Source organism: Gobio gobio (genome assembly GCF_949357685.1).
Source record: "Gobio gobio genome assembly, chromosome: 17".
NCBI lineage: Eukaryota > Metazoa > Chordata > Actinopteri > Cypriniformes > Gobionidae > Gobio > Gobio gobio.
The window spans coordinates 9,855,915-10,000,093 of record NC_137110.1 but is presented as its reverse complement, the minus strand read 5'-3'; the positions used below and the strand labels follow the sequence as shown (position 1 = coordinate 10,000,093).

The following is a 144,179-nucleotide window of genomic DNA, read 5'->3' as shown; positions in this document are numbered from 1 at the left end:
ATCCCGAGGAATTACTTGCCTATCTAAAGACACTGAAGCCAGGAAATATAGTGCTTATGGCCTCACACATCGACCCTACACCACAGTAAAACTGACAGCCCTCACACACAGCATGATTAACTTGGGTTTTGAGTTGAATAATTCATACATGTCTCACTTCCACTGCCACCATCTCTCTTCCAGGCTGACTGATGAGATTAGAGAGATATTCACTGCACTGGGCAGCACCAAAGTCAAATCCCCGAAGCCCAGGGAGAGCTGGATATTCGCCGGCACCTATGGAAGAAGGGAAGCTAGTCCTTTTGAAAAGGTTGGAACGTCTTGTTCTTTTAAGTGTAATTGTCTTCCTTTGTGCATCACTGCAATTTTGATTGCTTTCACAGACTGAGCAATGAGTTCTTTTCTGTCTGAACTTCATTTCAGTCATGACAACTCTCTGGATAGCATAAGAGCATGTATTAGTTTGAATGCGTTGTGGTTATGAAGGGAAGTAGTAATTAGGGTGTCTCGAAATTGGAAGCTTTGTCCCACAAGACATAATCAGTGTCCAACGCTTCAATTACGTCTATATTATTTTTTAATTCCTCCCTGAAAATACAATACCACAATAAGATATATAATACTAAAAATGCTATTGGCGTTTAAAAATCGCACAGCCGTCATTTTGTAGCTAGAGAGGGAAAATAACCAACCAATGCATTCGTAGAGAGGGATTTTTTTGTCGCTGATGACGACTGTGTGGATGAAGCGAAGGAACCATGAGGGCCTCACCAAAAGTCATTAAAGGGATAGTTCAACCATAAATGAATATTACCCCATGATTTACTCTCCCTCAAGCCATCCTAGGTTTATATGACATTCTTCTTTCAGACGAATACAATCGGAGATTGTATTATTAAAAAATATCTTGGCTCTTCCAAGCTTTATAATGGCAGTGAATGGAGGACGAAATTTTGAAGCCCAAAAAAGTCCATCCACACACCGATCAGGCATAACATTATGACCGGTGAAGTGAATAACACTGATTATCATAACGGCACCTGTTAGTGGGTGGGATATATTAGGCAGCAAATGAACATTTTGTCCTCAAAGTTGATGTGTTAGAAGTAGGAAAAATGGGCAAGCATAAGGATTTGAGCGAGTTTGACAAGGGCCAAATTGTGATGGACCACCGGGTCAGAGCATCTCCAAAACTGCAGCTCTTGTGGGGTGTTCCCGGTTTGCAGTGGTCAGTATCTATCAAAAGTGCTCCAAGGAAGGAACAGTGGTGAACCGGCGACAGGGTCATGGGCGGCCAAGGCTCATTGATGCAAGTGGGGAGCGAAGGCTGGCCTGTGTGGTCCGATCAAACAGACGAGCTACTCACGACGAGCTCAAGAAGTTAATGCTGGTTCTGATTGAAAGGTGTCAGAAAGCACAGGACCATGACCCTGTCGCCGGTTCACCACTGTTCCTTCCTTGGAGCACTTATACTGACCACTGCAGACCAGGAACACCCCACAAGAGCTGCAGTTTTGGAGATGCTCTGACCCAGTCGTCTAGCCATCACAATTTGGCCCTTGTCAAACTCACTCAAATTCTTACGCTTGGCCATTTTTCCTGCTTCTAACACATCAACTTTGAGGACAAAATGTTCACTTGCTGCCTAATATATCCCACCCACTAACAGGTGCCGTGATGAAGAGATAATCAGTGTTATTCACTTCACCGGTCATAATGTTATGCCTGATCGGTGTTTATATATTAGTTTACATTGTGGTAATTTTGTTATGTGCTTTTGTCAATTTTTTAATATTTCTATTTAGGTTTTTTTTGGTCATTTTCAATGTTTTTTCTAATAGTTCTAGTTTTATTTTTTTCTAAATAATATCTGCTATAATTGTGCAAAACATTTAAATAGGTTGTTTTCTCTGTTATGTTTAGTTGATTCAGAATGATATGAGGAGGAGCGCGTATGAAGACTGGCCAGAGATGGGGGAGGTCGCTGGCTGCTTTCCCAGAATAACTGAGACTGAATGAGTCTGCCACATTAGCCAACCTCAGATCACCACGCGTTTGGGACATTTAAAAATGGGACATTAACAGCGCAGTAGCTTTTTTTGTTGCTATCATCCCTCCCTATTAAGCAAATAAAACTGAAGGAAGTTTACTCTCATGTTTTTCCAAATCGATATGGTTTCCTACCATGGAACACAAAAGGAGAACTTTTGCATATGTTCACACTGCTCTCTTCCAAACAATGAAAGAGCGACATTCTGCCAGGATGATCATATTATAAAGCAAATTAAAATGTGAAAGATCATAGCAGAGCTGATTGTTTTCTCATACTGAATTCCTTCACATTAGTTCTTTTGTATGAAGGTAACACTGTTGCTGTTGATATTAACAATGAGAGGAAAACGGGAAAGTGACATCAGTTTTCTTTACACAATCCCTCTTTTTCACTCCCCCTCCCTCTGCTGGATTGTAGTACCAGTTAGGGCACTGTATGCAGTCTGGGATTGCAAAAGTGTGCGTGTGTTTGTGTGTGTGTGTGTGGGGGTTTGCTTGGAGGGATGTACTTTCCCGCCTGCTTCTCCTCTTGCTTTGCATGAAGATAGCAGGTGGAATCCTGAAGAAGTTGTTTCTGGAACAATCCCGAGGCAGTGAGTGCACCTTTGGCATCATGGGAGTGACCCATGGAAAGAAAGTAAGGATATTTTCATCCATTTTGAAAAACCTGCAATGTTACAAGTGTAAGAATGATAAAGATCTGACTCAAACTCTAATAAGTGTTGATTGTAAATGGACAATAGACAATGTTTAAGGCTTAAATAAGTTGTTCAGTTTTCTGTTCATGTTATTTTTTCGCACATTACATACATTAAACACTGTATGAGTTTAAGTTCATTTAGTCTCAGTTCTTAAGAATATGTGTGAAATCAAACAAACACGCTGTTGCTGTTGCTGCTATTATTATTTAAATAGTTTTTATTAATGTTTTGAATTAGCTTTTATTTTCATAGTTACATTTTTAGTCACTTTTTTACATTACAATTTATTATTTAGTTTAGCTTAACTTTTATTTCAGTTTAAGTTTCTATTTATTTCCAATTAGTCATTTTAACACTTCAACTTGAACTTAAATAATTGCCAAGGCAGGTTTTTCCAATAATAATTATTAAAAAAAAATGTATTTCAGATTCATGTCAGTGAACTAAGACGGCTTAGTTTTAGTTAGCGATTATAACCCTGCACTATAGAAACTAAACCTGCATTCTTCTCGGCTCCAGACATCTTAATCTGCATAGCTTTCACGTGTTTTGACTTTTCGGTGTAAAAAAAGGCATATATTTGGTAACATTAACAATAACTGATGTACTTTCATTGGGTTATTTAGTCCTCGTGACTTTCCTGACGCATCACATTCTAGACAGCAAACAGATTATGAAGGGAAAATGGAGAGTTTGTTTGGCAGGGCAAGTAATGAGGTGGCTAAATGCCAGCTGCTCCCAAAACCATTTTTGTCCAATATGATCAACTCAGCATGGTGTTAACACACACACACACACACACATACACACACACACACACACACACTCATACCCACAATGCCTCCCTTGTGTTAGTGCAAGTTTCTCTCAACACACAGAGCTATTGTCCTCTTCATCAACAGCTTTGGTGATTATATTCGATCGTTTGGATGGATAGATAAGGATGAGACAGTGCATTATCCACTTGAACATAATAGTGATGGTTATTGGATACATGGAAATACCATGGTATATAAATATGTTAATCACACAGTGATATTGTAATATGATCACAGCTCATAATTGCAGAAGGGTAATTGCAAAAGAAATGAAAGATTTGATTTCTGTATTTGGTTTTGCGATTAAATATTATGACTAACATAATATTCATATCCTCCCACAGGCAGATCATAATCATCAGAGTCATAATTCTGCCTGTGCTCAACCACTTATTGGACCTGGTGAATCAGGTTTTATGTTTTTTATCTTATTTGACGCAATTACATGTGCTGTAAAACATATGAGCAAGTCAACATGTTTTTTCTTTAAAGGTGCACTATGTGAGATTTTTTTCAGTAAAATGTCCAAAAAACTAGCCTGACAAGCCAGACCCACATCAAGATGTTGGGTCTGGGAGCTCACCATTGGCAGGGCTCAATCCGAGGGGCGGGATAAACGGTTGTCTTTCAAATTCCCTCTGCACGCAATAGGATAGCGCTACAACCAACCAGAGCAACGAAGAAGGTGAAGCGGAGCTAGTTGATAGATGAAACTTTTGCTGTATCCTGTCGGCAAAACTCCGAACATATCTTCCTTTCTTTGTTCTTTCCTCAAAGAAAAGCTTAACTCCAAGTCTTGTTCGTCAGCTTCTTTGTTTACGAGTAGCACGCGGAACCGTGGCAACTCTGCCGCCATTATGTTAAGCCCGCCCACCGACTCTATACACAACGTGATTGGCCTGACCAGAGTTTGGTTTTTCCAGCTCGCAAGCCAACGGAGAGTTGCTAGACGCCCTGGCTGCAAATTATATTTGCTGCCGCTAGGGTGCGTCTTGATTTCTAGGCTACCAAAAAACCACTAGGCCAGTGTTATATATATTTTGTTCAGTTGAGTACTAACAATATCCCAAATGTTTCCAACTATTTGTAAATCGTGAGAAAATTGCTATTTTAACCAAGGAAGCGGGACGTGTGAGGGAGTCGCCTGTCGATTGACCGTTCGCAAAGACCCGCCCCCTTTAGTTACTGTTGCTATGTCTGACAAGCCATTGCCATGGCGCTCTCACACCACACACGTTCTCACATAGAGAAAATACATCGCGGAGCAATGAAGACACTGACAACACGCCGACAGACAGGACAGAGCTAGTTACTTTTGATATGAAACAAAGTCTCAGCTTTGAAATTTTCATTTTTTTAAAGAAATTTTAACAATAAAAACCGTTTTATGGCTCTTTAATGTGTCGTGATCGCCGTAGCGCCTCAGTTAAAGCTGCTCGTGAACCGATTATCTCTTCCTTCTAGTACATTGATAAGCATGAAATAAACATGAATGAACACTAAAAGAAAGGTTGTTTCAACCGCGGAAAGACGTCAGTACACACCGTTTTTCCAAGTTCAAGTCCGCCGACGTTAATCTACTAACTCTCCTGACTGCTTTGTCGGACAAAACAGAAGATTCGGCGATGTGATTGGTCAGATCACCGGCGAAGGGTGAATTGCGTCATATCTGCGTTACCCTCGGTTTCCGCTTTTATTTTTCAGAAACGCTTTACTCTTACTACAGTGTACAACAAGTGTCATAGCAGCCGCCGAGCGAACGCACGAAGAGTAACGTCATAACATCATTTTCAACACACTCAGATGATCAACAGAGCTGCGTTACCTCATACTCATGACCGGAAAAGTGGAAGTGGCGCCGGCGACTGTGGCATAATAAAAGTCCTGCTGCTCACGAGGTGTGTGTTGCATTCACCTTATTAGCAATCGCTCCAGTGGGTTCAGCTCCACAACACTCGGTCCTGCTCTGCTTCATACTACAGTAACGTTAAAGCTACACTGTGTGATATTTTCCCCCATCTAGCGGTGACAAGGTATATGACCATCCAGTGAATATTAGTTTCTGTTTTTCTCAATTCCGATTTCGTTTTAACTCCTACGGTGGCCGATTTAGTCCAAGATTAATATGGCTTCCAGTTCGACCTCGTCCACATTCGACACGGTGCCATCGAGTGTTAAAACGCGAAAAGGTATGTCCCTCTTTGGCTAATGTACTTTCAAGATGGAGGGGCAACATGGCGACCCGCATTCGAACCCCTCATGTATGTATTTTCAATGGCATATTATAAACTTACGAGAATACTTTATTACTTGAAAGAAGTAAATATACATTAATGAGCACATATATTTTTGAAAGAACTAAGTGTTTTTAGCTAAGAATAAACTAAAAAAGTTACACAGTGTAGCTTTAATAATCGCATCCATGAACATGATTTTCCTATCCCGATTCTTTTCCACCGGCTGTGAGGTGGAGACCACATGTCCCAAGATTCTGCACTCAAATGCGGTGTCATCAAACTACGCCTTTGTTTTAAATAGGCGACCTCTAGCGGACGGAAAATTTACATAGTCCACCTTTAACTCATAAAAAAAATGTTCACTTCATTTTTTAAATTATATGTGATCCAAATAGACAAAAATTTTGTGGTACAGTCAATTTGATATACTTAAAAATTTAAGGCTGCAACTGAATTTACATTTTTACTTTTTTACACTGATGCTTTTTTAAATTTATATTACTCATTCTTTCTTCAACAATGCATAAACTTTGATGAATTTGGTGCTACAGTCATGAGAGGAATCCTATTATTTTTCTAAGTAAATTAGCTGATTTTCACCTGGTGGATGATATTGGCTGTTGTGTAATAGAAGACTCTCGTTTGCTTCTCTCCCTCCATTAGATTTAGTCTCTGATCTTGGATCAGTGACAGACCCTGATCAGACGTGGGCCAGAGAAGAGGATTTAGACCAGAGCACGTTGCTTCCTGAGCAAGCGGACAGCGGTTACTATGAGGAGCTCATCAGGCCCAAAAAGCTCCACAATCCTATCAAAGCGTCCAAGAGCCATCAGGAGCTCCAGCGAGAGCTGATTATTACACACAAAAGGTGCAAACTGACCCAGAATTTGAGTTGAAAGCATGTTCGCATTTTGAGGCATGAGCAAAAGCTTAGTTTCAGCCTTAATTTATCACCTGACCCAATTTCTAATCTCACTTCAAACATGTGCCCGCAGAGAGAATGCTGAGTTTACGTCTCCTTTGCATGTAAATGTTCTGTCCAACAGATGGCAGTAAAAGTCAAAGTTGTGCTTGCAGTTAAAGTCACACCATAATTCTTATTTTTTAATGGAATATTGCAGTATCTATACCCCTCCCTCTCGCAGCGACATCACTCCTCTCCTCTGACGATGTGTTTACTGGTGTGAGGGCGGGTCAACCTGTCACTCAAATGACATCACGGCAATAGCAAACCACAATCGTCCAATCAATTCCCGATGGACCAAATCAAGTCCCGCCCTACATTTTTTCTTGTTCAAGAAGCCCTTTTCACTCAGATATTCGTCAGGGAAGAAAGACTATCTGGCCCCACTTTATATTAGGTGGCCTTAACTACTATGTACTTACATAAAAAAATAAGTTCAATGTACATATTGTGTACATATTGTATTGTAAAACACTTGCTGATAATGAGGTGGGATACGGGTAAAGTTAGGGACAGGTGTGGTGGTATGGGTTTAAGGGTAGGGTTAGGTGTAAGGGAAGTGCCAACAGTGTAATTATAAATGTAACTACAGAAATTAATTACAGATGTAATTACATGCAGGTTTTTAAAAATGTAAGTACAATGTTAAAACATGCATGTACACAATAAGTGCAATGTATCAATTGATTAAAGACACCTAATATAAAGTGGGTCAGACGATCTTATCTTCCATTTCATGCCAACTTTCATGTAGTTTGTGTAGAGGCTCTTTGGCGTGGTGTTTCCTTATAGATAAGTCCTAATGCATTTTCTTATAAATGTTCGCTACATTTGATGTAGGCTATTTGCCGTGAAAACAACGAAACTATTTGATTCCTTAATACAGTGAACGATTCAACAGTACATGCCATTACTAAAATATCCTTATGATCTTTCATTCATCAAGATGCCATAACTTGCTTTACCTCTGAAAAGATATTCCTTTTGACTGACATGACTAAGGCTGCATGGACTGTTAAACATAGCTATTCAGTTAAAGGGATAGTTCACCCAAAAATGAAAATTCTGTCATTAATTCCTAACCCTTATGTCATTCCAAATTCATAAGACGTTCATTCATCTTTGAAACACAAATGAAGATCATTTTGATGGAATCTGAGAGCTCTCTGACCCCTCCATTGACAGCTGCGCAACTACCACTTCAAAAAGTTCATAGATCATAAAACTAATCCATATGAATTGAGAGGTTTATTCTAAATTTTCTGAAGAGACTTGATCACTTCATATGTTGAACAGACTGAATTTAGGCTTTTATTCACATATAAACATTCATCAACAAAAAAAATGGAAGCTTAAAGGGTTACTTCAGTGATTTAGCATTAAGCTTTGTATTTAAACTGGGTCCTTTATGCAGTAGGAATGTGAAATTATTTTTGAATTTGGTGCCTTCCAGACTGAGAAAAGACAGAAAATTTATTTTTGTCTCATGTGGATGAAAGACAACAACTCCCAGAATGCACTTGCTTCGCTGCCCTACGAGGCCACTCCGTACACCGTCGTTTTGATCTTCATAGTAATACAATAATTTCGTTCAGTTAGAGAATAAACACTACAATTAAAAACTGAACGTGTCTTTTCAATAAATTGTGAGTGAGCCGAACGAAAGTCACGGCACAGACGCAGCAGTGTCAGATTTCATTCATCACGAAGAGCTGAGCAGAACTGAGGTAACGTTAAGCGCCAGTCTGGCACATTTTCAGATCGCATATGGAAGCTAAACTATCACAGGAATTCATTGAAAAGTTGAAACACTCACTTTACTCTGCACCGCTCCGTTATGACAATGTCGGTGCGGCCGTTTGTGTCTTACATTCTGTGCGTGAGATCTCTCCCCTGTGGGCGGGTTGATAACATGCTGAACAGCTCCTACTACTGGCTGTAGTCTTAAGCCTCTGGCCAAAAAATCCACGATGATGCAAAATGACGATATTTGCGTCATCTGAGGATTTTTTCCAGAAATAAAATGCATAATTCTCTCGTCTCAGGGGGATATGAGGGGGAAAGTACCATAATTTGAATATACTACCGGGTTTCTACTGATACAAAGCCTAATACTAAATCACTGAAGTTACCCTTTAAGCATGTTTGCTTAATGTGTGGGAACCAATGAGGTTCATTCTCGTGTGTTACGCAGCACGTTTGAGCTTCAGCAAGAACCAATGAGGTTCATTCTCGTGTGTTACGCAGCACATTTTAGCTTCAGAAAGAACCAATGAGGTTCATTCTCGTATTACGCAGCACATTTGAGCTTCAGCAAGAACCAATGAGGTTCATTCTCGTGTTACAGCACATTTGAGCTTCAGAAAGAACCAATGAGGTTCATTCTCGTGTTACAGCACATTTGAGCTTCATCAAAACCAATGAGGTTCATTCTCGTGTTACAGCACATTTGAGCTTCATCAAAACCAATGAGGTTCATTCTCGTGTTACAGCACATTTGAGCTTCAGCAAGAACCAGTGAGGTTCATTCTCGTGTTACAGCACATTTGAGCTTCAGCAAGAACCAATGAGGTTTATTCTCGTGTTACGCAGCACATTTGAGCTTCATCAAGAACCAATGAGGTTCATTCTCGTGTTACGCAGCACGTTTGAGCTTACGCAAGAACCAATGAGGTTCATTCTCGTGTTACGCAGCACATTTGAGCTTCAGCAAGAACCAATGAGGTTCATTCTCGTGTTACAGCACATTTGAGCTTCATCAAAACCAATGAGGTTCATTCTCGTGTTACGCAGCACATTTGAGCTTCATCAAGAACCAATGAGGTTCATTCTCGTGTGTTACGCAGCACATTTGAGCTTCATCAAGAACCAATGAGGTTCATTCGTGTGTTACGCAGCACATTTGAGCTTCATCAAGAACCAATGAGGTTCATTCGTGTGTTACGCAGCACATTTGAGCTTCATCAAAACCAATGAGGTTCATTCTCGTGTTACGCAGCACATTTGAGCTTCATCAAGAACCAATGAGGTTCATTCTCGTGTGTTACACAGCACATTTGAGCTTCATCAAGAACCAATGAGGTTCATTCGTGTGTTACACAGCACATTTGAGCTTCATCAAGAACCAATGAGGTTCATTCTCGTGTTACGCAGCACATTTGAGCTTCATCAAGAACCAATGAGGTTCATTCTCGTGTTACGCAGCACATTTGAGCTTCATCAAGAACCAATGAGGTTCATTCGTGTGTTACGCAGCACATTTGAGCTTCATCAAGAACCAATGAGGTTCATTCGTGTGTTACGCAGCACATTTGAGCTTCATCAAGAACCAATGAGGTTCATTCTCGTGTTACGCAGCACGTTTGAGCTTACGCAAGAACCAATGAGGTTCATTCTCGTGTTACGCAGCACGTTTGAGCTTACGCAAGAACCAATGAGGTTCATTCTCGTGTTACGCAGCACGTTTGAGCTTACGCAAGAACCAATGAGGTTCATTCTCGTGTTACAGCACATTTGAGCTTCAGAAAGAACCAATGAGGTTCATTCTCGTGTTACAGCACATTTGAGCTTCATCAAAACCAATGAGGTTCATTCTCGTGTTACAGCACATTTGAGCTTCAGCAAGAACCAGTGAGGTTCATTCTCGTGTTACAGCACATTTGAGCTTCAGCAAGAACCAATGAGGTTTATTCTCGTGTTACGCAGCACATTTGAGCTTCATCAAGAACCAATGAGGTTCATTCTCGTGTTACGCAGCACGTTTGAGCTTACGCAAGAACCAATGAGGTTCATTCTCGTGTTACGCAGCACATTTGAGCTTCAGCAAGAACCAATGAGGTTCATTCTCGTGTTACAGCACATTTGAGCTTCATCAAAACCAATGAGGTTCATTCTCGTGTTACGCAGCACATTTGAGCTTCATCAAGAACCAATGAGGTTCATTCTCGTGTGTTACGCAGCACATTTGAGCTTCATCAAGAACCAATGAGGTTCATTCGTGTGTTACGCAGCACATTTGAGCTTCATCAAGAACCAATGAGGTTCATTCGTGTGTTACGCAGCACATTTGAGCTTCATCAAAACCAATGAGGTTCATTCTCGTGTTACGCAGCACATTTGAGCTTCATCAAGAACCAATGAGGTTCATTCTCGTGTGTTACACAGCACATTTGAGCTTCATCAAGAACCAATGAGGTTCATTCGTGTGTTACACAGCACATTTGAGCTTCATCAAGAACCAATGAGGTTCATTCTCGTGTTACGCAGCACATTTGAGCTTCATCAAGAACCAATGAGGTTCATTCTCGTGTTACGCAGCACATTTGAGCTTCATCAAGAACCAATGAGGTTCATTCGTGTGTTACGCAGCACATTTGAGCTTCATCAAGAACCAATGAGGTTCATTCGTGTGTTACGCAGCACATTTGAGCTTCATCAAGAACCAATGAGGTTCATTCTCGTGTTACGCAGCACGTTTGAGCTTACGCAAGAACCAATGAGGTTCATTCTCGTGTTACGCAGCACGTTTGAGCTTACGCAAGAACCAATGAGGTTCATTCTCGTGTTACGCAGCACGTTTGAGCTTACGCAAGAACCAATGAGGTTCATTCTCGTGTTACGCAGCACATTTGAGCTTCATCAAGAACCAATGAGGTTCATTCTCGTGTTACGCAGCACGTTTGAGCTTCCTCAAGGACCAATGAGGTTTCCCTTACGAAAAATAACCATGGTTTTATTATAGTAAAAGTGTAGTAACCATGTTTTTTTTGTCTAATTGATTACCATTTATATAACCACAGTTTTACCACAAATACAATGGTTAAACTATCGTTAGAGTAGCAAAACCATGGTTAATTTGTGGTTACCATGGTTTAACTACATGTTTTTTTTTGGTTTTATTTGTAGTGAAACCATGGTTCATTTTCGTAAGGGTTTTTTTTGTGTCAAGCAGGTTCGGTTGAGTTTCTGTTCGCTGATCAATGTTTATATGTGAATAAAAGCCTAAATTAAATCTGTGAACTTTATGAAACTTTATGAACTTTTTGAAGCGTCAAAGTGTCAGTTGTGTAGCTGTCTATGGAGGGACAGAAAACTCTCAGATTTCATCAAAAAGATCTTCATTTGTGTTCCGAAGATGAACGAAAGCCTTAAAGGTTTGGAATTTATATTTTTGGGTGAACTATCACTTTAAGGTGCGAGATTCCAACTTTGTAAACTGCATTCACGTGGTAATTACGACATGGGGCAAAATGCAGTATTATTATTATTAGGCTATTGTATTTGTATTTGCTCCTTTATAAATTGAGGACCCTATTGTGATGTATATCCGAGTTAAACAGCTTCTTGAACAAGAAAAAATGTAGGCCGGGACTTGATTTTGCTGTGCTCTCATGTGAGTGACAGGTTGTCCCGCCCTCATGCCAAAGAACAGGTAGGGGAATTTACTTTGATTAAAGACTATGAGGACACATGAATTAAAAAAAAGAAGAAAAAAAAGATGTGCATGGATAATTCATTTAAAATAAATATAAGCTAGAATTGTCCATTTTGATTTCATGGTGACTTAAAGATGAACTTGATCTTCAGCCTCCACATCCTGATCATTCCCTTTTCCACCCAATTACAATGAATGAACTACTTCTATAAAGAGATACACTATAAGTAACAATATAACATGAGATATGGTGACACTGACACTTATCCTATCTATCAGAGGAGCAGTGATGGAGGAAAAGCCAGAGTTAAAGAGAGTTCTGGAACAGAGGAATAGAGCTCAAGCTCTGAAACGAGACAGAAAACAGGAAGAAGAAAAATCACCCCTGGAGCAGGAGTTACTGAAGAGGCAGATGAGGTTAGAGAAGGTAAAACCTGAAATATCATCCCTCAAACTAAATTCATAAACAGTATCAGTGTCTAATGGACAATGTTGTTTGATTTATGCTAATAAGGCCATTAAATGGTAGGAAGCAATTCAAATGATGCAGAATATCCCAAAATTTTGTTTAGAATACATTGATATTTGGTCCAAAAGTTGTATCATAATGTATACACCATGTTCTATAATAACTTGCTCCTGTATATACAGTGTCCAAAAGTGATGTCTGGAGGGGATAGTTGTGTTTAATGACCCAAAATATGAAGCATTTTTTTAAAAATATTTTTAATATGATGTAAGAACAAAACACTAAACTTGGATAAGGTATTTATTTAACTAAATTCTTTGACAAAAAAGGCAAACTACAGCTACAGGTTTTATTTTACTATGCAAAAAAACCCCCAAAAAAACATAAAACAGACTACATTATCAGATATTAATATTTCGTTGGTTCTCTCTTTTGTACTTGCATGTGTTCCTAATTTCTTTGTGTGACAGCCTGGCCAAACAATATGTCCGCGTAATTTGGCATGTTTCATAGTGTTATCACCAATACAAAAACAATTTACTCCAAGCACAACTACGCAATATGCTTCTTTAAAGGAGCACTCCCCTTTTTTTTGAAAAAAGGCTAATTTTCCAGCTCCCCTAGAGTTAAACAGTTGAGTTTTACCGTTTTCAAATCCATTCAGCCGATCTCCGGGTCTGGCGGTAGCACTTCTAGCTTAGCATAGATCATTGAATCTGATTAGACCGTTAGCATCTCGCTCAAAAATGACCAAATTTAAAACTTGACTCTTCTGTAGTTACATTGTGTACTAAGACCGACGGCAGGCGCAATGATATTACGCAGCGCCTGAAAATAGTCCCGGCGCTGTGTAATATCATTGCGCCTTCTGCACCCGTGGTACGGCAGTAAAGTTCCTTGATTATTACGCAGGAATGAGAGTATAGTTCCTAGCCTTATCTTATTATTTTCCGTCGGTCTTAGTACATGACGTAACTACATAAGAGTCAAGTTTTAAATAGGAAAAATATTGACTCTTTGGTCATTTTTGAGCGAGATGCTAACGGTCTAATCAGATTCAATGATCTATGCTAAGCTATGCTAAAAGTGCTACCGCCAGACCCGGAGATCGGCTAAATAGATTCGAAAATGGTAAAACTCAACTGTTTAACTCTAGGGGAGTTGGAAAATTAACCTTTTTTTTCTGTGTTCCTAGTTTTAATAATATAAAAGATGAAGATGTCAATTTTCCTAGGCTGGACCTCACTTTTGGCTACTATTGTACAGAATACCAACAACCTCATTTAGAATTGATTTAATTCTTCTAAGTTTGAGAGAGAGGCCGAGGAGCAGAGGGAAAGGTCAAAGGGCGCACCTGAGTTCATTAGGGTCAAGGAGAGTCTGAAGAGGACAGCGATCGCAAGTGCTGAGGAGAAAGAGCTGTAGTCACGCACCGCCCACAACATCATAGATCTACACGAGTGATGCTGCACCACCAGCTGCTGATTGGACAGTTCTTCAATGTTTAGAAAGCTTGGGCTTGGATTTTGAATGAAATCAAAGAATGTTTGATTTGACCAATATTGAGGACAAGAAAGTAGAAAATGTTGGCTAACGATATGTCAGTGTTACAAAATGTTACGCACTTATAATGGTCTAATAAGATTTCATGTATTGCACATTAATTGCTGATTAAGCGGCTGTCATTTGCACACACAAGAACAGAATAACTCCAAATATACTGGAACTGTATCTAGTGTTTGAGTATAGAAATGATTGGTCTGCCATATTTATAGATGATATACTTTTATGCTTTTTATTGGAGTTCCTAACAAATCTTAGGTCATGTAATCCTACCAACACAAAGCAATGTGTATGTGAACAGACGGCAGTCCTGTCCACATTTATCTTTTGTTGTTTCTATGTTCACGAGTTTTGCAGCATGTATGTGGTTTTCTGTGTGCACATTATAACATAGATCTCCTTCATTTAACCGAATGTGCAGTATACAGCCAGAGCAAAGGACACTGTATCCCATAATGCAATTTGTTAGACATGTTTTACTATTTCTAGCATGACAAATGAACTGCCATTGTCAATGGCTAATTTGAACATTCCTTTTTCTTGAGATTATTTGATCAGGCAGGAAAAAGATTCTATTTTCTTATGGTCATTATCACTGCATAATGCAAATTTCTTTACAATTAATCTATTATTGATTTATACTTTTTGTATAAGTGACTTTTTACTGTTTTGAACATCTTTTACCTAATTTGATGTGAACTCTTAAATTGCTCGTATCTCATTATGCAATATTATCAACAAATATTGGGTTTAACCTTTTTGTCAACTTGTTTTCTTTTCATTTGCACTGGTTTTCTATTTCATTTTGAAACTGATTAACAGTGTTGGGAGTAATGCATTGCAAACTCGAGTTATGTAATCAGATTACTTTTTTCAAGTAACTAGTAAAGTAACGCATTACTTTTAAATTTACAACAAAATACTTCAAATATTTCAAAGAAGTAATGCAAGTTACTTTGGTTTCCCATTTATTGACCAACAGCTCTCCTGTCCCCATGTTGAGAAAAATGAACATGATGGTTATTGTAGTTCTAGACTAAATGTGATCATCCATTTACTTATCTCACTTGCTCAAAAAACTAATCAGTATTCCGCAAAATTAATAAAAACTGTGAATTTGCAGAATCTCACTTTACTGACCAATGTACTTGCTGCTGACCATCAATGGTCAAACCATATGCAAAAATGACTGTAGATTCTTTGTTTTTATTGGTATAGTAAGTTAAACTTTCTTCTCTTTCGTCCTATTATCCTGCAATCCAGAATGTCAGCACAGCTGAAAGTTTTGTTTGAGCTGCGCCCTCTACTGTATGCACGTAATTTTGCATTTCCTTCAGCCTTATTATTTACATTTGGTGTGAAAGGGCCTTTACATTTAGCCTGGTCCTACCAGACTCTCGTACATTTCCTTTGTACAGAGAGTCTGGTCACTCTCCATTGACAAGCATTAACTTCCTTGACTCTGTTGAAGTTTAAAACTATTGGATCTGCCCAGAGCCTCTCTGGATCTACCATAACCAATCCTTAACCTTTGGTCGCATGATGTTACCACATCAACGTCATCGTTCTCAGCCGCTGTTCGCTGATTGGACCGGTTAAAATTTGACTGGAGAAAACCAGAGAATATACCGCAATCCCAGACGGAGTACTGAAGAAAAATTAAAATTGAGCAGAAGTATGTAGAGGGGCGGATTTTTTTGCCCAAAAATCGAAACAAACAAGCCCAGATGAGGAAAAAGTAACGTAACCCATTACTATTCTTAAAAAGTAACTCAGTACCGCAATTAGTTACTTTTTAAGGGAGTAACGCAATATTTAAATACATTGCTTTCCCAACACTGCTGATTAATCGTAGGCTTCTTTGTTCCAAAAAGAAACCTGTGCTAAGTTGATAAAAATATTTAATCTAATATTTGGCAACAACATAGCATAATGAGAGATTTACAAGCAATTTTTGTAGGCCAGTGATTTTTGACTGGGAACAATGTGGGGAAAAAACCCCAAAGTACAAAGAATATCAAAAATATTTTGGAAAGTTGGTATAACCTGTGTGAGTAAAGTCTGTACGTTTTAGTCCAATGCTATAACAATAAAGCTAGGGTAGGAAATATCACTGAGGCTAGCAATAGCAAGCTAGCTTTGAATGCATAAGATCCATTCCTCTCTTCAGAACGGCATCCAAATAAAGCCAGAGCAGAGTCTGCAAAGCGTCACAAGAGACGCGTTAAATTCATGTGTCAAAGCACATAGCCTAACATTACAATAATAATGAACGTAAACAACTTACAGAGCTCTAGTTGTACCACCTGACTGCTGCAGATTCATTTCGCTGTTTATAGTGTTGACATAGAAACGCATAAATCCGAGTCTGAGGACGTAGAACAGCACTGTCGTAAATAGGGCACGCATGTTCGCTCATTCAGAATTAGCATAATCCCCGCCCATGAGTTACAACTACGCAAATGACCAGGAACGCTGTGGAATCTTCTGGACATCCTTCTGGTTTGGCTCCAGTATTTTGCATAAATGCTAAAGAGACCAACTGGCCATATGCCTAGCAATAAATATTAAATTATCGTGTGTCCACCAAAGCAAAAAAAAGACCAAGCAAATCAACTCGTGAAATATTATGGTTCATATCGCATCAAAATCACTCTAAAAAAATGCTGGGTTAAAAAGTTGGGTTGAAAATGTACAAAACCAGCAATTTGGTTGTTTTAACCCAGTGAATGGGTTATTTTAACCCAGCGGTTACGTTAAATGTTTGATTAAAACAATCCAATCGCTGGGTTAAAACAACCCAATTGCTGGTTTTTAACCCAGCATTTAGAGTCATCAGTTTGCCTAAATTAGAATTTACACGTGGGAGCAGGAGCAAAAACATATTGAAAATACAAACATTTTCTTGAATCCAAAAATTGTTCTGCTCGTGATAATGAATGAGGCCCATTGACTGTCTCTATGACACAGGGTGCACAGAGATATGCAAATGTATACGCTTATAGATAGATAGGACATCCTATTATTGCATTCGGACCGAATGCAATGATTGGACGAACACTTTTTGGCCCTGAGACTTCCACAGAAGATATATGTACATTTATTTTTGCATTTAATCCACTTACATTATTGATTGCTATCAGGATGTGAAGAGAGTTTCAACCAGTATAACAAGTGTTCATGAAAAACATTGCCTTCCCTAGCTTTAACTAGCATTTTCCAGAAAAAGATAATCCTCTTTGGGTTAAAACGACCTGAACACAACATGAGGGTTTGCTTAAGAGCTTTTCCACTCATATGATGCTGACATCATAAAGCACATGGTTTTGAGCTCACATGTAGCCTATGTTTCAGCTAACAACACAACATAGTTTTTTGTAAATATGTTTTGTACATTTTATAATAGCCGTTAAATAAAGAGATTTTGACATGCAATACAGTTTGAGTGTATTATCTGAAAGTACCAATCACAGTCTGCCTTTGCATAGCACTCTGATGTGAACTTTATTTGCATTGTACACAAAGATTTTACTTAACACACACAATGCATAGACAAGGAGTGTTTATTCATAACGTGCTACTACCTGTATATCTTTAAGGGTACAAATCATTGGCTCTTCGTAACTCCATTGATAACACATGATGCATTGCATCCATACATTTGTAGCTTTTACAAAAAAGATATACAATATATGTATTCATCAGCTTCATGTATAATACACATACTGTATTTGTGTCTCCTCTACTTCCTGAACTTTCATGTGAAAATATAATTAAGAAAAAAGGTCATAATTGATCAAGGGAGGAATTGTCTACCAAAAACCAAGGGTGTAGCTTTCTTTAGTACTTTTCAAAGCCAAAGTAATTCATAGATGACTTCTAAATGATATTTAATCAGCCCTTCTGAGGCAGTTTGCATAATTACCATAATTACTAACTGATTGCTGAACTGCTCATTAGACTGATGGATTTTATACTTATTAAATCACTTACAGCACTTGGGTTTTAAGCAGTTCTGTTCACAGGTTTAACAGGAAATGTCTTATATTAGGGGTCCATTAGCAAAATAAATACATTGTTTGGTCCTACTTTATATTAGGTGTCCTTAACTACTATGTACTTACATCAAAAAAATAAGTACAATGTACTTATTGTGTTCTTTTTGTATTGCAAAACACCTTTGCTGCTTTTGAAGTGGGGTACGGACAGGTTTGGTCAACAGAGTAATTATAGATTTAATTACAGAAATTATTAACAGATGTAATTACATGCAGGTATTTTTTTAAATATAAGTATAATGTAAAAACATGTATGTACCACTGATCTATATAGAGAATTGATATAGATCAGTGGTATGCACACAAGTGCATTGTATCAAAATATTTAAATGTTAATACACAGTAGATAAAAGGGCTTTTCACGCTGCACTTAACCCCGGGTTATCGTCATTCTAAACACCACTTTTAACTCCGGGTAAAGGAACGTTTCACACTAATAAAGGGCTTTTCACACTTTAAATAGTTAACACTGGGTCATTCTAAACCCCGGGTAAACTGAATCCTGGGTTATCTTGCTTTGCGTTTCACACTGCTCAAAATTTACCCCGGGGTTAAGAGTTAATCCTGGGTATTCATAAACTGCTGTTTCACACTGTACATTCCTAAACCCCGGGTTAACGTCAGTATTTGCAAATTGTTATATTAACACTTTGGTAAGAACTATAAAATTTAAGAATGAAAGGGTCTCTTCTTCACTCCAATTGTCACGTTTTCCGTCACGAAACGACTGTTTATATACATCGCGCACGACGCGCAGTTTCCGTAACTGCCCAAAGCGCTTGAATATAAGGCACGCGATTGGTAGTCGGTTGCTAAGCATCTAGTTGTGACATTCTAACACCGCATCGCTTCACACTGCACAAGTTTGGCACCTCAATGCGGAGTTAACTGCGCAAAAACTGCTCCAAACTTGTATTGCGGTGCCAAAACTTGTACAGTGTAAAACGCTGCGGTGTTAAAATGTTAAAGCTAGAATCTTAGCAACAGATTTTTGAAGGCAGCATAGATGTATCCTTCACTGCTTTTGATATCCCACAATCCTGTGCTTTCGTTCTGTGACAGTTGAGCTAGAAAAGAAAGATGGGGTCTGAAAGTTGCGAGTCAGTTTGTGAAAATTTGCATTTTTGACCAACGTTTTCCACTTCTGATGTAATTTCTATCGAGAAATGACTACTGTAGTTATTAAATATTGGTTTAGTTCTCGCCAAAAGCTCATTTGATTTTGCTGTACATCATTAAACTGCCTCAGAAGTCTGTACGAAATCAGTTTTGTGAGGTACCTTCGTGCACAAACGCCGCTACAGAGTCATTGCCTGATAAGGCAGCGAGGCAACAAGTCAGCAGCCTAAGTTTTCGGATGCAGCCATTGAAACACTGCACATTGTATATAAACAGTAAATTCAGCATTTGCGAGGAAAATTTTCAAATGCTGACAGAAAATGTGACAATTTGACTGAAGAAGAGACCATTTCATTCTTACCTTTATAGTCCGAAGTATCCATTCATCATAAACTCAATAGTACAGTCTGCAATATGAAGATGCGCAATGCTAGCTTTTATGTGAATAGGATGCGTGCTGCATTCACTGACCCCGCAAATAAGAACGTTAACACAGGGTTTAGGAATGTAATCAATGTGTAACGTCAGTTTATGAATAGCCAGGATTAATGTTAACCCGGTGAAGCAAGATAACCCAGGATTCAGTTTAGAATGACCCAGGGTTAACTATTTCAAGTGTGAAAAGCCCTAGAGCCACAATATAAAGTGGGACCCAATTTTTTTTATTTTGTATTCATTTCATGTGTCATGTGCTCAAATTGGTATGCATATGATATATACTGATGAATTTACTAAAATGTTCTTGCATTGTTCTTTTTGTTTCAATCCAGTTTGAATGTAAGGCCAGTACTGAGTTCTTAATATGTTAAATCAACATTTTTGTTTTAAAACAGAACATGTATATATTTTACAAAGAAAAAACTGATTTAGTCAAGTGTCAATATCTTGTTCCCTCCAATTGCAAAATGACATGACGGCAATAGTTTCATTTTGCGAATAGCATAGTGGAAAAGATATGAATATGTATATTTTATGTTTTGATCATCGCTCTTGTAAACAAATTTGTACGAGGTCATGCAAACATTAGACGTCTTCTGCACACGAGAACAGTGCAGATTATGGCCAGCGACCCAAACAAAAGAACCTTAACAAATCAACCAATCAGCACACACACAACATGCACCGGGAAAAAACGGATAATCATGGACAGATAAATCATTTTGGTTGCAAACTTAATCAGTAATGTCACGACAATGTACTTAATCAACAGCTGTTCCAAAACCTTCCAAGGCAGCATTTTAGTTTAAATATAATCTCAGAAGTCACTGATTTAAAGCAACAAATAGAGTCTCTCATGTGAAGCGCATACAAAACTCAACTCACAATTGATTGAAGTATGATGCCAGCATGTTGCTAAGCTAACAGTGCAATACTTTTTAAAAAAGCATAAAGGCCTGTTCAAACCAAGAACAATAACTATAAAGATAACTAATGATAACTATATTAGACATAAAGGAACACGCCGACTTTTTGGGACTTTAGTTTATTCACGGTATCCCCCAGAGTTAGGTAAGTCCATACATACCATTCTTATCTCCGTGCGTGCCATAACTCTGTCTGATGCACCCATCGCTAGCCTAGCTTAGCACAAAGACTGGAGGTAAACGCTCCATCTAGCCTACTGCTCAATAAGTGACAAAATAACGCCAACATTTTCCTATTTACATGTTGTGATGTGTCTAGTTACATCGTGTATTACGATCAAGGAACTTTTCTGTCGTGCCATGGGTGCAGCGGCGCAATGATATTACACAGCGCCTGAAAATAGTCCCCCAGCACGCTCTCTGTGCAAGCAGGTTGTCACATTGGTTATGTTGACGGAAGTAAGCCTATTTTCAGCCGATGTGTAATATCATTGCACCGCTGCACCCATAGTACGGCAACAAAGTTCCTAGATTATTGCGCAGGTATGAGAGTATAGTTCCTAGACACATCACAACATGTAAATAGGAAAATGTTGGCGTTATTTTGTCACTTATTGAGCAGTAGGCTAGCTGGAGCCATTTACCTCCAGTCTTTGTGCTAAGCTAGGCTAGCGGTGGGTGCGTCAGACAGAGTTAAGAATGATATGTATGGACTTATCTAACTCTGGGGGATACGGTGAATAAGCTAAAGTCCCAAAAAGTCGGCGTGTTCCTTTAAATGCTCACACTTTTTAAAAGCAGGGAGGATTCTGATTGGTTATTTTTTATCATTCATCAGCTGGAAAAATCATTCTGAAAGTGATTCCAGCGATATCGTTTCTCTGTGTCGTTGTGGACAGCTGCTATTCCTTAATATTTAGAAAGATTTTTTTTTATCATTATAGTTATCATCATTGGTGTTAACAGGCCTTAAATCTAGATAGCTTTCACAAATATTGGGTAAAATAGTCAGTACCATCTAACAAAAATAAAATAACATTTAGCTAATGTTCCCATTAAGTTATGAAAACATTATTTAGAATGTTCTCAGAACATTCTGGTTTTAAAAAAATTTTTTCTTGGTTATATGAATATTATAGGAAACATTAAGCAAACGTTTTCTGTATTTTATCATTTTGCATGCGTTATGGGAACGTTACTTTTGAATGTTCTCTGAACCATCGGAAAGAATTAGTAAGTAGTAACGTTTAGTAAACAGACTTATGTCCAACTTAAATGTTTCAGAAAAATGTTCCACAAATGATGTATAAAACAAAATTTGTGTGCTAATGTTTTGATAGTGTTATTAAAGACCAGGGGCCGTATTCACAAAACATTTGATCTTAGCACTAAGAGTTCGAAAGGGTACTAAAGACGTCGTTAAAATGTCCATCTCACTACAGTGGTTCTACAATAATTTTATCAAGCGACGAGAATAGTTTTTGTGCGCAAAAACCCCCCATCAAAATAATGACTTTATTCAACAAGTTCTTGTCTTCCGTCTGGGCCTCTGACAAGAACTCACGAAACATCACGACGCATGTGTGAGAATATGACGTAGAGCCGGCGTTCCCTCGTCTTCCTCTGCTTGTAAACAAAGTTCCTCGCTTCCATCAGCGCTACGTCATATTCTCGCGCATGCTTCGTGCTGCATCGTGATTTCTCGTCAGAGGCCCAGGATTTCAACAAAAATATCTTAATTTGTGTTCCGGAGATGAACAAAGGTCTTACAAACGACATGAGGGTAAGTAATTAATGACAGAATTTTCATTTTTGGGTGAACTAACCCTTTAAGCTAAGAGACGGGGCGGGGTTAACCTCGTTGCTATGGATGATGTCATCGCGCTTACTAACTATGGCCACAGTGATTGGCTGACGGGGGACAGGTCTCTGTCAGTGATTTAATCATAGAAATATTGTAGAACAAGGTATCATGCTGCTATATTTGAATACATATATACATATACATATTTGAATTGCATATTCAAATAAAGGTTTTAAAAAGTAGGCTAAGTGTCACTAATTAAACAAGTATATGTTCTGATTCTCAGCCTCTTACATGTCTGCATCTCGAGAGATTGCAGAATTGAAGCGACAAATTATGTTTTATAAACAAAGTTTAGGAGGAGGCATATATACAGTACACACGGCCAATTCACCTAGTTACCTCGACAGTTTTCTGCATCCCTCCGCCACCCTTAGGCTTATTTTACTCTTTTACTCAATCCGATCATTTGTAAGTGTGAACTCGTGAAACAACTGCCACAGGTAATCAGACATTACTAATTATTTATTTATTTATTTCGCATTTATTTATTAAATAAATAAATACATTTTTGTCTTTTTGTTATGATAGACATCGAGTAGAAGGAACCGAAGTGGAAGAGAGAAAGGGGAGAAAGGTCCGCAACAGCCATTAGGTTTTTTTTTTTGTTTGGTCTTAGGGACTTAGGCGTCCTCTTGACTACTCCTAGTGTTTCGATTTAGGAGCTTTTACTACTAAAATGCTTTGTAAAATAGAAAAAAAGAGTCCTAAAACTGACACGCCCATTATTTCTGTAAGGATCACTATCGTCAAAGTGATAGACAATTAGCATATCGTTTAGACTGGCGGTATGGTTCTGTTCTGGGCAAGAACTCCCTGCGCATCCATGCAGCCTAGCAGAGCAGTGATAAACCCCCCTAGGGTAAACAGAACAGAACCAACGATGTATTGCAGATATCATTAATGTCGATATTTAAATGTACAACATAATTCGGGAATTTAGTCGGATTCAGGGGGAATCAGAACGCCAAATCCTGACTGACGAGAGGAGGAGCTGGGGATGGAGGAGGGTAATTAGCTCCGGAGAACGCGATAGCAGCTGATGATACTGAAGGAGCTTATATGCACGCTGTGATAAGCATCGCATTCCTATAGGTAGACGTGATAAGCTGACAGTCAGTGACTAACGTGCCCTGGCAGAACTAATGCTATGAGTTTCTCCTAAATTGGCAAGTTAGGAGCTACTTTTAGCCTTAAGATGTTTTGTGAATACTGCACCAGATAACTTTAAATGAACATTCTATTAACGTTACTGGAAGAATTCATCATAACTTTAAAAGTATATTGCCCTATTGCTCTGTTAGATGGGTATTTCTATTTATACTTTTTGCTATTTAATAAAATATAGTTACGGAACTTGTTGCACTGCATTATGAGATTGCCTTCTCTGCAAAAATTCTTGTCCAAAAATGAGGCGTCTTAAAAAGGCAGCATAATTTTGGACCAGGAGTATGTATCTGACGCATCCTCACTAGGTTTTGAAATGGAGCTACAGACTACTTTTGCCCCGTAAAGTCTAAAACTGGAAATTAAATTTTATTTAGAAAACGTGGATTATCCAGGTTTGATAGTGCATTTAATCCAGGTGTAAAATAAAAAGCATCTGTATTGTGGCTCAAATCTCTTAACCCCATCATGATTAACCACTGTTCTGTCCACATGCTTCATATGAAGGTTTACACCCACAACAAGATCAAGTGATATCCGTTTGAGCTTGGAAAAACTCCTGCTCTGACTCCATTATGCAGTTTTGTACCACCAATTTGCACTACAGAGCCAGTCTGAACCAGATCACAAAATCAACGACATGGACATCTCTACCCAACAGGCTTTATAAAGCAAAACCACGATGGATTAAGCCATGAAAATATTGAAATTTGTTGTTTCGACCACTGAATAAAAAAATACAAAAGGTAACTGAGACTTTTTCTCACAATTCTGACTTTTTTTCTTGCAATCGAGTTTACATTTCGTAATTCTGATGAGTTTATGAGATATAAACGTACAATTGCAAGTTATAGTCTGAATTGTGATTCTGGGAAATAGTCACATTGTCACAAACTCAAAAAGTCCGAATTGTGAGTTTGCATCTCACAATTGTGACTTTTTGAGTTTATATCCCACAATTCTGACCTATAAAGTCAGAATTGTGAGATGTAAACACAGTTGCGAGACATAAACTTTATAACTCACAATTGCGAGTATACAGTATATTTCACAATTCTGACTATTTTCTTGCAACTGCGACTAATAATTTTTTTTTCAAAATTGCGAGATGTAAAAAGAAGGTGTTGCACAGACTACTCGATTTTAATGCTCTGACATAACGCTTTAAAGAGCATCTATTATGGCATTTAAAATGTTCCAAATATTGTTTTAGAAGTCCCCAACAACAGTTTTGCATGCATGCAATGACAAAAAAGACTTTAGTTTTCTTATAATATGCATTTATTTTTACCTGTTTTGACAGCGATTCTCAAATGATTCCTTTAGTGATTCACTTTTCAAAACCCGCCTTTACGTGACGCTAATCTGCGGTGATTGGTCCGATGACCCAGTCAGTTGTGATTGGTTTAGTCTGTGCAGATATTTTCGGAAACGGAACGCCCATCAAAGTCTTATAGTGACAGTTATTTGTTAATATGTGTCAGGAGTTATGATTATGAAAACCGCGTCTGTACCGTTTGATTGTAATATGAGCCTCAGCTGATCTCATTCATAAAAAAACTCCTCTATTCTCCTCACGAAGACTCGCGACAAATCAACATCCCTCAGGGATTTTAGTTCAAAAGTGTGCAGATGAGGAGACATATTGATAGATTCTCATATGTCTGTGTCAAATTTCTAAACAGAGGAGTATTCTTTATTCAATACTTCCTCAAAATGCGCAGATGTAGCCTAATCATGAGCGATTGAGTCTCTTATGTGTTGTTTTCAATTCACACTGGCAGCCGGATGGCGCTCTGTGCACATGTAGTCCATATGGTACAGACAGACGAAGAAGAACCATGTGCCATAATAGAAGTCCATAATAAAAGCTTTCTGAGATCGCGAAACATGCAAATAGAGACATTTGAAGACTAATAAACACCCAATCGCGACGATGTATGGTTTGTCTTCAAGCCACTTAGTCTTCAAATGCTCATCCTTGGGCAGATGAAAAAAGTTTGCTTTTGAGTCACACTTCAGAACACAGCGTCTCGTCGCCATGATGTTTTCTAGTTTTCACTGGCGTCTTGGAGCGCAATAAGTGGGCGTATCGTATTCAAATAACTTGACAAGTTGACGTCATCTAGTCAGAGAAAAAGCTTCGGTCTTCTAACGATTCTTAAAAATGACTCAGAGTCGACTCTTACTTTTGAAAGAAAATAACTATATATACGGACGGTGCACTGTCATATTTCAAACTTTGCAGGATGTTTTTGTTCACTTAGATCTATGTTACACACTACATGAAAGGTACATTTCTAAATTCCATGATAGGTGCTCTTTAAGCTTGACGTCGACTAGTCGCTGGTCATGGCATATAGTGGGCGCAACAGGGTGAGTCCACTTTTACGCTCCGTTTCCAACAGTTAAAATGACTCCACAAGATATCTTTAATTATACCATCTGGATGCTCAATCGGGTGAATGCACATCTTAAACAGCTTATTGTGCACGTAAGTTAATCGCCGCTCTAAACTAATGCGCTGCTGCATTGTAACACGCACACATAAACAGTAGCTCGCACATCACGCGCACACACAAACATTCAGTAGTGCAGAAATGTATTGTCAACTCTTTTCTGTGATTCATCAATAAAATAGCTTAGAAAATGAAAAGTTCTAGCATATATTTCTTAGTAACCAAAACCCACAGCTTGACTATTAGTAGAGAGACGCTGCCAAGTAAAATGAATTCACAAGCAATCGCTCTCTCACTAATGCATTCATATAAAGGTAATCTTTACTGTGCTGTTTTATCTGTGTCTGATTTCGAACGAGCAGAAATCTGTGAGAAATATAATGACCCAAAGACAAGACAACTGATAAAAATAAGCTGTTATGTAGGAGCAATAGCCTTGTGGGCAGCGCGGTGTCATTTGCCATAGCTGTGCACAACAACACACGTTCAGTCTCAGCTCATCAGCGACTAGTCGACTCGACTTTAAATCACATAAATGTCGACTTAAAACAAAAATCTGAGGTCGTTCACCCCTAGTAAAAAGTCACAATTACCTTTTGTATTCTGTGGCAGAAACGAGCTTCCATATAAAAATGTATTAATGATGATATGACTTTATCTTTTTTCCTCATGAATTTATCGCCTGAGCAAATGGGGCTTATTAAGACATTAATAATAATTTAAGACATTGTATAACTAGTGGCTTTCCAAGAAAGTCCAAATTGCTACAGGGTACAGACCTGAACGTTTTCTTTAAAAATAATAATAATAATAATATAATAAAATAATGAAACCTTACATAAATATACAACTTAAACACATTTTTGTCTTTGGTTGGGGTACAGAAATATTAATCAGACTAAATTAAATGGTTAAAATAGAGGAGTTACATATCTGTCAATGATATACCCAAGTCTGAATGTCTGGAACGATCACGCTCTCCTCTCATGTCCCACCAGCAGCACTAGTGCATGTTACCAGGAAAGCTCTGTGTTCCGGGTCAGACTGGAGCGGTGGGCGTGCATGTGTGGGTTCCACCGGGTTCCGCTGGGCTCAGAGTTCCGCTTCAGATCCTGCTGGTCGGTCGGCAGCAGTAAGCACAGCTCCTAAGACTATCCCGATCGGCACTGCCTCGACGGCCGTCTGCGCTGGGGGAACCTAAACATCAAAGTTATGTGAAAACAGGATCTCATATTAAAGTGTTGTTATTGTTAACTATTAAAACTATTAAAACTCTGGTGCTGCTCACGTGGCAGTCAAAAATTTAAGTTTTTTCCCCCAATGAAATTAATGTACTATATTTTAGTTTGATAATGTTTTTATTTAATATTTTGCATCTTTAGGTTAGATTTTATTATATTAAATTATATTTATGGAATAGTTATGATCCATTTATTACCTGTTAACCACTTTTTTAACACTTAAACGCATACCTCGGGTCTATAGTGACCCGGGACGTCATTCGCTTCCCTCGTCCTCATTCATTTTTAAAGTTAGATATCAACCCTCTTCGTATTCCTCAATCAATTCATTATAAACAATATAACAAGAAAACAAAAATAAAATTATAAAAGAATGCCTGTATTCCCATTCGTTTTTGTAAAAATTGCATAGGGTCACTAACGACCCGAGGTGTGTAACAGTGTATGTATATTTTTTTTCTGCACAACAATAATTGAATCTTTAATGACTGAAAAACTGCAATTTACACTTATTCCACAAGGTGGCAATGTCTGATACACAATGAGGAAGTGACATTTCACTCGTATTTACCACAGGCAGAAAACAAAAGAATAGGAAGAATCATCAGAAAAACTTGAAATGTCTCAGCGATTTACTGCAGAGCAAGTACTGAACACAGTCAAATATTAGTGGCACTGTCACTCGATTGTGGATCTGGTGAATAAGCTGTCAGTGATCAAAATATTGAATTTGAAGATGATGAAAATGATAGCTTTGAGAACATGTTTGAGATCGGGAATATGAGCCAGATTCTGAATGTACTGGGGAATGAGCATGGGCGTCAGTTTGGTTTGAAATGTGCTGGGGACAGAGACGCATTCAGAAGTGCATTTTCAGAAGTGCTGGGTAAATTTTTTTTTCTCTTTCGCGCAGGTCATGTTTTGAAAGACTATGTCCTGCAGCTTACTAATGTAAATAAATAAAAATGTCAGATGAGAGACATATTGCGGGTCTTATAGCCTATCTTACTCATGCCGACGAAAGCGCCCCGCAAATTCTTTAATATTTTTCATTTTTGCAATTTCTTTTACCACTTCATTATCAGAGTCCCACTGGAGCCCGTGTTTTTTTTATCCTCCCTATTACACATTAGTTACAGCCATTAAAATAGTTCAGTTTTGTTTTTAATGTCAAAGTAGATAGGCCTATATTTCGTTTTGTTTCTTTATTAAGTTAATTTAGAAAAATGTTTAAAGCATTTAATGTTTGTTAAACTAAAGTTTTTGCTTTTTAAAGTGACGACCAAGCGGCCGACAGTGAGTTAACCCAACACTTTAGCCTCTGAAATCAACACTTGACTTGTCTTGCTTATTAAATTCATAAAAAACACTTAAAGCATCGTTTAAACGTTTAGCCTATTATCACCACTATCACAGTAAAAAGGCATTTTTGACAAGATGAGGCAGGCAGATCGCAACGGCGCGCGCAAACAAAACGGGCTACACAATCTAAACAAATAATTAAAAATAAAAAACATGCTGGTTGTCTTACCTTAGGCTACACCTCTCCGCGAAATGAATATATATCCGATCTTCAATTCCCGTGCTATATGCACATTTAACGGAGTTCATGTCAACGAAATCAACCGATATGAGTATTTTATTCATCAGCTCTTTTCAACATCAAAGACCGCATTATGAGAACGAGCGACCTAAACACTGGTAAGAGCATTTAGTCTCATTAATTTTAATGAAGATGATTGTGCTTTTGAGCATCTAAAACTTAGCTTATTTTCAGTTTCACTTGTGGCAGTTTGCGTGTTGGCTTGCTTTACTCATTTGCGGCGATGCGTGTTGCAAAGCGCCGTCCTATAGCCTAAAAAAGCCCGAAGCCCGGCCCGCGTCTGAGGTAGGCTATGACTGGAAAATTGGCCCGAAGCCCGGCCCTAGGGTGTAATAAAGTCGGGGCCCGTCGGGCTCGGGCAGAAATGTAGGGCTCTACTTTGAGTAAGGCTGAAAGCGTCTTTCTTTTTAATACATTTCTTGAATGTCTCAATTACAGTAGGCCTAGCCTATAGATAATTATGATATTTGTGGCTGCACCGGGGTCCGTCATTACGCTAAATCATGAGCGGTCCATGGCACCTGCTACCCATGGCTGTTAAGAACTGTATAGGCTACATCAATCCATTACAACAATTTCGTGTTATGGGCACTGCCACTAATACAGGCAGCGGAAGAGCCTATTTTACGGAGCTTGCTTCTGCTTTTCAAACGTTTTTACAACAAAAGATGTAGTTAAAACGACATAAGATATCGTTATTACGACACAATTGAGTGGAAAAAATAATATGTGTGTGTCAGCAATGCTTCACCGCAAAATTGAACTCGAGGTTTAAAAAAAAAAAAAGAAAAGTGGTGGGTACAAAAGGACTCATGACGAAATCTGGTGGGTACGCGTCCCCCCCGTCTCCCCCGAAATCGACGCCTATGGGAATGAGCTCTGACGAGGACAGTGATGATGGTGTATATCAAAATGAACCCTTCCCAGCTCCAAAAGGTAACAGCTTTATTTTATTCTTCTGTAATTGTTACTCTAATATCAGGGGAGTTTTATATTATCGCAAGTCGCGACAGGTCACTAAAGCCCCGTAAATGTAATAATGATGGCCAAAACATTTATGCATTTAAGGGTTAACATAGACCAAATGTCTAAATGTTGTAAATCTTGTATGCTTTGGAGCAACAACTTAAGTTTGGTTTCTTTATTTAAAAAACTTGTCATATTATTGCTGATGTGAAAAAAGTAATAGAAGTTTAATACGGAGCCCTGCACATGACGTGCAAGAAAAAGAAAGTCAGTTGTGCTCACGATTTACTAATTTGTTCCCTCGATTTGCTAAACCGTGCAGACGATTTACTAATTAGTTCCCTCGATTTGTTAAACCGTGCGGACGATTTACTACTTCGTTCCCTCGACTTGCTAAATCATACGTACAATCTATAAATCGAGGGAACGAATTAGCAAATCGTCCGCACGGTTTAGCTTACTATTTTTTTTCCTGCATGTCATGTGCGGGGCTCCTTAAAGCTACACTGTGTAACTTTTTTAGTCTATTCTTAGCTAAAAACACTTAGTTCTTTCAAAAATATATGTGCTCATTAATGTATATTTACTTCTTTCAAGTAATAAAGTATTCTCGTAAGTTTATAATATGCCATTGAAAATACATAAGGTAATGGGATCTAACGGTGGTCGCCATGTTGCCCCTCCATCTTGAAAGTACATTAGCCAAAGAGGGACATACCCGTAAATTCAAGCTTCGCCTTTGGCGTTTTAACCGGTTTTAACACTGTGCGCGTCAACTTGTTCAGACTTGTCTGGTGCATGCGCAGAGAGTTTTCATCTCAGCAGCTCCAGTAACAGAGTTATACGGAGTTTTCCTGGCTTGTTTATTCCTCAAAAGTCTGTTTTTCCTTGTGTGGTATTTCTGTGCGTTAATAACTCCGTAAGTAATAATAGTTATTATTGTCATTGTGGATGTGTTTCAGAGTGTGTCATCATGTAATTCAGTTGATGTTACCTCAGAAGTATTTTTGTGTCAACATACAATAGCGTAATGCTCACCTATATTTGAATAGTCATTCAGTTATTAACAATGTTTATTCGTTTATAGAAAATATTTGCTTGTAATGTATGTTGATGGAAATATGTATCAGGTCTGATCGGCATATTAACACTTGTTACCTGCGCACACACTTTTGTAACCCGACACCGCTTGTTAGCAGCGGCAGCTCCGCTCCTTTTAATGGAGCTGCATTTAGCGCCTATATCTGGTACAATAAGCTCTGGTTTACGGTTACATTATACAAATGTAACGTATAAGTATAGTTATACAGTTCTTAACTGTGTATGTATATTTACCATCCTTATTTGTTCTCTCACAGAAACCACATTTATGTACATATCCACGCAAACCTGTTTATGCCTTGCAATTGGATGACTGAATAAACATTACTATCATCAAAGTTCACTCTGGATTAGCTGCAGTTCTTTCTAGCCGAATAATTAGGCCAGTTGAGTTCCAACCATCCCACTGCGCACAGAATATCCCACAGGCACCGTGTCGAATGTGGACGAGGTCGAACTGGAAGCCATATTAATCTTGGACTAAATCGGCCACCGTAGGAGTTAAAACGAAATCGGAATTGAACAGAACAGAAACTAAACTTCACTGGATGGTCATATACAAGTTCACCACTAGATGGGGGAAAATATCACACAGTGTAGCTTTAAGTCTCTGAGGTTGATATCTCATAAACTTTTGTTTGCGCGGGTACCAAACATTTCCACTGGTTTGTTAGTCCTAGTCCCATTTGTTTCCAATGTGTTCATTTTTGGCCACGAACAGTACAATTGTGACTATTATATTAAATTATATTTATGGAATAGTTATGATCCATTTATTACCTGTTAACCACTTTTTTAACACTTAAACGCATACCTCGGGTCTTTAGTGACCCGGGACGTCATTCGCTTCCCTCGTCCCCATTCATTTTTAAAGTTAGATATCAACCCTCTTCGTATTCCTCAATCAATTCATTATAAACAATATAACAAGAAAGCAAAAATAAAATTATAAAAGAATGCCTGTATTCCCATTCATTTTTGTAAAAATTGTATAGGGTCACTAACGACCCGAGGTGTGTAACGATGTATGTATATTTTTTTTCTGCACAACAATAATTGAATCTTTGATGACTGAAAAAGTGACGTTTCACTTGATTTGCTAAACCGTGTGGACGATTTACTATTTCGTTCCCTCGACTTGCTAAACCGTGCGTACAATCTATAAATCGAGGGAACGAATTAGCAAATCGTGAGCACGGTTTAGCTTACTATTTTTTTCCTACATGTCATGTGCGGGGCTCCGTAAGTCTCTGAGGTTGATATCTCATAATATTTTGTTTGGGCGCAGTACCAAACATTTCCACTGGTTTGTTAGTCCGAGTCCCATTTGTTTCCGATGCGTTCATTTTTGACCACGAACAGTACAATTGTGACTATTTTTTTCAGGGCCATTTAGCCTTTTCGAATCATGTCCATGATTTTGTGTGTGTGTATATCGTACCATTTAAGACCTTTGCTGCATCCCAATTTGCAAATTATCCGTCCAAATTAGTAGGCTATTCGAAACAGATGATTGACAGAGCAGTAAAACGGTGACAGGATGCACATAACTAAGCGACAGAGCTGTTCATTAAAGATGCAGTTATAATGAAGAAATATGTCCCAGAGCTTGTCTACTATTCTGCTACACCCTCAAAAGTATGTTCTTTTTCTTCACAAAACGTGTACATACCTTTAGGGCATAGTATAAGTAGGCGAATTGGGATGCAGCACTTGTCTCAAAATGTAATGCCTAGCAGAAAAAATACAAATATTTAAGACTTTTTAAGAGAGACTCTAATTTCAGATTTTAAGACTTTTTAATGCCCCACAGGAACCCTGTACTAAAACTGGTACATAATAATTCCTGCATATTGTTTAGGATGGATTGTATGCGGCGTTCATTCGAGAATGATCTCCAACTTACCGCTCTCCTCTTCCTCCTCCTCCTCCTCCTCCTGGTCGAGCTCTTTGGCAGGGAGGAGCAGGTGTCTGTGGTAGGGGCTGGTGCTGGTGATTTGACTTGGCCCCTCTAGGCTGGTGCTCAGCTGCAGTCTCCGCATGTGTCTAACCACTGCTGTCGCGTTGAATGCTTGCTACAAGGACAAGAACAAACAATAATGTGCCTCTAAAATATGTTTACAAACGGAGAGCATTTATGTGAGATTAATGAGGACAGAACTTCACTAAACATAATTTGTAGCAGCCTATGAAATATATCATGTCTCATGTAATCTGTTTCAATCGCAAAAAGACGTTAATAAAACAGCTTGTAACGTCCCGTAACATTCAGTTTACCTTAGGAAAACCATTCAATGTCCATAGCGCGATAGTTAGCTAGAAAAATTAACTTAGAGAGGAAAATGTTGCTAAATATATGCAGTATATTACATATTAGTTATATTTATACTCAACCTGCTCTTGAATATTTAATATATGTTTGAATAAATCCATCCAATGTTAGGTAACGCTTTATTTTAAGGTGATATAGTTACACATACTTACTATAGTAATAACAGTAAATTATGCATAAGTACAAGTAACTAACACTAATCGTAACTTTATAGTAAGTACACTCACCTAAAGGATTATTAGGAACACCTGTTCAATTTCTCATTAATGCAATTATCTAATCAACCAGAGGCAGCTGGTCAATAGAGTTCCCATCAAAATTCCAGAAATATACATTTATACAAAAATGATATAAAAGTGAAATAAAATAAAATAGTTTACTCATACGATGTGCTGGCTGTTAGTAAGAGCCTCAGCATTTAATAAAAACTGGCTTGTTAACTATTTTATATGTTCTTCAATATGTTTCATGCGCTTTCATGCGTGAGGGACGCCGGATAAATGGATGTCTATCTGAGTAAAAATATACGGGCAGCATGTGACCTGAAGCTGGTCTCTAATTGGTTCTTAAAGATCCTCCTCCGGACGCAGGTCGTTGCGTCCCTGGTGAATCAGAATTGGATGTGTGTTATTTTATCCAATCTGATTGGTTCTCGTCACCTGTCATTCAACTTTCCGCTCTTGGTCACTAAGGTGAAAGTGCGCGGGCGACACAGTCACTTCGACTCCCCCAAAACGTTTAGGATGATCAGTTTCGTAGAGATGGCAGAAGTTAAACCAAATTATTTCGCAAGGCGTTCGTTGGAAGATCCCGAACCGGACCAACGCGATTTACAGATCCAGCAGCAGGCCAGTGACAGAGGATGAAACTACACTCGGAGCTCCACGCGCTTGTTATGAGAAACGTAGGTGGCTGGCTGGATGTGTTGTTAGCAATGCCCTTTAATGCTTTCCCTGTCTTTTATTTCAAAGTGTTGGTACTGAAGTTTTGTGGACAACAACGGGGGTAAGAGACCTCAAATATCTGACTGAACAATGCAAACGTCATGACACTACTGAGATGACTGACTTTAATCAGAGAGTCATTGAGAAATTTGCTGGCCAGAAAGAAAGGAGAGCAAAATGTATGTTCTAGTCAACATGCTAGTCTGTTGTGGCTGTTTTCTTTTGTTTTTCATTTCCTCATTCAATTATATGTGGGAAATGAATGTGTAAAAAGTGAAGACACTGTTTTCTCTTCCATGCTCATCTCTATATACCCTATTCATTAACAACATGAATTCTTATTTATGTGCCATAGTTATTATATTTATTAATAATAGATAGTTAGCTAATCTGTGTGCTCTGTATATGTGCATTTCTGAAATGCATACAAATCAATTTAAATTGTAATGTAGATGCATTTTCTGTGAAGCTGCTTTGAAATTATATGTATTGTGAAAAGCGCTATACAAATAAATTTGAATTGAATTGAATTTAATGCTTGAATTTAGTAAACATGCATCTTGCAATTAAGCAATTTTGAGCGTGGCATGGTTGTTGGTGCCGGACGGGCCGGTCTGAGAATTTCACAATCTGTTCAGTTACTGGGATTTTCACGCACAACCATATCTAGGGTTTACAAAGAATGGTGTGAAAAGGAAAAAACATCCAGTATGCGGCACTCCCGAAAATGCCTTGTTGATGCTAGAGGTCAGAGGAGAATGGGCCGACTGATTCAAGCTGATAGTAGAGCAACTTTGACTGAAATAACCACTCGTTACAACCGAGGTATGCAGCAAAGCATTTGTGAAGCCACAACACGCACAACCTTGAGGCGGATGGGCTACAACAGCAGAAGACCCCACCGGGTACCACTCATCTCCACTACAAATAGGAAAAAGAGGCTACAATTTGCATGAGCTCACCAAAATTGGACATTTGAAGACTGGAAAAATGTTGCCTGGTCTGATGAGTCTCGATTTCTGTTGAGACATTCAGATGGTAGAGTCAGAATTTGGCGTAAACAGAATGAGAACGTGGATCCATCATGCCTTGTTACCTCTGTGCAGGCTGGTGTGGTGGTGTAATGGTGTGGGGGATGTTTTCTTGGCACACTTTAGGCCCCTTAGTGCCAATTGGGCATCATTTAAATGCCACGGCCTACCTGAGCATTGTTTCTGACCATGTCCATCCCTTTATGACCACCATGTACCCATCCTCTGATGGCTTCTTCCAGCAGGATAATGCACCATGTCACAAAGCTCCAATCATTTCAAATTGGTTTCTTGAACATGACAATGAGTTCACTGTACTAAAATGGCCCCCACGGTCACCAGATCTCAACCCAATAGAGCATCTTTGGGATGTGTTGGAATGGGAGCTTCGTGCCCTGGATGAGCATCCCACAAATCTCCATCAACTTCAAGATGCTATCCTATCAATATGGGCCAACATTTCTAAAGAATGCTTTCAGCACCTTTTTGAATCAATGCCACGTAGAATTAAGGCAGTTTTGAAGGCGAAAGAGGGTCAAACACAGTATTAGTATGGTGTTCCTAATAATCCTTTAGGTGAGTGTAGTTAATTAATATTACTCAGTACTTATTTGAGTAAGCATAGGCGGCAATCCCGTGGATCTTTGAGGCCTCAAACAAAAGATATTCTCCATTCATTTTATCCCATCAAAAAACTCTCTCTGGGGTGCGTTTCCCGTACAACGACGTTACTCACTGCTTCACTACCATAGTACAATGCATCGTTAAAGAAATCAACTAGCTACTGACGACTGTTTCCCGAAACCGTATTGTCGCAAATCTGTCGCTCAACCACGTTGGTTAATGATGTCACGCAGGTGGTGGAGTAATAATAACTTTTTAATTAATTATTTTGAGATCGAATTCATGCTAGATTTTTTCCTATAAATTATGGACATGTCACCTGAGGACTAATTCTTATTTTTCTCAGTTATTTTGCTTAATTTCCAGATTCAAATAGGCTCTTTTTTATGTCCTAGAGCACGTACGCACATGCGCACTCTTCAAAAACGGTGCTTTAAATCTCTTGACAAACTAAGGTATGATTTTTGTTGGTAATCATACAAGGAGGGTAGAGCTGCACAATTCTGGTTGAACCACAATTGTTTTGTTTTGTTTTGAATAGAGATCACGATTCTCCCATTGGATTGTTCTAGAAAAACAGTCATAGAAAGTTCCATAAAGTTCTAAACAGTTCTAGAAAGTTCCACTTAGTTATAAGCAGTAACATTTGTCATATGGTTGTTCCAATTTTTTATCTGGGGTGACCTTTTTTTAAACTTGGACTTAGGCCGCGTGTCCACCAAAGCATTTTTAGCCAGCTGAAAACACTAGGCGCTCTGCTGAAAACATCTCGCTGTGCACGGGTTTTTTTTCAGTTAAGACTCTTTGCTTATGATACGGAATATCCACGGAAGTATTACTAGCATCTCATTTCACAGATAGTTTGTTTCTGTATTGATTCTATATAAAAATGCTGATACAATGTAAAGCATTTGCACTGGCTCTTGTTTGAAATGATTTTGTTCCGTTATTATACTGCTTGTTTTCATCTGTTGACGTTGTGCGGCGCAGAATCTGGCGGTTGGTCGGATTTGTATTTGTCCCGCCCCTTCTCCACTGTGATTGGACGGCTGGGTGAAAAGTGCCAGTGATGTGCGCTGCGTTTTGCTCAAAGTTGAACATTCTTCAACTCTCAGCGACCAGTAAAAAACATGGCGTTCTAAAAACGGCAAAAGGCAATGCAAAATGTGATGTGGTGGGATTCTCACCTTCCATTTACTTTTGGCAAAGTTCTTCTTGATCTGAGCGCTGACAGACTCATGAATGTTCCTATCAAGAGCGGTGTCTCCGGAAATCCTTTAAAAGTAGAGGATGGATTACTAAGGCAGTTTTGGTGAAAAGAGGACCGATATAGTCAAAACATGCAGAACACTTTTTTTTAGGTAATCCTACCATGGATGCTGTAAAGCCTGCTCACATGTGTATCTCCGAGACGGATCTTTCTCCATCAAATGACTGATGAAATCCTTGGCTGGGACGGAATGTGATCGACAATGTTGTCAAACAATGTTTAACCATCAAGAAAATAGAAATGGCCAGAATAGAGCTCAACAGCAGTTTCAAAAAAAGTGTTCTTCACTTTAGCTTCACTGTCTGCACTCCTATTGGTCGATGCTGCACTGCACCTACTGTTGAGCCCTATAGCTGCAGGGTCTAAACTTTTCTTTCACATCAGTTATTTGTATCAAGAGCATCTCAAGATAATGGATCATGATGACAATTACATAGAACTACCTGAGTCAGAGATGTCGTCCCAGTACGGAGAGTCAAACTCATACTCGGCTTTGAGAATTTGCTCGAACAGCTTGGCATCGTTTTCATCGTAAAATGGAGGGTAGCCACATAAGCTGCCAAAGACAAAGGTTTGTAATAAAGAAACAGCTGACTGTAATTTATCCCTCTACGTATTTGGCTATAAATATTAAATATTGATTTAGATTGAAATATTAATTTTTGTTGATTATTTATACATATCTGACAACAAAATGGCATGAATGAATGAATGAATAAATGAGGACTGACAATTAATACAAATAATTAAATAAATAAATAAATAAATTGATTGATTGATAAAATAATGTTGATTCATTATAAATTTTTGTCTATAAAATAGAATAAATAAACAAACGAAAACTGACAATAAATACGAATAATTAAATAAATAAATTTGTAATGAAAGAATTTACTGTAAATAATAATACAAATCCTATAAAATTGACAATAAACAAATAAAATCAATCAATAAATGACTGAACATACATAAAAATAACTCAATAAATAAAACTCAATAAATAATTATACAATTGACAATAAAATAAATAAATAAACAAACACTCAAACAAACAAATCAATCAAGAAATACTTACAGAATATAAGAAATCACTCCTATGGACCAACAGTCTACAGCTTTACTGTATGGTTTTTGTGCCAAGACCTCTGGAGCTGAATGAAAGAGTGTGTGTGTGAGAGAGAGCGAGAGAGAGAGTGATGCTTTCAGTGTTTCCTTTTTTTTCTCTTTAGTTCACTTTCCTTTTGAGCTTTGTACAGAATGAGGGCAGCATCAAAGAGGCAGTTTAGAAATGTTAACACTTGACACTTTGCAGCATTTCAAACGACTGAGAGCCTCAAAAAACAGACACATTACCTTGATAAAGATGGTAAGATAGACTGAAAAGAACAGAAAAAAGCCCTCATTCATACCTACGTATCCAGGTGTCCCACAGGCAGTTGACATCACACTTCCTGAGTCCTCGATCTTAGACAGGCCGAAGTCACTGATCATGATATTGGAGTCCTCCTCCATACTGTAGTACAACAGATTCTCTGGCTGCACAGAAAGAGAATGAACTGCTGAACGTTTCCCTTGAATCACATTAAATCAAATCACATCTTACTACATTTAATGCACAGCTATTGGTGAACTCATACGCATAACACTGTGTACTAATCAGATGTGACAAGTGATAAATCATATCATATCTCATTACATTTTTTAGGAATAAAATGTTACAAATTACAGTGGCAAGAAAAAGTACGTGAACCACTTGCAGAATCTGTGAAAATGTGAATAATTTTAACTACATAAAAGAGATACAAATGCATGTTATTTTGTATTTAGTGCTGTCCTGAATAAGATGTTTTACATACAAAATTTTTACATATAGTCCACAAGACAAAAAAAATTATTAAAATAACCCCATTCAAAAGTTTATGAACCTTTAATTCTCAATACTGTGTGTCGTTCCCTGGTTGATTCCCTGCAGTTTTCACCCCCGGCTCTTAAAGGGCACATATTATGCAAAATTCACTTTTACATGGGTTTGAACATAAATGTGTGTTGGCAGTGTGTGTAAACAACCACCGTATAATGGTAAAAATCCACCCACTCCTTTTTCTAAATCTCCATAAATCATAAGCAGTGTCTCAGAACAAGCCCTTTGCAGAATCCTGGTAAAGTGACGTCACATTTCACAGGCCCCGCCCACGAGTGTTGATGGACAATGCTGTATTAGCATAGACCCCGCCCTCAGAGAGCTGTACACAGTCCGCCATGTTTATCCCCTCACCAGAGCATTCAACAGCAGCATTCAAGTAAGAAATGTGTTCTTAATAAAGCTACTAACGTTCATTTAGTCAAGAGCAGTGAGATGATTTTCTGATTTCTTCTGTTGTTTGATTCATACACTCATGCTACCACTGGGAGATATCATTAGGAAGCATGGCGTTAGTTTTCATTGTTATGCTGACGATACTCAGCTCTATATTTCTTCACGCCCTGAAGAAACTTACCAATTCACAAGATTAACAGAATGCATAGCTGATATAAAACATTGGATGACCGGTAATTTCCTGCAACTCAATTCAGAAAAAAACAGAATTTTTAATTATTGGACAAAAAAGCTCCACAAGTAGTAACCTAGAATACTGTCTAACACTTGATGGCTGCTCTGTCAAGTCCTCGTCGTCAGTGAGGAACCTGGGTGTGCTCTTTGATACCAATCTTTTGTTTGAAAGCCACGTTTCTAGCATCTGTAAAACTGCTTTCTACCATCTTAAAAATATACCTAAATTACGGCACACGCTCTCAATGCAAAATGCTGAACAGTTAGTTCATGCGTTCATGACCTCAAGGCTAGATTATTGTAATGCTCTACTGGGTGGTTGCCCTGCTCGCTTAATAAATAAACTCCAGCTGGTCCAAAACGCAGCAGCTCGAGTTCTTACTAGAACCAGGAAGTATGTCCATATTAGCCCAGTTCTGTCAACACTGCACTGGCTGCCTATTAAACATCGCATACATTTTAAAATCTTACTTATTACTTACAAAGCACTAAATGGTTTAGCTCCCCAATACTTGAGCGAGCTCTTAACATATTATACTCCATCACGTCTACTGCGGTCTCAAAATTCTGGCCAGTTGATAATACCAAGAATATCCAAATCAACTGCAGGCGGTCGATCCTTTTCCTATTTAGCTCCGAAACTCTGGAACAGTCTTCCTAACATTGTTCGGGAAGCAGACACACTCTGTCAGTTTAAATCTAGACTAAAAACACATCTCTTTACTGTGGCATACACATAAAACACTTTTTCAATGAAATGATTGTTAGGCTGCATTAACTAGGTCAGCCGGAACCGGGAACGCTTCCCATAACACATGATGTACTTGTTACATCATCAGAAGAATTGCATCTACGCTAATGATAGTCTCTCTGTTTTATCCCGAGGTTTACTGCAGTCAGCCGGATCCGGGCCGTATCCAGTTCAGATGGTGGACCTGCGCCCAGAGAAGACCAACACAGGACCCTGAAGTGTCTGCAGAGACCGTGATTAGACTCCCCCTGCAACTGCCTCATCGACACGGCATCTCAATAAACCCGTCTCCGGCGTGTTGACTCAGATTGTTCGAATATTACAATTAAATAATACTTAAATCGATATGTCATCCTCAATAAACCCGTCTCCAGCGTGTTGCTTCCGATCATTCGAATATAGCACTTTAATAATTATTTAATCAACATCATCCTCAATAAACCCGTCTCCAGCATGTTGCCCCCGGTCCCTCGAATATTCTGATCTATTATGACCTCTGAGCTGTAAAGCTGCCAGAATAATAATAATAATAATACGCTGTTTGATAATTGGCCAGAGGAGAACTGGCACCCCGACTGAGCCTGGTTTCTCCCAAGGTTTATTTTTCTCCATTAGGTCACCTAATGGGGTTTTGGTTTCCTTGCCACTGTTGCCACTGTTGCCTCTGGCTTGGCATGCCCAGTTGGGGACATTCAATTTTTCAACTAAACATCAAAATAAATCTAATTAATAAACTAAATTAACCATTTAAGCTAAATTACTGATCGAATTATTGATCTAAAGCCCACACTGTCATTGTATGATAATTGAAATGAACTGATGACATCAGCGTTTTTTCCAGAATGGCTATACAGCTGAATAAAATTATGCTGCATTATTTTCCTGTTTAACACTGTAAAGCTGCTTTGAAACAATCTACATTGTTAAAAGCGCTATATAAATAAAGTTGACTTGACTTGACTTGACTCATACAAAAAAGGTTCTATATGGCACCAAAAATGGTTCTTGGCTCGTAATCATAGGGGAACCTTTTTTAGTGCTATATAGCACCAATTTTGGTGCTTCAGTGGTTCTTCAGCGGTTCTTCAGAGGTGCTATATAGCACCTTAGTCAAAGAACCGGTGAAGAACCACTGAAGCACCAAAATTGGTGCTATATAGCACTAAAAAAGGTTCCCCTATATTAGGAGCCAAGAACCATTTTTGGTGCCATATAGAACCTTTTTTTTTTTTAGAGTGTATTAACAGCAGATATAGCAGTAGGTACTTGGTATATTACACTGCTTTCACTTTAGTAACGTTACAGAGATCTAACCTACACACACAGGATTTCTGTACTATCTGCATAAGTGCACAGACATAACCAACTGTGTTCCTGTGAAATTTGTGTGTTTATGTCATAACCGTGTGTGCATTTGACAATTTAATCGCAATAACACATGAAAGAGAGCTAGTCTAGTTTAACAGCCTACTCACGGACGCGCCGACATCCAGCTCTCTGTGCGCTTGGGTCGGGTGTGTGCGCTCAAGTTGAGAGTGATAAGACTTTAAAACGCATGCAGATGATAATATTTCATGATGATGAAGAACTGCAATGTCACATGAGCGTGTCTGCGATAGAGATGATCATCAAAACAAACAGATGTATCATGTTTTAGTTTTCATTTGAGTGTTCAGGAGCTGTGAAGGCTCCGCCCTCTGGGAAGGAGAGCAGCCGCTCATTTGCATTTAAAGGAGACACACAGAAAACAGCTCATTTTTCTCAAAACCAAAAATTGGCATTTTCAAAATGGTATATTAAGTGATCTTAATTTTGATCTGAAACTTCACAGACACACTCTGGGGACACCTGAGACTTATATTACATCTTGTAAAATGGGCATAATAGGTGACCTTTAATGCATCGTATTTCCATCTGGAGCATCAGTGAATGTTTCAACATTTTTTAGTAGTTGTGTTTGAGTCCCTCAATCATCCTGAGTGTGAAAAGATGATCTCAAATCATACAGTCACCGCTGGAGAGGGTTCAAATATGCAAAAGATGCTGTAAAACTGAAGAATGTGCAGTACCTAGAGGATTTTTCTGAAGAACATTGGGCAGTTTAACTGCTCAGGACAAACAAGAGACTCATGAACAACATCACAAAATAAAAAAACAGCCGTGGGTCATCCAGGGAACGACACGGTATTGAGAATTAATGGTTCATAAACTTTTGAACGGGGTTATTTTAATAAATTCAGGAATTTTTTTGTCTTGTGGACTATGTATGTAAACATTTTTTATGTAAAACATCTTATTCAGGACAGCACTAAATTATTAAATGTAACTAAACTCTTTTATTTAGTTAAAATTATTCACATTTTCACAGATTCTCCTAGTGGTTCACACTTTTTCTTGCCACTGTATATGAACAAACCCCTCAGTAAAAACCTTCAGAATATAGATAGAAATGAAATTGAAAAGTTTGGTGAATGTAAGTGCTACTGAAGCGAAGATTTCAGTGCAGGAAAAAGAAAACTCATTTTGAGAAAACCACCTTTAAAGAAATGTCCTGTAATTGAAATCTGCAGACACAAATAAAACGCTATAAAGGATACACTTAAAAGTGTATTTTGGAGGTTTTCTTTCCACTAGTCTAAAAAAAAAAAACACTTTATGAAAAGCCAAAAAGCCCAAAATCTCAAAATTGACAGATGCACGAAAAAACAGTGTTTACGCCTGTAGTGTCTCGCCTTAAGAGATGGTAACAAAACATAAAAAGGTGACGTTTGGTATACTATTTAGTAAAAGAATATGCGCTAAAAGCTGCATACAGTATGCGGTAAGCAAGTATACCATTCTGAACACAGCCTATTTCTGTCATGTTGCTTTGCATCGCCTACTGTTAAACTTCTGCTCCACACAGCTGAATATTAAACATTAAATACTTTCTAATTGGCAGTGATTTTGTCCCTTTGTGGCAGCATTTGGCTTTCAGCGAGCACAGAAAAAAAACATAGCATGCTGAATAATTTGTCACATTCTGCCTGGCTAGAGTGTGATTATAGGGAAAGAATATGTAAGCATTACCTTCAGGTCTCTGTGCACAATGCCCATATCATGCAGATACTTCACTGCATCTAAAATCTGACGAATGAGTTTGCTGGCATCTCTCTCTGTGTAGAAGCCCTTTTCAACAATCCTGTCAAAGAGCTCTCCCCCTGATACACTGTGAAGTCACACACAAACAATTAGCACTTACACTATAATGACATAAGCATTCAAAACTGCCATTTGAACAAGCGTCAGCCAGTATCTTAGTAAAGCATGATACTGTATGTCCCTATGGTTGGTGTGATCGTGAGGGGTGAGATTGTAAACTCACAGCTGCATGACCAGATACAAATGTGACTGACTTTCGAAGATGTCTTCCAGTGAAACAATATTCTCATGTTTTATTCTGAAAAGAAAGAGAAAAAGACATCAATGATTAGAACAGAAAATTGGCTTTTAGACTTGTAATATTCGCCCGACGGGCAGTAACACAGCTTTATTTTACAGTACGTTCACTTGCGTGTACTTACAGTGTACTTACCTAAGAAAGTATTGGGTAATATAAGGTAACTACATGTGTTAAGGTTAGGTTTAGGGTTAGTACCTAGTTATAACCTGTAATTACTATAAGTACATAGTAAGTACATGGGGAACAGGACTGTAAAATAAAGTGCTACCAAATAATTTATTGCTCTAAAGATTTCTTTTAATGCTCTATTCATGATGGCTTTCCTTCCGTCTCCCCTATTTTTATTTCACTTTCTCCGCGTCTTTTATGAAGCTACACCCGACCTACTCCGATCAGACATTTATAATATTCTGCTGCATCTCCATTTGACTTCCACTCTTTTGGTTGCAGTTTTTCACACCAATGGTGAAATTCTCTCGCTCTCTCTTAATTCTATTCGTATTCCTCCTCTTTGGTCCTTCTCCTTCACAATACTGCTGCAGGGAACCTCCATACCCTCTCAGCCTCTGTGTGTGCTGTTGCCCTGGCAACAGAGACACTAAAAATAGGACTATCTCCAGTACTCTTGACATTTCCGGTGCACACTTCTACGATTTCTCAAGCTATAGCACATTTTTATGGCACATATAGCATTTACAAGAGCTTTTCTTCTTTCGAGGAGCAATCTGGCTCTTAAGAGGAAAAGGAAGAGACCTTTCAGCATCTTGACTGCAACTTATCCTTAACACTAACACCTCACAAGGGCCAAACTCTTGGCAGCATCCGTCCTATATCTGCAGACAAATCATGACATGGATTCGCTTGCTCTCAAACAGTGCTGTCATCTGTTATTGGCCCCAAGTATTATTGTAAAGGTATGGTACAGGTAACAGGTTTCCTTCCTTTCTTCATGATAAATATACCCTGTTGGGCTGGGTAAAAAAAATCTCGATTTTAATCCATTCTCATTTTGAAGAACCAATATCGATTCTTAACCCACTGGTGTTGTTCGGTCATCGTGACCGAACAAGACAGGGATTTTTTTTTTTTATTTAAACCAAAAAACTTTTGCAAGAGTCCCTATGTGACCACAAAAAAAATAGTGGACTTCGAAAAAGCTGGTCGTAAAAAAATAAAATAAAATAGTCACACTTGTGTTGTTTGCGGCCAAAAACGACCGCCATAGGAAATGAATGGGAAATATGCAAAAATATGAAAATACTGATTATTTTTGTACAATCTACAAATCAGCCACGATGCAGAAAAAGTGTACAGCAATGAAGGGATGACACTCTAAAACATCAAGAGTACAAAACAGACACTCACTCGAGCAACACTACCATACACACAAATTAACTGGTGTGGCTGTAACAATATGGCCAAATTGAGCCAGAAGACTCAAATAAGAGGTTAAAATCAGGTTGATTAAAGGGGTACTTCAGCGCTGGGAAGATGAATGTGTATTTAAATTGGGTCATTTATGTAGTAGAAATGTGAAATTATTTTTGAATTTGGTGCCTTCTAGAAGCTTGCCTATGGAAGCTTAACTTTCATAGGAATTCATTGAAAAGTTAAACACTCACTTTGCTCCGCACCGCTCCTTTATTAATGCCCGATCCGAGCGGCCGTGCGCATTTACATTCTGTGAGTGAGATCCCTCCCCTGAGTGCGGGTTGATAACATGCAGAACTAGCTCCTTCTACTGGCTGTAGTCTCTCTGGCCAAAAAATCCTCAGATGACGCAAAATGACGATATTTGCGTCATCGGAGGATTTTTTCCAGAAATAAAATGCATAATTCTCTCGTCTCAGGGGGATATGAGGGGGGAAAGTACCATCGTTTGAATATACTACCGGGTTTCTACTGATACAAAACTTAATGCTAATCGCTGAAATAACCCTTTAAGCTCTGATAAAGCATTCATGTTCATTTTTGTTGAAATTTGATAACAAAATAAATGCAAAAACTGAGTGTTCGGACACTTTCGACCGCAAACAAAACAAGTGTGACTCCCAAGTGGGAGTCACCAGAGGGTTAAATCCCACAAATCAATGCTGCTTTCAGATGATGAATGAACAAAACTTTGTAACGTGCCTGCCATGTCAGGGTTCTGTCACTTCGGTCTAGTTTACTCTTGGTTTGTGACAGAGCCCTGACACTCCTGTGTTGTTTGTCTTGTCTTGTGTGAGCGCGCAGCTTTTTGCATGCTCGAGCTGCGTGCTCTTCTGTCCTTGTGAGTTTTCTGTGTGGGGCGTGGTGTTCGGATCCCAGCACTTCAGTCTAGTTTGGTTTTGGTTTTGTGTTGGGATTCGGATATTCATGCTCCATGTGTTTGTCTATTGTTGTGAGCGCACGGAAGGAGCATTTGCTCGTTCTTGTGCACTCTGTCTTGTCGTGTGAGTGTGCTCTCTTCTGTCCATGTGTTATGTTTTGTCTTGTGTTGAGTGCTTTCATGATGTCATGTTTGGTGTGAGCACATGTCCGTCATGTGTTTGATTGTGCCATGTGCTCTTGTCTATTGTCTAACCCCGCCCACCTTGTTTCCTGATTATTGGTTCATTTGCCCCACCTGTCTTCCCTCGTTACCCTCTTTTGTTTGCTCCCTATTTATTCTCCTTGTGTTTGCAGTCCTGTGCTGCATCGTCATCAACTGTTACCCGTTGAACATACCTCATGTTTCCCTGCTCAGTGTCAAGTCAAGAAGTCAAGTCTTGTTGTTTGTTATGTTTTCCCCCTCGGGTAGTTTTTGTTTGTGTTTTGTTCTATTTTTTAATAATAAAGCCCATAATTTCTCCTGTGATTGAGTCCTCGTCTCATCCCTACGTCAAACCTGACAGCCATCTAATAAATCGCAATAAGCTTTGTCACTTCTGATATGAAACAGTGTCTCAGCTTTCGAATTCTGTCAAATTTATTACAAAATTAAAACAATAAATACTGTTTTGACGCTCTTTAATATGGCGTGAGAGATCATGGCATCTTCAGTTCAAGCGAAGATGCACAGATAATCTCTTCCGCTTTATTGCTTGGTTACAGCATGAAATAGAGTGGTGCAATGGGACTACAGAGGCTGTCGGGGATATTAAACATTATTACACTGATCAGGTAAAGTCCGCTTTTACAGCCTCATTATGCTTGTAATTGTGCTCTTATAAACTATTCTAACTCAAACCTCGTGGGAAAATGTTTTTAGATAAAAACTGAAAGAGTTGTCAAAGCTTATTGATGGTGACGATGAATTCATGGGACTGTGGTGTAGTGTGTTTATAGCCTACCTTTAGTTTTTTACTTTTTTTTTTTACTAAATGCTACTGCATTTAGGCTTCAAAAATCATAAAACTTGTGTTCATCTGTGAAAATGATTTTGATGGACAAAACGTGCAAGTAAAATAAACTTGTGTTGATCACAGAGCTTGTTTTTAGTGATAATCAAAAAGCCTATGGGAAAATCCTATTGAGTTTTTGTTGAGGGAACCGATGCGATGCCAACTTCCGGTTGGCCTACAAAGTGACGTCATACCTGCACCACTCTATAAACATAAATGAACCTCAGAAGGAATGTTGAAAGATACAGTAAAACTTACAGAATTCTGTGTAATCCCTCAATTAGTGTTTCAACCGTGGAAAGATGTCAATAAAACAGCTTGTAAACAATGTCACGTAATGTTATATTTACCTCAGAAAAGCCATTCAATGTCCAAAGACTTGTTAGTCTGCTAGAAAAATGATAAATATATGCGCTAAATTGCATATTCATTGCATTTCTACTTAACCTGTTCTGCAATATTTAATGTATGTTCGAATAAATCCGTCAAGTTATGTCACCATATTAGTAGAAACATCTTTGTCAATAAACATTTATTATTATAATGGTTTTATTATAAAAATAAATATGCAATTTAAATGTAAGTACCCTACAAATCAGTTAGTTGTAACCTTTAATATTATACTGATGTACCAACTGAGGTTCTCTCCCTGTATAGTTTACAGCATTAGTTGAGAGTTTTTTTGGTTTTTGCCATGTACTGTTAGCCTAGATATCTAGACGCACCCTAGCGGCAGCAAATCTAATTTGCAGCCAGGGTCGTCTAGCAACTCTACGTTGGCTTGCGAGCTGGAAAAATCAAACTCTGGTCAGGCCAATCACATCGTGTTTAACATAATGACGGCAGAGTTACGGCGTTTCTGCGTGCTACTTGTAAACAAAGAAGCTGGCGAACAGCAGTCTTTCGAATCGGCTTTGGCCGCGACTCTGGAAGACCAAAAGAACAAAGAACGGCACTGAAGTCATTCTTAAGAAAGGAAGATATGTTCGAAGTTTCACCGACCGGATACGGCGACAGTTTCATCTATCAACTAGCTCCGCTTCACCTTCTTCGTTGCTCTGGTTGGTTGTAGTGCTATCCTATTGCGTGCAGAAGGAATTAGAAAGACAACCGTTTATCCCGCCCCTCGGATTGAGCCCTGCTCCAATGGTGTGGCTTGTCAGGCTAATGTACTTTACCTGATAGGCCCCAATGAACAAAATCAAATCGCAAGCTTGTGAATTGAATCGAATTGTGAAATGCCCAGCCCTCCCGTCTTCAGCTGGTTTCGATTTTTGACCTGCCAGTTGCCCATCCTGACAGGCAAACCTTCATGTTCATGAAAGAGTCGGCTCTGACCTGTGTAACACAGCAATCTCATTCTCAATGCTGTTCTCCTTTCCCTCCAGTGCTTTCTTAGGGATGCATTTAATGGCCACGAGTCGCTGGGTCTTCTTCTCCTCAGCCAGGAACACCTCAGAGAACGCCCCCCTGGAGAAAAGGAAAGATGCATTTAGTTCTGTTGGACTTTTAACTTTCCCCATCGGACCCTTATGTTTTTTATACATTGACTGAGAGTACAGAGAGTAGAGATAAACCAATATATCAGCCAGGGCTGCATTTCCCAAAAGTAAATGCACCAAAAGGTTTCTATGATCTACTTAGGCTTACAAAGCTTTTGATAAACGCAGCTCAGGCTGATTAATCGACCAATATTTGGCCATTTCAAGATGACCAACATCATCAGCCAATAACTATAATCAAATTAATATACTTTTAATATTGGTAAGTGTACATTTCAATTGTATTAATTATACATACACATTTGTAATAATTGTAAATACATATTTAGTGTAATTAGTAAATGTTAAAAACTGTAATTAACATGTTCTAATTTTGCCACCAATATATGATATAAATCTGTGTTTTGCTAAAACTGCAGTTTTTTTTTAAAGTTAGGAGTAAAAACGAATGAAAAAAATGAATAAAAATATCATTCAAAAGTTTGGGGTCGGTAAGATTTTAAAAATGTTTTTGAAAAAAGCTCACCAAGGCTGAATTTATTTGATCAAAAATACAGTAAATCAGTAATATTGTGATATTACTACAATGTAAAATTTCCTATTGTAATGTATTTTTAATATTTTAAAATGTAATTTATTCCTGTGATGGCAAAGCTGAATTTTCAGCATCCATTACTCCAGTCTTCAGTGTCAAGTGATCCTTAAGCTCAAGAAACATTTCTTATTTTTAATCAGTTTTGAGGAAACCATTAAAACATTTTTTTTTAGGATTCTTTAATGAAATGTATTGAAAAATAAATATTATGTAACATTATAAATGTCTTAACTGTCACTTTTGATCAATTTAATACAAGCTTGCTGAATAAAATAATTAATCTCTCTAAAAAAAATATTATTACAGGGAAAAAATGTACTGAGCTTAATTTTGAATGGTAGGCCTAGTGTAACTCTGAACAACTCTAAAAGTTAATTCACATATGTTTTTCTAAATCATAGATGGAAAAAGCAGGAAAAAAGGTCCTTTTACCCTTTAGCGGTAACTTGACCCTGGCTGTTGTTCAACACAACACAAAAGGGACGTAAACAGTGCAAACACTTTTTTCCCGGGTTTTTTTTTTCTTTGTGTGCTGTCTGTGCACAAGAAATATTGTGAAAAGCTGATATTTTATCAGGTCAGACTTGTCAGGTGGGGAAAGATGAAACAATGTGCTGTAAGTCTGCACTCTCCAGAGGGACACAGGTTGTGCCAGAAAAAGACAAACAGCACAAGCTGTTTAATCATCCAAGGAATGTTTCAATGTGTTTAGGCATCTGGGTATGTTTTTGTATTATTTCGAGCAAGTTTTTACCCTTAGATGCAGACATAACACATTTATTCTCATGCTCTTCCTTAAACACAAAGCCTGTGTGTTAAAACAAGCACTGTCATGTATAATCTAGCTGTCCCAAACACGCACTCCCTAAACTGCCTTCTTAATCACAGAGGGAGCAATTAAACACAATTTGCCACTAAGGAAAAGAGAAATAAACAAGTCAGAGAATAAATGACAGTAGAGGAAACTTCCAAGTCCTCACTTCCAAGGCTACATTTTATAGCTGTTAAATGCTAATTGTGATTTCAAACATTTGATTCATATTTTTAAATATATCAGTTTCAAACTATTCAAAATTATCATCTCTAATACAAATAAGTACATGGACGTTTTGCAGCACCGTGCTCTTAAAGAGGCCATATTATGCCCTTTTCAAAGTCTTGATTTAGATTTTTGTGTCTACTAGTTTTCATGCTTGAATGTTCAAAAAAGGCATGCTTTTTCATATATTTGTTGACAATTGTCAACAATTGTTCACTGTTGCCGCACCTCTCTTCTTAGTCTGCCAGTAACACTCTCTTTAGTTTAGGGGTGCTTCTCAATACTCAAATTGATGCTTCCTTGTTTTCCTCGCTCCTCCGCCCTCAAGCCCGTGACCTGGAAACCAACTGAATTCAGACATCTTGAAGCACATCTCAATTGTCTAATTGCACCGTGAGGAGGTGAGGAAGCTTCCTGTGGAGTCATGAGAGAGGCCTTCCCTCGCATCCCAATGGGAGCTAAGACGCAAGGAAAGGAAACAAGGATGATCAAATAAGAAATGAGAAGCACCCCCTGTCTCCCAGTTCCTGCTTCTGAAAAGCACATTGTGCTCTGATTGGTTGGCTGGACCAGTGTGTTGTGATTGGTCATACGCTGCATGTGTGTTACGGAAATGTCACACCCCTTTCCCATAACTGCGAATTTCAACGCACTACGAACACAACTTAACCAGGTCTCATCCCTTTTTTGTGTGTATGCTAACTAGAACACCCTAGAAACCACCTAGCACACAACCACATAATGCCCTGAGGCCTGTTGCATGAAGCTAGCAGAACAAACTCTGAGTTTCAGAGTAGGTTTAGAGTTGTCAAATCCAGATAAATCCAACCTGGTTTAGATCAGGTTCAGTGGTCTCACAAAGCTCAGTATAAAGGTTCTCTGTCAACTCAGGTTTGATCCAGAGTTTGCAATTAAAGGGGCTGTATGTAAGTTTTTCACTTTACTAAAGCATAAAAATACCATAATATGTTTGCAGATATTTAGGTATATATACACTAAAAAAAAAGGTTCTATATAGCTCCAAAATGGTTCTTGGCTCGTAATCATAGGGGAACCTTTTTTAGTGCTATATAGCACCAATTTTGGTGCTTCAGTGGTTCTTCAGCGGTTCTTCAGAGGTTCTTCACAGGTTCTTTGACTAAGGTGCTATATAGCACCTCTGAAGAACCGCTGAAGAACCACTGAAGCACCAAAATTGGTGCTATATAGCACTAAAAAAGTTTCCCCTATGATTACGAGCCAAGAACCATTTTTGGTGCCATATAGAACCTTTTTTTTTTTAGAGTGAACGCTAAATACACCTATACTCATTTCTCAGAAAAACAAAGCTACATCCAGTTATCCTTCTTTGAAAAGTGCGTTCCGTGTCGGAATGTCTGTTTTTGTTTTGTTGCCATGGAAGCCAGCAAACAAACTGGGTCCGAGAGCACAGATTCTACTCGGCCTTGGCATCCATCTAAAAAACTCTATGAACGAGAGCATATTAAAACACAGATAAATCAACTAATCAACTTGCAGTGTGGCTTCCATTCAATTGCACTAGCTCCTATTGCTCCTCAAGCTGGCAACACGCGTGAGCATCGAGTCCGAGGAGGAGGGGGGCGGGGGAAACAACGATCATCGATATTTTGAATTTGGACTGCAGTACCTATTTCGACCACTAGCTGTCAATTAGGCTTGCTGCGATAGTCGGTGTTGCCGGTGTTACCAGTGTTCAGGCAAAACACCGGTTACATCACTTGCCCACCGCGGCACCACCCCCACCGTTGTTTAGATTTTTATAGCAATAAAATAATTTAGTTTAGTTAACAGACAGACACTACAATTTAAAACTGAATGTGTCTGCTCAGTACAGCATGAGCCGAATGAGAGTCGCAGCACAAACGCAGCAGGAGTCAGATTTCATTCATTCATCGAGTGATGAGCTGACAGACAAGATGATCGCAGAAGATTTGGTTTCAAAGCGAAATGTAAAAGCGCCTATTTAAGTGAGTTTGTCATTGTACTGTTTTGTTGTTGTGTTTTTCATTAAGAATAATAGGCTAATGAACCCACAATTCAAGCAACCTGCCCCCGAATTGGCGCTAATTCTAAACCGAAAGTAAAATGAGCAAGGCCACACGGGCATTCATTCACGGCCGCACAGTCCTCACACATTTACGGCCACACAGTCATTCACGGTGCGTGTCCAGTCTGGTGCGTTTTCAGTTCATGCCTATGGAAGCTTAACTTTCATAGGAATTCATTGAAATCTCTCGCTTTATGAATGCCTGAGCGATTGTACGCATTTTACTTTTGGTTTTAAATTAGCGATTTGAAAAGCCCCTGCCGGTGATACCAGGTTTATCAGTGTTGTCACATGTCGATTAACCGGTGGGAAAATTGTATCACCATCACATCCCTACTGTCAATCCTACGTACTGCACCTTTAACCCTGAAGCGCGAGCACCTGAAAGTGTGACGTGCGGCAAAGAGCCGATCACACGGAAAATGCAGAGAGTCAGTTTGATTCACTTTCTTTTTCATTGTTTTGAATATTATCATAAAATGAAAAGCGTTTACAAGGCAGGAATAAACTCTGCTGCTGCAGCAAAGTTTGAGAAGGCAGCTGAAAGAAAATATCTGACTACTATGCCTAATAATTATGGGTTCATAAAGAGCTCAAATGAATACACACTGTTTAAACGCATTATATATGAATGCATGTATTATATTTATATTAATTTAAAAGCAAAGTTTAATATTACGCGTCAATAATATAATAATTATATTAATATATTAAATTAATTAAAAGTAATTATAATATAATCTAAATATAATAAATAATTAGCAACAAAAGAGCAATTTTATCTCTAAAGTTTTTTCCTACACTGCTTTAATTTGGAGAGAGAGATACAGAGGGAGTGGCTTTTTTTGCATCAGATACATGTCACTTTACTCACAGCTGATTGGTCCAGTTTGACTTTGCGATCTCTAACCCAGAATAAAACCTGCTCCGGAGTAGGCTAGCCGTGTAGCATAAGTTGCCGATGAACACCGCTAAAAACCAATCCACCTTCTTGAGCCCGAAATGTGCGCTCAAACTTATCTCGAACTTACCAGGGAAAGCAAATGAAACCAGCGTCGTGCAATAGGCCACCGGCAACCGTGGTTTACACATTAATGTTCACATTACAATACAATGTTTGCATTACATAAACTATTTAAATATGGTACAAGGTGTTGAGAGACTCGACATGAATATTAAATATTACCAAATATTTAAAAGAACAGTTTGAGAATGTCAGTAAAATTTGTCTGAATGTGTTGGCCAAGTCATTGTGCTTCATGTGTGCAATTTTCAGATTTTACAGTATTTAAAAAATATTTGTGCATGCGTGCCTGTCTCATTGCACGGCTGCGAAATTTCAATTAAAAGGACCTTATGATATGTTGTTGTTGAGATAATCAAAATAAAATTGAAGTCTCCAATGGCCTGGAAGCCACACTAGTGAGTCATGGTCACAGCAGGGTTGTTTATTGAGAGAGAGCAGCTCATACAGCGCTGCAGCTGTCAACAAACTTTCTACTGGACTTGTATCACAGAGTTATCAAAGTGCCTTAAGTGGAGGGGGTGGGGGACGAAAAGGAGGTCGGGAAGAAAGAAAGAAAGAAAGAAGAAAAGAAAGAGAGAGCGAGAGGAAATGAAGAGTGCGAGAGCTGTGCTGTTGCCGTGAGACATGGTGTAATTAAGGCCTCCCATGGCTTCCTGTGGGTAAAGGAGAAGGAAGATGGGAGAGAGAATGGAGATTAGGAAATGATACAAGACAGCCTGTGTGGGTGTTTGGGTCTGTAAATAAGAAAATTGTTTCGCAGAGACATGTAGCTGATGGAATGCCTTACATATGTTATGAGGCCAATAATTTCCCAACAGCAGCAGCTCTGTGCACTAAAATAGATTTATAAAATGCTCATGGCGTAAAGAGTTTCTTTAGTGAAAACATCTCCACTGAAAGGATAATTACAAACATTCATAATCATAATAGTTTACATTACACTTTTTCATTACATAAAATGCTGAGGGACTCTTACTGGCAATTATTAGATTAGCTAAAGATAAAGAAACTTGCAAAATGCTGTATGTATGAATCGTATAACGAAGAACAACGAATTAATATGCAAGGGCATTTTGAGAATTAAATTTGTCTGAATGTGTGGGCCCAGTCATCATGCATCATGTGTACAATTTTCTTAAGATACAGTATTTGAAAATATTTCTGCTGCTACATTATTGTTCAGTCCTAGTGTCGTGGCTTCTAAGATCAATTTAAACGTTTTACCCTCCATCCCTAGTCCATCTCTGGATCGTAATATTTATGGGGGCTCGTACGGGATCTAAAATACCCATCCTGCCACAAAAAAAGTCTATATACATGTCGTTCGTACTGGTGCAAAAGCGGCCTTGTTTTCAGCTAGCGAGCTGTGTAGGCAGCAATGTTGCAGTGTAATGCGTGGTATCGTGCTGTCTGTGGTTTACCTGATAACATTAGTAAACAAGGCCATGGGCCCTATTTTAACGATCTGAGCACAGGTGCACTTAGGGCGTGTCCGAATCCACTATTGCTAGTTTAAAGGGCTAGTTCACCCAAAAACAAAATTTTTATGTTTATCTGCTTACCCCCAGGGCATCCAAGATGTAGGTGTCTTTGTTTCTTCAGTAGAACACAAATTAAGACTTTTAACTCCAACCGTTGCAGTTTGATAGTCGTATAATGCATGTCAAAGGGGATATTTTAGAGTATGAGAGCAATGAGAGTAAAAACACAAAGACATACGAATGCTTATTAAGCCATGCAGCTCGTGGTGACACATTGATGTCTTAAGACACGAAACGATCGGTTTCTGCGAGAAACCGAAAAGTATTTATGTTATTTGTTTACCTCTTATCAGAATGTCATTTAGTATTCCCAGCGCCATAACTTCCGGCGAATAAGGTCAAAATACTGGCGCGATCAAAGATATATATACGTAGATGCCTCATTCGACCAATCCGCGCAGGCACTAATGAGGAATCTATGAATATAGCATTTTTTATGGACTTCAAAAACAGAGCAACTATTACTGCTATTATAATGCTTGGATTAGCCAGAACATTTTTAATATAACTCAGATTTTATTCGTCTGAAAGAAGAATGTCATATACACCTCGGTTGACTTGAGGGTGAGTAAATCATGGGCTAATTTTCATTTTTGGGTGAACTATCCCTTTAACAATGTAAAAAATGGTCAGCGCGCCAGGCACATGGTCCAAAAGGGTTGTATCTACTCTTAATGAGTCATGGGTATGTTCACCGTATCCCAATCAGAGTCTCATCTCCCATTCCCTTTAAAAGCCAGTTGCCCTTGCACCATGGCGGATTAGCTATTTACATAGTGGAATTTGCGAACGGAAAGACTGAACGCTTCTCCAGAGCGAGATCCTTTTATTTGTAAAATTGAAAAATATTTGTGTCCTGCTGCTTGTTACACACGTCCCTGTGTGTGTAACAAGCAGAGTGTACGCGCATTGTGCATGCTTTTGGATTCGTTTAAGTGTGTTTGAATTCAATCTTTCAGAATGTCTAGAGTTATTCTAGCAATACTAACACTGCATTTCTTTTGTTCTTTTGTACCTGAACCAATGTACCTGACCAGGGATGCGTTTCCCATACCACTACGTAACTCACTGCTTCACTACCATAGTACGATGCATCGTTGATGAAATCAACTAGCCAGTCACGACTGTTTCCTGAAACCGTATTGTTGTAAATTTGTCTTTCAACCACGTTGGTTGATGATGTCACGCAGATGGTGGATTAATAACTTCTTTTAATTATTCAGTTTGCGATCTAATTAATGCCTGATTTTTAGCTATAAATGATGGACATGTCATCTGTTATTTTGCTTTATTTCCAGACTCAATCATAGTCTCATTCCTACGTATTAGAGCACGTATCTTCAAAAAATTACAAATTAATGCCCAGTTTCACAGACAAAGCTTAAGCCAAGTCCTAGACTAAAATGCATTTTTGAGCGGTTTTAACTGAAAGCAACTTGCACTGACATATCTTAAAATATGTCTCTGCCATTGTTTTGTCTCAAGATGGCATATATATATATATATATATATATATATATATATATATATATATATATATATATATATATATATATATATATATATATATATATATATATATATATATATATATATATATATATATATAATCAATGTAAATATATAAATTATACTGAATGTCAGTTTGCTTATTTTGCTCAAGATAAGGATTTATTATGTCCACGTCATGCAAACAAGAAACTATGCTTCTATCCACCTTTTTGTACTGTTCACGAGGAAGACTTGGCTCATTTTGTTTTACAACTGGGATTTATCTTTAAAATTTTGGCCTGATGTTAGTTCTTTTCTATTTGCCCCAGGAAATGTGAATTTTAAATTATCTCTAAAAGATGTTTTATGTTCTTTCTCACACAGAAGCTAAATGTGGTGAACTTCTACATTTTGCATGGTAAACATTACATCCATAAACCAAAAAATACCTAAATGTAATTTATTCCAAATAGAGATGGAATCATTGAAGAAGTCCTTAAAGTAAATTAATAACAAAACAAAAAAAAGACATTTTGTTCAACTTTATGGAGAAATTCTTTATAATGTAATGTCCCCACTGTACTTCACCAAATTCTTTGAATCTTGAATGAGTCCCAAGGAAAAAGGAAGAAATATTTGCTTGCTGTTTGTTTGTTTTTGTCTTTTTTTCTTTACCATCCAGATTGTTTACAGCTATGTGATTTCTATCATTTGAAGCATTCTTTATTACTGTATGTTGTAACCAGTTATATGACTCATTTGGTTACATAAAAAAATGCTTCTAACCCCAGGTCGAGAGCTGTTGTTTCAACCACACAACTTTGCGAAGCTGTTGGCGAATGTCTGTGGGATCTATGGTTCCGGGAAACACAGACTCATTGAACTATGCTGATAACGATAGTTGGGTAACGATGCTTTTGGGAAATTCACCACAGGGAAATAATCTGCAAAGCAATATTCCAGTCATTCAAAGAGTTTGTGCCGCAACACGGATTTAGTGTCTCTCATTATTATTCAAACGCCAGAAACAACTACATTTTTTTGCATATTATGCTTATTACTATACTTATACTTATACTTATTACTATAAATTCTCAATTTAATTTATTTAAGTACTCTTTGAAGTGTCTTAATTTTGTTTTTTCCTTGGCAAATTTTGATAATTTGTGATACAAAAAGAAAGACTTGCCACTTAGAATCACACCGACTCGCTGCAACAAGCTGTGATTAATAATGAAACAAAAATGCTGTATGAGTGGCCCTGTTTTCTTTTTTATGGATGTCTTTTAAAAGGCTAGGTTGTTTGGGGAGCTTTATTTGTCATTTTAGATTCCCTTAGAAAGCTGTATAGGTTAGGGTATTACTACTGACGTCATACCAGCCTGATGAAACTTGCAAAAAAAACTGTCTTCCTGGTAAACTAAGCGTCTACACAAATTCTCCTTTCAAAACTTCGGCCTCATTTTGTTTAGGAAGGTTGGGCATCAACAATGGGACTTTCCGGACAAAAACAGCTTAGAAGTTTCATTCATCCTGCTTCTGTGACATAAACTTTCATCTAAAAATAAAATATCTCATCCTGTCACCATAGCAACCAGTCCCCTTTGACCTCGTATGCCCACTTTGTAAATAAGATGAGCTCTGTGAGCAGCTGAGAACAAAACGGCAAAGTCAAAGTAATGTTTGAATTCTGTAAGCTTTGAAAGAGCACAATGATAAACCATACTCGCATTTTGTTTCCTAAATATCCATATTTTCAACAACTAATCACTGCCAAAACACTGACACACTGTCACAAATCTAGGATACTATCCTCCCTGTTGAAAAAAACAGCATGTGCGGGTTAGGTATGTTTTGAAGCATGACAGCTGGTTTGAGCTGGTTTAAACTGGTCCTTAGATGTTCATGAGCTGGTTTAAAGGATCACGCCGACTTTTTGGGACTTCAGCTTATTCACCGTATCCCCCAGAGTTAGCTAAGTCCATACATACCATTCTCATCTCCATGCCATAACTCTGTCTGACGCACCCACCGCTAGCCTAGCTTAGCACAAAGACTGGAGGTAAACGGCTCCAGCTAGCCTACTGCTCAATAAGTGACAAAATAACGCCAACATTTTCCTATTTACATGTTGTGATGTGTATAGTTACATCGTGTACTAAGACCGACGGAAAATGAAAAGTTGTGATTTTCTAGGCCGATATGGCTAGGAACTATACTCTCATTCCTGCGTAATAGTCAAGGAACTTTGCTGTCGTACCATGGGTCTTTGTGCTTAGCTAGGCTAGCGGTGGGTGCGTCAGACAGAGTTATGGCACGCACGGAGATAAGAATGGTATGTATGGACTTACCTAACTCTGGGGGATACAGTGAATAAGCTAAAGTCCCAAAAAGTCGGCGTGTTCCTTTAAGCTGGCAAGTGCTGGTCCTAAGAAACTCCAGCTCAGGACCAGCTTAAATCAGTTCCTGACCAGCTTAAACCTGCTTAAACCAGCTCAAACCAGCTTCCATGTTTCAAAACTTACCTAACCAGTATATGCTGTTTTTTTTCTTCAACAGGGTCTTGTCTTACAAAAACACACCTTCTTACAATAACAATATAAACAAACTGTTATTTGCATATTAGTTAGCGCAATGGCTTAAGCACTTATTCATAACATCTCCAAAGTACCACCCTTTCTTCATTATGTTAACAGTCATGTACATTCGTATAAACTGTATAAATTGCGATATGAAAAACAAGCAGACTGGATCTGACTGTTAGCACAACTCTAATCTCTTATGGCTAGATAAAGTCTCTCAATATAGGCCTACTGTAGCAAAGTTAAAAAGTCTCTTTAACATTACATTACACGTTTACCATGTTTTTAATCGTCCTCCTCTATTAAAATCCGGGTCTGCAGCTAGATAAGCCAGAGCAGATACAATTCCCCCAGAATAAATCAATTGACTCCACTCAAAGAATTCACGGATAAACCAATTCTATAATCTACTTTAGAAAAGAGGCTTTCTGTCAACACATACAGTTAAATCCTCTGAACAACGCCTTACTGGCAAACTAGTCAAAACCGCATCACGCTGTGAAAACAAAGCTGGGTTAGAGATTTGTCTATGCAGAGAAACCGTTCCATTTAGTCTATAGTTGCATTCATGTGAGATTAATTGTGCAGAACAGACAAAAGAACACTTTTTTGATTTATGACCTTACAGTGTGTGGTCTAAGAGTACAGAATGACAGAAATCTTTTGAGCAACCTTTCTAAAGATTAGCCAGGTAAAATTTCCCACAACATTTACAGAGACAGCTTCTGCAATTCTATTGGTACAACATACATCAAAGAAGGTCTCCTTGAGGTTTTGGACTTTACCATGATATAGCACTCTCTCTCTCTCTGTTTATTTCTGCTGATGGGGCAGATAGGTCCCAGCTGCGGCAATTTTGCCTACTACACAGTCCGCTTTAGTTCATTCAGCTCTCTGTAGAATTTGTTGTTTGCCGACTAAAGAAAACAAGCATGGCATTTGGCTCTCAGCACAAAACTAAAATTGCTCATTGACATTGATAGTTATGTTGTACCACTAACTGCACTGCTCCAGTCCAATGCAGAATATGTAATACAGCTGTAGTCATAGAATCAAGCAGCATGTCCACCAGTGTTGCCAGATTTTCACAACAAAACCCGCCCAACTAGCCCAAAACCAGCCCAAATGCGTTTTGGGGTGGGGGTTAAAATCGCAGTCCGGGGGGGTGAAATTAGTTTTTTTTTGGCAGGGTTACATGCTAAAATTCACATTCCCAGGGCTAAATAACACATACTTGGGGTCGCTTCAATCCGCGGACATGAAAAACAGCCAGCGGCAACAGTGTTAAAGTAGCCCAATTCTGCGGGAAAACCGCAGACTTGGCAACACTGATGTCCACAGACATGTCCACTGACCGTCTGATGGATGTGACAAGCAAGACTGATTGGCTGACTTGGATAAAATTGTCTGCCAAATGTTTAAATATATAAATGCGATGTACAGCAAGTTCCAGGAGACGAGGAGCACAGATTTTTATCAGTTAGGCAAGACACAACGGGCTTCATTTATAAAAAAATAATTTGTGTAAAATCATTCTACCGTAAATTGTCACATCAAATGCAATGCGCTGATTATATAACAATGTGTCTACGCTAGAAGAGACCGATGTCACATTGCTTAAGGCTGTCAGCGCTGGAAGTGTTGAAGCTGCGTGTCACCTAAGGCTTGATTTCAGGAGCTGTAAAATGCATTGTTTCCTACTTTATTGTTCATCAGAAATACATTACAAATGACTTTGTATGGGCCATTTTATAACCACATGCATACATAATGCTACTGTTGCATATACACTCTAAAAAATGCTGGGTTAAAAATAAACCAATTTGTTTTGAAAACGGACTAACCCAGCAATTGGGTTGTTTTAACCCAGCGATTGGGTTGTTTTAACCCACCAACTGGATTGTTTTAAGCAAACATTTAACCCAACCGCTGGGTTAAAACAAACCAATTGCTGGGTTAGTCCATTTTCAACCCAACTTGGGTTATTTTTAACCCATCATTTTTTAGAGTGTTATCATGGTTAGAAACTAAATACTTGAATTAGTAGGCCAGAAACCAGACACATCATTATCATTTCACATGATTTTTTAAAAGTTTTTTTGAAAGAAGTCATTTATGATCATCAAGGCTGCATTTATTTGATCACTATTTCAATTTTAAATTTTAAAACATTTATTTATCAGCAATAACTCCAGTCTTCAGTCACGTGATCTTTTAGAAATCATTCTAATATGCTGATTTGGAGCTCAAGAAACATTGATTATTATTTATTATGCTGAAAACAGATGTGGTGCTTAATATTTATCAGGATTATTTGATGAATAGAACAGCATTTATATGTAACAGAAATATTATAACATCATACATGTCTACTGTTAACTTTGATTGCTTATTGTTACTTTTAATGCATACTTGCTGACTAAAAGTATTGATTTCTTTCAAGAACGATGTCAGTCAATAAATGATATTTCTACATAAATAAAGTCAAAAAAAGTCAAAAGGGAAATTAAAGTGGCTGGAAAAACTGTTAAATAGAAAAGTGGGATCTGTCAAATAAAGGTGCTTTGCAATTTGCCCCAAGGGACACTTTTCAGATTTAAGTTTAACCAATCCTAAACATCATATAAAATAAAATAACTGCAGTTGGCCTCTTTGTACGTTGTTAAGACTCTTTCTGTTGAAGTATAATGTTCTTGTTCTTTCCCAGAATAAGGTGCAAAGTGGTCCAAACTATATGCTGATAGAACATAAAGGTATTAAAGTCAGCATGAAGTGAAAGTATTTTCTTCCCTATCGTATAAGTAAACTGCTCAAACTAAAAAAATGTAGGGCGGGACTTGATTTTGTCCATCAGGAATCGATTGGATGGTTGTGGTTTGCTTTTGCTGTGATCACATGTGAGTGTAGAGATGTACCTGAAGCGTAAATCCAAATTCGGAAAGGCAGGGAAAATGAATAACACATTCTACAGAGCCCCTAAAGGGACATGGTTAGGCTTGCTGCATCACCTGAAGATAGTAAGGAGAGATGACTGACAGGATGATATCTTATCTTGTAAAATGTGTGGTCAGTACCGCTGCTCCCTATACACAGAGTAAGCATGATCGCAAATTGGAAACTGAAAGTAAAAAGCAAGCGTGCATTCAAAAGCAATATCAAAACCCCGCATATTGATAGCGGCTCTGTGATGCCTGCAAAGTATATACAATATAATTAACCAACTAAATAATTGTGAGAGAATGCAAAAGCATTGACAGTATGTTTTTCTCCCATCTCATATTTTTCCCATCACCATGTCCCTTTAAGGGCTCAGTAGAATACATTATTTCTTTTCTGAACATAGTATTGGGCTTTCGGCACATCCCTATGTGAGTGACAGGTTGTCCCGCCCTCAAGTATTTTTTCCCTACTATGGTAGTCAATGGTTGCTCTATCTGCTTGGTTACAAACATTCTTCAAAATATCTTCTTTTGTATTCAGCAGAAGAAAGAAACTCATACAGGTTTGGAACAACTTGAGGGTGCGTAAATGATGACAGATTTTTCATTTTTGGGTGAACTATCCCTTTAATATTATAAAGCGACGAGAATATTTTTGGTGCACCAAAAAAACGAAATAAAGACTTCTATAGTGATCGCCGATTTCAAAGCATCGCTTCATGAAGCTTCGGAGAGCTATGAATCAGCATGTTGAAGCGCGTGTCAAACTGCTTAAATCACGTGACTTTGGCGCTCTGAACCACTGAATCGAGTCACTGATTCATAACTCTCCGAAGCTTCATGAAGCAGTTTTGAAATATACAAGTCGTTATTATGTTTTTTTGGCGCACCAAAAATATTCTTGTCGCTTTATAATATTAATATTGAACCACTGTACTCACATGAACTGATTTAAATATGTTTTTAGTCCATTAATGGATCTTGAGAGAGGTTATGTCATTGCTGGCTATGCAGGCTTCACTGAGCCATCGGATTTCAACAAAAATATCTTCATTTGTGCTCCGAAGATGAACGGAGGTCTTACGGGTGTGGAACGGCATGAGGGTGAGTAATAAATGACATTTTTTTTTTTTTTGGGTGAACTAAGCCTTTAAATATGGATATTTTTCTTACAAAAACCAATCGATTCGCGTCAGAAGGCCTTTATTAACCCGCAGGAGCCATGCAAAGTACTTTTATGATGGATGGATGGATGGATGCACTTTTTTGAGCCTCGTGAGAAAGAAGAAAGTCATATACACCTATGATGGCTTGAGGGGGAGTAAATCATGGGCTCATTTTCATTTTATAGTGAACTAATCCTTTAAGGACTGAGGTATAGGGACAACATCGGTCAAGATTAACAATCGCTCCACAGTGATGCTAAGAATGCATCTCTGGTGATTGTGTAGCATGCACAGCTCCAAAGAAGGGGATTTAACATGAGGCTGGCCATGTGAACTCAAGCTGAAGTAAGCATGCCCAAATGATTATGTTATGCCATCTGAAATAGCAGTCATTCTGGCCGCAGGAGGGGAGAGACACTCATAACAACCCCCTGATGAATATTATATGCTTGTGTATGTGTCTGAGAATTCATCACAGCTCTAGACTAGTGACTTTCCCCTCAGCAGTGCCTTGAAGGTTGGCGATGTGCTTCCCACCCAGTATTCGCCGTCCTGAATGCCTGCGTGAATGTCACTAAGATCCGGTATGGCAGATCGGTCTGTCCATCTGTTTATCCCTCTCTCTGGCTCTCATACTCAGACACATCGCCCAAGATGAACCGAACGTGACAGTAAATGTACACACTACGCCCACGTACTCTGAGGTATAAATATATCTGCGACATAAAAGGGCTAGTGCACTTAGGGTCGACGAACGCTCTCCTGTCCTCTACTACGACTGGCTTCAGATGAATAATAGAAGCATTTCAAGGTCTCTCACTACATGACTTCAAAACAAACAGGCATTTTTGTAGTTGCTTTTGCAGGAAAGCGCCCAGGAATAATATAAATGCGAATGTAAATTGAACAAATTCCCAATATTGACGGCTGATGAAAGCCCTGCTGAGTGCCACACTGAGGTGTCATTAATCACACCCGGCAAAGTGAGAAAAAGAGGCAACTGCTCCAACAGAAAATGGATGAGTTCTGTTTCTGACGCCACTCAGTGCCAATAGATTCTGAATATTGTTTTCATAATGCCAACATGACATATTGCTATTTTCAACTGACTAAAACAAATGAAGGAGATCTACGGAAGAAGAACTGCAGAAGTAGATTCGATAAAGGAATACTTGTTGATATCATAGTAGTCTGATGGTGGAATGATTTCCATACAGTGCAAAAACACTAAAGATGTGACTTTCCTGTAATCATAATATCCTTTTAAAAATGAAATACAATATTTAAATAAACAAAAGTAGAATTGTTGCCTTGGTACAGAGCCCCTAAAGAGACATGGTGATGGGAATGCTTTTGCGTTCTTCTGCAAAAGTGTTGTGTTCCCAGAGAATCTTAGCCTGGTCCTCGTAGATTTGATTTGTACAGAGAGTCTGGCCACTCTCCATTGACAAGCGTTAACTTCCTTGAAGGCGGGCACTCTGTTGAAGTTTAAAACTATTGGATCTGCCCAGAGCCACTCTGGATCTGCCATCTCAAACTAGCGCAAGACATCAACGTCATCGTTCTCAGCCACTCCCTCTGTTCGCTGATTGGACCGGTTAAAATTTGACCGGAGAAAACCAGAGAATATACCGCAATCCTAGACGGAGTACTGAAGGAAAATGAAAATTGAGCAGAAGTAGGAAGGCGGAGCCAAGAGAATCTGTGAGTGAAGGCAAAGTTATATTTATTTCCATATCAATGTCCCTTTAGGGGCTCCGTATCTTGGCAACTAACTGAAAAAAAGTTTAAGTTAAGCACTAAAATTAATAACTGGAAATAAATGAAAACTAAAACTGAACTAAACCTTAAACTGAAATGAACATGAATTAAACTTGAATAGTAATTATATATATAAAAAAACGAATACAAATTTCAAAAGTACATGATTATTACAAATTAAACTAATATTAAAATGAAAACTGAAAATAGAAAAATAAAAGCTCATTCAAAATATGAATGAAAACTATAAGAGTATATTAAAAATGTCAAAATAACATTGACTCAAAAGCCGGGATTATTCATACAAAGCTCCGGGCACTTTCATGGTAAATCGAGCAGTTCATTTATCAAACACTCACGTCCCCAAGACCTCCTTGAAATCGTAATTTTCCTTGATATCCGTTGTCTTTTTTTTCCATCCATTTTCATCCTCTCCTAAAGGCATTGTATAGTTGATTTCCACTCAGGAACTAAAAAAAAAAGACAGAAGTAGAGGTCAAGGAATAAGTCAATGAAAAAGAAAATGTATAAGCTCAATAGAAAAGTAGGCAGACCCAGAACAGAGAAAACAATGTGTTCAAAAAACCTGCATGTATTTAGAAGAGTGTTTTTGGTTTTCATGGCTATTATTAAATCTTACTGCGGCATTGTTCAGGTGTGCATTACCACATCACACTGACGCCTGCATGTGCGAACGCCGTCATCACATGGTATATGTTACTTGTCTCAGTGCAGAAGAAGATGGGCCAAACCAATAGTTTGTCCTTGCATAATAAGGCATTTTCAGAAGCCTAAGTGTTTGCAGTGACTGCTTGAGCACATTGTCATTTATAAGCCAGTGACCAATTTAGCTATTTATAGATTTTGAGATGACATTTTTAGAGGCAAACTCTAGTGACTCTGTTACTAAGATGATTAAAACATAAATGAAATAAATAATCCACAGTCAAATATTCATCAAACAAATTTTTTTTGGCATGGAACAAATTTGTTTAAAACTAACAAATCTACCTTAATTCCAACAAGTGCTACCTTAAGTCCTCTAGAACTTCCTTTACATTAAACTATCAATGGGTCTAAATGGATCGATGTGATTTACGCTATTAATGCTCCTCTGAGGAGCCACTACTGACACTTACTTATTGATATTTCCAACAAGCTCGGGTGAATTACATGACACAGAGTACACCATCACACCGCAGGACTACTGGTAATCTAAGCAGGTGGTGCATTCCATAAGTGTGGTGCACTTTTGACTTAAATGCACATAATAGTGAGGATTGATAACCTAACCTATTTTTTTTAAACTAGCATATTCCCTTTAAAAAAATTATTCTATTCAACAATATATTAAACTCTTACTTAAACACTGTAAAAAATATATACCATTAAAATGAGGGGAAAACCTGGCCACCGTTATTGCTAGAAATTCAACGTTACAAAAATACTGTGACAATGTTTCTTTAACGAGTTAGTGTTGAGCTCACGACGATAGAAGACACAGAGAAACACAAAGTATTTAATAATAATAAATCCAATAGCAAACTCAGGAGATAACAACCACGTCAGACACAAACAATACCGGACAACAAACGAAAACTGAGGTCTTAAATAGGTCTTAAATAGTTGTCAACAGAAAACAGAACAGATGTGTGGGGAATAATTACCAAGAAACTAAGGCTGAATGCGAAATCGCCCCCTATACCCTCAAATAGGGCATTATTTTATGGGACAGCCATTTGTAGTGGTGTCCGAAACCATAGTGGGCGTTATTGAGTGCACTCATTCAATCCCACATTGCACAGCAATAACGAGTGTACAGCCGATGTACAAACAATGGCTGTCCGAATTCACTCACTCGTTTTCATTCACTCCTTCAAGTGAACTGTATTAGTGGACTAACCTAGGGAATAGTGATTGAGGGTTTAGGGGGTGATTTCGGATTCAGCTTAACTAGGGAACACAGGCAGACTCAGGTAGATGGGAACAGGTAAAACAGAACCGAAACGCACTATAAACGAGACAGTTTCCAGTTTTACTGGATGTCTGTATATTTACAGCTGTATATTTTTAATATTTGGCCTATACGGCTTTTTTATTAAAGTATATAGTCATATGCCTTTTTACCTTAAAATGTATAGTTAAAACCACTAAAAACCACCACCCTAATACAGGTGGCACAATAGAACATGATGAGTCAGACTTCATCGTAAAGTGACTGTTCATAAAACATGGTTAATACTCGTATAAAGACTATGCACATGGTCATACACACAAACACAAAACACCATCAGGGTAACACACACAACACTGAAATAATGTAATAAACTCTAACAAAATAACATCAAATGTAACACAAAACACACTAATGCACATTTCCGATAACAAAAATAAAAAGAAACATAATGATTTATAAAAATGTACGTGATGTTGCAGGGAATGTCGTTTTACTTTTTTTTTTAACCATAAATTATATGGCAATTTTATAGTTTTTACTTACAAAAACCATACATTTGACAGTACTCTACAGTAAATTTATATTTAACGTGATGTTAAACCATTTCACCGTATATGGTATAACTTACAGTTAACCATGATTTTACTGTAGCCTTTTTACAGTATATTTTTTACAATGTAATCTTGACATAATTATTGAATTGTTCCCACATTTTTAGTGCAAACCATGTTCTGCTAAAATTGAACAAACTTTCAGATATGCCTAACTTATTGTAAGAAATAATGATAAAAAATTATCAAAAAGTTACGCAACCTGTTAGTAGCATATCTAGTTAGTTTTTCTAAAGAGTAATTAATTGATTAAAAATTACACTTTTAAATTATTTTAATTTTATTTTAAATGTCTTTAAACAGAATGTTTTACTTTATAATTTTTTCTGTAATTTTGTTTAGCTGTACATTTTTATTTTATATTGTAACATTATATTTTTCATCATTATTATTTATTATTGATCTCTTATTCTATAATTGAATAATTTATAATAGAATTTTCTCCATTAATGCTTTTATATCGATCTTTAGTCATTCTTTAAATATCTTTAAAACAGATAATCACTTTCTATGTGGATTGTTATATATATATATATATATATATATATATATATATATATATATATATATATATATATATATATATATATATATATATATATATATATATAGCCTATATATATATATATATAGCAATTTTAAGTCAGCAGATTCAGCAACCCATATAACTCATACTTAATACTTGCATATCATAACTTTTATGGTTTCAGCATTTTACAGTTACTTTCAGTCCCAAGATGTTTGAACGATTATATAAACCATGCGTATGAATATAGTCATTCAGTACCATATAACCGCATCAGTAGGCTACATTACATTACTTTAAGGAATACAGTAGCTACACACAACAAAACAAGGCTAAAAATCAACTCTGATCTTAAGAAAACAGCTGTTCCGCGGATAAATTGAAAATTGCAATTCAAAAAAACCCTTACCACTGTCTGACAGTGCTCCGCATCTCGAGTCATTGAACAAGCAATGCACTATGCCAGAGGATGCATATTGTTCGTGTATGTGTACAAGTGTGTGTGTATTCAGACACTGCGCATATGCGAATGCAGGAGTCTGCCACCTGCACTAATAATCTTCTAGGAACAGACAAGGAAACAACATGCATTGTCTGGAAAAAAAAGATGCATTGTCTGTTTTAAATCGACGTTATCTTACACAGATAGACTCCTAATGCAACTGTATTGCCCACATCATGCATGAAAGCGTGTGTCATTGCAGAAGATTATGCTACCACATTTCAATCAGTTCAGACACATAAAACCGCTGACTTCGAGGAAAACTTCAAATAAATGCAATACCTGACAGTCTGCTCCTATGGACGGATGGACTCTTCTGCCTCTTTATCTATCCGCAATTCTCTTTCGATGCAATAGTAGCGGGATCTTCCCTGACGTCAAATAGCGACTGGAGGAGGCGTCTTTCATATGACAATATAATGATACAATCCGGACACTATGATACTCTTCCCGAGTGCCATTCGATTAAAAAAAAAAAACCTTATAAGTTTTATAAGTAGATGAGGATGAAAACGCCTGTTGGGTCCGCCCAAAAGTACGTACATTTGTGTTATCTTTTTCCACTTTTAACTTTTTAAATCTTGCATTTGCACATTTATATCCTTTTAAGTTAGTGTGATACATCTTTTTAAACAATTAATTCAGTTATTAAGTAGACCTAGCAGATTCAGTTTGTGGCCTAAATAAGCACGAAAAAAAGGATACATTTCCAATATATATTATTTTTTTAGAATGCAGAATCTTGTTACAGTTTTTCTAAAGATTCCTTGAAAGTAATCAATTAATTAAAAATGACACTAAATGTAATTATGTTAATTCAATTATATTTATTTGAATTCGAAAGCCTCCAGTTTTTTTCTTTATACTGTCAAATATGTATTTTTCATTATTATTATTTATTATATATCTGCCATTCTTAATAGATTGTTCTTTAATCAGCTTTATCACTATTTGGCCATTGTAATCTTTGTCATCTTTAAAAAAACATAAGCACTGGCTATGTAAGCTAAGATTGATTTTGTGTAATTTTGGAAGAAAATAATACATTCTGGATAAAATAATAATATAAAAGAAAACATGAAATAAGCTACAAATACTAATCTTATCTCGAATGCCGTTTTAATTTTAGTGAGTAAATATTCAATATTTAAATTATTTTACATTTTCGGAAGTGAGGAGGGGCTTCTTAAAATCACTTCCGGTTTCGTATGACGAAGGAGGCGGGACTTTGTTAGCTATCCTAGTTGCTGGCTAACAGTTGTGTTGCTACTGAAGGATAATTCCTAACTTCGCCAATAAAGTCGCGGTTTTAATACGGGTAGGTCAGCGTATTTCTAAAGCCGTGTGTTCCCGAATACATTTGTTAACCTCGGCAAGATTAATATAAGAAACCGAAGTGCGCTTTTCTGGGAATTGAGTGAGTACGAGAGTACACCTCGAGACCGCTCTTTTGTTTGACTGAAACACGGAGCGTCGATTGGCTGTTGGCGTTTAGGGATTGTTTACCGGAAGATTAGCACGCGGCTAAGTATGCTATTCCACACAACACTGTAGATATAATAGTTCATAGCATTGTAGCTTCCGTTATAGGCGGACTTCAAACCTGGTATGAAAGAATGCATATATGGGTGATGAATTAATACCCAAACCTTCCTTTGTCCTCCCTTAAGCTGGTCAACTGTAGTTTGTTTATGACTAGTAGCTCGTATAGACATTGTAAACATCATTCTGTATGGGGAAATAATTTGTGATGATCTATAAAATATACAGTTGATTATTTTAGAAATACAGTGGCACATATTAACATCTTTAAAGACTTCCTAATTATGTTTTACTCTAAAATATTCCGTTCTCTTTGAGCAATTCACAGTTGTCACAATTGCTGTTGACATTTGTTCACTAAAAAGTATATCCATACAAATGTATAGATACTAAGAATTTGTGCCTGACATACAAATGGATATCATCTCAACAAAATTGAAGATTTCCATCAGGGATGGACATTTATTAGTCAATTGGTGGAAACCCGGTGTCTAAAGGATGTTTGGGTCATCGACAGGTACCGATTTTCCAATGGGCTCCAAGAGAAGACGAGCCACCTCTCCCTCCAGCAGTGCCAGCGGAGGAGACTTTGATGATGCCACCTCATCCACCCCAGTCAGTGGATGGAAGAGGAGGAGAGCTTCCACTGCTCCTTCTGTTGATCAAGTGCGTACATGGCATTTAGTATATTTAAACTGCTTGCTTTGGCGCACAGCTTAAATCACAACACTGATCTTGTCAGGTTTTTGACTTTGACTTTATCCTGTCTATCCCTAGATTGCTGTGTGCCATGAATTGTACAACACTGTCAGAGATTACAAAGACGACCAAGGCAGACAGATCTGCGAGCTCTTTGTTCGTGTACCAAAGAGGAGGTACAAGTATATTCCTTGTCTTTGAATGCACTCAGCCAGTCAAATGTCTGGACACACCTACTTGTTTAATATAACTATTTTACCCTCTTTTTTTTTTAGTTGGCGTAAAGTCATAAAACAGAATCTGATTCCCTTTAGGGTTATTATAGTCAACATAAACCAGACCAATATTTTCGTTACTTGAAATCAGTGGTGGACAAAGTACACAAATCAAGTTCTTACAGATACTCTGTTTAAAAATATTACTCCAGTAAAAGTATTAAAAGGTTAGTTCACCTCAATTTTAATTCTGTCATTAATTGTAAGACCTTCGTTCATCTTCAGAACACACATTAAGAATTTTTTTGATGAAATCCGAGAGCTTTCGGACCCCTCATAGACAGCAATGTAATCACCACCAGGGCTCGACATTAAGCCGGTTCACACGCTTGTCCTTTGGACAAGTAAATCTTTCATTCACTTGTCCGAGTAAAACATTTGCTTGTCCGAATTTTTTTTGTAAATATAATCTATACTGAAGCAATATTCTCACCAGTGTTTAATCAGCTTTGACATATTTAAATATGCATATTTGTCATATTTGTACCTTTTTATAAAGGGCATTTTTCCATAATCTTATTAAATATAGGCTATGCTTCAGCTTTCCTTTTATATTCTTAAATTTGATCTATAAATTAAAATAAGACACTATATGACACTATATATGGCTGTTACCAATCAAATTAAATCATTTACACTGAAAAATTACAACTGCATTAAATAATGTTGAGATTATTTTAAATATTTTTGAATATACAAATACGAAATGTTGGAAAGATGAAACTAAACCACCAGTAGGTGGCAGCAGGTGACCGTCTTAATGAGCGAGTCATTGAGTCGATTCATTACGCTGAATCATTCACTAAGACACACTGTTGCTGTGAGATGCGTTACGGTTCTCCTGTGATATTTGTTTGGAACTATTTTCGCTGCTGAAATAGAACAAAAACAGTCCATATTGCTTCTAAAATGTAAGTGACTTAATGTTAATGAATTGTTTATGGAACTGGCTTATGAAATCAGTGTCATTTTCAGTCGTGATGGTATTCAGGAAAATAGCACTCTTGTTAGTGTTTTGTTGCTTAACTGTATCATATGTTAAATATAGAAACTACACAATTTTAACCATGTATGTTAACTGAGTTTCTTTGTATGAGCGGCGCTCATTTGTTTTCGATTTTCTCCTCGAGAGGCTGCGCGAGCCTCAACAGCACAACCTTGTCAGTTCGTTTTATATTATTATCCACTATCGATCACCACTTACACTAATTGAATGCAGAATCATTATTGCACTTTGGTGATTCCCTAGTTATTTTTTTGTTTTGACGTTTTAACCAGGATACTTGTCCGTCGGGCAAGTAAAATTGTTTTTCACATGACATTAACATTAAGCGTTAATGTCGAGCCCTGCACCACTTTCAAGGTCCAGAGAGGTAGGGAAGACATTGTTAAAATAGTCCATGTGACTACAGCGGTTCAAGCTTAATTTTATGAAGCGTCGAAAATACTTTTTGTGCAAAAAAAAACCAAACACAAATAATGACTTTATTCAACAATTTCGTCTTGTCTGTGCCAGTCTCCTACGCAGTTTACGTTGTAAATACAGTGACGCGCTTTCGAGTTCTGCGGCAGAATGGCGGCTCACCATTGGCCGATAGGGTTGGGTATCGTTTGGGTTTTTTTCGATACCGGTGCCAAACCGATACTTTTAAAACGGTACCGGTGCCTGAACCAATACTTAAAAAAAAAAAAGAGCCTCAAAACAAGGTGGAAGAGATTAAAGAATGGCTTTTTATTGATTTTTTTATTTAACACTAAATAACAGTTACAGTAATAACAGCAGTAGTCTGTATTCTTGGTCTGCTACAAACCAGCTTCCGGCTTCAGCTTTATTTTGCAGAAATATGACCATTTTCTCTGGCTAAATATTTTAGAACCGCCTTATTGTTTCCATGACGACGCATCATGCTTCTCACATGACACACAGCAGCCGCAATAGCGCTGTATGACAGCTCAGCTGTATCGGGTTTATTTCTTTTTTTCTTTTTTATTCAGAATATTCACAAACTTGCCAACTATGTCATGAACTATTTGATATTCTGATTTTCAAATATGTGTGAGTGAATGTGTGTTAGTTGATCTATACTGCGCGATGGGCTGCACCATGTTAGTTTGCGCCTCAGCGAATCGGATCTGTCGGATTTACATCGCGTAAATTCATTCACGTCTCACGAAATACATGAAAGTAAGTGACCGGTGGACTGGGAGAAGAATAGAGTAAACTATATAGTTACTATATAATGTGTGTCTGATATGAATAAAACATGTAGTCAAGTTATAACTGTCTTAAAGGATTGTTTTTGCCGTTTCCATAGACATCAGTTTGTGTGTGCTAGTAGCTTACTTATAAGCATTTAAATGTCTGAAACCTAAAATGAACATTATGTGGTTGAAAACACTGAATTGTTGTGATATGTGTCAAGCGCTGAGCGTGTCTGTCTCTGGCTCGGCACCAGCCAAAGCTCGAAAGCAAGTTTGAATTTAAGTGGCACCGAAATCTGCGTTCAGATTCTGTCCGGTACATACCGGTTATATGGGCACCGGTACCCAACCCTTTTGGCCGATGCTGTTCACATGAGCACCACAACGTATATGTGAGATGCTGACACAGGAGCTAGCCCATGGTGAGCCGCTGTTTTGCCATAGAACTCGAAAACGTATTTACAACGTAAACTGCGTAGGAGGACTGGCACTGGGCCTTGGAAGTGATAATTAAATTGCTGTCTATGAGGGGTCAGCGAGCTCTCGGATTTCATCAAAAAATATTATTGCAAAATATCTTAATTTGTGTTCTGAAGATGAACGAACAACTTACAGGTTTGGAACAACATGAGGGCGAGTAATTAATTACATAATTAAAATTTTTGGGTGAACTAACCCTTTAAGTACTCCTTTTCAATATTACTGGAGTAAAAGTACTGATTTTTAATGTACTAAAGTATTAAAAATAAAATGTACTGATAGATGACATAAAAAACACACAACAAAGTTACTAAAACTTTACAATTAAAAAATCTAAAAATCAAAACACATTTAAAACTTGCAGAAAAAGGCATCAAGTATCAGGAGAAAATTCCCCAAAGTGTTCATCTTGTCAGAATCCACTGTCCATTAAATATATTTTGCTGGACTGTTTTATTCTGTTTATACTTTTACTAAGTGAATCCAAATTTAGTCTTAAGGTTTTTAGAAAAAAATGGATCTTTAACATCTTTAGTTATATTTTTGAATAACTGAATCTCACTCTCTCCATGAACATAGCCATACAAGCTGGAACAAAAGTTTAAGTAGTAATCACACTTCTTCATTCTGTTTCATTCTTTTAAAAAATGAATTTTACAATGTGATATTAATCATACTGAGTTTAATGCATGCAATAGACACTAACGTGCGCCTCAACCTCTCTTGCTCTTTTTCTTGTTTTAGGAATCAGCCGGACTATTACGAAGTGGTGAGTCAGCCCATGGACATGATGAAGATACAGCAGAAGCTCAGGGCAGAAGAGTACCAGGATGTAGAGCAGTTCACAGCTGACTTTCACCTGCTTATTAATAATGCCAAAGCATACTATCAGGTGAGTTTTCATTTACATATTTAAGTGCGTTTAACATTGAAGTTTCTGACACATGAATCAACGCAGTCTGTCCATTGTTTTAGACTGCCGATTAGCCATGGATGCATTCCACACGCAAAACTGTTCAGCATAACAGCCACCGTCAACTTAGAAATGCTAATATATGTACCTGTGGGTCTCTTACAACAGGCTGACAGTGCAGAGTATAGAGCTGCCTCTAGGCTTTTGAATGTCTTCCTGTCCACCAAGAATGACCTGCTACAGGGAGGGGAAGGAGAGGATGCCGATGATGACGAGGAAGGGGATGATGTGGAGAACCCAAGTGCCTCCATGGAGGAGGAGGTAAAGACAATTTACAGATTTTTCCTGTTTGTTTGATTTCTGTGCACATCCAAACTGATATCATTTCTTTCCCCTCTGTGCGACTTTGCTCATCAGAGACCTCCAAGCTATCTAAAAGCCATACTGGAACAGCTCTTGGAGGCAATTGTGTCATGCACTGATTCCTCAGGGAGGCTTGTTAGTGAACTTTTCCAAAAACTTCCTTCCAAATTGGTAAGACCCAAGTTTGTGCACTCACTTGGTGTGGATAAGCATGCTAGACTAGTTTATAACTTTAATTAAAACTGACTTGGGTTACACTTTGGTGTGAAATGTAGTTTACTTTAATTGATAATTTTCTTCTTTTGCCCATTACTTTCATTTCCAGCATTATCCAGACTACTATGCTGTAATAAAAGAACCAATAGATCTGCGCTCTGTGGCTCAAAGGATACAGGTATGTGAGGCTTTGAAAGCATACTAGCGCACTATAGCAATAGAAATGTGCTGTGCTGCATATTGTTGTTATAATAATTTAAACCATGACATTACCGTCAGAGGCTGTTGATGTAATATATCTGTCATAATTGTATAATATTTAGTAATATGCAGCAAATCTTAGAGACTTTGTATAATAATTATTATAACATATTGGTATCTTTATAATAGTAATGTTTTGTTCTGTTTTAGGCGGGACATTACAAATCCATCAGTGCCATGGCCAAGGACGTTGATCTTTTGGCGAAAAATGCCAAAACCTACAATGAGCCAGGGTCACAAGTTTTCAAGGTTTGTGTTCTTGTGTACCCTTGTTGTCTCTCCATCACATGCATTAAGCTATTTTTTATACAACAAAATAATTTTTATCTTTCTAAAGGATGCAAACACAATTAAGAAGGTATTTTCCCAGAGAAAGACTGAGATTGAACAGGCTGAACCCACTAAAACCAGCCTTCGTATCAGGTATGTCCTATTTTCGTAAAACTGGTTGCTTTGAAGAGGCATCTTTTAGTCCAGGGGTTTTCAAACTGGGGTCCGGGGACCCCCAGGGTTCCTCCAGAAGGTTCTAAGGGGTCCCCAGAAAATTTATGAGAATAAAAAGACAAAGCAAAAATTGATAAAGTCTACCAAACATTCTAACTGTTTCATTTCTAAAATGTTCTCTCCTTTCTTGCTGTATACATATTTTCCAGAATTGTATGTTTGTTTTATATCTTTCTAGTGAGTTTTCTTATTATAGTCCCCTGTATCATGCTCACTGGGGTTGTAAGGCAGTATTTTTAACGTAGTACGTAAACTGCTTGCATACATTTATGTTAAAGTTGCTTATACAAATAATTTTTTCTTGAAAATATTCTTCTTCAGGTTTATACATCCAACATTAAGTGTGCAATGTGTATTTATAATGTCATACTTACTATTTATCTAACAGTTTACAATGTTTTTTCATACATAAAAATATATAGATGGATTTTAGGTAGGGGGTCCCCCATAAAGGTTCATCATATTTGGGGGTCCTTGGCATCATAAAGTTTGAAAACCCCTGTTTTAGTCTGTAACACATTTTGTATGTTTTGCTAGAAACCGGAGGTCTGCTCAGGGTGACCGCCTGTCTGCCATCACTATGTCTCTTCAGGCTGGATCTGAAAGTGATGAAGACTCCATTCTCACAGGTACATATCTATAGTTCCCCTTTGACATCCGTTTTCTACGATTACTCTATAGCAATCTGTTTGAGAGAGCCTGCCAACTCTACTTATGAAAAAATACATGGTCAAGGTCTGCAACTGAATACGTCTGAAAGATTGTTCTTTAAAGTACCTTTGTCTGTCCTTATACTCTTTCTCAGGCACGGTGCGTTTTGACACTGGAGAAACGGAGGCTGATTGTGGTCTGAGTGCAGGTGACCCAATCCTCCAGTTGTACCAGTCAGTGCGAGGAGCACGTAGCGTTCAGGGAAAGCTTCTCGTCGAACCGTTCCTCCAACTGCCCACGAGAAAGGAATACCCAGACTACTACCTTCAGATCAAAAACCCCATCTCCCTACAACAGATCAGGTGTGGATAACACACATGGTATATCTGTTTATTTGAATCTTAAAGGTTAAAAAAAGTCAAGATTACACACTTTTCCCATGTTTTACATTTCTTATAGGGATAAAATGAAGAATGGAGATTATGATGGAGTCGAGCAGATTGAGGCTGACCTTGCACTCATGTTTGAGAACGCTAAACGCTACAATATGCCCAACTCCACCATATACAAACGTGCTCAGAGGTTACAGCAAATAATTCAGGTCAGTCCGCTTTGATAACTACACTTTTGTTCCATAAACTAATGAGCTAACTGAGGGTTAATTATTTGGGTGGAATTTGTGTTCTAGCAAAAGAAAAGAGAGCATCGAGATGACGATGAAGGAGATGTCTCTACTGCAAATTCCGATGTAGGAAGTGGTAAAAGGAAAAGGTGATTTTATTTATTCATCACTTGCATTATTTTTTATCAAGTTTTGATTTTGATGACTTGCAATCAGCAATGAAAAATCCTTTTAACATTCTTTTCTTTTTGCTGCCATAATCTGATCCTAACAGCCACAAGAAGAATACCAAGAAAAACCGAATGAAGACGCTTTATTCTTCAGTGACCGAGGCACGTGAGACAGGCACTGGACGGCGCCTCTGTGACCTCTTCATGGTGAAGCCCTCTAAGAAGGACTACCCAGACTACTACCAGATCATCCAAGATCCAATAGACCTGCGTACCATCGAGAACAATATCCGCACTGAGCGTTATAACAATGAGGATGCACTTATGGATGACATGAAGCTTTTGTTTCGCAATGCCCGCCACTATAATGAGGAGGGATCTCAGGTGGGCATTATGACTTTACTCAAACTGAATGCTATTCAACTTTGTTATATCAACTTCAAAGTTAAAATACAAAGTTTAAAAATACAAAAGTTTGGGGTCAGTACATTTTTTTTATGAAGGCAATTAATACTATTATACAACAAGAATGCATTAAATTGATCAAAAGTTAGAGACATTTTTAATGTACAAAAAATCTATTTAGAATAAATTCCGTTCTTGTGAACTTTCTATTCATTAGTAAATTCTGTACAGTTTCCAGAAAAATATTCAGCAGCACAAGCGTTTTTAACAATGATGATGATAAATGTTTCTTGAGCACCAAATCAGCGTATTACAATGCTTTCTGAAGGATCACGTGACACTGAAGACTGGAGTAATGTAGCTGAAAATTCAGCTTTTCCAAAACATTAATAAATTATATTTTAATTGAATTTAATTTGAAATTCTAATAATATTTCACAATATTTCTGTTTTTACTGTATTTTTGATCAAATAAATACAGCCTTGGTGAGCAGAAGAGAGTTCTTTCAAAAACTTTTTTTAAAAGTCTTACCTACTCCAAATTATATATGGCATTGCATCAAGGGCTCATTTTTATCTCTCGCAAGTACGTCTGTGATAAGAATGAGACGTATGGAGGTGTTAAATCCAAAAGGAAGTTAATCCCAAAAATAATATTGTCATTATTTACTCATATGGGTTCAAACCCAAATATAATCCTAAAATGTAATAGACCTAATAATTTGAAGTTTATCTTTGTCATTACAGTTTTTTTTTTTACCCGCAGGTTTATAATGATGCAAATGTATTGGAGAAGATTTTTAAGGATAAACAGAAAGAGCTTGGCCCTGCCCCGGAGGAAGATGACGTTGGCTCTCCCAAACTCAAGCTTCGTATGTCTTTTGGCAACTATTTGACACCTTAACGAATGGAGACATAAATCTTAGATTTAACACATTTTTTACGAAGTACTTCTCTTTTTTTTTAGGCCGTAGTGGAGTTGCAGCCTCCCCTAAAAAGGCTCGTACACAGACCACACCACTCCAGCAGAAGCTTACTGATATCTACGAAGCCGTGCGCAATTTCACTGACAACCGCGGTCGACGTCTCAGCACCGTTTTCCTGCGTCTGCCATCACGTTCTGAGCTGCCTGACTATTATGCTGCCATTAAACGTCCCATTGACATGGAACGTATACGTAGCTACATGGTACAGGGGCGCTACCAAGACGTCGACTCACTGGCAGAAGATTTCATCCTTATGTTCAACAACGCCTGCACCTACAATGAGCCTGAGTCTCTAATATACCGTGATGCGCTGCTGCTCCATCGAGCCTTTCTGGAAGCCCGTAGACGAATTGAGGATGAAGAGGATGGAGATGATGGTGGACTGGGTGGATTGTCGGTTGCCTCTCTCGTGCGTGAGCTCATCCGTAACCTCTTTGTTTCAATGATGGGGCACCAGGATGACGAGGGACGCTGCTATAGCGACTCTTTGGCGGAAGTGCCCGCCATTGACCCCGCTAACCCGGAAGACCCACCCCTCACTTTAGAGATTATTCGGAATAATGTTGACCGCGGCCGCTACAGGAGACTGGACGTGTTCCAGGAGCATGTGTTTGAGGTGCTGGAGAAAGCAAGACGTCTCAACAGGTAAGCAGTGAAGAGTGTGAAGCTTTTCTTGTCGTCATTAAAGAAACAAATCTGTCCTGATTCATTCAGTCCCAAATTATGGTAATGTCTCTTTCTCTGTGGAATTCAAAATATGCTGCTTTCTATAAAATTGACAGGAATGGGGCTTTAAAAATAGACCAAAAAAAAAAACGTGAAAATATAATTAAAGGCTCCATATGACTGTATATGATATGTGCTATGTGCCAAGTTTTTGAAGCCATGTGATGGCTAGCTTTGTGTTTGGTAAAAATCTTCCCTTCAGTTGTATGTTTCTGAAACATCACTCCTCAATTTAGCAGTAAATCATTGACATTCTTTATGAGATGTTTATGGTGCTTTTTCATTAATTTTCAAAATTTGGAAAACGGTTGCCTGGACATTCTGCTAAATTACTCTATGCATGTTCCATGGAAAAAAGATATGTTTGAGTACATGAGAAAATCTTCATGAATAATTCCTTTGAGCTCCATTTACGTCTAACGAAGTGAAGTTTAATGGTAGAGTCAATATGAATAGAACGTAGAAAAGGTAATCTGAGAATTCATAACAGCTATTTTGTGTTTTCAGGACCGATTCTGAGATCTTTGAGGATTCTGTGGAGTTGCAATATTTCTTTGTGAAGATCCGTGACGAGCTATGCAAGAATGGCGAACTCTTGCTTACCCCAGCACTGAGCTACACATCCAAACATCTGCATTCGGACATAGATCAAGAGAAGCGAGAGAAACTGCCCCAAGAAATTGAGGAAGATCAACTGAAACGGGAGGAAGACAAAAAAGGTTTCCAAAATTGCTTCTAGCTTTTTTTTTAAGTTATGCATGTAACACCCTAGGATACTCTTTAAAGTCTTGCTGCTGAAATGACTCTCTAATATAGTAGTGTACTAATGTTTACTTTGCTTTTATGATTTTTAGCACTTCCAGAAGAGGACAAAGTAGAGGGTCCTGCAGGAAGCCAGTGGCCGTCAGGTCCTCAAAGCTCATACAGTCAGGACTGCAGTTTTGAGAACAACACCTACAGCGTGGGAGACTGTGTATATGTTCAGCCTTCAGAAGCGAATTTGCAGCCCCACATTGTCTGCATTGAGAAACTCTGGAAGGATGAAGCCGGTGTGTCTTTATTGCTCCTATCTCTATTGCTTTTTTTATTGGTATATCACCTCCATTTGGTGTCAAACACATAATTATATATGTCTGTTAAATCATCCCTTTTTTTTGCATTAACAATTGGATGTTTGTTTTCTGCAGGTGAGCAGTGGATGTATGGATGTTGGTTTTATCGTCCAGGAGAAACTTTTCATCTGGCCACTCGTAAGTTCCTGGAAAAGGAGGTGTTCAAGAGCGACTATTACAACCGTGTGCCTTTCAGCAAGATCTTGGGGAAATGTGTTGTGTTATTTGTGAAGGTGAGTAACATAAGCCAATAATTAATTAATAAGTCTATCCCCAGTATCACAGACAAGACTTAAGCCTAGCCCAGACTAAAATGTATGTTAATTGAAAGCAACTTGCACTGGTATATCTTAAAATATGTCAGTGCCATTGTTTTGTCTCAAGATACACACCTGTAATGTTTTTTTCTAAGGTATGTTTATAAAAGCTACTTAAATGTCCTTATTGAACTAAGTCCAAATCCTGGCTTAATCTACCAAGAGGTTCACAAAATGCACCCATAAACCATAAGAGGTTCACAAGCTATTGATGTATGTTGCATTTAAGTCTCTTGAATGTGTAATTTTTATTTTATTAGGAGTATTTTAAGCTGCAACCAGAAGGCTTTAAACCTGAAGACGTCTATGTCTGTGAATCCCGCTACACTGCCAGGACCAAAACCTTTAAGAAGATCAAGATATGGTCAATGCCACCAAACTCTGTCAGCCTAGTCTCTCGGGAGGTTCCTTTACCTGTAGTCAGAGTTGCATCCATGTTTGTCAGTGCAAAAGACAAAGTGGCTGATCTTCCTGATGCAGAGAGTGGTGGCTTCATCGAGAAGGTATGAAGGATTGATTTTGAGTACAGTTCTCATTTGATTCTTATTTAATTTGAATTTAGCATGTAACTTATTTTTTAATTTACTTTCCACAGGAACGAGAAGACGTTCCAGTTGAAGTGGCCAATGGGGAGGCGGGTTGTCAGTACTTTGAACAGCTCCACTATAATGACATGTGGCTTAAAGTGGGTGACTGTCTCTACATACGCTCCCATGGGCTGGTGCGACCACGAGTTGGCAGGTGGGCAAAATCATGCTTATTTTACCCAAATTACTTAAAGTACTTATTAACCAAGAAGCTTTAACAGCAATGTAAGTCTACAGCAATAGACTGAGTTGTTATGGTTTTCACGGACAGGATTGAGAAAATGTGGCTGCGGGATGGAGCAGCATTCTTTTTTGGACCCATCTTCATTCACCCTGAGGAAACGGAACATGAGCCAACAAAGATGTTCTACAAACGTGAGGTGTTCCTCAGCAACCTGGAGGAGACCTGTCCTATGACCTGCATCTTGGGTATGGGCACCATGTGAATGAATTTATTCTAATTGTAATAGAATCCTAGTTTTATATCAGATTGCTGTCCATCCAGAACCCATAGCCCACCAAACTGTTGGTGTTCAAGCTGTGATGAAGAAATTTTTCCAACCGTACTTGTCACATTCTGGTGCCTCTGGGATCAGAATGTTTTCATTTCACAAAGACTCTGGAAATACAATTAAGAGCTACTTCTTGTGGATGTCTGCAGTGATTTTATGGTATAAGACTAACCACCTCAGAACCCTGAACGCATAATTGAATCAGTGCGGGATCACTTGGCTTGAGAAAAGAACAAAAATCAGCCAAGTGAAATAAATTATAGCAGTTCCAGTAGCAAATTTATCATGTTGACACTTACAAGAGTGTGCTTGCACACAAATAGGATTTATACAGCTGATTAAGTGCTTGAACATTTTCATTTTAATTCCTCTGTTCCCTTCTCCAGTTCTCTACCTTTTCTCTTAAAATTCTCTATTTGAAAACTTACTATAGACAAAGTTTTAAATCATTGTTTTTTTTTTTTTACAGGGAAATGTGTGGTCTCTTCTTTTAAGGACTTCCTGTCCTGTAGGCCAACTGAATGTCCAGAGGAAGACGTGCTCCTGTTTGAGAGTCGCTACATTGAGAGTGAAAAGCAGATGAAGAAGTTTAAAGCACTTAAACGTTTCTCCATCTCAGCCAAAGTGGTTGATGACGAGGTCTTCTACTTTAGGTGCATTTTACTTTCCTACCTTTATTTTTTAGGGAAGTGTCACACAGCCAGAGTGTGTTTATTGAATATGAAGAGATTATTTAAGAGTGCTCTAAGTATGTCTTGTTGCTGTTGGTAAAAATAATTGATTGGGTTTAACCACTAACTTCCTTTAAATAATTTTCAGGAAACCCATCGTGCCTCAGAAGGTGCCATCTCCCCTGCTGGATAAGAAGATTGAGGAGCTAGAGGCTAAGTTTGCAGACATGGAGGATCTGGATGAAGATATGGATGACCTGGATGAAGATGACGATGAAGCAGTAGCGACGCCGTCAATGCCACCCAGTCAGGCATCCACAACAAGTGACATGGATATGCCTTATACACCCCCACAGGTACCCCATACTCCCTAGAAATCTTCTTTTTATTATACAAATATGAAAATAATTAAAGCTGTTGTCCGTAACTTTTTTATGGTTAAAAATGATCCAAAATCAATTTTTGAGCAAGTACATTACCAGCCAGTGTTCAAAACTGTCTCCCTACCGTAGCCTGATTAGCCAAATGGTACGTTTGTAATAATGTGTTATAATTTGAGTGGTACTGGTAGCTTTCTGTGGGGAAATGCAAGCAAGGCGCCGTTCGTTTTTGTGTCAATTATGTCACGTCTGTATACATAGAGTCTCGGCTAGTAGGTTATATCATGCAAGGATGCTGTTGGTGGCGGATCATTTATAGTCTTTTCTCACAGCAGCTGGAATAATTAAACTTATCATTTTGATGGTGGATTGTATTACAGAAAGGTCCAAATGACAATCAGTGACAACTGGAGATTCACCCGTAGTCAAAAGCAAAAGATTAGACTGTACAGAAATTGGAATTTACAGGTAACACTAATTAGAGGTCTGCTACCCGACCCAAGCCCGGCGGGTTCCGAAAAACGTGCAGGTGTCAGGTAGGGTTCGGGCTAATGTTTAATGATCAGCCTTGGGTTCGGGTCGTGTTTGTAACTAAGAAAGACTAAATCGGCTATATATAGTTTGCGTGCCGTGTGCTTTGCCTGCTTGCTGTGTTGTGACCGAAAGAGCATGCGTGAGAAAGAAACTACTGTGCATGCATAATACATGCATACACACACACAGGCTATATATAATATAATATAATATTTAATTTTAAATAGTATTTTAATTTTATCATTATGATAGGCTATATAAAAAATGCGCACAGCAGACGACAGCAAGCAAACATTAATCATGAATGCGATAACGCTAAAAAATACTGAGGGGAAAACTTATCACAGTTCCAAATGATGCAGGAAAAGCTGCACTCAGGAAGAATTATGATCAACTGTCGATGCTCTTCTCTTCCTTCATAACTCGTACTGAGAAGGATATATTTCAGTGTTTCCCCTACAATGTATTGCGCCGCTGGATTTTCAGCGCCAATGCAAAATCTTCACATGATCAGTAATATCACATTCACTGTACAAGAGAGAGAGATTGACGATGGCCAGAGAACTAAACAAAAATGTAGTTTGCTTACACTTACACAATATCACAGGGCTGTGATATTAATCTTATTTTATTTTCGCTTCCAAGTATTATAAAAAGAAGATATGAGGTAAAACTATTATAAACTATGCTCACGCATCGTCTAGCACAACTTCCTTCCCTTCAGCGCGCGCTGTCATTTCTCCCCAACAAACATGCATTTAACGTCAGATTCAGCACAATCTGTGATTGTTGTCAAATGCACTCTCCACTTTGGCTAAATTGCAGAACATGTTTGATGAAAATGAAAAGCACAATAATCCGCGCAATAGACGCTGTTTCCAAGTTCAAGGCGGGGGTGTGTGTGTGTGTGTGTGTGTGTGTGTACGTACGCTGCGAAACGGACCGATTTGCACATGTGCTTCGTTTGCGCGACTAAACCGTCAAATACACAAAAAATAGCCTATATCTCAAAATGACAGGCTTGGAGAGTATTCACTTAAACACAGTTTAGCTTAAATGGGCGTAAATAGTTGGGAGAAATTAATGGGAGAATGATATTAGATCTGCGTCTTAAAGGGGCAGCATCTAATAAACCTGGTGACGATTGAGCCAATAATGTGAATCAAACAACAAAAGGCAAAGAGAAAATTACTTGCAGCTCTTGTATGATAAATATGAATCAATGTTCGTTTATACTGTAGATGTTTTGATTTTGTTGTCTTTTTTCTGGTAGTTATTTATCTCTTACCATTCTTCAAAATCTAACTAAGCAGATCAGGCTGAACTTTTATTCCCCATAGCACACTATTTTAATTTTTAACAGTAGCTGTTGTTTTCTTTACACCCCTGTTTGCTGTGCACAGTCCACGCCAAAGATAAAGGGTATGTCCAAAAAGGAAGGAGCCAAGCGCAAGATCAACATGAGTGGCTACATCTTGTTTAGCAGTGAAGTAAGGTCCATTATAAAGGCTCGTCACCCTGATTTCTCCTTTGGAGAGCTGAGCCGACTGGTGGGCACAGAATGGAGGAACCTGGAAGCTTCTAAGAAGGTGGAATATGAAGGTATAGCTCTAGTCCGTTGTTACTATAGTTACTAATTTTTATTCAGATAATTATTGAGTCATACTCAAATAAAGCAAAACATTTTTACAAGACTTACAACCAATTCAGTCGCAATAAAAGATGCTTTTGATTTTTGATTGTCTCAAAATTGGACATTTCTTTGCAGATTTTAAATATGATTATTTTACTTTCTTAAAAATAGCCTGCAGTTGGACCTTTAATTTTCCCCGTATAAATGAATGAGTAACTCAGGATATTTTTGCTAGTCCATGCACAATGCATAATGGTTTGCTGACTATATCTGTATGGCAACATTTATGCATACAGAAGAATCTGTAATTCAATTATAAATGTTTTTCCAGAACGGGCAGCCAAACTGGTAGAGCAGCAGGAACGGGAGAGGGTCCATCAGCAGCAGCAGCAGGCAGCTTCCCCAAGAGCAGGTACCCCAGTCAGCACAATGATCGGGGTGGTACCTCCCCCAAGCGCTATGGGAATGCTAAACCAGGCCATGCCACCTGTGCCAGGTAACGCCAAATCTCCCCCGCCCTTGCTGAAAGAGACAGATGCAGCATCCGGGCACCCTCCAACAATTCTCATCCATTTGAACCATCTAATACCTCAACTCATCAATCATGTCACACTCTTTCCCATACCAACAATGTGCCCCATTAGTTCCGATTCAGTTCATTTTATTAAATGTCTTTTGTTTGTATGCAAGCTTGCATTTATTTTTGTCTTGTCTTGTGTTTTTGAGTATTGCCACTTTTTTTATCTTTTTGCATGACAACCTTTTTTTATTAACCAGTAAACATTTAGAGCTCTTTTTACATGCCTGAATTAACCACATTTAGGCCTGGTTTTACAGACAGGGCTTAGATTAAGCATTAGGCTTTAGTTCAATTAGGATATTTAAGTAGCTTTTATAAACGTGACTTAGAAAAAAACTTTACTGGTGTGCATCTTGAGACAAAACAATGGCACTGACATATTTTAAGATATGCCAGTGCAAGTTACTTTCAGTTAAAACCGCTCAAACATGCATATTAGTCTGGGACTAGGCTTAAGCCTTGTCTGTGAAACCGGGGGTTAAATATTCACACTTGACATTGATATGACCGTTATATATTGTAGTTGCATGACTTTAGTCGGCTGCATGTCATCAATGCATGGATCTTTTTGTGCTATCTCCTCCTCACCCAAGGCATGATGGGAAATTATGGCCCACCCTACATGCAGTGTCCTTCTGAGGGCATGATGGGCATGGGTGGCACACCACCTCATCCTATGGGGGTGCCCCAGCTGCCTTCCCACCACTTCCTTCTGCCAGGCATGGCCGGGTACCCTGGTATGCCCCATCCGGGTAAGAAGCACCCTGATTAGTCAGAAAATCCCACTTGAAGATCTTCTGACCAGCTCCAATCCAAATTGAAAAAATAGGAAATCCGTGTTTTTTCTTGGTTTGAACTCATGGCTTTTTTCCAAAAAACGTGGGAGCTATTTGTTTTGAAATGGAGCCAATTTTTGTACATTGTTTCAGTGAATGAAGAAATGCTTTGTATCACTAGATAATATCTGTATTTCTGCATGATCTAATTTTAGTTATATCTAATTCATAGGGTGGGAATAATCACACAACACCACTAACATGCTAATTTTCCCCCACCCTCAATTTCTCCACATTTTCTTAATTTAATTTTTACATGAGATATCCCACCTCCATTTGAGTTTGTTTTAAGAAACACCATTTGTTTGGGGAAAATGTAACCGATACAAACAATATGAATTTATATATTAATAATTAATATATAATATAATTAATTCAATCTGCACATTATTTGCAACCTTATTCATTGATGTTAAAATGTAAACTTTTGTGGAGTCCTACAGCATTTGGCCCTTTATTAAAGACCGTTTCCTTCTCAGGTGTGATGGGCCCAGGAATGAACGGAAGTCCTGGTCCTGGAAACCATTATGGCATGCAGGTGAAGAACATATTCATGCAGCTTTCACTAGTGACACTAAAGCAGATGCAGTTTGTAATCTCTGTCTTTACTTCTCTCTTTGTCCTTTCAGATGGGTGGATATGGGCCTGGACAACAAGCTCCACCACCATATCCAGGTCCAGGTCAACCAGGCCAGCAGCATCCAACCCCGCCAATGTTTGTCGCCCCACCTCCAAAACCCCAGCGTCTTCTGCATTCAGAGGCTTATCTGAAGTACATCGAGGGCCTCAGTGCTGAATCCTCCACCATTAGCAAGTGGGACCAGAGCCTTAAGGGTAAAAATTATTTGCATAGAAATTCGAGTTGTTTTATTTAAAAAAATTATTTTTAAGGATAATAGTTTTATTCAGCCAGGATGCATTAAATTGATAAAATGTACAGTACGACAGTACAGACATTCATAATGTTACAAACGATTCCCATTTCAAAGAAATGCTGTTCTTTTAAACGTTCTATTTATCATAGAATCCTGAATTTCTTTTTATAAGTTTACACGAAAACATTAAACAGCACAACTGTTTCAAGCGTTTCTTGCACAGCAAATTAGAATGATCATGTAAGACTGAAGACTGGAGTAATGATGCTGAAAATTCAGCTTTGCTATAACAGGAATAAATTACATTTTAAAATAGAAAATCATTATGTGAAATATGATTTTTTAGTATTGCATATCAAGTTAAAATGAAAATGATAAATTTTGCCTTGCCAAAGAATGGTTATTGTAAAGCAATTGTTTAAAATATTTTTTTAATGAATAATTTGATCTTTTTTCTTTACCTTTTTTAGCATTTTTTTTCTCATATAATGTTGGTGTCTTGCATCAAAACCATTCATAATTCAGTCATTATTTTTTTGTTGTTAAAAATTATCCAAAATCAATTTTTGAGCAAGTACATAACCAGCCAGTGTTCAAAACTGTCTCCCTACCTTAGCCTGATTAGCCAAATGGTAAGCTTGTAATAATGTTATAATTTGAGTAGTACTGGTAGCTTTCTGTGGGGAAATTCAAGCATTGCGCCGTTCATCTTTTCGTCATTACGTCAGGTCTGTATACATAAAGGAGGAGTCCCGACTTGCATGTGACGATTCTGCAGGTGGTGGACCATTTATAGTCTTTCCTCACAGAAGTTGTAATTAATTAAATTTATCATTTTAATGGCGGATTGTAATCCAGAAAGGTCCAAAGTTCAACAATCATCAGTGACAACTAGAGATTCACGCGTAGTTAAAAGCAAAAGATTAGACTGTATAGAAATTGAAATCTACAGGTAAAGCTAATACACGCTAAATACATGTAGTCACGCAATGCTGATGTTTTTAACCCTTGTGCATTAATTAATAAAAGTTACACATAGGTCCATAGAGGACGACAATGTCCATGTCGAAAAACTGTCATAAATTCATCTTGGGAGCACAGACTTAAGTTTGATCTCATTTTAAAGAAGACTCTTGGCATTTTATTGTTGAAGTCAAAAGAGTTTAAAAAGTGAAACCAAAAAAAAAGTTATAGAGGTTTAAATTTATTAAAATTATTTATAAATAATATTTTATTTTTTGAAACATGTTGAATTCTAAAACTGCTAGAAATTCAAAGCCGTAAATCTAAACAAGCTGTGTTCCAAATTTGAGGTTGATATCTCAAAAAATTAGCTCTCAGTAAGATTTTGTTTGGGCGCAGTGCCAACTTTTCACCATTAGATGCCAGCAAAACTGCAGTGATACACACAGCGGTTGGATTTGTGAGTTTTTCTCTCAAATATTACAAGCACACACACACAATTTTTTTATTACATACATACACACCACACTCTGTCATCCATACTAACTCACCCACAGAGTTATAGCTGCATAATTTATCCAATTGGCTTTATAATATGCATAAGCAGAAAACCGGAATAAAGGGAGTATTTGCTTTATACACCAAACCTGAATAAATGGAACCGTCTGGTACATTAAAAAAAAAAAAAAACTTTTGAAGCCAACAGAATGAAAGTCTATTAACAAAGATTGCATCATTTTATAGTTAAATGGCAATGGGATTAAAAATTGCAGTTTTAATGGGTTTCAATGGGGACATTTTTGTTCAAACGATGCTAAAAGGAAGTATTTTGTGTACCTAGTGCAAAAATTTTTTTTTTAAAGGAAAATTCCAATAAAAATGCACACCAGGCAAATTTATCACAAAAACAAAACTGAAAAAGCCAAAAATTTCCATAAAGATGCACAAGGGTTAATATTTAACAATTTAGGAACTAAGTATAATACTAATTTGCATGGTTTGATGTGATATGAGCTGAGCTATAAGCTTTATTGTAATGCTTTTTTTTCAGTTGGTCAGAACAAAAGTGGCAGACATGTTTCTTACTTGAAATTTCTTATTTTGGTCATACTTCCAAGGCAGCTTTAAATTAATTTTCTTTGACTGTCAGACTTAAGAAGTTTTTTATAAATGACTTATGTGATGTTAAAGCCAAAAACATCTTTGATTGATTCTTTCTGATTATCATTCCTTCAGCACAAAGAAAAGACTGTCGGCTCAGCAGGGAGCAGGAGAGCCGCCTCCCTACTCACTGGCTGAAAAGCAAGGGCGCTCACACCACGATGGCCGACGCATTGTGGAGACTGCGAGACCTGATGATGAAAGACACGCTCAACATCCGACAGGCGTACAACCTTTAAACTTTTGTTTTACCTGCCAATTCTCAGGACTCTTAATTTATGCAAGACTATTCTCTTACCAAATCTTTCCTATCATGACTCAAGATGTGATAAAGTATTATGTACTGTTTCAGCAATAATTATATCTCCTAGTTGTGTGCACATGTGTGAAAAAAATAAAGGTTTTAGCCAACTCTTTAGGTACGTATGACGCACTGGAATTAAGTCACTTATGAAGCAACTACTGAAATGGATTTGAAATGTGTCGCTTTGACTGTTACTTTAGATGAATTCTGGTTGCGTTTATGATGTTTTTATATTTCTCAAACAATGGCATCACCAATCCTCACAAAGTTCTCTGGCTGTGACCACTCTATACAAAGGCTTTAAATGGGCAAACGTTGTAAAAGATCACAGTAGCATTTTCTAAGGATATTTTCTTTTTATACAGAGGCAAAATAAGCTGAGTTCCTCTTTATTTTAATGATCATGTAATTTGTTATTTTTCATTGTGTACATATGAAAAGGCCTGTGATAAATTCTTTGTTCTGCAATGCTTATTAAACACTATTGCAATAAAATGACAAAATTGGGTAAATTTGACCAATAAACAGCATTTTAAAAGAATAAAGTGTACTTCAAGCATGTCCAAAACATGTTTGTGAGAAGATAGAGTTACAAGCCCCTCCACCCACCACCACTAACAAGGCCCGCCTCACCAAACAAACATATCTAACTCGGCAAATGTAGATATTGATGTATGTTTGAATACAAATAATTACATAGCAGAATAGTAAAGTAATATAGTAATCAAATCATATTTATTTTTTAACTATAATTCTCACAATTTGAGCCCCTCAAATGACTGGCGTGATGTCATTTCCTGGCATGGGCGGAAAATATCGGGCTATTCTCTTTAGTGTTTGCCCTGTCTGCACTCACCCTCTCTACCTCTTCCCCGTTTTTTCATACTAAACCAGTCCAGAACCCCTTTAAAATAGGACGAAACCGAACTGACACTACGCTTTAACATCGTAACTCATGGAGTAAATCACAACCGGGGAGAAATAAACCGAGGTGAGCTTTATTCAGCCGGAGCTTGCTGAGATGCGCGAGCTGCTAGTGTGTTAGCTCGAGCCATTCATATCAATGGATCTTGTCGCATATTGTCATTGTTGCTTTTCACTGAAATTCACACATAATACTATGTAAGCAGGGCTGATTTGGGTACGCCGTTTTTCTTGGTATAAATGTGTAACTGTATATCGCTTGCTTCGATACTTTGCTGTGCAGAGGTAGGAGGAGCTTTGACAGCTGATATTTATTTTTTTCTGTTCTTTTTGTGTGTGTGACAAATATGTTAAAATCAGTAGGGAGTATTATTTTTTTCCAGTTCATATCACCAGCATGTGCGGTCGATATGTTGCACATGGCATACTGAAGAGTAGCAGGCTAGGTCAGATTATATTGCACATACTATTTATATTTAAGCTATGCTAATGTTAATTTATGAAATATCAATTTAATCTAAGTGACACTGCCTGACTGTGCATGGTTAAGGAATGTTTTAACCCCTACTGTTATTTTGCCAACTTTTTTTTGGATGGGCGATGTCTTTTGTTCTTGTTATTGATTAGGCTTCCAGGAATTGTCAGCCAATAAGAGCTTGTTGCCATGTTACTGTAATATGCTGTTTTCCATCTTGACATTTGGCATAATTGCATTAACCATATAAATCCTACAGTATCGTATTTGATACATACTTTTTTATAAAGTCTCTAAATGATGACTTTGCTGGACAAACTGTTCTACAGTCTTCTTCATGCCTTTTGCCATCTGATTGATAGTTCATACTTTTTAGCAATTAAAAATTATTTAGTATGTGCATGGTTTTTACGTAATTGTATGAATAACTTTTATATTGTTAGTAATATTTCAAGATGAACATTTACTGGACTAAAGAAACTTTGTTAAAATGTAAGTATCAAATATGATATAACAGGCATTTCAGGGACATTTATTTGTATATCTGTCAATCATCATTGTATTGCACTGCATTATAGGTTTTGCCCTCCAAAATCTAAGGATTTAAATGTCTTATTTATAAGACATGTTATTTAGGGTGACCAAACATCCTGTTTTCCCAGGACATGTCCTGTTTTCAAGTCCTGTCCTGGCCCCAATATAACAATTTTCTATCCAGAGGGGGCATACTTTAAATGTATTGGAATTAATGAGGAATCTTTGAGTAAACTTCAAATATCATTTGAGTATCTCATTGCCGGGCCGAGTGTCCTGGTTTTCGGTAATCAAAATATGGTCACCCTAATGTTATTGGGAATGGGAAATATATATAGAGAGAGGAAATGTATGCATTTTATGTAAGTAGTCTGTTAAAAAAGTCTCTGTAATGAATGTATTTACACAATAGAGTTTCATATTACTTTTTGGTCATATAAATAATGGCAACTCTACCAAATTGCATATTTTTTCTCCCCTAAATAAATATGAGTTTTTTTTTCTTCCTATTGTATAAGCTCCATATTCTCACTGTATGAGCCATAAAAGCTTGATGTATTAAATATGATACAAAACATAACACATATGCAAACTTTTTTTTTTTTTGTCTAAAGGTTCAATAAACTGTTTGATTTACACAATTTGATCCTTCTTTAATCCTTCTTCCAAATCTTCTGCTAATAATTCAGCTTGAATAACTTGCTGTTGGAACACCAATCGCCATTCAAAATCTTGACAACAGTTATGGCATCACTAATATTATGATTAGTCTTTTATCTTTTTTTAAGTCAATATAAAAATTAAAATCAATCTTATTTACTTGTGTACAAAACAGTATTACATTAAAAGTGGCATAGAAGTGAACAAAAACGATGATTCACTAATTTGTTCACTACTAATATAGAATACACTGCAAAGACAGTATTGTGCTGTGATGTATGAATGCTTTAAAGTCAAATCCTAAAATCTAAGCTTACCGAATCCTTTATTAACATTATTCTTTTGCTTAAGCACTAATATTTCATTTTTGGGGAATGCAAATGTAGATTGATCTCTTGGTTGATTACGCGTAATATAGCTATGATAACTAATCTTGATCCTTTTAATTTTCCCTCTCTGCAGGTAGAGCTTTGCAGTCATCCTTCATTCTACAAACCCACTCGTCTCGTTCTCTTTCACATACAACCCTTCTTTAATAAAATTCTCTTCCTACCTGACTGCAAAGCCTATACCTGGTCATTCAATCAACCCATCTTCCTACCAGCCAATCAGAATGTCACAGCTTCAGTTCCAGGCGCCTGTCAACCCTGCACCCAGTGCCGCCCCTTTACAGCTGGCCCCGCCCCAACCTGGGTTCAGCATTCCCTGTGCCACTGCTCCCTTACCCTCAGAGAGTGCCAGTCACCCGTTACGAAACTCCGCCCTGCCTTCTGCCTCCGCCACGCCTTTCTGCAACCCCACAGGTGGGTCAAAAAGTGCTTGGTGCATTTTTAGATATAAGACATCATTAAAGTCCCCATGAAATCAAAATGGAAGTTTTTTTGGCTTTTAGTATGAATATGTTAGCCTTACTGTTACTGTTATCTATAAGCTACTGTGCTTACATTTAGAAGATATAAGCATTCAAAATTTAGTCTCTCACTTCTGCTTATATGTATCAGTGATTTTGATGACATCACTCTGCACTTCAGCTTTTCATCAGATTGTCTGTCCAATCAAATGCTCTCTAGAATCTGAAGCGTCCTGACCCCTGTGGCTAAAATCAGTCACAATTTTTACATGGCACATAGTACACTATATAGGGGATAGGGAGCGATTAAGACAGTGTTTTCCATTGGGGCGAATGAAGTCTGGGTTTCATGTTAGTGTCATGTGCATACACAGTCTTCTCCGGTCCAGAGACACGATAGCACAGAGCGGATCATATGTGTGAGTCGGCGCAGAACGTATTGGACCCCTTTTGTATTCTGCACAGAATGCTATATTTTAAAACGACATTAGGACGGAAACGGTTAAAGATTAGGAGGAAACTGCGGCTTTGATATAAATGAGACCATTATAAAAAGTTCTTCCTGTTTCAGTGGAAATTACGTCAACACATTAAATAATTCTGCGCTTTCAAGACACTTAAGTGGGCCTTTGACTGTTAGGACTTGAAAATGTTAATTCTCGAGTGATGCCCATGATTGCATGGAAATCTCTAAAACTTTTTTTTTGTTGCCAAGATCATTTTTTTTAATAACATATTTTGCATCAGCAACAATGGAACTAAAAATTTTCTTTATAAACATGCTGTAAAAACTACCGTTCAAAGGTTTGGGGTCAGTAAGCTTTTAATTTAAAGTAAATTACTAAGTTTATTCAGCTAGGATGCATAAATTGATCAAATGTGAAAGTAGTAGGGTCCCCTGAGGTCGAGGCTGAAGCTGCCAAAACTTTAGTCGATTCAGGGTAACCAGGCTGGGACAAAAACCCCGGACTCGAGTGTGGGCCCCCCGGGTTTGCCTGGTGAACAGGTGGGGTTCTTGTTGCGGAGGTCCAAGAGTGTGTACTCTGGAGGGGTAGCCGGTTAGGGGTGCATGTGTGTCGGGTAGGCACATATATAATGTTAGAAAAAAATGATTAAATTAAATCAATATCAGCATATTAGAATGATTTCTGAAGGATCATGTGACACTGAAGTCTGGAGCCATCACACAAATAAATTACATTATATCAATATAAAAAACATTTATTGATTAAAATAAATGCAAAAAAAAAAAGATAAAATATAATAAATGTGTTAAAAACACTAAAACATCTAATCACCGACCCCAAACGTATAAATATTAGTGTCTTTTTCAGGCTTGTTTAATGCACATGAAAAAACGTCAGTACCTGGTTTTGCCCTGATGACAATTATTTTCTTGGATTGGTTGAGTTTTTAAATGTTTCCTTTTTGATTTATTGATTTAGTATCTAACATGGCAAACCCTAAAGAGAAGACCCCCATGTGTCTAGTGAATGAGTTAGCCCGTTACAATAAGATCCAACCTGAATACAAGCTACTCAGTGAACAAGGACCAGCCCACTCCAAGGTAAGACGTGGCTCTTTACTATATTCACGAACACACTAAACTATCTCTTCCCTGTCTGAAGTTTCTAATGGTGTCTGTTGGTCAGATTTTCTCAGTGCGGTTAACTCTGGGGGATCAGCACTGGGATGCAGAGGGGACCAGTATCAAAAAAGCCCAGCACTCTGCAGCATCATGTGCCCTTGCCGAAACTACTCTCCCCAAACCCAGTCACAGAAGCCCCCGCCACCCTGGCAAGAACCCAGGTGGGATCTACAAGGGCTCAGAGTGTACGTCCACTTTTCTTTTCCCCTTTATCTTCTCGATCGGAGTAGTACGGAGTCCTGCACAAGACAATATATGTATATATTGTGGCCACGAATTAATAATTTGTCAATGGTGTGATATAATAATTATTTCCCTCATTTTAAGTAAATTGTGTGCAGGATATAATTCGTTCACTCATTTTAAAGGGATAGTTCACCAAAAATTCACAAAATAAAAAATATAATATAATATGGAAGTACTAACTCACCATCGTGTCATTCCAAACCCATAAGACTTTCGTTCATTTTTGCAACACAAAATAACTTTTTGATGAAATCTGAGCTTTCTGTGGTTCCATTGACAGCTACGCAACTGACACTTTGACGCTTCAAAAAGTTCATCAAAATATTGTAAAACTAATCCATATGAATTGAGCGGTTTATTCCAAATTTTCTGAGGAGATTTGATCACTTTATGACTGAATTTAGGCTTTTATTAAACGAGATGAGTGTGAGTAATAAATGACAGTGTTTTCATTTTTTGGGCGAACTATCCCTTTAAATAAATTGTGCACATTATATAATAAAAATATATATTATGCGCACAATATAATAATTTGTTCCCAATAAAAATTAGTAAAACGTGCTGACGTATTTGTAAGTTATGGGAATTAATTGTTAATTTGTGTCCACTATATATTATGTGTGTGTGTCTGTTTGTTTGTTTATTATATATATATATATTAGGGCTGTCAAAAGATTAATCGCGATTAATCTCATCCAAAATAAAAGTTTGTGTTTACATAATATGTCTGTGTACTGTGTATAATTATTATTTATATATAAAAACACACACAAGCATGTATATATTTAAGAAAAATGTATTATATTTATATATAAAATATTTATATTTATATATAATATAAATTATATAAATGTATATACAGTATATACATGCAAATATTTCTTAAATATATACATGAATGTGTTTGTATTTATATATACATTATAATTATACAGAGTACACACAAATATATTATGTAAATACAAACTTTTACTTTGGATGTGATTAATCGCGATTAATCTTTTGACAGCCCTAATATATATATATATGTATATATATATATATATATATATATATATATATATATATATATATATATATATATATATATATATATATATATATATATATATATATATATACTTTTTTTCCCCTGCATGTCATGTGCAGGGCTCCGTAGAGTAGCACCCAAAAGTGAAAATTGTCTCATCCTCACATTGTCAAAACCTGCATGAACTGGGCTGTCGAGCTCCAAAAAGGCAAACAGTATCTTTAAAGAAGTCCTTTGCTTTGCTTTAGCCAGCTCTGTGTTCTGCAGAGTTTAGCTCCATCCCTAATCAAACACACCTGAACCACCTAACCAAGGTATTCAGGATTACTTGAAAATTACTGGCAGGTGTGTTGGAGCAGATCTCTCCAGGAGAAGGGTTTGCTACATCTGCTTTAAGCTGGGCATACACTGTGCGATTTTCGTCCGATTTCGAGCCGAATTCTGACTCGTGCGACTCTTTTTTGGGTCGGGCCGATCCAAAGTTATATTAATAAATATCCTGATGTTTCCAAGCTTTATAATGGCAGTAAATGGGGCTCACGAGTTTGAAGCTCAAAAAAGTGCAGGCTGCTGGAAATTCAGCTTTGCCATCACAGGAATAATGACATTTTAAAATATATTAAAATGGAGAACAGTTATTTTTAAATTGTAAAAATGTCACACTATTGCTGTTTTCACAGTAATAGATTAAACCCCATGAATGTGGCCGTGCAAGCAGCTGTTTGACATGCATTTCTCTCATGCAGATAACGTAACCCACACTGTGGAGCTTAATGCACTTTGTATGAAGTTGGGCAAGAAGCCCCTCTATAAGCCTATAGATGCCTACCATGGGATGAGACCAGCATTCAACTACAACATCAGAGCACCAGGCCCTTACGCACGCTCCATGCAGCAGTATGCACTCTCTATCTTTTCCTTTTGCTTATTGAATGATGCAAAATAGAAAAGTTGGCTAAGATAGCCAGTGATTAATCTTTTGTTTTGACAAAAAAATATAATATTATGCTATTTCACTTTTCTTCTCTTGATCAGTTATTACTACCCATTTCCTCCTGTGGGGCCAGTACTGTATCACATGGAGCTGTCTATCGGTGGACAACAGTTCCACGGCAAGGGCCGCACGCGTCAAGCAGCCAAACATGATGCTGCGGCCAAAGCTATCAAATACCTGCAGAAAGAGCCAATAATGCAGCAAATGTCTGAGGTGAGAGTTCATATTTATGACATGATGAATTGGCTGTCAGTAATGCCGGGTACAGTAGCCCCGAATTTTCACTCGCCGAAATCGCCAACGCATGCCCAAAATCAGAGGCAAATCGTGACATTGAAATTACATTGATGATGACCTACAACCAATACAGGGTAAGGGAAAGTTCAGTAGGAGGAGTCATAGACCCATAGACCCAACAAAACAGATTCTCTACTTCATATACTTTTTTTTTTTCACATGCTTCTTGCGTGCATCATTTTAACAAGAAGAAATCCTGTCTCACGCGAGAACTCCTCCATCCCGTGTGATCTTGCATTATTTCCTGTATCATTTCTCACATGTCAAGTCAAGTCAACTTTATTTATATAGCGCTTTTTACAATGCAGATTGTTTCAAATCAGCTTCACAGTGTTAAACAAGAAAATAATGCAACACAATTTTTTTCGGCCGTACAGCCGCTCCGGAGAAAATGATATCATCTAGCTCATTTCAATTATCATACAGTAACAATGTGGGCATTAGATTAGTAATTAGATCAGTAATTTAGTTTACATGGTTAATTTAGTTTACTAATTAGTTTTATTTGGATATTTAGTTGAAAAATTTAGTGTCCCCAACTGAGCAAGCCAAGCCAAAGGCGACAGTGGCAAGGACACCAAAACCCCATCATGTGTATCTGTCTGCGATTCTTCCTATTGAAATGTTGTGTAACGTGTGACCTCCTGTCGCCAATCCGTTGTGTAATGTGCACAACAGCCACTTAATGGTACCCTAGACCAGGGGTTTTCAAACTGGGGTTCTAAGGGGTCCCCAGAAAATTCCAATGAATAAAAAGACAAAAGCAAAAATGGATAAAGTCTACCGAATATTCTAACTGTTTCATTTCTAAATGTATACATTCCAGAATTGTATACGTTTGCTTTGTATCTTTCTAGTGAGTTTTTCTCACTATAGTACCCTTTATCTCGCTCACTAGGGTTGTAAGGCAGTTTTCTTAACACAGTATGTAAGCTGCTTGCATACATTTATTGTGAAAGTTCCTTATACAAATCATTTTTAATTGAAAAGTTCAACATTAATAGCCAATTTAAGTTTGGAAACAATACGTTGTATTCATAATGTCACACTTACTATTTATCTAACAGTTTAAATGTTTTTTCATACATAAAAATATATAGATGGATTTTAGGAAGGGGGTCCCTCATAAAGGTTCATCATATTTGGGGGTCCTTGGCATCATAAAGTTTGAAAACCCCTGCCCTAGACAGTCCTTTAGTGTGAGAAGAATAGCGATCTGACAGCTTTGAAAAATCGGCTGTGTGTACCCGGCATTAGTTATTCTTCAAAAAGAGCTGATCTCTTGAACCTAGGAAATACAAGCAAGATACATTAATCTGATTCTTTTTTGTCAAACCGTGACTAAAAATACCTGTCATGTAGATGGAAGAAGAGCCAGTACAAGAAAACCTTAACAAATCCGAGATCAGCCAAGTGTTCGAGATTGCACTGAAGCGCGACATGCCTGTGAATTTCGAGGTATGTCATGATCCCATCATGCATAGGCTACCAAATATACAAAACAATCTTGCATGCAGAAGATGCATATCTCTGTATATCAGTGGAAAGGCAATTATGTCAAAACCACAAATTGCTCACTTATCTTTAATTCTCCTCACTGTATACAGGTGCTAAAAGAGACTGGGCCTCCTCACATGAAGAGCTTCGTGGTGAGGGTAACAGTGGGTGAGTTTGCAGGTGAGGGGGAGGGCAAAAGCAAGAAGATCGCCAAGAAGCTAGCTGCCATCGCTGTGCTGGAGGAGCTCCGCAGACTGCCTCAACTTCCTGTCACAGACAAGATACCACTACGCATTAAAAAGAAAAGCAAGTCCATTATTAAGGTAGATGCTGATTTAGACTGGCTGGGTTTGTTTGATGGCTAGTGCTGTACTTTTCAAAAACTCAAACATCTTTGCTAATAAATATTAAAAGTAATTGATTTGTAATGGCCTATTAAAATGTTAAACATAAATGCAATTATTAAAGCACCTAGTTGGAGTGTTCTTTCTAGTTATAGACTAGTATATCAGCCTGGGAAGTTAACTATCTTTTTTATCGATTATATTTGATTAAAATATTATTTATTTGGCCAATAACTGCATGTGTTTGACTAGATAAAGTGGCCATTTTGCATGTTTTTCTTTTTCTTTTTTTTTTACTTTCTCCCAAAACTGCCTTAATTCTTTGTATACAAACATTCTTTAGTGATTTTATATACTACTGATAAAAAGTTTGGGATCAGAAAGATTTTTAAAATGTTTTTGAAAGAAGCCTCTCATGCTCACCAAGGCTGCATTTATTTAATGATACAGTAAAACTGTAATATTTTGAAATATTGTTACAATTTATTCCTTTCAGCAGTCATTACTCCAGTCTTCAGTGTCACATGATCTTTCAGAAATCATTCTGATATGATGATTTGGTGCTCAAGAAATATTTCTTATTATTATCAATGGTGAAAACGGTTGTACTGCCTAATATTTTTGTACAAATTGATTAATTTTTTCCAGGATTCTTTGATTAAATACCAACGAACAGCATTTATTTGAAATATAGAAATCTTTAACATTAAAATGATCAATTTAATGTTGCTGTTGCTGTCAAATGAAAGAATTTAATTTCTTAAAAAAAAAAAAAAAAAAATGTTTTTGAGCAGTCTTTTCATTTAATTTATTAAATTAAATTATTGCCCCTTTCATCATCTTCTCATTAATCTAAATGTATTGATCAAGTCCTTCTAAATGTAAACATTAGGGTTAAAACAGTTTTGAAAACGTTTCAAAAGAAAAAGATTTCCTGTTTCATAAATCAATGAGCTTTTGCTTAAAAACAATGAAAAATGCCCTAATTCCTTCAAAGTAAAAAAAAAAAAAAAAAAAAGGTCACCCCAGATGGGAACTACCATAAAAATGGGAACTATCATATAACAAATGTTACTGCTTATAAGTTTCACTTTCTAAAACTTTCAAGAACTGTTTAGAACCTTCTGAAATTTTCTATAACTGTTTTTCTAGAACATTCCAAATATTGGTATACATACAGTGAGAGAGAGAGAGAGAGAGAGAGAGAGAGAGAGAGAGAGAGAGAGAGAGAGAGAGAGAGAGAGAGATTTTTATGAGAAAACAACTCAACTTGATACTTTTTTATATTTTTTTCAGTAGCAATTAAAATGTCACACAAGATAAGTGATACTGTGGAGTGTTATAAGTGAGGAGACTGGAGACAGAGATGTGTCGAGTCGACTTTACTATCCACTTCAAACATTCATTACTTTACAGTGTAATGTAAACAACAGTCACACAACGTTAACCCGGAAGTGCTTAACTCAAAACCCCGCTCCCTTAAAGGTACAGTCTCTAGGTGAATGTCTCTCTATTTACCTTGTGGGTCACCACACAGGCCCCCCCAGAATTCACCCATAATAACAGGCCCATACCGAACGGGTACTCAAAATAGAACAATCCAGGTCATAACAGTCCCTAAGAGTCAACGTATAGGGGGGCGGACCAGGCGACCGTACCGGCTGCGCTTAACAGGAAAAGGGCAAGGGGCAAGGGGCGGGGCAGAGACCGTGCCAGGGGAGAGGGCAGGGACCGAGGCTGCTGCTGGAGGTCGCCCTCTCCGTGGGGGCTGGGCCAGCTGAAGCGGTTCGCCAATGTCCACATGAGCAGGCTTGAGACGGTCTATAGCCACCCGCTCAGGCCTGCCCCCCATATCCACAACAAAGTTCTTAGACCCTCCGGCCAGGACACGGAAGGGCCCATCGTAGGGGGGCTGCAGCGGGGTACGATGGCCATCGTGGCGGATAAAAACGTACTTGGCTGACGGTAAATCCTTAGGCACGTAGGACTGGGGGAGGCCATGGTGAGACGTTGGAATGGGAACAAAAGCGTCGGCAATGTTCCTGGACACAGCACGATGGGCGGCAACCGACCAAGGGGACGTGGCACCTGGAAGAAACTCCCCCGGAACGCGCAGGGGCTGGCCGTACACCAGCTCGGCTGATGAGGCTTGAAGATCTTCCTTGGGGGCGGAGCGAAGGCCAAGCATAACCCATGGGAGGCGGTCAACCCAGTTGTTGTCCGTAAGGCTAGCCCTGAGCGCAGCCTTCATGTCCCGATGAAACCGCTCGCAAAGTCCGTTGCTTTGTGGGTTGTAGGCTGTGGTACGGTGAAGCTTCACCCCCAGAACCTCGGCGACCGCCGTCCAAAGCTCTGATGTGAACTGTGGACCCCGGTCCGAAGAGAGGTCGGACGGTGTTCCGAAACGGGCCACCCAAGCCATAATGAATGCCCGGGCTACTTCGGCTGATGTAATGGAGGACAGGGGAACCACTTCTGGCCACCTAGTTGTCCTGTCCACCATAGTGAGGAGGTAAGTATAACCACGGGAGGGGGGCAGTGGGCCCACCAGGTCCACATTCACGTGATCAAAACGTCTCTCTGGCACTTTGAAGGGTGCCAAAGGTGCCTTAGTATGACGAGTCACCTTTGCGCGCTGGCACGCCACACAGGCAGCAGCCCAGGCCCTAACGTCCCTCCGCAGGCCTGGCCAGACGAACTTGGCCCCCACCAGCTTGGTAGAGGCCTTCACCCCGGGGTGGGAAAGGCCGTGGATGGCGTCAAAAACCTTTCGCCTCCAGCCAGCAGGTACCATGGGGCGCGGTTGGCCAGTGGAGACATCGCAGAGGAGTGTAGCGTTGGCTGTGTCAAACGCCACATCTTTCATGAGCAGCGCCGTGGGGGCCGTCCTGTAGGCTTGTACCTCCGAGTCCGCAGACTGATCCTCAGCCATGGCTGCGTAGTCGAGACCCAAGTGGACGGATCCAGTGACTGCCCGGGAGAGGCAGTCGGCGACTAAATTATCTTTGCCGGCCACATGCTGAATGTCAGTGGTGTACTCTGAGATGGCAGAGAGCTGGCGCTGCTGTCGACCAGACCATGGCTCCGAAGACTTGGCCATGGCGAACGTCAGCGGCTTGTGGTCAACGAAAGCCGTGAACCGCCGGCCCTCCAACAGGAAACGGAAATGACGGGTAGCGAGGAAAAGACCCAGGAGCTCCCTGTCGAAGGTGCTGTATTTCCTCTCATTGTCACGGAGCTTCCTGCTGAAAAAGGCCAGCGGCTGCCAGGCTCCTCCTACCCACTGCTCACACACAGCTCCCACGGCATAATCAGAGGCGTCCGTGGTAAGAGCAACTGGGGCGGTCGGAGACGGGTGTGCCAGCAGAGCAGCGTTGGCCAGCGCGGTTTTGGCAGCCTCCAGGGCCCCATTCATCTCCGGGGACCAATCCAACACGTCCGCCGGTTTTCCACCCCGCAAGGCGTCGTACAAGGGTCGCATAAGTTGGGCCGCATGGGGGAGGAAACGGTTGTAGAAGTTCACCATGCCCAGAAACTCCTGCAGGGACTTCACGGTGCGTGGGCGTGGAAAACTGGCTACGGCGTCCACCTTGGCCGGGAGGGGAACAGCCCCCTGCGGGGTGACGTGGTGGCCGAGGAAGGTGATGGACGACTGGCCAAACTCGCACTTGGCCGGGTTAATGATGAGACCATGCTCACTAAGCCGGCCAAACAACTGCCGGAGATGCGCCAGGTGGTCGTCGGCGGACGCGCTGGCCACGAGAATGTCGTCCAAATAAACAAAGAGGAAAGGCATGTCCCGCAGCACAGAGTCCATGAGGCGCTGAAACGTCTGCGCTGCCCCCTTGAGGCCAAAAGGCATCCGTAGAAATTCAAAAAGGCCAAAGGGTGTGATGACTGCTGTCTTGGGGACATCCTGCGGGTGGACAGGCACCTGGTGGTAACCGCGAACCAGGTCCACCTTCGAAAAGATGGTGGCGCCGGCTAGGTGGGCAGAGAAATCCTGTATATGCGGCACTGGGTACCGATCGGGGGTGGTGGCATTGTTCAGGCGACGGAAATCACCACAGGGACGCCAACCGCCATCAGCTTTGGTCACCATGTGCAGAGGAGAAGCCCACGGGCTGTTGGAGCGTCGCACGATGCCGAGGTGCTCCATGGTGGTGAACTCCTCCCTGGCGATCGCGAGCTTGCCGGAGTCGAGGCGCCGGGCCCGTGCATAAACCGGGGGGCCCACTGTGGTAATGTAGTGCTCCACGCCATGCTTAGCCACCGCCGATGAGAACGTGGGCGTGGTGATGTCAGGGAACTCAGCCAGTAGGCGTTGATACCGGTCTCCAGTGGCCAGCGTGTTTGACAGACAAAGCGCCCCCACCCCTCCAAGCGTGCAGGGGTATGAAGCAAAAGAAAGGGCGTCGATCAGGCGGCAGTTCGTTACATCCACCAACAGCCTGTAAGCGCAGAGGAAATCCGCCCCCAGGAGAGACGTAGACACAGCGGCCATGACGAAATCCCAGCCAAAACGCCGCCCGCCGAAACACACTTCCACATACCTCGTGCCATAAGTACGAATGGGTGTGCCGTTAGCGGCATCCATCGGGGGGCCATGGCCGCCAGCCATGGTGTCCACAGGCTTCGCTGGCAGGATGCTGCGCTGAGCCCCCGAATCGACCAGCAGCCGCCGGCCAGACAAGGCGTCAGTGATAAATAACAGCTTGCAGTCGCGGCCAACGCCCATAGCTGCTAATGAGCGCCGGCCCTGGCTTTTCCCTGGGCTCCAAAACTGCAAGGCTGGCGACATTGCTTGGCCTTGGCCCCAAACCTGGAGTGGTAGAAACACCACCCGTCCTCGCGCTGTCGGCGGGCCGTCACAGCAGCTGCGGTGTCCGGGTCGTCCACCGGGGGTGGAAATGGGGCAGACTGGTATTGGGGAGGTAACAGCGCATGAACAAACTGCTGCCGGTTGGCGAGGAAAATCCTGTCTGCCTCCACAGCCATCGCCCGGTAGTCTCTGGAGGAAAGGAGGGGTGAACTGGCCAGTGCTGTGCGCACGGGTGCTGGAAGCTGCCGCAGGAAAATGTGGGCGAAAAGGAATGATGGATCCGCCGAACCCAGCACAGCCAGCATCCTCTCCATTAACTCAGATGGCTTACTATCGCCCAGGCCATTCAGGGAAAGCAGGCGGTCTGCTTTCTCCAGCTCTGACAGCTCAAAGAGGTTCAGCAGGAATGTTTTAAGCGCGTTGTACTTGCCGTCAGCCGGAGGAGCCTCTAATAGCGCCATAGCCCTGGCTGTTGTCGAGGCATCCAAAGCCGCTACTACATGGAAATATTTTGTAACGTCCTGTGTTATCCCTCTCAACTGAAACTGAGCCTCGATGTGCTGAAACCACGGCCGTGGATTGTTCTGCCAAAAGTCCGGCAACTTGATGGTGGCCGCATAGATCGCGCCGACATTAGCCGCGCCGCTAACAGCGGCCGGCGCCGCGGCCGCATCATTTTCACCACCGCCGTTGTGTGACATAATTCAACTCGCGTCGGGGTCACCAATGTGGAGTGTTATAAGTGAGGAGACTGGAGACAGAGATGTGTCGAGTCGACTTTACTATCCACTTCAAACATTCATTACTTTACAGTGTAATGTAAACAACAGTCACACAACGTTAACCCGGAAGTGCTTAACTCAAAACCCCGCTCCCTTAAAGGTACAGTCTCTAGGTGAATGTCTCTCTATTTACCTTGTGGGTCACCACAATACTACCTTACAGAAGAACAAGGCTATCTGGACCAATAATCTCAGCAATAACATAGAAAAAGTGTGCCTAGAAGAAAAGTGCAGAATGCCACTCCAAATGCATATTTTTGGACGGTACCAGTTTTTTGGAGCAGTAATCAAAGGAAGAAAGGCGCGAATGGTGGAAATTTCCGTAGAAGTCACAAAATTATGGAAAAATAAATTGAACTGGAAAAGTTTTAGGAAATTCTGCTTATAAGCAGTAACGTTTGTTTTATGGTTGTTCCATTTTTTTAATCTAGGGTGATTATTTTTTTAAACTTTTATTAGGCCGTTTTTCATTGTTTTTAAGTAAAAGTTAATCGATTTATGATTCAGGACATCTTTTATTTGAAAAATAGTCAAACGGTTATAACCCTAGTAGCCTATACATTTATAAAGTGTGTCAATATATTTATTGCTCTTTCTTAATGAATCTTGCATCCACTCTCAGCTGCAGACCAGTCCAGAGTATGGTCAGGGCATGAACCCTATCAGCAGGCTGGCTCAGATCCAGCAGGCTAAGAAGGAAAAAGAGCCTGAGTACACCTTAGTGACGGAGAGAGGTCTGCCTCGACGCAGGGAATTTGTCATGCAGGTACTCCATCAGAGAGAAGACTCTGTTCTCTGACTCAGCATTTTTATAATAGTTCAGTGCACATTTAGTGCGAAGGCCATGTTCTTCTGGCCATCATTTTCATCTACAACCTGCAAAATTGCTTCTTTTCAGAAATGTTCCCGGAAAAATAAAGTGCCCCTGTATCAATTTGTGTTTTTATCTCACTCAGGTGGCAGTTGCGGGCCAGAATGCAGAGGGAATGGGTCCTAGTAAAAAAGTGGCAAAGCGAAATGCAGCAGAGAAGATGCTGGAACTTCTGGGTTTCAAAGTGCCTCAGCCACAACCACCCAAACCGGCATTGAAAACAGACGAGAAAGTGAGTGTCTGCTTGTTAACAGCATTTACTTTGCATGGCGAAAACAGGGGTTTCAGGTGTTTTGAAACTGTGGTCCTGGGCCAGAAGGGGCTGATAACGCTTGACGGTCTGTGAAACATTTGAGGGAGAATTTCAAAATGTAAAAACTAAACTTAAGGTGTGTACTTTTTTTTTTTTTTACGTTCACCAAATTTGATATTGCCATTTCATTCTTTGTAAATACTGGTCAGAAACCTTTAAAAAAAAAAATTTGTATTCACATTAAACAAATTTGCATATCATTTTGTGTAAAAATGAATAAAAAAAGGTAAATATTTGACAGATATTACATTATCTGACATAAAATAAGAATAAACACATTTATTTGAACAATATAAAAGCCAAGTTTAATTTGGAAAATATTAATTTATGTTTGTCTTTATAATATGACACCTTTATCATTTTATCACCCAGCACAAATGTTCTAATACAGGGAATAATTTAGCTGCTATATATTTGGAAGGGGACAAAGGGAAAATAGTATTTTGGGCTCCTTGGCAAAGTTCCTTGGCATCAAGAAGTGATAACGTTCTTACCACCATGGAGCAGAAACACATGAGTGTCAACTAAAAGTATTAGTGTGAAACATTATAAAGTACTTTTTTCATTTGTCTTTGTAAAGGCACCTGCTAAGAAACCTGGAGATGGACGGAAAGTGACCTTCTTTGAACCGGGATCTGGGGACAAGGCCGGTCTTGGTATGTGTTGTCTAGTCATTTGTCATATTCAGCTATCATCAATATGGATGTGGTCCTTGTATCATATTACAAGCTCATTGTTCATTTTAGTGAATATCTATTACTTGAGATTGACTCTTGCGTTTCTCAAAGCAGCCAATAAGGAGGAAGATTTCCGACTTCCCTTTCTCAGCCATCAGCAGCTTCCTGCTGGCATTTTACCCATGGTGCCTGAGGTGGCACAGGCGGTGGGTGCCAACCAGGGACCCCATGCAAAAGACTACGGTCGTACAGCTGCCCCCAACCCAGCCATGGCTACAGTAACGGCCATGATTGCCAATGAGCTGCTGTACGCTGGCACGTCCCCGACCGCGGAGGGTATACTAAAGACCAAAAACAGCTTGGCACACAGACCCCACGGACCCCTTACCAGACCATCTGAACAGCTCAGCTACCTGTCCACTGTGCAGGGATTACAGGTATTGAATATAATAGTAAATGCACACTTATCCACCCCAATTATGTCGCTCAACCAACCTGTCTTTGTTTTTGCCACAGGTTGAATATAAAGACTTTCCCAAAAATAACAAGAATGAGTTTGTGTCTCTGATCAACTGCTCCTCTCAGCCCCCTCTCATCAGCCACGGCATCGGCAAGGATGTGGAGTCCTGCCATGACATGGTAGATAGTACCTTTTTTTAATGAATACATTTATTCAGCAAGGATGCATTAAATTGATTAAAAGTGAAAGTTATGGGTATGTTTACACGACAACAATGTACTAAAACCGGAAACGTTTTGCCTTTGCTTTTTTTATGCCTACGGGCGACAACAATCCTTGTTTGCACGTATCTGCGAAAATGACAAAAAACACTGTATTATGAATACGAGGCCTGTAGTTGGCGATGTCACAAGAAACACAGCATCCGAAATCGAATACTTCCCTATGATATAGTATACTAAAAACAGTACGCCAACAGAGTAGTATGTCCGAATACATAGTATTTGAAAAACAGTAGCCAGATGACCTTCTACTTCCGGCGACTATATTATCCCATGAGGCGGAGGCCTTGGGAGAGGATTTATGAATGGAGGTGAAGGGACGCAACTGACGCTGCTAGGTCATGTGATGATGACAACATGACGGATGTAGCACGTCCGGATTACATTCATACTACACGCATTCATACTATATAGAACATACTTCTTTAATGGTTGCAAAGTAAGTTCAAATTCAAATACCTACTCGCATAGTGCACGATTTCGGACGCAGAAGTGAGTTTACACGGAGACGATAATGGTATCTTTTTCAAAAACGTGCACTTTGAAGCCCGTTTTCAAAAGTCTCCGTGTGGTGACATATGGTGGCAGATTTACTAAACGGGGCAAATTAGCGTGAGAGCGCAATCCCATAAAAGCGCGATGGAATTGGAAAGTTCTTCGCACAAAGAACAGAGATGCAGACGGATCATTTCCATAATGACCAACGCATTCTACCAAGAGCTTGCTAATCGACATTCCAAAAAAATGCCAGAAAATTCTGGCAGTGAATTGTTGTCTTGTTTATGAAGTCCATAAAAGTTAATCTATCCATCATATAACTGCTCCACACGGCTCCGGGGGGTTAATAAAGGCCTTCTGAAGGGAAGTGGCGCATTTGTGTAAGAAAAATATCCATATTTAAAACTTTACATTACCGTACGCATCGACTTATGGCGAAAGAGTAACCTTGACCCTTGAACCCTTTTGAACCCTATTGACGAACGCAGAAGCGCAGAGGATAGAGCAAAACAAAACACCGGTCATGAATTAGTCTAAAAAAAAGAAGAAGTCTAAAACGAGAATTTGTAAAGAGAAATGGCGGAGAATTTTGATATAAGAGAAGAGGGGCTTGAGTTTGTTGCCCAGCACTATCCGCTCCTGTACATCGCGTCAGGGGGTTACTCTTTCTCAAGTCGAATTACGCACCGCTCACCGCCAGAAGCTAGTTATTTTATTCTATAAAGGATATTTTTCTTACACAAACGCACCACTTCGCTTCAGAAGGCCTTTATTAACCCACCAGAGCCGTGTGGAGCAGTTATATGATGGATAGATGCACTTTCATGGACTTAAAAAACGAACCAACAATTCACTGCCATTATATAGCTTGGATTAGCCAGGACATTTTCAATATAACTCAGATTTTATTCGTCTGAAAGAATGACTTGAGGGGGAGTAAATCATGGGCTAATTTTTATTTTTGGGTGAACTATTCCTTTAAATAATGGCACAAACAGCAGTAAATTGACAAACCTTGGTAAATCACTTGCATGGTTCATTTAAATACTCTCCTCCCATAAATGTAGCATCTTTATAGGGAAACTCCTACAAATGCATGTGCAACAAGGTCAGCAGAAAAAATAACTCTGTCCACGCCTTTTCATTGCCAACTTCTTTGTGTCCTTAGTAAATCCTGACAGTAGTTTTTTTTTTTGGCTAAAAAATGTTACAAATGATTTCTATTTTCAATAAATGTTCTTATTTTGATCTTTCTATTCCTTCAAAGAATCCTGAAAAAAAATATCAGTTTCCACAAAAATATTAAGAAGCATAACTTTCAACAAATATTAATAATAAGAAATGCTACTTAAGAAGTCATTTTAATATGATAATTTGGTGCCTAAAGTTCATGTGACATTGAAGACTGGAGTAATGATGCTGACAACTCAGCTTTTGCCATCAATTTTAAAACAAATTAAACTATAAAACCATTAATTTAAAGTTGCAGTAATATTTCACAATGTTACTGTTTTTACTGTATTTTTGATCAAATCATTTTTGAAGCCTTGGTGAGCATCAAAGACTTCTTTTTAACTTGAGTGGTAGTGTACTTTAAAGATTCCCACGGAAGATCTGTCTGTACTTGTATCTTGCTGATTTCAATGCCTCTTTCTCTCCGGACAGGCTGCTTTGAACATCCTGAAGCTCCTGTCAGAACTTGACCAGCAGTCCAATGAGCGCACAGCTAATGGACCAATGTCGGGGTCAGTATCGTATGCTCTTTTTAATTTTCAAACATGAACTAGTTGTATTAACTAGTTGTTCTTGCCTGTCTCACCCTCCACAGGTGCAACAAACAGAACGCAGAGGGCGATGCATTATTAAAACCGGCTAACTCAAGCACCATCGGAAAGACTCTGGACGGCACAGTGTAGAATTGACTATTTGATTGGTCGTTTTATTTGTGAAACACTAGAGAAAAGTCAAAAGCAGACTTTTGATTGGCCTTCGAGTAATTCTGAAATTTATCTTTATCTAAATACATTTAAAGTATTCAAAACTCACAGTTAAACAAGGTTGAGAGATGTTGATGTTGTTTAATTGTGCACATGATACGTTTTTAAACGCTACGGCTTGTAAAGTCGCCTCATCATATCCAGTGAAGTGGAGGTTTTGTTTTCGTTGTTAAATTGTAAAATGATTATTGTGAAGTTCGACTCGAGTAGATTGGCTTTTCTTCGTTGTTCCAAGGAAGTCATGTTTTCAGTGTCATGATTTTTTTTTTGTTTGTTCTCGCTTTTATTTTTCTATTTTATTTGAAGCATTGTATTATAGGAACCCAGCGCGTTGGGTTGTATTAGCGCTGTTGTGAAGTGCAGTATAAAACCCCGTTGAAGGATATGATGAAGCTCTCAAACACGTCTCTGCTGTGACGGTTTTTCTCCAGTGCTTTTTGTTACAATGACGACCATAACACACTCTCAAAAAAAAAAGAAATTTCATCTACATTTTCATGTAGGTCTGGGAAAATGTTATTGTGACTTCAGTGTAGAGTGTGTGGTGGTGTTTTTTTGTTTTGTGTGTGTGTGTGTGTGTGTGTGTGAGAGAGTGAGTGAATGTATGTATAAAGCACGATATTGTTCAGTCATGTCAGTTAAACTGATGCATTCTCCTATCAGTGTTGACCCCACCCACTCTCTGCCAGTTGCATCCTGTTTTCCTCATGGAATATGAGTAAAAATGATGTGCCTCTTGCACAAAAAAAACTGTGTGTGTGTTCTGTAAATTCTATAATCGGGGATCTCGTGGCCGTGGAAAACCTGTAAAAATCAGGGAATTTACTATTGAGAATATTTATAGTCTTTTTTTTTTCTAGTAATTTTTTGAAGAATAACTAGAAAAGTGTTTTTTTATATTAAGGGGGAAAAAATCTATCTTCGAGAGTACAATTTATGTTAAATGGTTTTTAAAAAAACTGCAAAATCACAAATTACTGATAAAGGTGTGGACATCCTGAGCAGAGTTGGGGAAAGTTACTTTTAAAAGTAATGCATTATAATATTGTGTTAGACTCAGGCTGGAAACCTGTACATATTTCTATCCTGCTTCCGTTACAAATTTGCAGGGACCAATCACAAACCAGCGTATCCACCTGGCGTACTATTGGCGGGTTTAACATGATGACGGATAGAGAAGCGATGGACCGTTGGTCTGATTGGTTGAAGGACTATCCAATTGCGTACAGAGTCATTTGAACTATGCTTGTTGATCACGCCTCTTGTGCAGTAGAAAATACAGAGCAGACTCCCCAGACCAATGTTTAAAGCTACACTATGTAACTTTTCCGTCCACTAGAGGTCACCTGTTCAAAACAAAGGCGTAGTTTGATGACGCCACGTTTGGCGGACTTTATGCCTCCACGTCCCCCCGATTGCTTCATAGACAGTAAAAGATTACCTGCGAGCTTCTTCTCGGGTCTATACGGTAATTTGCTCGACAACGCAACAGTCGCGTGGTTATGACGCAATTGTTAGCCTATATTTTACAAAAACAGCTTCTACGGGGCGATAGTGTAAGATACAAGGTAGTGGAGCCTTTTATACATTGTCGTGTTTGTTTAGAAATAAACAATGGACGAATGGAGTCTTTAAACGCCTCAGATGTAAAGATATTCGCTGTCAAAGTGAGGCCAAAATGAATGGGAGTCAATGGGATACTAACAGCAGGTGATGGCTTGGTTAGCAATGGCCGCCCCTATGGAAGGTACGCTTTCCGGGTATAGGATTACCCCCTTGAATAAAACCAGTAACCGAGGGTAACGCAGATATGACGCAATCGACAGGCGACTCCCTCAAACGCATAGCTCAAACGTCCCGGTTCCTTGGTTAAAATAGCAATTTCTCACGATTTACCAGAGGTGGGTAGAGTAGCCAAAATCTGTACTCAAGTAAAAGTACAAGTACTTACTGAAATATTTACTCAAGTAAAAGTAAAAGTAACAATCGTAATATTTACTTGAGTAAGAGTAAAAAAGTATTCGATGAGAAAACTACTCAAGTAGTTAGTTACTAGTTACTTTCGATCTGATTGATAAGCGAAAACCCTGAATTTCAGGCTACTTGGAGACCTTTCACACACCTCTCTGTAACACTTTACAATAAGGTTGTATTAGTTAACATTAGTTAATGTATTAGTTAACATGAACTAACCATGAACAACACCTCTGTTCAGCATTAGTTAATCTTTGTCAACGTTAGTTCATAAAAATCCAGCTGTTCATGGTTTATTCATGTTAGTTCACAGTGCATTGACTAATGTTAACAATATTTTAATAATGCATTAGTAAATGTTTAAATTAACATAAAGATAAATAAGTGCTTTATAAGTGCAGTTCATTATTAGTTCATGTTAACTAATGTAAGCTAATGAACCATATATATATATGTGTGTGTGTGTGTGTGTGTGTGTGTGTGTGTGTGTGTGTGTGTGTGTGTGTGTGTGTGTGTGTGTGTGTGTGTGTGTGTGTGAGATTAATGGTTAAACAGTGTAAATTAATGGTGTGCTGGGCTAACTAGAGCTCTTCTTAAAACATACTGTGTTCTTATATTTGTATAAGTATATAGGCTATTCTTTAGGTAGGAATAAAATACAATACCGTTTTTATTCGTATGTATTTTCTACACTTCAGACAGGTGTCTGTCCGGATTTGTGTATAAATGCAAGACGTCACATTAGGCTATTCAATTTGTTTAGTTTTGTGAAGAAAAGGATATGTAAATGTGAAGATGAGAACGTTTGTTCGTGGACGTGTATTGTTTGGAGGATTCAAACGATTCATTGCTTGCACAAGAGCGCATATGAGGAAAACACTCGGACAGTGTGTGAAATAGTATTATAATAAGGGAAAATTTCCCATAGTTACCAAATGACCGTTAATAGTGTTCAAATATAGGCATCATTGTGACACTTACCGCTACATGTTCTTTTCAGGGTGGAATTCTTGTATGCTGAGAGATGTCAGTTCGTTTTGGTGCACACAACATGCATCGCATTATGAAACTATTCTTTTTGACATCTTGGAGTGAAAACATAGACTGAACTTGAGGCCACGGGCAATCTGCCTCCCGTAGCTCACACACATCTTCCGACTAAACGCGCGCTAATTATAAGCGGGTGATGCGTAGCAACCTCTCGCGAAGCAGCCTCTCCAACGTTTCGCGAGACTTGCGAAAGTCATATTCACTTATTTTAATATATATAATATAATTATTACCATTTGACAGTAACGGAGGAACGCCACCGAATGTAACTAAGTAAAAGTACAGTTTTTTCACAAGAAATTTACTTGAGTAAGAGTAAAAGTACCCATCTTTAAATCTACTCTAAAAGTACAAGTTACCCAAAAAATGTACTCAAGTAAATGTAACGAAGTAAATGTAATTCGTTACTACCCACCTCTGCGATTTACAAATAGTTGGAAACATTTGGGATATTCTAAGTACTCAACTGAACAAAATATATAACACTGGCCTAGTGGTTTTTGGATATTTTACTGCAAAAATCTTACATAGTTCACCTTTAATCTTAAAAGATGGAGCTTGGTCTGGTGATAGCCAGACAAATATTGTGTTACTCCCTAAAGTAACTAATTGCATTACTTTTTATGGAAAGTAATTTACGTTACTTTTTTTCGGATAGGCTTGCTTGTTTTTAATGATGAAAAAAACACAAGTTATTTTTTTGGCGAATGTAAAGGCCCTTTTAAGTGAAACAAATAAGCCTCATGCTGAAGGAAATGCAAATTCACACCTGTACAGTAGAAGGCGCAGCTCAAAACAAACCTTTCAGCTGTGCTCAGTGTGCTGCCATTCTGGATTGCAGAAGAATAGGAAGCAGGAGAATAAAGTTCAGCATACTAGAGCAATAAAACAAAAATGAAGCACATTTGTGATGTGTAACTCAAGTCATTTTTAGTTATTATGGTTGAATTGGATCATCGAAGGCCAGCAGCAAAGACGAAGGTTAATAAAGTGAGATTAAATACATAAAGTATATTTGTGTAATTTAACCCTGAAGTGAGCTGAGTAAATGCACATTTAAATTTAGTCTAGAACTACAATAACCATGTTCACACAGTTCACACGACACCTCTGCACGATTTCTCTCTACATGGGGACAGGAGACGTGTCAGTCAATAAAGGGGACAACAGTGTAACTTGCGTTACTTATTAAAAAAAAAAAAAAAATGCAAAAAGTAATGCTTTCCTTTACTAGTTACTTGAGAAAAGTAATGTGAATACGTAACTCATGTGACACCGAGAATGAGTGTGAAAGGAATGTGGCACTTGCGCTTCATGTTTTTATGAAGAAGTACAACAAGCTTTCGATTTCAATATAATTGGAAGCCAAGGGGAAATAAAACACCTGCAAACAGTTAAATGGGTACATATATATTTGGCTATTGCATATATACCTCTAATTTAAATGGGTATCATGCCCAATAACTTGCTCTATCCAGTCCCAATCCAGTTGCATAAAAAAAATCAATTTCAGAGGTGAACCATATCAGTGGTTGTTGAACGGCTCACTCATGACTGATTAGCCAGCTTGAAAAACAGATCACAGCTAAACTGGGCATAGATAACCAGAAGATACCCATTTCACTTCAAACAGTGATTTACCCACACATCCATAATAATATAAACTAATTAACATTAAAAAGAATATTCCACGCATTATTAACTGCAGCTGTTCTAAAGAGACCGGACAAATTTGTAGCGTTCCAGATGTTTAATCAGCCTTTACTGGGCCATTGGCTGCTCTTTTCTTCTTCATGGTCTCGATGAACGGGTACATGCACTGGTCTGAACCTATAAAGCGATATGTCACCACATTGGATTCCCATGGAAACAGGCTGCAAAGACAAGATGTCATTCAAGGTTTCAGCAAGAATATGTATGGTGCCATAAATGAGGCGGAATTATTTAGTGCGATGCATTTGTGAAAAGAAATAAGACTTGAAGCATGTTGATGTTGGCCTGTACTCACGCTCTGGCCAGGAAGGGCAGGTAGGTTAGTCTGGGGATGCACACTAGTGGTTGGTCTATGAGAATGGCATTCATAGCCTGCTGTACACAGTACAAGGGCTCCAGTGGAGGCAGGATCAGTTCAGCCTCTTCCCTGTAGGGGGAGAGTAACAGCAAGAGTTGAGAACTGTCAAGGGCTATTTACTGTGATTTACACTTTCAGTGTAGTCCTTAAAGGGTAAGTTCAGTGATTTAGCATTAGGCTTTGTATCAGTAGAAACCCGATAGTATATTCAAATTATGGTACTTTCCCCTCTCATATCCCCCTGAGACGAGAGAATTATGCATTTTATTTCTGGAAAAATTCCTCCGATGACGCAAAATTACACTATTTGCGTCATCTGAGGATTTTTTGGCCAGAGGCTAAAACTACAGCCACTAGATGGAGCTGTTCCGCATGTTATCAACCCGCCCATAGGGGAGAGATCTCACACACAGAATGTAAAGACACAGACGGCCACACAGACAATCATAATAACCGAGCGAGCTGCAGAGTAAAGTGAGTGTTTCAACTTTTCAATGAATTCCTGGTTTAGTTTAAAACGACAGTGTACGGTGAGGCCTCGTAGGGCAGCGAAGCAAGTGCATTCTGGGAGTTGTTGTCTTTCATGCACATGAGACAAAAATAAATTTTCTGTCTTTTCTCAGTCTGGAAGGCACCAAATTCAAAAATAATTTCACATTTCTACTGCATAAATGACCCAGTTTAAATACAAAACTTAATGCTAAATCACTGAAGTTACCCTTTAAGTACAGAGTACTTGAGGTGACAACAAAATACAATATACAATGCAATGTATTTACTTAAAGCTGCACTACGTAACTTTTCCGTCCACTAGAGGTCGCCTATTCAAAACAAAGGCGTAGTTTGATGACGCCACGTTTGAGCGCAGAATCTTGGGACATGTGGTCTTCACCTCACAGCCGGTGGAAAAGAATCGGGATAGGACTCGGGCAGAAATCATGTTCATGGATGTGATTATTAACGCTACTGTAGTATGAAGCAGAAGATTGTTAATAAGAAGAGCACAACACAAGCCTCGTGAGCAGCGGGACCTTTATTATGCCACAGTCGCCAACGACATTTCTGCTTTTCCGGCCATGAGTATGAGGTAACACAGCCCTGTTTATCATCTGAGTGTGTTGAAAATTATGTCATGGCGTTACTCTGTGCGTTCTTTCGGCGGCTGCTATGACACTTGTTCACACTGCAGTAAGAGTAAAACGTTTCTGCAAAATAAAACCGGAAACTGAGGGTAACGCTGATATGACGCCATCGACAGGCGACTCCCTCACACGTCCCGGTTCCTCGGTTAAAATAGCAATTTTCTCACGATTTACAAATAGTTGGAAACCTTTGGGATATTGTAAGTACTCAACCGAACAAAATATATAACACTGGCCAAGTGGCTTTTGGATATTTTACTGAAAATTGTTACATAGTGCACCTTTAATGAACACTTCAGCAGGGATTTGACCACCACACGTTGCTATTTGTGTTTAAACTAAACTCATTTAAGCCTTGCCAATTTAAACATTCAAGAGCAAGAAACTAGCTGAGAGAAGATTTATTTGTGTGTGTGTACACTCATCTGAAGCACACAGATAGCACGCAAATATTTTAAAGGGGTCATCGGATGCCCATTTTCCACAAGTTGGTATGATTCTTTAGGGTCTTCATGTAAAGTCTGTAACATACTTTGGTTAAATTTCCTCAATGTTTGTGAAAAACAACACCCTATTTACCTCCTCAAAAACAACTTTGTTCACAGCGAACCGTTTCGGTGCATGTCTCTTTAAACAATAATGAGCTACAGCAAGTTTTTTGAGGATTAAAAAAAAGGAGTGAACGGATTTTTATCATTGTAGGGTGGTTGTGTTCACACACTGCAAAGATATTTATATGCAAACGCCATAAAAAAGGGAATTTTGCATCCAATGACCCCTTTAAATCTTGAGCTTGAATGGATTCACACAAAAATTGTCCCATCTTGGCGAGTATCCTAGCAAACATAGTAGGTTATGTCTTAAAGGATTAGTTCACTTTTAAATAAACTTTTTCTGATAATTTACTCACCCCCATGTCATCCAAGATGTCCATGTCTTTCTTTCTGCAGTCGAAAAGAAATTAAGGTTTTGGATGAAAACAGTCCAGGGTTTTTCTCCAAATAATGGACTTCAATGGGCTCCAAACGGTTCAAGGTCCAAATGACAGTTTCAGTGCAGCTTCAAAGGGCTTTAAACGATACCAAACAATGAATAAGGGTCTTATCTAGCGAAACGATTAATAGCAGTATTTATGCTATTATTTTACCTCTTTTCAGACGAACGTGATCCTCTCTGAGCTCAGCCATTACTTCCGCTAAGTGAGGTCAAAAATACGAGCGTGGTCATAGATATATCAATATACAAGTGCTAATGAGGTATCTACGTATACATCTATGACCATGCTCGTATTTTGACCTCACTTAGCGGAAGTTATGGCTGAGCTCAGAGATGATCACGTTCGTCTGAAAAGAGGTAAAATAATAGCATAAATACTGCTCTGTTTCTCGCAGAAACGGATCGTTTCGCTAGATAAGACCCTTATTAATCATTTGGTATCGTTTAAAGCCCTTTGAAGCTGTACTGAAACCATTTGGTGAACCGTTTGGGGCCCATTGAAGTCCATTATATGAGAAAAACCCTGGACTGTTTTCATCCAAAATCTTAATTTCTTTTCGACTGCAGAAAGAAAGACATGGACATCTTGGATGACATGGGGGTGAGTAAATGATCAGCAAAAGTTTATTTAAAAGGTAACAGTACTGGATCTGTGCATTATGTCTTAAAGGGAAAGAAGCCTATTCCTGCTCTCTGTGTTTTTAATGTTAATCGAACAACAAATGACAAGGCAATCACTCACTGCTCTTCACTGAATAGCTTTTGTAACTTCAATAATGATTCATCTTTATTTAATTTATACAGTGAAGATTATAATATGCAATGTTATTTGATTGCTTTATTCAATTTCTGTTCCTGAAAAACCTGAAAAGCACTGTTTATTTTATATGCATCTTTGCTCTATTGTATGTTTTTGTGCTGTTGCTTATAGTTTGATTATTTGTTCTTATTTTGTTTATTTATTTTTATTTGACTAATGTCCCTGAACATAGCACATACCGTACCGAAACCCTAAAACCGTGAGTAATTTGAACCATTGCACCCACTGACCTAATCCTGCAGCCATCAAACATGCCAGTGTCCACAACATAAGGGCACACAAGAGTGGTCTTCACCCCATCCACGTCCTCTTCCGTCAGCAGTTCATGGGCCAGAGACTCATGAAACCCCACCGCAGCAAACTTACTGGCACAGTAGTCCTGAAATTCACACATACAGACATCGGTAAATTGATGACATTAAAATTAGGAATAAATCAAACATTTTGATATGAAAAAGGAGTCCCTTTTTTCTCAATTGCTGTCCATCTCACCTCTACACAGGCTGTGCTGAAGAGTCCCAGGACACTGGCTATAGTGATGATATGGCCATGATTATTGGCCTTCATCTGAGGGAGGAACGCCTTGACAGTCTACATGTAGACAAATACATAGTTTGATATAGATATAGCTTAGATATTAGCATAGTTCACCTTAAAGTGACCCTGTACTATTTTAAAGGTTCCTAATTTAGTTTTGGAGGTCTCCTACAATAGGTTTACATGCATCCAAGGAAAAAAAAAACACGTTTATTTTCTCACTACAACATCACCTCTTTTCTCACTGTGTCTGAAAAGGTGAGATAAAGGATTCAGTCTCTCTAAATCCCTCCTTTCTGAGAGCCTGCTCTGATTGGTCAGACGGCCCAGTCTGTTGTGATTGGTCTACCGCTTACAGCGCATGTCAAAAACGAAACGGCCATTACCATATCTGAATTCCAGCTCCGAAGGCTTTCTCTGCTCTTAATACACAGCGATAATAACGATGATAATAGTAATGATGCCGTTGGTTTTATCGTATCAGTTTGAAGTGCATGCAAGGTGGATTTGCTTTTACAGCGCAGAAAACAGCGTCTTCTCGACATGTCGACAACATGAACCAAACTCTTTCGAGCCTCAGCTATAATAACTACAGTGTTTGAGGGCGGGTCGAAGTAGACATTGTTCGCGGGCAGCCAATGAAGACCATAGGCTGGCATTTGTTACAAACCTACAGGAAGTAAGACTGGAATTAGAAACAACTTATTTCAGGCAGTTCAGAATCTGTTCTCTTTTTTTGGTAGACTATTTGAAGACTTCAGATGCAAAAGCCTCTATGTCCGCCTGATGTTTTTCTTTAAAATAAGCATTTTTGTCAGGCTTCTATGTATAGATTTATTCCTAAGTACCGGTACTTCTGAATGGGCTGAGGCTGGGATTTAGTGGGTTTGAAGTGAAAGTATTTTATGAACATATACTATATCCGGAGAGCATTCACTCATTATCGTTATCTCATTTTTGACCGAAGTGGCTTTTAGAGGCTTTTGCATCTGAACTCTTCATTTATCCTGCAGCAGTCATTTTGTTTTACTGGCTGACTGACTAACATTTGTTTATCAATCTCATTATTGAATAAATACTTATAATTAATAGAGATTAAATATGATTTTGCATAGATTTGACACCCTTGTTGAAGAGCACATGATGTTAGTTGAGAAGTTTTTGTTGACAGACCAAAAGAAGCATATCCCGCTAAACTAAAATTCAATGGTAAGAAATCAATTTACTAATATCCTACTTTAAGTCAAATAATTGTTTATTCATTTTTAATGTCTGTGAATACATTTAGCATTTTAAAAGCATAGATTGTGTTGAAGGTATTGTTATTTGGTGCTGAATAATTTAAAATCTATGTACCCCCTGAAATATAGTAAATCGTACATATTAATGGACGGATTTAATCGTACATATGATGGTTGATGTGCTCTGGTTATTTTTATTAATTAAACAATAAATAAATAACAAGATATGGTTTGTATAATACTGATAATAGGCGTCCATACCACTTATACGCTTATTGTATATTATATATATGGCTCGCAGGTGTGCTGGATGATTACTGACATACAGTACATTCCGATCTAATATGACTTCTGACCTGTAATGTTGCCAGAATCATAATCATACACTGTTTGTTCATCGACCAGAGAAGAACTGGCACCCCGACTGAGCCTGGTTTCTCCCAAGGTTTTTTCTCCATTCTGTCACCTGATGGAGTTTTGGTTCCTTGTCGCCTTTGGCTTGCTCAGTTGGGGACACTATGATATTTGAAATAAACTTAACAGTAATATAGTTAAATATTTAAAGTCATAATTAAGAGATAAAATGTTGAAAATATGATTTTAAATGTCCTCATTATTAGATAAAAAGTCAAAAATATGATTTTAAAAGTCATAATAGTGAGATCATACGAAAATACGACATGCTAAGTTATATTAGATAAAATGTTGAAAATATGATTTTAAAAGTCCTCATTATTAGATAAAAAAGTCAAAAATATGACATGCTAAGTCATTGTGAGATGAAGAGTTCAAATTATGACTTAAAAAAGTCTAAATTATGACCAAAACACACACTAAGACATTTAAGGTGAAATCATGCTTGTTTTTTTTTAAATGCGCTTTTAATTTTTTTGATTCACACTTATAATAATAATATTTACATTATTGTTTTCATTTTGTGCAATATATTTTTTTACATGCGTTTTTACATTTTGAAATCAGTTTTTTACAACAGAAATTAATCAATTAAAAACTTACTTTAGCTTTTCATCTAAAACAAAATTCATTTCCTATCATCACTGTAAAGCTGCTTTGAAGCAATCTGTGTTTAATAATATTTAATGTGAAAAGCGCTATAGAAATAAAGGTGACTTGACTTGACATACAGCGGGGTAATGATATCGGAGTTTATGGGAAAATTCTGGAAACCTTAGAGCAACGTTAAAATAATGTTATGGAAAAGTTAAAGTAATATTAGAATAACGCTCTACAAGCCATTCCGTTAAGAACACTTTCCTGGCTAACCAAAAACTAACGTTCTGGGAACCAAAAATTGTTAGCTGGAAATATCCATAAAGCATAATAGGGGCACTTTAAAATGAAACTTCTGTCGTTCTAAACTCGCATGCTGTTCGTTTTGTCTGTTGAACACAAAAAGAATCTTCATGCAGCTCAATGAAAACACCATAAAATAAAAAACACAATAACAGTACAGTTAAAGTATTTAATTACCCATTCGCTTTATTCCAAGTCTTCTGAAGGCATACGATAGCTTTGTGTGAGGAGGAGATTGAAATTTCAATTGTTATTCACTGATAATCCTCCCCACGGGCAAAGTTTTGAAATCTCATCTGGTTTGGTTAAAAATAAGATTTCTCAGACGTTCTCTCTCTCTCACAATCAACAGCATATGAATGTGAATGAGAATTTAGAGCTTTGGCACAGGGTGCATTTTTTTTTTTTTTTTTTGTCCTTTTTGGATATTGAGAGCCAAGATTATAGCTGCATGAAGATTCCTTAAAAAAAAGTAAAATTCCTAAAGTAAATACAAATTTTCCAACAGAAAAAACAACATACTGTATGTGTTTGGATAAACCTACGGATGGTAAATAAAGACTGAAGTATTAATTTAATAAATATATAAGCGATGATCTTACAGAGACCAAACCCACTACCATTTTCAAGGCACTAACAAAAAACACCAAGGATGCTTAGAAATGTACTATGGTAATACCATGGTATGTAGCTGAATATTGTAATCATTAGTTAACTAAATTCAAATGATAAATCAAATTGGCTGCTCGACTAACACTAACACACGTGACAAAATGTAGATGCACTGAAAGCTGCCTTGGAGTACAAGTGTCTGCCTATTGAATACATCTAAATGCAAAGAACCATAGTATCACCGTCACTGCACATCAGCTCAATGCTAATGTGTAGGCTGCTAAAAGATTGCTCAATGTAAGCATTAATCCACTTCATACGTGGTCACGGTTATTTGCCTTAAGAGGATCAGTGTGAGACTTTCGCTTGGGAATAATACGTTTACATCAGAGAAGGGCTGTAAATAAGGCTCAAGGGATCAAATCTCCCACATCATGCATTCTATGCATATCAAGTAATACAAAGGTAAAGCAGCTTTATTCACTTCTAATCCATTTATTATATTTGTGAAACTTTGACATGAATGCGGAATATATGTCAGTATATAGTACAAGGTATTCACATGGCATTGTACTACAAATCTCATAATTTTCCGCTTAGATGAATCATTAATGGTGAGTCTTTGATTTATTTTAAGCTATTTAAGCATCTTTATTTCTACAAAGTCTATTGAGTTTTTCTTGTCACTCACATCAAGATTCATGCTAATCCAAAGCGACTAACAGTGAATTTAATGTGAGGTATACATTTTATAAGTTCATGCATTCTCTGTTACAGGAAAATTATAGGTCTATGTTATAATTATTGAAAATGATTTAAAAGTACATATACTTTTTAAAATGAAGATAAACATACTTTGGTCACCCTCATGTTGTGTTCCATGAGGACCTTGAAAGGGATTTTCTTTTTCCCCAAAATGCTAGTGTTGGACTAAAACTTACTAACTTTGCTCACACAGGGTATAACAACTCCCCCAAATATTTTTTTGATAATTTTTGTGTTGGTGGGGGTGTTGTTTCCACTTTGTACACATTTATCTAATTTACTTTAACTCAAAAACTGAGGTGCATAAGAGTGATTCTATAATTGGAGATACATTTAGCATTTCAAAAGGTTAAGGGAAAAAAAACTGGTCACTAACAGAAATTATTTCCAGTATTCTTATTGAAAACATATTCAATTTTAATAATTCAGTGCTTGCCAAAAACGTTACTTAACGAAAAAGTAATTTCTTTATAGTATTGTTTGTCAACACTGTTACAGACAAATCAGGCAAAGTGTACAAAATTGGTAACAGAGTTTGACTGTAACAGGATTGACAATTTAAACTTTTTAGCCAAAAACTCCACTTGCTAGCATAAATGTTAAGAGCACATGGCACTAATGAAATCATGATTACAAGACTTTTAAACAACCCACTGATCAGTGATCAATTCTGTTTTCATTTTGATAAGAAATTTTGAGGTTTTACAAAATAACTGGTGTAAGAACGTTTTAGATTAAAATATCTTATCAGTGACCTGTATTTTACATAGTTGTGATAGATAATTCCTCCGATTTAAAGGCAAAGTATGGTAGATAAAAGTATAACTTTTAAACAATTTAATGTTGTAGAATAAGGAAAATTACTATTCAGGGCTTTTATAAAGGAAATATTACCAAAAGAAAAGTAAATTAAAATATTTTGATTACGATTGATGATGGGAAAAATAACTGACTAATTCAGACAACAAGAAATCATGATTTTCAGCTATATAAGAAAATATTATATTGTTATGGTTATTGTTATGTTATAATTACAAATATAACCATTTGAAGAAAAAAAAAGCAGAAAAAAATTATATTGGACACCAAAGCTACCTAGAATCACCCATAAGCTCAGATCATTAGAGATTTACATGCAATTTTACAAAAGGCCGGTCATTTAAAAAAAAAAAAGGTTAAATAATTAGTTTGAAATCATTTGTTTGAACTTTGAGGATACTACCAATTTTGATATTTCACTTCAAACTTACAATCTTACCCAGAAGAGGGCGTGGCAGTTTACTTTCAGTGTCCTCTCCAACATGGCATCAGGGCAGTCCAGGAGTCTCTCACCGGCCACCACCCCGGCATTGTTCACCAAGTAGGTCACATCCCTTCCCACCTCCTTCCGTACTTGGTCGGCTGTGCGGTACACTTCTTCTCGGTTTGTCACATCCACCGTGTACGCGTGTGCCTGGCCCCCTTGCGCCCTCACCATCTTCGCTGTCTCCTCATTAGTTTCTCTGTGTATGTCCCACAGCACCACTTCTGCACCGTGCTTCGAGAACTCCAGGGCGAACAGGCGGCCCAGCGCTCCCCCGGTGCCGGTTATTAGCACCAACTCGCCGTCTATGGGCTTCGTACGTGGTCTCAGCACGATGCGCACACAAGAGCGCAGGATGAAGTACACTACGTCCAGCATCATCATCTGTAAATCCATTAGGAAGATCATGGTGCTCAGGTAGATGTGTGTGTGTGATTGTTTGAGGGAGTGAGTGAGACAGCCAAGCTTGTTGCCCTGTTTCTGCACAAGCCATGCCTTTCCCTCAGCTGTTTAAATACTCTCCTCCTCAGGATTAGGAGGAAATACCTCTATTAAACTACTTTTGCTGGCCTACTGTAAGGCAGTACGGTGCCCAAGATATGGTCATGCTAAATGCAATTAAATATAGTTTTTCCTTCACAAATTTTTGTAAGAAAACGCAAAGGTTTTGCGAGAGGACGCAAAGTATCTCGGAAAAGTCTTCCAACAAGCAAAATCTTTGAAAATGTCCTTGAGCTAACAAAAATATATTTTAAGAACGTTTTGCTAACTTTTCCATTAGGAAAATGTTATTTTTGAATGTTCTCTGAACGTTAATTTTAGAAGGAATACTTTTACTGGAGTAATAATTCATCGGGGTGTACTGTACGGAATTTGTGTACACCACTATACAATTATGAAATAGCTATAATGAAAATAATCTGATTCGGAATATGTTAAAGCAGATAAATGTGGTGCTGTTCAGCTTCTATCAATCTATAGCAATTACTAGCTTGAATTTACTCTTAATCTCAGCAATGGTAATATATTGCAATATTAGATCAAAACGTAAACCTTATTCAAATACCCCCTTTCACACACATTTATAGTCCTAACTAATCAAATTAAACTCACTAAATTTGACTTGAGCTGCAAAGGATGCTGGGTAACCAGCAGTGCCACAATATTATTGTTGATGATGTGATACTGTATGCTGAAAAAGACACTAAAACATAATGGAGCATTATTGAGTTTCCTGAACCACAAAAACAATCTACTGTGGACAATTGAAAACCACAACTGATCTATTTGTCATAGCCTTTTGTGACTTTGGACAAAAATAGTTACATTTTAGGGACCAACTCTTCTTTTATCATTTAAAGAGTGGAATCATGTGCGACTATGGAAGGGTTTGCGCTGTAAGGAGATTATGTGTGCATGTAGCATTAATCTGTGTTGATTATGCTTTTGTAAGGCAATACTTTCACGTTTTGAACAGAGTTAGTCTTGTTTAGTTATGGACAAAGCTCTGTAGTCATCCTGGATGGATCAAAGGTCTCCACCAGCATTGCATGCTTTAAATCTTAACCTCGCTTTTCAAACCCACAAATGTCAAATTAGTATTTATTTGAATATTTTGCATGTTTAAGTCACATTAACACACATACTGTATGTACATCACATAGAAAATGTTTAATAGTCAAAACCAGTGTGTGGGTAATGCATTAAAAGTAACGTGAGTAATGTAATCAGATTACTTTTTCAATTATCTATAAAGTAACGCATTATATTTAAATTTACAACAAAATACAACTTTGAAAAAAATAAGTAACGCAAGTTACTTTGTTTTCCCATTTATTGACTGACCGCTCTCCTGTCTCCCTGTAGAGAGAAATCGTAAATGCTGAGTCGTTGTGTGTGAGCATGATGGTTATTGTTGTTCTAGACTAAATGTGAGTATGCATTTTCTCATCTCACTTGCACAAAAACAGATTCAGTATTCCTCAAAATGAATAAAAACAGTGAAATGCTAACTAAGAATATTACGCAAACATGCAATAATTAAATATGTTAAATAAGACAAATATACTTGATGTATTTAATCTCATTTTATTCATCTTTGTCTTTGCTGCTGGCCTTTGATGATCCAATTCAACCATACTAATAAGCAAAAATTACTTTAGATAATCCACATTTTTTATTGCTATATTATTCATAGACAGTAAAAGAAATGGACACAGCGACCCCATAGACTTCACTGAGAAAAATAGTTATGATGCAATCGTTAGCCTATTTTTTACCAAAACGGCTTCTACGGGGCGATAGTGTAAGATACAAGGTAATGGAGCATTTTATATATTGTCGTGTTTGTTTAGAAATTAACAATGGACAAATGGAGTCTTTAAACGCCTCAGATGTAAAGATATTCGCTGTAAGGCCAAAATGAATGGGAGTCAATGGGATGCTAACAGCAGGTGATGGCTTGGTTAGCAATGGCTGCCCCTATGGAAGGTACGCTTTCCGGGGGCTGGATTACCCCCTTGATATTATTGCTAAATTTCTCCTGCGTCCTATTCTTCTGCAATCCAGAATGGCAGCACAGCTGAAAGGTTTGTTTGAGCTGTGCCCTCTACTGTACAGGCGTGCATTTGCATTATTTCACGTAGGGCTGGACGATGATTCGAAAACTAATCGAAACCAAAAATTTAGAACCTCTAACCGACGTAATTTTCCCATGTCGGTTATTTCGGTTTTAGTCACGTGACTCCGCCCCGTCAGTCACATCAAGTGCAGTTTGCAGGCACACGGAAAGATGCAGGACTCAGGAGCAGTTATCTTTGTTTATAGATGCTCAGAATTACTATGGTAATTGCATGTTTTACACAGTTTATACAGGTAAGTTAACCGCCGTTCTTATATGCGCTGATACACACACAGAGATGGCGCGCACAAGCCCCGAAGCCAGATCACGTTCACTTGCGTCCCCACAAAGCTTTGTCATTTGTATGTTTTAAGGCCTGCCAGTTTGAACATTGAAGCGATTTTAGTCCATCAGATGTGTGTTATGTTGAACTAATGCCTGATATATTGTGACACACGAACACTCACAGGCAGTAGCTCGCACATCACATGAAGATCGCGCGCAGAGAGGAGCGCAGAAGCTCATTGTCAACACCGCGCTGTGAACTACTGAAGTAGCTTAGAAACTCAAACCGTTATTGCATAGATTTTAATACCTTTTGAAGTAAGTACAAACCACAGCTTCATAATTAATAGAGACGTATTACTAATTCACACACAATCACTCTCTCGTTAATGATTTCAAATAAATGAAATGTAGGCCTACTGTGCTAATTTATTTATACAACAAGCTGAAATCTGCCCCATAGACAATAACTGCTGAAAGTGAGCAGTTTCCTTCAAGTATTTTAAAATCACAAAGAAATGCACTTTTTCATTAGAAAAAAATATCCCACCTTTAATAGTAGAAAATATTTACAGTACAAACCTTATCAGTGAACTATGAGGACAAAAAAAGGAAAGCAAAAAAAAAAATTCATTCATTACTCGTAATCGAGGTAAAATGTTCAATTAATTGAGATTTTTATTTTTGGTCAAATCCTTACAGACCTAATTTCACGTTATTTGCACTTTAGGGGCTCTATCATACACCCGGCACAATGTGACGGCAGGCGCGTGAAGTGTTTTTTGTTAGTTTCATTCCGACGCATTTATCATTTTCACGTCCAGCTCCACGTTGTTTAAATAGTAAATACTCGTGTCCATCTGTTCACCCATGGGCGTGCTGGTCTGAAAACCAGGTGTGTTCAGGCGCATTGTTATTTTGAGGCAACTGAAATCGACTGCGCCACTGACCAACAAAAACCTGGTCTAAAGTCAATGGTGCAGTATTTTTTGTTATTTAAAGGGCGCTTTAGTAATACTCGCCTATAGGCGGGTGCACAAAGCGCGTACACTCTGCCTGTTACACACACAGGGATGCGCAGCAGCACACAAATATTTTTCAATATTAAAAATAAAAGGATTCCTCTCTGGAGAAGCGTTTTGTCTTTCCACTCGCAAATTCCGCCATGTAAATAGCGAATCCGCCATGGTGCAAGCGCAACTGGCTTTTAAAGGGAATGGGAGATTGCACGTTACGCCCAAAACACACCCATGACTCATTAAGAGACCAGGTACAACCCTTTTGGACCATGTGCCTTGTACGCCGACCGTTTTTTTCCCCATCGTTAAACTAACAAAAGTGGATTCAGACACGCCCTAAGTGCACCTGCGCCATGCGCTTCAGAACATGCGCTCAGAGCATTAAAATAGTGCCCATGGTGTGAAAGGGCCTTTACATTTGCCAAAATTATGACTTTTTTGTTACTAAAAAACAAACAAGCAAAGTTGTGTAAAAGTAACATAACATTACTTTGTCCACAAAAAGTAAGTAATGCAATTAGTTAGGAGGAACACAATATTATAATGCTTTATTTAATGCTATTTAGTTTCCCAACACTGGTCAAAACTAATTTTAACATAACAGCATTTTTGAGTGTAAGGACATTTTTTACTCTAAATGAGGCACAATTAAAGTATAAGGACATAGACTATAAATGAATTATACTTCAGACAAAAAATGCCAAAAAGTCCAGTGGAACTCTATAAATGTACGTGTATACATGCAAACTTTCACAATATCAAAGCTCCATTTATTTTTACACACACATCATATCCACTTGCATGTGCCCATTTACCTCGCATAACTTTTAAGTCCCTCTTTCTCTCTCTTTGCATACGAGTCATGGGAATGTGTATATATGAGGCCCTACATTACAGCAGTGCCTATGGTATTGTTCTTTCTGCATGAATAGCTTCTAGCTACAGGAATTAATTTAATCCTCCCTTTTCACGTGTTTCAGCATCAATGGGCAAGCTAAGGAAACATTGAGTCCTCAAACCCAGAATCAAAACCAACTACTGTATATGCTAGAACTAATACCAATGGTATTGGCTAAATGCAAATAAATGTATTAGGTCATGCATTACCTGCCATCATTTATGCAGGCCATTAATTTTGAAGTCTCCATTCATTATAACTGCGTAAAGAAAGATCAGTACGTTCTTCAAAGTCAGAAGAAACTCAGCCATGTGGGTTTAAAATGGCATGTAAATCATGACTTTTAGATGAATTAATCCTCTAACTTTGCTGCGATTTTTGAAGATGTGCGTATACTCAAGAGACTTTGTAATGAGTTTAACACACCTTAAGTGGAAAACCCAAAAACCTCTGACTGAGCAAAGTATGCCATCTAAAACAGGCTGAGGAAATGTCACGCTGCAGATCAGAAGTGCAGCAAGAAGTCAATTACATGCATGAGTTCCTCAGATGAGGGGAGCGACATATTCAGGCTGCTCATTATCATGTCAGCGTGCGGCTCCAGACGCTCGTGGAGGCTTTTCTACCTCGCTCTGCTGGTAACACTGGTGTCCCAGAGCGAAGGAGGTTGTCAGGATACGGGACTGTGTTGCTTTGGACAAAACCAGTCATGTATTACTGAAGACTGGAGGAAAGATCGCTCCTATGGGGAATGTTACTGCGACCAGGCATGCAAGACGACATTGGACTGTTGTCACGACTATGACCTTGCTTGTCCAGGTTTCTAGAATTTCATCTTTTTCAGACGCCTTGTATTAAAATGATCAAACAGATTCAGGTTACTAGGCCGTGTCTGTACTGGAGGCCAGATTTTATCCACCGCTTCTTGACCTTTTTTTAACATCAAGGTTAAACATTTTATATAAATATAAAATATCGTGTACAATATTTTTTTATGCATCATATATAGACGTTTAGAAACGTGAAGTCGGTACGATTTTGAATATTTTTAAAGTCTTATGCTCACGGAGGCTGCATTTATTCGATAAAAAATATTAAAAGAGCGGTTTTCTTTTTTAATATATCAAATGATTTTTCAGAAATCATTCTAATATGCTGATTTGGTGCTCAAGAAACATTTCATGTCATTGTTTTCTGAGGATTCTTCCTGTATTACTTGGGATGACGGATTGCTTCCTGTATAACTCAGTTGTAAGTCGCTTTGGAGTGCTAAATGGAAAAAAAAAGAACATTTACATTTATTCATTTAGCAGACGCTTTTATCCAAAGCCACTAACAACTGAGTAATACAGGAAGCAATCCGTCATGAAGAGGCGAAAAAAACACAGTGCCTGAAATACTACGTTTTGGACATTACCCAGAGCAGCACAAGCTAGAATAGGGAGGAAATGGAGGATTTTTTTTTTTAAGATGAGGTTAAGTGCTCACGGAAGAAATGAGTTTTCAGAAATCTTTTGTAACAGTATAAATATCTTAACTGTCATTTTTGATCGATTCAATGTATTTTTGCCAAATAAAAGTGTTCATTTCTTTCAAAAAATGAAAAATCTTACTTTAAGTTATGTTACTTTATGCTTTATGTTACAAAATATTTTTTTTTTTTTTGGAAACTAGTCACTGTAGTGCTTTAAAGCTTTTTTATTATATAAAACACTGGAGGGTTGGAAAAAGCTTTCAAACTTCTTTTAGTGCAGATTGTTTTGTGATCCTGTCACAATGTAATGTGTGATGGTTCAGTTAAAAACTACACTGGAGACAGTAAACCTCATTTCACATGCAAAGAAGCCTTAAAGGCACAGCAACAACAACAGCCTGCATAGATTTAGGTTTCAGAGGGAGGGTGGAAAAGGGTCATCCTAGCTAACAGGGAACATTCTCAGAACTTTGGCCAACGTTCAAGAAAAGTTCTCTTAAATTTATGAACAAATGTTCTTCCAGTAACTTGTTGTAAGTTATCTGCATGGTCTTTTAATAATGTTCTCAAAATATGATCACAAAAACAACGTATTTTTCAGAAACATTTAAGTTGGACAACGTTTGTCTAACATTTGTTAAATGTTACTACTCCTTTCAGAATTTTCAGAGTACATTCAAAAGTAACGTTCCCGTAATGTTTGCATAATTATAAAATGGAATATTTCCTTAATGAGTGCAAAACCAAGATTTTTTTTTTTTTTTTAAACATTTAAAAAAACTGGGCATTGGGAACTAAAATGAATTAACTTAATGGGAACATTAGCAAAATGTTCTTGGAACTTGGTTCTTTTTTAGCTAGGATTTAACACTTTTTTTGGAGGAAAAAAAAACACGTTACTAATATTACAAGCGGATTTGAGTGAAGAAAGTAAAATGTATGATATGCCCCTTTAATATATTTCTGTTGCTGCTGCTGCTTATTACGTTTATCATTGCTTTTTAACCTTGCTATAATAGGGAACATTCTCAGAACCTCCCCAACATTCTGGTAAGGTTCTCTCAAATTTATGAACAAATGTTCTTCCCATAGACTGTAAAAAAATATGGACGTAGTGTCCATGACGTCACCCATAGGATTCTGAAAAGCAGTTCTGAAGCGTAAAGTAGGATCGAGCTGGCCGTTGCCATCTTGGCAGCGCGTTATCGTGCGTCACTCCCGGATAATAGAAAATGGGCAAAGAGTCGGCGGAGTGGGCGGAGCTGAGGTGACGTGATGGCTAACAGACAGCATATAAACGGCTATCCACCTGTCACTCAAAGTGGCCACACCCTTAATTATGCAGAACTTTAAGGCTTTATATATGTAAACGAATGAGTTATAAAAAAATTCACCCTCCTCACAGTTGTCATGAAAGGCAAAATTAGCCTTATAGACCAAAACCACATTTTGTACCAGGCTGTAAACATTTTTTTTTTCTGCTGTAAAGTTGGCCATTTTAACATGGAGCTCAATGAGATTCTGCTCCCTTTTGGAGCCTTTCTCTAGTGGCCAGTCGATGAATTTCAGTTTAAGTCACTTGCGTATTGGCTTCAAGAGAAACTGGGGGAGGTTGCCGCTTGGTTCTTCCAGTAACATTAATAGAACGTTTGTTGTAAGTTATCTGCATGGTCTTTAATAATGTTCTCAAAGCATGATCACAAAAACAAAACAATGTTTCAGAGAACATTCAAAAGTAACATTCCCATAATGTTAGCGAAATTATAAAATGGAATGTTTCATTAATGAAAAGTTTTTTTTTTTTTTAGCTTTTTATGCTTTTTATCCCTGCTAAAACGGAACATTTTCAGAACGTTCCTAATGTTATGGCAAGGTTCTCTCGAAGTTATGAACAAATGTTCCTCCAGTAACATTAGAATGTTTGTTCAAAGTTATCTTAAAAAAAGTTAAAAACGTTATTTATACATTATTCATGGAACATTTTTTTCCTGAAATGTTTTATTTGGTTACTACTTGTTACTACTGAGCATTCATAGAACATTCAAAAGTAATGTTCCCATAATGTTGGCAAAATTATTTGATGGAATGTTCCTTTAACATTCATATAACCCAAAAAAAAGCTTTTTAAAAACTGGACGTTTTGAAAGATTTCATTACTTAAAAGAGTAGTAACACTTTAAAATAACTCCATGATTTACTCATTCTCAAACCATCCTAGGTGTATATGACATTCTTCTTTCAGGCGAATATAATCAGAGTTATATTAATAAATATCCTGACCGCCTTACGTATTCAAATTACAAAAAAAAACGTTACTGGCGTGACACATGGCGTCGGATGAAGTGTAAGCGCTTTGAACTGCGAGAGGGGTTACACTTTCTTCGTAAGTTGAAAACGGAAGGCGGTCCACCGGAAGCTAGATATTTTACTTAAAGTCTCAAATATGGATATTTTTCTTACAAAACCCCATCAGTCCACTTCAGAAGGTCTTTATTAACCCCCCGGAGCCATGTGGAGGACGTTTATGATGGATGGATGCACTCTTTTGGGCTTCAAACTCAATGGACCCCAACACTGCCATTATAAAGCATGGAAGCGTCAGGATATTTATTAATATAACTCTGATTGTATTCATCAAAAAGAAGTATGTCATATACCCCTTGGATGGCTTGAGGGGGGAGTAAATCATGGGCTAATTTTCATTTTAAAGCGAACTAATCCTTTAATGGGAACGCTAGCAAAACGTTCTAAGAATATATTTTTTGTTAGCTGAGAATCTGACTCCTTCACTGTGTGTTTGTGTGTGTGTGTGTGTGTTTCAGCCATATCCTGTGTGGTGAGCGAATGGAGCGTGTGGTCTGGCTGTCTGGAGCCGTGTAAACCCACACTTCGCACCAGGTGGAGGCAGGTGATTCAGGAAGCACGTAATGGAGGCGAACCCTGTCCCTCTCTACATCAGACCGCAGGCTGCGCAGAATACCATGATCAGCACGGTCCCTGCCTGCAATCACTGGGTATGGTCATCTGTAGCTCTGTGAAGTATCCATCCTTCAACACAAATGTCAAATTTAACAATCAACTGTAGATAATATCTTAGGTCTGAGGTCAACCCATTAGATCCATAATAAAAGCAACTGGTAGTCACATCAATGCATTTAAAATGATTTATAGAGCCATTATTTTTCCATTGAATTGTTGTTCTTGGATGGACTTCAAAGTACACATTACATCCCATTAATCTAGAATATTTATTTTGTATAATCGTATTATCAGTAGGCTACACAGCCTGCTTCTCACTGTAATCAAATGATGAACTGTAATCATCATCGTCAGTTCATATGCTGTAAGCATTGAAGCAACAATCAAAATGCCACCTTTTACCCTGAACAACCATAAAGTGCATGAATGAAAATGAGTTGTACCTTCTTATGAGACTGCAGGTGAAATGTGGGGGCACATATGCATTGAAATCTCTCTTCCATAATCTCCTTCTCATTATTTTACAGTCCCAGCTCTCATCACCACAGGTGGCTATGGAAATGCACGAAAAAAGAGGGAGATTTTTGACAATATCACAGGGTAAGATCTGACAGTAACACTAAATTGTAAAAAGAAGTTGCATGGTGGTATAGATTTTATTTAAATGTACCATGGTACATATCGTAGATCTCATAAACCACCACAATAAAATTACATATTTATTTGTTTATTATGATGTACCATTGTAGCACCTTTTCTTTGATAAGTTCAGTTATGTTCAAACGTCTCTCATGCTCACCAAGGCTGCATTTATTTGATCAAAACAGTAATGTTGTGAAATATTAATACAATGTATCATGTTTTCTATTTGAATATATTTTAAATATATTTTAAAATGTAATTTATTCTTTTGATGTCAAAGCCGAATTTTCAGTAGCTACTATTCCAATCTTCAGTCACATGATCCATCAGAAATGTTTGTAATATGCATATATATTGTATCCTTGCTGAATGGAAATATCCATTAAAAAAAATGACCCCAAACATTTGAACGGTAGTGTGTATATGTAAGTAATGTGTGTCTGTATGTGCACACCTCAGTTACTGTGTGGAGTTTGAACTCACGTCCTTGACGGCGGGTTGTCAACACAGCTTCAGTCCACACACGCTTTGGATGCGGTACCTAAAGGAGGGGCATCAGGTGTGTGTGGAGTGCCAGCCACCAGCACTGGCTCAGGGCCAACGCTACTGCTCCGGGGACGGGGAGAACATGGGACAGGACAGGTAAGAGGAGAAAGACCTGGATACATATATTTTTTTTAAATTCTAGGCTCAATACAATTTAAAGCACAATATGTAAGATTTTTGGATTAAAATATTCAACAATCACTAGAACAGTTACTAGAACATATATTTTGTTGACTTGTGTACTTACATTATCCCAAATGTTTCCAAGAATGTTTAAATCTAGAGAAATAAGCGTTGCATATCAATGACATCATGTCCGTGTTACCCTCAATTTCCGTAACCATGGAAACACCAAAGACGCTTTAATATATTATGTGTTTTATTAGACAGGTGAGCAACTGTGTGGAGACATTCATCGACAGAAAACAAATCATTGTTATGTAGCTCGACACAGTTAGTCTTATTAGCGAGTACGATGTTTTACCATGCCTAATATCGATCTAGTTTACTGCAGTGTGTAACAAGTGTCTCACAGTCGCCGCCGACGCACAGTGTTGCATTATAACATGACTTTCAACACACTCAAATGTATCTAATATGATAAAACAGTGCTGCGTTACCCCACATGCGCATGAATGGACGAAGCGGAAGTTGTTGCTACAGTATAATAAAAGCTCCGCAAAATCAAGGCGTCATCAAACTACACCTTTGCGACCTCTAGCAGTGAAAAATTACATATTGTGGCTTTAAGCACAATAATATAGACGCACCCCATAGTTTATCCCCTGGATTCACAGACAAGGCTTAAACCTAGTCCCAGATGTATTTTTAACTGAAAGTAACTTGCACTGGCATATCTTAAAATATGTCAGAGCCATTGTTTTGTCTCAAGATACACACCTGTAATGTTTTTTTCCAAGGCATGTTTATAAAAGCTACTTGAATGTCCTAATTGAACTAAAGCCTAATCCTGGCTTAATCTAAGCCCTGTCTGTAAAACCAGGCCTATAACAAACAATAATCATTGGAATAAATGTTAAAATACACATATTTCAAAAGTATAGCCACGTGACTAGAGTGATCAAATAAATCTTCTCATAGAGAGAGAGAGAAAAAACACCCACAGAATCTGCCGGCGATTTGATTTCGCTGTCTGGATACCTGTACATTCATTTCTACTGCTTCTGTTACATTTTTGCGGGAACCAATCACAGACTCGCTATTGGCGTGTTTAACACGATGACGGATAGAGAAGCGATGGGTCGTTGCCCGTTGATCACGCCTCTTGTGGTCTGATTGGTTGAAGGACTATCCAATTGCATACAGTGTCATTTAATTTATGCTCGTTTATCACGCCTCTTGTGCAGTAGAAAATACACAGCAGACTCCCCAGACCAATGTTCAATCTTAAATTGAGCTTGGTCTAGTGATAGCCAGACAAAATGGGGGGTTTAACTTTAGACAATTTACAACTCGAACACACAATTTTGAATGGAACAATTAATGTACACTATCGTTCAAAAGTTTGCATTCAGTAAGATTTTTTCAAAAGTTTTTGAAAGAAGTCTCTCACCAAAGCTGCATTTTTATAAAATCAAAACTACAGTAAAACAGTTATATAGTGAAATATTATTACAATTTAAAATAGCTATTTTCTATTTTAATATATTTTAAAATGTAATTTATTCCTTTGATGACAAAGCTGCCATTACTTCATTATTCATTATCCAATATTTTTGTGGAAACTGATACAATTTTTCAGGATTTCTTTAAGTAAAAAAAAATATTTTGTAACATTATAAAGGTGATGATACACTTTTTGAGCAATGTTGCCGAGCGATGTATCACCTTAAGAGAACTAGTCCATTGCCCTAATTAGTTGCCCTGTGTCTCACCTGGTTGCACCGTTGATGGCAACATTGCTCAAAAAGTTGCCCCGTGTATCAACACCTTTTTAGGGTCATTGATAAAAAAACCCAGTCTGTAATGCATATCTTTGAGTCATGAACAATGCATTTAAACAAGTTTCAGTTGTTAAATAGCATTTCAAAGTGTTTAAAATCATTTTTTTTACTTTTTATGTCAGGTGGTACAACCGAATAGCATTAAATGCATTATCATATTTACTGTCATTACCTTGTCGATTCATATTAAAAGAGACATGTTTGCAGTTGTGCCACCCTGACATTTGACAATATACAATTTGCTGGACAAAAGTTTTTCAGTTATCTCAACAGCTTTAAAACTACTGATATTTACATGAAAGGTTTCAACCCTAAAAGGATGCCATAGTATTTAGTTTTACATTTTTTTATTATTACGTTTTCTTAAACTGTTCATTTGTTAGGCCAGTTGCACCACCTGACGTTTTGGGGGTTTAAGATAACAAAACATAAAATAATATGTGTTATTTAAAAGTACTAAAAATGCATTCAAAGTAAATTTGTTTTATAGAATAAAGTGATATATGTCATGAATTTATCTATTTATTTTAAAAGGAAATAATGCACTTGGAAACAAAAATATGCGCATCATGTCATTGACCTCTTTACTGTCACTTTTGATCAATTGAATGCATCAATGCTGAATAAAAAGTATTACTTGAGCTGTAAAGTTCTAACTGTAAATCATAATGTGATAAAAATGATAAAAATAAAAAAATGATCGTGACAAGCTCAAGCTCGAGACTAGATCTCGGCCACTAGAGGGAACCATGAGACATCTTTAAATATGCAAGTGCTTGTGAATAAAACATCCTGTACTGGTTTAACAGGCGTGTGCACTCATTTGGAGCACTCTAGAGCCTTATGTTTTTTTAATAAAAAGAGAGCAATTGCCTATTTAATCTAGTCTACATTTAAAACCCTAATGATGCAGGGCTCCTTTTTTATATAGTATTTCTAACCAACACATAAAAAGCAAGCCTTATCCATTAGGTAGGGTTGAAACTCTTAACCTAGCTCAAGGACATCAGCCAGGACGATACCCATGATTCTATCTGTCTTCCTCTATCATCTCTTTCCATCACATTCTCACTCTCTCACTCTCAGGAGGCTGTCTCTGCAGTGGCAGGCCGTGGGGAATACTCAGTGCAGAGGGGTGTGGAGACGAGTCCGTCGACGAGACTCCTGTTCCTGTCCCACTGTACACAGTTTTCTCTTCATCTAACTCACACACTTCAACCTCACATGGTAGAATGTGCAGAGCATTTGGGTAACTTAAACCAGCTCCAGGCTTGTCTACAGTTGATTACAGTACGTTTTCAATATTAGTCACAGATCATTGACATTTGCTCATAAAAGTACTTACTAATGCTTACGCTCATTATATTATGATTAAGTAGAAATAATGCATTTTAAAGGAACACGTGTTCCAACTCCCCTAGAGTTAAACAGTTGAGTTTTACCGTTTTCGAATCCATTCAGCCGATCTCCGGGTCTGGCGGTAGCACTTTTAGCATAGCTTAGCATAGGTCATTGAATCTGATTAGACCGTTAGCATCTCGCTCAAAAATGACCAAAGAGTTTCTATGTTTTTCCTATTTAAAACTTGACTCTTCTGTAGTTACATCGTGTACTAAGACCGACGGAAAATGAAAAGTTGTTATTTTCTAGACTGATAAGGCTAGGAACTATACTCTCATTCTTGCGTAATAATCAAGGAACTTTGCTGCCGTACCATGTGTGCAGCGGCCCAATGATATTACACAGCGCCTGAAAATAGTCCCCAGCACGCTCCCTGTGCAAGCAAGTTGTCACGTTGGTTATGTTGACGGAAGTTGACCTATTTTCATGCGCTAGTTTAGCCTAGAGATATTGACGCACCCTAGTGGCAGCAAATATAATTTGCAGCCAAAGTCGTCTAGCAACTCTCCGTTGGCTTGCGAGCTGGAAAAAACAAACTCTGTTCAGGCCAATCACATCATGTATAGAGTTGGTGGACGGGCTTAAAGGCCCCCTGAAATCAAAATTGAAGTTTTTTAGCTTTTAGTATGACTATGTTAGCCTTAAGGTTATGAATAAGCTGGTGTGTTCCAAAACAATGACAAAATTCGCATTTAGGAGATATAAGCATTCAAAACTTACAGTCTCTCACTTCCGTTAAAATGGATCATAGATTTTGATGACATCATCGCAGACTTCATCTTCTCATCACATCTTCTGTCCAATCAAATGCACTCTAGAATCTGAAGCGCCCGTCCCCTACACTATAATTAGATGCTGAAGCTGCGTCTGAAATCGGTCAGCTGTTCACACATGTACTATTTTCTACATGGTGAACGGCACATAGCGCACTATACATGCGATAGGAAATGATTCAGACAGTGTAAATAGTCTTTCAGTTGAGGCGATTGAAGTCTGGTTTCAGGTTACTTTCACGTGCACCGCCGCAACGCACACACATAGTCTAGACCAGAGCCGTTGACTACAGACATGAGAGCGCAGCTCGGATCATATGCGCGAGTCGGCGCAGACAACAAAACATATCGGACCCATTTAAATTCTGCACAGAAGGCTGTATTTCAAAGCGATATGGATGAGATTATGATGATAAACGGTTAGAGATTAGGAGGAAACTGGCTTTACCAGAACAGAAAGGCTCTAGTCAAACTGGTATTAACGAAACGCTATTGGCTGTTTCAAAAAAGGGGAGGAGCTGCTAACAGCTGGAGCCATTTCAGGGGAAATTACGTTAAAACATTAAATAATGATGCGCGTTTCAAGGCACTTCAGTGGGCCTTTAACATAATGACGGTTCCACGTGCTATTCGTAAACAAAGAAGCTGGCGAACAGCAGTCTTTCGAATCGGCTTTGGCCGCGACTCTGGAAGACTTGGAGTTAAGCTTTTCTTTGAGGAAAGAACAAAGAACGGCACTGAAGTCATTCTTAAGAAAAGAAGATGTGTTCTGAGTTTCGCCGACCGGATACAGCAAAAGTTTAATCTATCAACTAGCTCTGCTTCACCTTCTTTGTTGCTCTGGTTGGTTGTAGCGCTCCCCAATTGTGTGCTGAGGGAATTTGAAAGACAACCGTTTATCCCGCCCCTCGGATTGAGCCCTGCCAATGGTGAGCTCCCAGACCCAACATCTTGATGTGGGTCTGGCTTGTCAGGCTAGCGCTAGTTAATATTGCGCAGGAATGAGAGTATAGTTCCTAGCCATATCTGCCTAGAAAATCACAACTTTTCATTTTCCGTCGGTCTTAGTACACGATGTAACTACAGAAGAGTCAAGTTTTAAATAGGAAAAATATTGAAACCCTTTGGTCATTTTTGAGCGAGATTCTAATGGTCTAATCAGATTCAATGATCTATGCTAAGCTATGCTAAAAGTGCTACCGCCATTCAAAAACGGTAAAACTCAAATGTTTAACTCTAGGGGAGTAGGAAAATGATCCTATTTTCAAAAATAGTGGCGTGTTCCTTTAAGAAGTAATTCTCAAATGCATGAATAAAAAAAAAAAATACATTTTTAAGTGCGAGTCAAGTTTCCAAATGCGTTTTGGGCTTGAATTCATGTGTATAAAGTCTAATGACAACACAGAATAATAGGTAAAATTAATAATCTGTATCATTTATTTGATTTCCAGCCAACCAAGGGGGGGGAGGGGGATATCTCATCTTCATACTGCAAAGAAATCTAAAGATTTCAGGACATTTTGACACATTTTTGGCTCTTTTTCCTATATAAGACAAGGAATTGGCTTTTTGTCACATACAGAACAAGTTACAGCTTCAGAGGTACGACATGCACTGAACAACATAACACACGTACAGAAACAACAGCATAGAAAGTCAACAGGTAGAAAGATTACAAAACAAACAGCCTTTAGACCTACAAACAACATTGTAGAAGGTTTAGGGGAAGGGAGGGATTGTAAACAGTGCTCTCTTTTTTTAGTTCCCTGGAAATTCTATATGGATGCTTTGCTTACGGTAATTCCTTTACATCATGAAATGCTTCCTAAATTTCATACTTCTAGTTACCACTGTTATTGTACAATTTCGTAAGAAAACAAATAAATGAAAGATGTTACTTATTTGTGCTTTCTGATTTAAATGAACTACACAAATCATTACAAACCCTCTCATAAATAAATGGAATAAAGTCAAAGTGCCCATTATATAATGCATGTTACTGTAAACATAGCATAAACATAAAGTTTATTTTTTTTCAAACAGCGTCCATGTTGATGCTGGAAGCATCATCAGGTCGTCACAGTTTGTGAGCAAATTTTAATACCACTTAATTTGAAGGATTTTTATAAATGTACCATGGTGAATTGCAACTGTCGTGTGGGTGAGTATTTCAGACAAAACACCTTTAATGCCATCGAACCATCCAATAAGACACTGACATTGTACTCAAATTACTGATTGTCATCACTGTTTTTAGACTGGAGTCAAAGAAATATCCCCAAAATAATCACCCATTTATAATTGGCTCTAATGTTTGTTAATGCTCTAAGCACACTGCACTGCAAGTGTTCCCGGCGGGACGTTACAGAATGACATCTGCAGAACATATATCAGCAATAAAACGACATATGCTAATCTCTGACATCTCTGATTGAGCAATTAACACTGTATGGAGGTGAATCTCACAAAATCTCAAGAACATGTCTGGGTTGTGTTTCAACAGAAAATCAATAGAAAACGCAAATTAAATCTATTTCAAGAGCCAGTAAGAATTTGTCAATTCTGAATTTTGACACCCCCCCCCCCCTTAAAAAATTATAAATATAAATATATATATATTGAAAGAAGTATCTTAAGCGCATTATTTAATAAAAAATACAGAAATATTACAATTTAATGGTTTTATATTAATATACTTTAAAATATGATTTATTCCTGTGATGCAAAACTGAATTTCCAGCATCATTACTCCAGTCTTCTTCAGTGTCACATGATCCTTCAGAAATCATTCTAATATGATGATTTGATACTCAGTTATTATCAACGTTTTGGGAACCTGTGAATTTTTTTCAGGATTCATTGATCAATAAAAAGTTTAAAAGGCCAGCATTTATTAAAAATAGAAATCTTTTCTAACAATATTCATCTTTACCATCACTTTTTATCAATTTAACACATCCTTGCTTAATAAAAGTATTATTTTATTTTTAAAAAAAAGAAAGAAAAAAAGTGACTGACCCAAAACTTTTGAACAGTAGTGTATATTGTTACAAAATATTTCTATGTTAAATTAATGCTGTTATTTTTTTTACTTTTTATTCATCAAAGAATCCTGTAAAAAAAGTATCACAGGTTATAAAATATTAAACAACTGTTTACAACATTGATAATAAATCATATTAGAAGGATTTCTGAAGCATTTCTGAAGGATTTTTGATTAAATAATGCACTTAAGATACTTCTTTCAATATATATATTTATATATATAATATATAATTTTTAAGGGGGGGGGGCTGAAGACTGGAGGAAATGGCTTATGAAATTCAGCTTTGCACCACAGAAATAAATGATATTTTAAAGTACATTAAAATAGAAAACCATTATTATGTAATATTTCACAATATTACAGTTTTTCCTGTATTTTTGATAAAACAATGAGCATAAGCGACTTCTATCAAAAACATTAAAACTAGTAATGCTTTCAAACCTTTGACTGGTACTGTAAATGGGGAAAACGTGCTTAATATGATTTTAAAGAAAATATAATTTTCTTTTGATTTTGGGGTAAAATATCCCAGACATTTCTTTGTGAGATTCACCCATGGATCAATACAAAAACAAACAAACAAAATAAACCAGGGTTGACATTGACCTCAGGGCACAGCCTAACACAGATACAGCAAAGAGAGTTTTGAATGGCTTCAGTAAGGTCACATTTTAGCGATTATGTTCTCTCCGGACGAATCTACTGAATGAATAGAGTATAGAATGTGGATCATACACCCGACAGATCATGGATATTATATAATATCCACATAAAAGACCAAAAGTGGAGCAAGGGACCTTATCACTCAGAAAAGCAGCTTCCTCTCCACATCATTACAGTAAGCAGTACATATTGTTGCATTCATAAATTATTCTGTATAGAGGAGAGAGGGAAGATCCCTCTCACTTGCAGTTTTTCCTCTCCTCCCATACACACCCTCCTCCTGCTCCCTTGCAGAAAATTGGTATTCCGTTCACACCTCACTTCAACTCAGCTAAAAATCGTTGAGACAGGGATGGAAGCATATACACTCACAAGTCTCAGGAGAGGAAGAGTTTCCAGCCATCATCTTTGCCCTCCCCAGATAACACATGCACACACACATACATATTCTAAGACACAAGTACATTCTGACAATGTGACTTTTAATGATGGTATTTGTTGACACAGATGAAATTGAGTATGTTTTGTTTTTTAATTCAGCCCTCTCTATCCCGGGTTTCAAATTCAATATGAGCGCTAGAAGGGAGGGCTTGTGGTCACCATGGAAACTGGATATAGTCATCTTCAGGACATAGTCTAAATACCTGTGAATGCATGCTGGACTGTTTGTATATGTTTGGTTACAAATTGGTGAGGATGGAGATAAGGATCAAATATTTCAAGGGTATTATTAAGTTTGTGCAGTGTAAAGAGATTGTATCAAATTTGGAGATAAACATGGCCATGCATTACATACTTTATTACAGAGCTCTCTATCAAAAAGGATAAATGTTTGGGATTAAGCGGTGGTCATCTTGGTCACATTTTGTATGTTGAGCCTGAATAACAATTGAGGACACAAAAGGTCCCATAAAACCTTTTATTAAATCAAATATTTTAAAATAAACATCTCCCAGGCAATGCAAAAGTATGAGACCATCTCCCTCATTTCATACGATCATCTAGAAAATACTTTAGAAATATATATTTATTCTTATATTCAGAAATATTTGTGTTTGAACAGCATCCACTGCTATGAAAGTGGTAAATCTAATGAATTGACCTGAAGTTTTTCAGTAGTTTCTTTGTCAGATTTATTCTAGGTTTCCATCGCTTACCAATATCTGGTTATAACAGGGCGAGGTATGTGTTGTCCATTCGTTCTCAATGTTGCTTCCGTTCGGGCTGCATGTGCTACGTAGTTTTAATATGAAATCATAAACATGGGCTTTTGTTAGAACACATTACACATGAAAGTGTGTCTGCGGTCATTTTCTAAAAAACACAAAAACAAAAAAACACTTTGAACGTTAAAGGTACAGTTAACATAAAAATTTTAATTCTGTCATCATTTACTCGCCCTCATATTGTTCCAAACCTGTATGTTTGTGTAAGAACAACACTAGACCCCAATTATTTTCCCCCTAAAATATCTTATATATTCTTTTGTGTTAGGGTTAGATGCACACCAGGATGTGGGAGACTAAACAATGACAGAATATTCAGTTTTTGGTTAACTGTCCTCCTT

The 144,179-nt window shown here is 38.2% G+C and overlaps 7 protein-coding genes across 26 annotated transcripts in view; 5 read left to right on the top strand and 2 right to left on the bottom strand.

Moving 5' to 3' along the window:
• LOC307141262 (protein FAM3A) overlaps positions 1-2,019 on the top strand; it is a gene marked incomplete at both ends in the record, with an annotated part of 4,360 nt that extends 2,341 nt beyond the window's left edge. The window contains 3 exons of the mRNA XM_079841318.1: positions 1-85; positions 184-310; positions 1,924-2,019. Of these exons, the coding sequence (XP_079697444.1) occupies positions 1-85; positions 184-310; positions 1,924-2,019 (308 nt within the window). The remainder of the gene's footprint in view (positions 86-183; positions 311-1,923) is intronic.
• A 465-nt stretch (positions 2,020-2,484) lies between these two features.
• On the top strand, positions 2,485-17,671 carry LOC307140999 (protein FAM107B). 10 transcript variants are annotated; one of them, XR_013818309.1, is made up of 6 exons: positions 2,485-2,689; positions 3,916-3,973; positions 6,472-6,676; positions 12,486-12,633; positions 13,984-15,616; positions 15,657-17,671. XR_013818309.1 is itself a non-coding variant. In XM_079840879.1 (5 exons), the coding sequence occupies exons 1-5, from the start codon at positions 2,489-2,491 to the stop codon at positions 14,098-14,100; spliced, it is 729 nt and encodes a 242-aa protein (XP_079697005.1). In that variant the 5' UTR covers positions 2,485-2,488; the 3' UTR covers positions 14,101-17,671. The 10 variants fall into 10 exon arrangements, 8 of the variants coding, with proteins under 8 accessions (XP_079697005.1, XP_079697003.1, XP_079697008.1 ...); XR_013818310.1 differs by having other exon boundaries at positions 2,499-2,689; positions 3,916-3,982; XM_079840879.1 differs by having other exon boundaries at positions 13,984-17,671.
• A 9,690-nt stretch (positions 17,672-27,361) lies between these two features.
• On the bottom strand, positions 27,362-65,649 carry camk1a (calcium/calmodulin-dependent protein kinase Ia; the record flags this gene model as incomplete). 2 transcript variants are annotated; one of them, XM_079840875.1, is made up of 11 exons in its annotated part: positions 27,362-27,456; positions 33,087-33,255; positions 37,299-37,386; positions 37,483-37,561; positions 37,825-37,937; positions 38,457-38,532; positions 38,791-38,917; positions 43,753-43,891; positions 44,048-44,122; positions 48,829-48,960; positions 65,561-65,646. In XM_079840875.1, the coding sequence occupies 11 exons, from the start codon at positions 65,644-65,646 to the stop codon at positions 27,362-27,364; spliced, it is 1,179 nt and encodes a 392-aa protein (XP_079697001.1). The 2 variants fall into 2 exon arrangements, with proteins under 2 accessions (XP_079697001.1, XP_079697002.1); XM_079840876.1 differs by having other exon boundaries at positions 27,375-27,466; positions 65,561-65,649.
• A 4,350-nt stretch (positions 65,650-69,999) lies between these two features.
• Positions 70,000-90,841, top strand: pbrm1l (polybromo 1, like). Of its 8 annotated transcripts, none has more exons than XM_079841390.1 (30): positions 70,000-70,325; positions 70,857-71,005; positions 71,117-71,214; positions 74,740-74,887; positions 75,077-75,229; positions 75,326-75,442; positions 75,597-75,665; positions 75,899-75,997; positions 76,086-76,171; positions 76,790-76,881; positions 77,058-77,265; positions 77,363-77,504; positions 77,592-77,674; positions 77,800-78,079; positions 78,867-78,972; positions 79,068-79,731; positions 80,320-80,531; positions 80,667-80,861; positions 81,000-81,157; positions 81,502-81,744; positions 81,837-81,982; positions 82,100-82,257; positions 82,810-82,993; positions 83,160-83,367; positions 85,329-85,527; positions 85,890-85,970; positions 86,732-86,890; positions 87,454-87,512; positions 87,604-87,808; positions 90,049-90,841. In XM_079841390.1, the coding sequence occupies exons 2-30, from the start codon at positions 70,871-70,873 to the stop codon at positions 90,210-90,212; spliced, it is 4,851 nt and encodes a 1,616-aa protein (XP_079697516.1). In that variant the 5' UTR covers positions 70,000-70,325; positions 70,857-70,870; the 3' UTR covers positions 90,213-90,841. The 8 variants fall into 8 exon arrangements, with proteins under 8 accessions (XP_079697516.1, XP_079697514.1, XP_079697519.1 ...); XM_079841388.1 differs by having other exon boundaries at positions 85,890-86,054; positions 90,049-90,826; XM_079841392.1 differs by having other exon boundaries at positions 70,016-70,115.
• A 238-nt stretch (positions 90,842-91,079) lies between these two features.
• On the top strand, positions 91,080-113,119 carry stau1 (staufen double-stranded RNA binding protein 1). Of its 3 annotated transcripts, none has more exons than XM_079840145.1 (15): positions 91,080-91,268; positions 93,333-93,673; positions 95,166-95,287; positions 95,373-95,553; positions 97,391-97,541; positions 97,680-97,851; positions 99,298-99,393; positions 99,543-99,755; positions 106,003-106,146; positions 106,337-106,483; positions 107,145-107,220; positions 107,356-107,678; positions 107,758-107,880; positions 110,146-110,225; positions 110,309-113,119. In XM_079840145.1, exons 2-15 carry the CDS (start codon positions 93,484-93,486, stop codon positions 110,394-110,396), a joined length of 2,106 nt encoding a protein of 701 aa, XP_079696271.1. In that variant the 5' UTR covers positions 91,080-91,268; positions 93,333-93,483; the 3' UTR covers positions 110,397-113,119. The 3 variants fall into 3 exon arrangements, with proteins under 3 accessions (XP_079696271.1, XP_079696270.1, XP_079696269.1); XM_079840144.1 differs by having other exon boundaries at positions 107,353-107,678; positions 110,309-111,219; XM_079840143.1 differs by having other exon boundaries at positions 107,145-107,678; positions 110,309-111,219.
• Positions 113,120-115,251: 2,132 nt separating this feature from the next.
• On the bottom strand, positions 115,252-124,710 carry rdh20 (retinol dehydrogenase 20; the record flags this gene model as incomplete). The annotated part of the gene is made up of 5 exons (XM_079840085.1): positions 115,252-115,375; positions 115,510-115,641; positions 118,761-118,909; positions 119,023-119,121; positions 124,258-124,710. 5 exons carry the CDS (start codon positions 124,708-124,710, stop codon positions 115,252-115,254), a joined length of 957 nt encoding a protein of 318 aa, XP_079696211.1.
• A 4,950-nt stretch (positions 124,711-129,660) lies between these two features.
• On the top strand, positions 129,661-137,933 carry LOC307140461 (somatomedin-B and thrombospondin type-1 domain-containing protein; the record flags this gene model as incomplete). Its single annotated transcript, XM_079840018.1, has 5 exons — positions 129,661-129,943; positions 133,421-133,612; positions 134,105-134,177; positions 134,679-134,861; positions 137,816-137,933. The coding sequence occupies 5 exons, from the start codon at positions 129,661-129,663 to the stop codon at positions 137,931-137,933; spliced, it is 849 nt and encodes a 282-aa protein (XP_079696144.1).
• Between the last annotated feature and the right edge of the window lie 6,246 nt (positions 137,934-144,179).

Bases quoted from the DNA above. Each gene is read 5' to 3' on its own strand.
- LOC307140999 (XM_079840877.1), top strand. From the start codon at position 2,489: ATGCAGTCTGGGATTGCAAAAGTGTGCGTGTGTTTGTGTGTGTGTGTG. The intron at 2,690-3,915 runs GTAAGGATATTT...ATCCTCCCACAG, and splicing joins GAGTGACCCATGGAAAGAAA to GCAGATCATAATCATCAGAG. The intron at 6,677-12,485 runs GTGCAAACTGAC...CCTATCTATCAG, and splicing joins CTGATTATTACACACAAAAG to AGGAGCAGTGATGGAGGAAA.
- pbrm1l (XM_079841388.1), top strand. From the start codon at position 70,871: ATGGGCTCCAAGAGAAGACGAGCCACCTCTCCCTCCAGCAGTGCCAGC. The intron at 77,505-77,591 runs GTCAGTCCGCTT...TTTGTGTTCTAG, and splicing joins GGTTACAGCAAATAATTCAG to CAAAAGAAAAGAGAGCATCG. The intron at 81,983-82,099 runs GTGGGCAAAATC...TTTCACGGACAG, and splicing joins GTGCGACCACGAGTTGGCAG to GATTGAGAAAATGTGGCTGC.
- stau1 (XM_079840143.1), top strand. From the start codon at position 93,484: ATGTCACAGCTTCAGTTCCAGGCGCCTGTCAACCCTGCACCCAGTGCC. The intron at 95,554-97,390 runs GTACGTCCACTT...TCTCTCATGCAG, and splicing joins GATCTACAAGGGCTCAGAGT to ATAACGTAACCCACACTGTG. The intron at 99,394-99,542 runs GTATGTCATGAT...CACTGTATACAG, and splicing joins ACATGCCTGTGAATTTCGAG to GTGCTAAAAGAGACTGGGCC.